At 43.6% G+C, this 114,265-nt stretch overlaps 2 protein-coding genes across 3 annotated transcripts; both read right to left on the reverse strand.

Moving 5' to 3' along the window:
* Positions 1 to 24,313: 24,313 nt before the first annotated feature.
* On the reverse strand, positions 24,314 to 71,818 carry TMEM98 (transmembrane protein 98). Of its 2 annotated transcripts, none has more exons than XM_083147317.1 (7): positions 71,671 to 71,818; positions 58,500 to 58,678; positions 55,179 to 55,310; positions 54,253 to 54,286; positions 52,127 to 52,242; positions 32,916 to 32,975; positions 24,314 to 26,360 (listed from the first exon to the last, which is right to left on the reverse strand). In XM_083147317.1, the coding sequence occupies exons 2-7, from the start codon at positions 58,628 to 58,630 to the stop codon at positions 26,153 to 26,155; spliced, it is 681 nt and encodes a 226-aa protein (XP_083003443.1). In that variant the 5' UTR covers positions 58,631 to 58,678; positions 71,671 to 71,818; the 3' UTR covers positions 24,314 to 26,152. The 2 variants fall into 2 exon arrangements, with proteins under 2 accessions (XP_083003443.1, XP_083003442.1); XM_083147316.1 differs by lacking the exon at positions 71,671 to 71,818 and adding an exon at positions 62,501 to 62,615.
* An 11,426-nt stretch (positions 71,819 to 83,244) lies between these two features.
* On the reverse strand, positions 83,245 to 101,004 carry LOC146008239 (lysozyme C-1-like). The gene is made up of 4 exons (XM_083147318.1): positions 100,824 to 101,004; positions 100,538 to 100,687; positions 86,830 to 86,908; positions 83,245 to 84,917 (listed from the first exon to the last, which is right to left on the reverse strand). Exons 1-4 carry the CDS (start codon positions 100,987 to 100,989, stop codon positions 84,857 to 84,859), a joined length of 456 nt encoding a protein of 151 aa, XP_083003444.1. The 5' UTR covers positions 100,990 to 101,004; the 3' UTR covers positions 83,245 to 84,856.
* Positions 101,005 to 114,265: the final 13,261 nt, after the last annotated feature.

Below are 114,265 nucleotides of genomic sequence, written 5' to 3' on the forward strand. Positions count from 1 at the left end.
GGCGCACGTAAAGAGAAAGAGGCGAATTATACTTACCGATAATTCCTTTTTCTTCATAGAGATCCCATGGCAGCCTTAACACTGGGATATTCCCATCCCCCATAGATTCAGACAGGACATTTTTCTCTAGGACCGCCCACCTTGGGTATAATAGCCCCCTCCTTGCTCTCCTCTGTGTCTTTTGAAGTCTCCGTAATACTAGTCCTGGAGAAAAACACAACATAGCATAATACACAGGGAGGGTAACCAATGGCTGCCATGGGATCTCTATGAAGAAAAAGGAATTATCGGTAAGTATAATTCGCCTCTTTCTTCTACGATCCCCATGGCAGCCTTAACACTGGGACATACCCAAGTAAACACACGGGAGGGCTGAATTCATGCATGTAATATTTATTCATATATAAGTAGGCTTTTAAATAGCCGAAGTAGCCTCTTGTAAGACATGCTTCCCAAAGTGGGCAGTCGATACATTAAGTGCGTAGTGATTCGAAAAGGTATGAACTGACGACCAGGTAGCTGCTCTGCAGATCTCTGCCACCGACGCCTTCGCCTTATTTGCCCAGGAAGTGGAAACTGCCCGGGTAGAGTGTGCCTGAACGATAGGAGGAGCTGTTCTACCGGCCTTCTTGTATGCAAACAGGATGGTTTCTCTGATCCACCTGGATATTGTCTGCTTCACTGGTGCCTTCCCTCTTTTTACTCCTTCTGGAATGACAAACAAGTGATTAGAGGTTCTGAAAGGCTTAGTTCTTTCCAGATAAATGGCTATAGCTCTGACCAAGTCTAGAGAATGCCAGGCTTCTTCCTGCTCGTTTTGCGGATTGGTACAAAACTGAGGTAGTGTTATCTCTTGGTTCAAGTGGAAAGAAGAGACGACCTTAGGGACAAATTCTGGGTGCGTACGTAGAACTACCCTGTCTGGAAATATTACCAGGTATGGTTCCTCTATCCACAAGGCCTGCAGCTCACTGACCCGTCTAGCAGAAGTGACTGCAACCAGGAACACCACCTTCCAGGTGAGGAATTTTAATGCGCATTCGGCTAGAGGTTCAAACGGCTCCTTAGTTAAGACCGCCAGTAATAGATTCAAGTCCCAGGGTGCTACAATGGCCTTGATTGGTGGTCTGATTCTCTTCATCGCCCTACCAAACCTTTTGACCATCTTGTCCTCCGCCAGCGGCCTGTCCAATAGCACACTCAGCGCTGACGTCTGTGCTTTGATCGTGGCCGTGGCTAGACCCGTTTGAAATCCTTCAAAAAGGAACTGTAACACCTTGTCTGTGGGGATACATGCAAAGTCTCCTTTGAATTCACCCCAGGCAATAAACTTATTCCAAGTTTTATAATAGGCTGCTGAAGAAACTGTCTTCCTAGCCTTCATCATCATCATCTCCGCCACTTGTGGTGAAAGATTGTGTTTCTTCAGAATCTGCCGTTCAATTTCCATGCCTCTAGACACAATGCTGCTGGGTCTGGATACCACAGTGGCCCCTGGCTCAACAGATCTGGTCTGTTCGGCAATCTCCAAGGTTGCTGTATTGACATTCTCAGGGCATTGGTATACCAGGCCCTCCTCGGCCAATGCGGCAGAATCACTATCACCTGCACCTGGTCTTCCCGTATCTTCTTCAGTATCTTGGTTATTACTGGGAAGGGAGGAAAGACGTAACCCAGGTTGAACGACCACCTGATCGCGAAAGTGTCCAGTGCTTCTGCCTGAGGATGCCAAAACTTTGAGCAGAATCTGCTCACCTTTCTGTTGGTTGCTGTGGCCATCAGGTCCACTTCTGGCACCCCAAACTTCTCCCGAAACACCTCCTGGTTTAGTTCCCACTCTCCAGGCAGTATCGCCCTGCGGCTCAGGAAATCCGCCACTATGTTCTCTTTTCCTGGAATGTAAACTGCCGAAATCGATAGCAGATTTGCCTCTGCCCAGTTCATGATCTTTTCCGACAGTCTCATCAACCTCTGACTTCTGGTTCCCCCTTGGTGATTTACGTGGGACACCACTGTCACGTTGTCTGACATAATTCGGAGATGAGAGCCTCGAATTTTTGTTTTGAGCATAGATATTGCTTCCCAAACAGCCTGCAGTTCTCTTGCATTTGAGGAATTCTTTGCCTCTTCCTGAGACCAGTTTCCCTGGACTGACGATTCGCCCATGTGGGCTCCCCATCCTGACAAACTGGCGTCCGTTGTCAGTATCCGGAAACTTGGATTCTCCAAGCTGGAGGATCTGCTCTCCAGATCTTCTAACCACCATCTCAGAGATCTTCTCACTGGTTGTGGTAGCTGTATCATATGATGGTCTTTGTACCCTCTTTTCAACAGTGGAAGCAAGTGCCACTGTAACTGTCTTGAGTTCCACTGTGCCCAGGGCACAATCTTTATACACGACACCATCATCCCCAGCAATTGAACTGCTTTTAGAAGTGGGATTCTTTTCTTCGGAAGTATCCATTCCGTCAGCTCTTTTATCTTCGCCCCTCTTTCCAGCGACAAGGCCACTGAGTACTTTTCCGTGTCTATTCTGACACCTAGGAACTGTATCCTCTTGGTGGGATTGAATTGACTCTTTTCGTCGTTTATTATCCACCCCAGTCTTGTCAGTGTTTCCAGAGTAAGCGATAGGCTCAGTCTTACTTCTTCCGCCGAGTCCCCAGCAATTAGCAAATCGTCTAAGTATGGCCAGATCTGGACTTTCCTTTTTCTCAGCTCCGCCATTACTGTGATCAGAACCTTCGTGAAGACTCTCGGTGAACTTTTCAGTCCGAATGGTAGGCATGTAAACTGAAAGTGCTGACCTGCCACGTAGAACCTTAGAAACTTCCTGTGATCTCTGCATACTGGAATGTGGTAGTACGCATCTCTTAGGTCCACTGAGGCTAGGAACTCGTTCCTCCTTATGCCTGATAGTATTGACGTTAGACACTCCATCCTGAACTTTATCTTCCTTATAAAGTAATTCAGCTCTCTTAGATCCAGGATGGTCCTGAACCCACCTTTGGCTTTCTCCACTAAGAAGAGATTGGAGTAAAAGCCTTCCTTGTGTTGGGTCTGTGGCACCTTCTCTATTGCTTTCAGTTTCAATAGTTGCTCTATCTTTTCCCAGAGTGCTGATCTCTTCTGCCGATCTTCTGGTACTCTTGACTTCATGAATCTGCTGTGAGCTGGGAACTTTGCAAATTCTATGCGATAACCCTCTTGAATTATCCCCAACACCCACTTGTCTGTTATGGTGTCTCTCCACTCCTTTAACAACAGTGACAGTCTGGCTCCTACCTCCAATTCCCGAGGATAGTCATGACCTTCCTCCTCTATCCGACTGGAATCGCCCACGAAAGGACTGACGAAAGGACTGCCTTGAAGTGCTGGAACCTCTTCTATAGTACGGCCTGCCCGGTCTGTACGTCTTAGACTCCTTGTACGACTGTTTGGATGAAGTCGGGTAAGGGAAACGATTTCTTCTATCTTGAGGAAGCCGAATCGATTTTCCTCCAGACAACTTCTGGATCATTGTGTCCAATTTAGACCCGAATAGGAACTTCCCTTCAAAGGGCAGCGTCGCTAGTTTGTTCTTAGAGTTGGCGTCCGCACTCCATGGTCTAAGCCATAACGCTCTTCTGGCTGTGACCCCAGCGGCCATAGTTTTCGCTGAGAATGATACTGAGTCTAATGAAGCCTCACATAGGTAGTCTATTGACTTTTGCATAACTTCAAGGCTCTTCAATAAATACTGCTTGGATATTTTCTCTTCAACATCCGTATGGAGGTTAGACGCCCATAGCCTTAAAGCCCTTGCCACAGATGCCACTGCCACCGTGGACTTCAGTGCCCCTGCCGAGGCCGAATGGACCTTACGTAAGGCGTTCTCAGTCTTCCTATCCATGGCATCTTTAAAGGCCGCCGAATCCTCCACTGGGATGGTGGACCTTGATGTAAGTTCTGCCACCGCGGCATCCACTTTGGGCAGTGAACACCAGCCTAGGAATTCATCATCCTTGTATGGGTACATCTTATCGATCCGATTACCCAATGTTAATTTCTTGTCCATATTCGTCCATTCCTTGGCGATCATATCTCTCACCATGGCGTGGACCGGAAATGTTCTCCCCTTTTTCGGTTTTTCATCATATAAGGGGTTTTTCACTCCCGACGTACTAGGCTCTTCCTTGTAATTCATCGCCTTATATATATTCTTTAGTATACCTTCAACCAAATCCAGATTAAAGGTTCTGGCTTCCTCTAACTCTCCTTCATCTGTGGAGTTATTCTCTGGCTCTTGATGCTCTATTTCGTCAGCTGAGCCCTCTTCACCACTGAACCCCGCCTGAGCTCTAGATCTTTTTGGTGTCTTTGCCTGCAAATATTCATCTTTGGAGACAAATGAGTCCTTCATCCACGCCATCAAGTCCTTGAGAATCTCTGATTGCTCAGCCTTTCTCTCCACTCTTCTCTGTCCAGCTTCACATTCGTCACATAGTGATTTATTTTGAGCTGAAGCAAATAGTTTATCACAAGACATACATCTAGTCTCCACAAACTTCTTCTTTGCCGTTTTCTTTTTAGGAATTGTATTTTCAACAGGCACACTATAAGAAAAGACTACACTAAGTAACTTGTAAAATAAAAGAAACTAATGCCCAAAACCAAAGGGCTTACCTCACTGGGGCATCAACCGGCTTGTGGGGAGAAGGTGTATCCATAACGCTCTCTGCTTCAGTGCTATCAAGTCCAGAATCCTAGAATAGCTGCACATGCTATTCCTCCTGGCGTTTCTTTAAATAGGGCGCCTTAACCCTATGATCGCCGCTTTTCCTATTCAGGATGGCCAAGCGGAACAAAAAATGCTTCCCCTTGTTTCCGTGGGGAAGCATTTGTCAGCGCACCTCCGGCGCTTGTGGGCGGAAGTGACGCGCACCGCACACTTCCGCCCCTTCTGCCTGTCCTCCGGAGCGCACAGACGCGGCTTGCAGCTCGGTCTGATGGCTCCCTTCTCCTGCTGCTGCCCGCGCTATAGCGCTTACTGCCTCCCAGCGCCTGACAGCCACAGCGTGCTCCCGCCTGCAGCTTCTCCCGCTGGGTATGTAAATTTTCGCATCTCTGGGTCTTAAACAGCGTTTCTCCTAGGGACAACTATATGAGCCAGTGTCCCTGTAAAAGGCAGGAATCCATGCATAAGGGGCAGTATACTGACCTTAGCATCCTCCTCTCCCCGGGGAGCCACCCCATCACTGTATAGAGGTAACCCTGCTTAAACAAAATTAACAACCTACTCTGTCCTACTCTAAACGGAGACAGGAAAAAAGACACAGAGGAGAGCAAGGAGGGGGCTATTATACCCAAGGTGGGCGGTCCTAGAGAAAAATGTCCTGTCTGAATCTATGGGGGATGGGAATATCCCAGTGTTAAGGCTGCCATGGGGATCGTAGAAGAAAAAGATTTATAAAATATAGCTTTTATTTCTTATTTTAAGAACTGCGACATATAAAACACATGTAAGGGTAAGACAAGGTAAGTATAAAATATGGGGAATGACCCCTCGTAGTGGATCCCCTCTATCCCCAAATAATATTTTATGATGCGTTAGTGCTAAGTGTCAGGTAGGCTCGGCGCATTAAACAATATTTTCCTTGGATTTGTAATAGAGCGGAAGAATGTGTATAATGTGCTGTTTCCAGCCACTGTGTACAGTTAAGCAGACAGGTGTTTATTATGATATGGAGCACCTCAAGTACCTGGCTCTTTTATTTCCCATGGGTGTCCACTAATATTTATTTCTGCTTTCAACAATAATGCTTGGTTTTACTGTACACGTCTTAGACACAGGGAATATTCTTTAAGTCCGGTGCTGTTCCCCCTGGAGTACTCGGCTATTGCTATCGCCGGGGGTTATCCACTGAACTTAACCTGTGCATATGTACACTTTTTGACATACAGTGCCTCAGTGCTGGGGAATAGCACACAGGGATATCTTTGATAGTACTGATCCCTGCAATATCGTGTCCGCTGCCGGCTTCTCCCTAGGTAGTGGGAGAGAGCCGCGTTAGACACCGCGTGCACTGGCGCTTCCGTGTCAGTGTAAGCTGTCCACCGGCTTCTCCTTGTGGTAGTTGGAGAGAGCCGCGCCGGACACAAACTACACGTGTACCAGTGCAGTGAGGGGTCCCGGACTCGTGTTGGTATCACCAGCAGTGAGTGCTCGTGTGATCCAGGTCCGGCCGCCTCAGTTCAAGGAGCGCTGCTTATCTAGTACATCAATCAAAATGCATTCAAGTGGGGAGAGGGGGGATAACTCACTATGTGTGCTTGGTCGACACGCGTGTCGCCACCAGCTTCATCAGGACCAACCGGGTCACCCCCCGGAAGTCCTTCTTATACCTGCACACCTCATGAATATTCATCAATTCAGGTGTGGGAGTGTCCGCCTATTGTTAGCCTTTCCGTCTTTGTAAACGCTTCTATTATTGCTTTCGTACATATCTTTGTTTTAAGTCCATTAATCTGGTCGGACAGCCTGTTATACTCTTATTGTATTCATCTGATGTTATTTCTATATCCTCAGTTAATCCGATTGACGCTGATTGATATAGTACTCAATGCTATTGCAGCATAGGTTGTTTCTTATGGTGCATTGAGCAGACTCTGTGGCATTCTCCTATTTGTACTGAGAAGTAGATTTGGAACAGTGTTCAACCTACATGTTACTTATGTGGAGAAATTCTTATGTAGGCAGGAATCCTCATTATTGTTTTATGTGTATTTTATTGTTCTCATTTTCATTTTAATCTTTATTTCTTACTTTTTATTTCTGTTATTCCATTTCCTATTAGGAAAGCGTCTGTTACTTCATTATGTTTTTTCATATTCAGTAAGGTAGATGTATTTCAAAAACGGAACGGAAGAAGACAGACATTATTATGTTAGTGAGATTTAAACTGCTGATACGTTTATGGAGTTCAAAGGTATGAAATGGAGATACTATTTTGACAAGAGGAGAGGTAAAAGTCCCTGGACTTTATCTCTCACATATAGTTTGCTTGTCGCTGAAAGCGTCTGTTACTTCATTATGTTTCTCATATACAGTAAAGTAGATGTATTTCAAACACGGCACGGAAGAAGACAGATATTATGTTAGTGAGATTTAAACTGCTGATACGTTTATGGAGTTCAAAGGAGATACTATTTTGACAAGAGGAGAGGTAAAAGTCCCCGGACTTTATCTCTCACATATAGTTTACTTGTCGCTTTACAGAGAGAGACATTGTTAATTTAGTTCATTATTATTCTCTGGATGGAGATATCTATTATTGTGTTCTGTTATTCCAGCCACCCATCCTTTTTTAATATTTTGCGGTCCGTTTTTTTGGGGTTCTACATACAGTAGTATAAGGTCCTAATTGTTTCTTGTTTATTTTTATTATTGTTATTACATGCGAGTCGCACTGTAACCATTTTTGGACGTAGTAATCTTGTTGCGATATCACCTTATAGAGGAGAGGGGGGAGAGAAAGAAAGTGGAGGGGGGGGGGGGGAGAAGAAGGCCCCCTTGACGGAGAAAGATATATATGGGAGGAATTTGATGTTACTTAAATTTGATCGGGATTTAAGAAGGAAGCCCTTGCTAGTGTGCCTCATAAGTGATTCTTACATGCCTGGACATTCCGTTATTGCAATGCTTTTCTATTATCTTGCTTCTTAAACATGAGTTTCATTTCCTTCCTTCTTCTGTGGGAAAAAGGTGTGTAAATGTGTGTACGTCTTATTCTATAGTGGTTGATGTGTAATATTTACAAGTGATATATTGGTTGGGATAGTGTTAAAGAAAAACATTATGATTCTGTATGTCACATGCAGAATTTAAATTGGTTTGATACAGTGTTGGATTTGACTTAAATCAGAGTGTTTCATGTTGGACTTCTGTGATCCGTGCATAAATGTGCTAGTATTGTGCACATCTTGAAAAGAGGATGATGCAGAGTAACAAAGTGACTGGAACAAAAAAAGCAAAAAAGAAAACAAAAAAATGAAAGTGATAGTTGCACACGTGATGGTGTGGGGTAGGGGTAATTAGATGTGTGAGGACTATTAATGTCCTTATAACAGGACTTAATCCATTGTGGCAAGGGTTGTATCATTTTAATAATTAGTTATTCTGGTGTCTGGGACACCTCTTATACTGTGTTACTCCAGATTGAGGATGTCTTTTGATCCAGATGCATGTGGAGTTTTCTGTTCTTCTTGCTTAAAGATATTACATGAATATCAGAGGCACAGATAGGTATAATTATTCTCTTTAAAGGAAGACAGTATAATTCTTTTCTTCATTTATTCCATTTGGTGACATGGTCTTCATCAAAAATATTAGGCGTGTCTCCTGTTTGAGGAGCTCCTTATCCCAATCTCCTCTGCGTATGCCCATTTCTATTTTCAACATTCCAAAGGCTTTCAGACCCCCAGCACTTCCTTTGTGATATTTCGCGGTGCTTGGCCACTGGTGTTAGGGTCTTAAAGTTCTGTTGGTCCCTATTGGCATTTTTTATGCTCAGGAGATGCTCTGATAGTCTTGTTCTCAGGGGTCTTCGCGTCTTCCCAATGTAATGCTTTCCGCATGGGCATTCCAAATTATAGATTACACCCGCTGTGTCACATGAAATTTTGTATCTCCCATTTTTTGTTGTATCTATCTATATAAGATTTTTGCGGGATCATATACGTGCACATCCGGCAGGTGCCACATTTGTATGAGCCTTTCTTGTGAATAATTGGTTTATTTTCTTTTTCCAGATGACTATGTACCAGCATGTCCCTGAGATTACTACTCTGCCTCCAACTCACATGAATTCTATCTCCTAGAAATCTCTCCAGATCCTTATCAGTTTTGAGTACGTCAATGTGCTTGTTGAGAGCCTTTTGTACCTCTCGCCATTCCTGGCAGAAGGTACCGATGAACCTTATCTTTTCTTGTTGGTCTGTTTCCTTGTTGGAATTTGGTACCAACAGATGCTCTCTATCATATTGATCAGTTTCTCTTTTGGCTTTGCGTATTGCTCTCTTACTATAGCCTCTGTTTTGAAGTCTCTGATCAAGTTGGGCCGCTCTTTCATTGAACACTGTCTGTTTGGAACAATTTCTTCTTGTTCTCAAGAATTCCCCTTTGGGGAGTCCTTTTATCACTTTCACTGTGAAGCAAGGAGTTGTCGCAGTGTTTTTGCGAAACATATCTGTGGAGATCCGTCTGTTTCCACATTGATACGGAGATCTAGGTATTCCACTGTATTTTGACTGGTGTGGTATGTCAGTCTGAGGTTTAGATAGTTTAAATTCAATTGGTTGATGAACTCTGTGAAAAGATCAATCTCCCCCTCCCACACAATGAGCACTTCATTGATATATCGTAACCATAGTAATATATGTATCGTGTACCTCTCATTTTCATCAGTGAAGACCCGCTCTCGCTCCCACCACCCCAGGTACAGGTTTGCGTATGTGGGGGCACATGTGCTCCCCATAGCGGTCCCCTGCACCTGGAGGTAGAAGCAGTCCTCGCAGACAAAGTAATTCTTTGTTAGAACAAAATGCAGCATTTTTAAGATGAATTCCTTCAATGGTACTGTGCGCTCCATACTTAAAAAGTACGGTACTTATGTAGTATCTGGGCTGCCGATTTCTAAATCGGGTCGGATCGGGAGATCGCATCGCATCGCATGCGACCATGCGATTCGATGCGATGCGATGCGATGCGATGACCCGATTTTTCCATAGGAATCAATGTTAAAATGGACTGAGTCCATTTTAACATGGAATTCAATGGGAAAAATGGGTCCTTTTCATACCCCTACTATCCAAGTGGGCATGGAGTTGGATATAAACCTGTGGCGAGCGTAGCGAGCCACCGAGCCCGAAGCGTGGCGAGCGAAGCGAGCCCCGCGAGGGGACGAATACCGTCCCCTCGCGGGGCTCGCTTCGCTCGCCACGCTTCGGGCTCGGTGGCTCGCTACGCTCGCCACAGGTTTATATCCAACTCCATGCCCACTTGGATAGTAGGGGTATGAAAAGGACCCATTTTTCCATAGGAATCATTTTAACATTGATTCCTATGGAAAAATCGGGTCATCGCATCCGATATCGGATGCGATATCGGATGCGATGCGATGCGATATCGCATCGCATCGCATCTGATTGTATGCCTTAACTTAAGGCATACAATCAAAAAATCGGCAGCCCAGATACTACATAAGTACCAAAAGTACTTTGTTGCTTCTATACCGCGATCGTTTATGATGCTAGTATATAAGCTTTCCACATCGCACGTGATGAGCCAGGAGTTTTGATTCAGGTTTATTCCCTGTAGTTTATTCAGGACATCCATTGTGTCACGGACATAGGAGGGTAGGGTAGTAACAAATCGTCTGAGATGTTGATCTACGAATTGACTAGCCTTTTCTGTCAACCCTCCTATTCCGGACACAATGGGTCTTCCTGGTGGGTCAGTCTCGCATTTGTGAATTTTTGGTAACAAATACAGTGTGGGTATCTGGACATTTTTGACCATTAAAAACTCATACTGCGTTTTTGTTCTAGTTCCATCTTTTGCTGCTTGTTCTATCATTTTCTGATAACTGTCTGCAAAATCACTGGTGGGATTAAACACCAATCTCCTGTAGCAAGATGTATCATTGAGCTGTCTCCTTAACTTTTTGATATTTCTCCCGAGACCAGAGTACAATGTTGCCCCCCTTGTCAGTCCATTCTTTAATTTCTCGTAATGCCTCTCTTTCACTCCTGCTCAAATTGTCATTGAAGTGATGCATACCTTTGTTGTTTTCTATTGCATCAAATTCTTGGCTCACTAGCTCCAAAAATACCTTAGCTTGTGGGCAGATCGACAAGTCTGGTACAAATGTGGATTTCTTTTTAAGTGTTGTCATTTGTGCAGCAGCATCTTGTCTGGCTACATTTTCATCTTTTTCATCTGGGTCAGACAATTCTTTAGAGAATCTGTAATGTTTGTATATCATTGGCATCAAACATTAAATCAATTCTAAGTTGTGAGGGGTCATTATTCAAGGATTCTGGAGTGAATTCTCCTTGTATACCAGGATATTTTTCAGTGCGCTTGAAAAATAATTTTTTGAGTAAGTGTTTCCTGACGTATAGTTGGAGGTCTTTCTGAAACTCAAATCTGTTGATGGATTTGGAAGTTGAGAAGGAGAGGCCCTTATTCAGGATGGAGATTTGGGCTTCTGTGAGGATGTGATTTGTTAAATTTATTATTCTTAAGGAGTCTGCTGGAATTATCTCCTGTATCTTCGAGTCTCCTTGTGGTCCTCACTCCATTCTCTTTGGCCTCTTTTCCCTTTTCTTCCCCCTTCTGGTCTTCCTCCATCTCGTCCCAGGGTGTCTCTGACATCCCTGGGGCTGACCCTTAAAAAATCTCTCCTAGTTTTGGTTGCATATGAGGTATCGGTCTGCTCTCCTTCAGACGAATCCATGTCTGAAGTGGTATACCCCTGACGAGTTCTGACGAGGAAGAAGAACCCACCCTAACTGACTGAGGACAATTGTCAAAAAGTCAGTCACAGATGGGAGGATTGTAACCTATCTCCCAAAGCTTCGCGATCAATACCGCAGGCACAACGTTATTAAAAGCAGAGCTATAGTCCACAAATCATAATCTAACATAGGATTTTCTGTCCTTTGGGAACTAAGGACTCCTATGGAGGACAGTAAGAGCATCATCCTCGGTGGATCGATTTCCGCTGGGATGACACCCTTTAGGTGATACAAGACCACTCTCTCAAAACACTTCATAACTAAGGAAGTGAGGGCAATTGGGTGAAAGTCGTTCAAACAAGATACTCCTGCTGATTTAGGGACAGGAATAATTGTAGTGACTAAAACATTGTGGAACAACGGAATACGCTAGTGATAAATTTAAAAATCTTCGGAAAAATTCCTGCTAATTGGTCAGCACAGGCACGCAAGACCTTGCCTGGAATGCCTTCTGGGCCAGGGGCTTTCCTAACATTAGTTTGCTGTAAACACAACCTGACTTCCGATTCTGATAATTCCAATGGGAAATCTGACCGCTTAAGGATTTTAACTGCAGGGATCGGATTCTCCTCCTCAAACTTGGCATAAAATTGATTAAACTCATCCACAGAAGGCCCATTAGATTTACATAAGCAAGGATTGGAACAGCTGCGGTTTGTAATATGTTTAATCCCCTGCCATATTGCTCTAGCATCCCCAGATTCTTTAAAATGGCTGCCTATTTTTGCCAAATAGGCCTTTTTTTGTCAACCAGATGCCCCTCTTCAAATTAGAATGGGCAACTATATATGCTGCTGTGTCTTTAGATTTAAATGCCCTATCTCTTGATCTTAACAGGGAAGAACTCACTGTTCATCCATGGCTTCTCATTTGGAAATAAACGTATTCTCTTTTCCCTAGTAGCACCCTCTATACAAAATTTGAGGTACATCAACACCATGGAAGCCAGTGAATCTACATCAATGCTGGAGCCACGGATTGCCTCCTCAACAAAAAGGTCCCAATTCGTGCATTCCAGACACTCCTGCAGACTCAACAAAGCCCCCTCAGGCCAGATCGTAACATTCTTAATAACTGGTCTAAACTTCTTAAACACTGGTAGATATTTTGGGACTAGGAATAATGAAGAGTGGTCCGACTGCCCAATATGAGGACTCAAAATAATATTGTAAGCGTCTCTGATGTTTGTATACACATGGTCCAGGGTGTTTTTGCCACGTTTTTTTGTGAGGGGAAAGGGGAGATGGGAGATGGATCAGTGCACAGGTAGACAAAGGTCAGTATAAATGGTATAGGTTAATTCAGATAATCCACAATTCAAAAATGGTCTGGGAGGCCTGTTAACCAGGGTCTCACAAGGTAAGTAGTGTGGAGGTGCACCCTAGAGAGTAAATGTATATGGAAATGCAAGATGAAAAAGACTCTCTCTTTTTTTGGGGCACTCTTTTTGATTGTGATTACAAGCTGTAATCTGTAAAGACATCGATAGGAATGTATATTTGAGTATCAATGGTAAGTTGTATAATAGAAGTTGTGACACAAGCTTGAGAATGGTATGAATAGTTGTACCACTCTTCAGAGAGAAACTCCGAGGTGGGGGCAGTGTCAGTTGGATGGGGTTGATTGATGTAGGTGCTAGTAACACATGGGGGAATGGGGTGGATTAATCCATCCCAGAGTGTGGTTGTATTTAAAAATTAGCTTTTATTAATTCTTACTAAAATAAACACTAGACAAAAACGTTTTTTAAGCGTTCACATACAAACATGTAACATATAAAAAATCACGCTGATTTTTCTGTGCCCTGTGGGCATACAATCCCCTCGTTCAGCAGCTCAAGCTGTCTGCCCACAAGCAGTGGGTATATGTTCCTGATACACGGATGTGATTACAAAGCAGCTCTCAGATTGTATCAAAATCTAGAGCCTGCTGAAACAAATAGTTATATAAGTTACAGTTTTAGTCAGATAATGTATCCAGAAAGTAGCTATTCCCTTGCAGAATTTTTCTGCCTGTGGGTGTCACTTCTGTATGTACTGAACAAGAGGAGATGTAGGCTTGAAATAGCCTTACTATTATGTTGCCAAAAAAGGATGATATATATTAGTTATATAGATTCCAAAAATCTGGTATGTTACTTATTCACCATACTTTCAACAGTGTACTTGTCGTCAAGTCAAATATCCAAATGAACAATCTCTTTTTTTTTTTTTAATTGTGTAACTTTTTATTGCAAATAAAATGTACATTTAGCACAGTCATACATCTTTGACAATGATACATTTATGTCTGTTCAGTATATTAACAATAAATAACTCATTTTCCATACACGTTGTTTGCGTATTACTTACATAGACAGTTCAGCGGATTATATACGTAGACATATCAATTGTACGTCTCGTGCTGTGCATTTGGAGACTAGCATTGGTTTTTTTTTTTAACATTTCAACTAAATAGCTAAACTATTTTAAGATCTTACTACCTCTCTTAAGGGAAAGAGAGAGATAGAAGGAAGAGAAAGTAAAAAAATAGAGGAAAGCAAAATAAAATCTGAGGAGAGTAACATAACATGTGTATGGTAATTGCGTACCGTCATGGTTAAGAGATGTGTATGATCGAGAATGTAGAAGTGTGTTGGGTTGTCATTTAATTTGATGCCCTAATAATAATCTTCTTTATCGGTCCATTCACCTAGCATTGAGATTGTGTTGGATGTCAATGGCCGTGGCAAATCTGGAGGAGGTCCATCTGCTCCACTTGTTCAGATATGAGGCGAGCGTGCCTCTGGATCTGTAGGTGAATCTCTCGTGCCCAGAAACCTCATTCACTAGGGCTCTCCAGTTATAGATATTTGGGTACGTAGTGTCAAACCACTTCCTAGCAATGAGGACCTTAGCCAGAGTTGTTAAACAAAGAACATATTTATATATCGCGGGCGAAAAATTTTCTTCAAAGTCGAGGGCGAACATACAGTATTTAGGGTCAATAGCCGGGATAGAGGGCTCAGTAATAACTATATCTGCCCAAACCGCTTCCCAGAAAGCATGGACCTGTGGGCAAGACCAGAGCATGTGCCAGAAGTCGGCAGCGGGTGAGGCACATCTAGGGCACACGTCATCTGATCTAAGCCCTGCTCTGAACATGGTCATAGGGGAGCGGTAGGCTCTATGTAGAACATAAAATGAGATTTGTTGGTATCTCATACACGGGGTGGTATATTTGACAGAGCTGAGAATCTGCAACCATTGTTCGTCTTCTAAGGTCCCTATATTCGGTTCCCACTTAGCCTTTAGGGTATCCAGACTGCCAAAATCTATGCGGCCAATAAGGTAGCTGTATATAGTAGACACCTGAGCTTTTTTAGGGAGATTGTTAAGAAGGGTTTTAACTGGGGATATGGAGGTGGAGGGAGGGATGTTGCTAAACTGGGCCTGAGCGGCATGTCGGAGTTGTAGGTATCGGAAGAAAAGCCTGTTTGGCAGCTGGAATTCTTCAGACAACTGTTGAAATGTTTTAATAGATCCCTCCAGAAATAGCTGGGAGACGGATTTTAGACCCACCCCCATCCAAAAACCATCGGATGAGAGTCGCCTAAACTCAGGGTAAGTTCTGTTGTACCATAGAGGGGTCTCCATCTCAACATCACCCCATCCACACATCTTATGTGCTTGTCGCCACACCATTAACGCCTGCCGAAAGAGGGGAGAGACAGTGGGGGTGTAAGGAAAGGAGAGAAGGAATTGAATCGGAGAGAGACGGGGCCCCACACACTCGGCATAGGCGCACTCAAAGGTAGACCCGCAACGTCCCTGGATCCAGTCCGAGAGGTGCGCCAGTTGGGCTGCTATGTAGTATGCTTGAATATTCGGTAGACCCATGCCCCCATCTACTCTCGACTTAGTTAGTGTTCTAAATGCAATCCTAGGTGGTCTATTCCCCCAAATGAAGGATGAGATTAGGCTATTTATACTCATAAAGATATGCTTGGGTATATAGACTGGGGAGTGCTGCAGTAGGTATAAATATTTGGGGAGTATTGTCATTTTGACAAGATTGACTCGGCCCATAACTACGAGGGGGAGTTTCTTCCATTGGTGAATACGCCCCTTCAGCTCGGTAGTGACCGGGTCAATATTAAGCGATCTGAACTCTGTCACCTTTGGGGTGATCCAGACTCCCAGATATTTGAACTTCAGGACCCACTGGAGAGGAGAGGAGGGGATCAGTTCATTTGGAATTATACCCGATATAGGAAGGATGCTAGACTTCCCCCAGTTTATCAGGAGACCCGAGAACACCCCAAATGTCTCTACAATTTCCAGCATAGCCTGGAGGGAGGTCTCAGCATCATTAAGAAAAAGGAGGGTATCGTCTGCATATAAAGCAACCACATCTGTCTGTCCCCCCAGGGGAATACCTTTAATCAGTGGGGATATACGGAGCAAGATAGCCAAGGGTTCTATAGCTAAAGCAAAGAGGGTGGGGGATAAAGGGCATCCCTGTCTAGTCCCCCTGTGAAGTGTAAATGCCGATGTCACGAACCCATTGACCAACATACGGGCCTTCGGGGAGGAATAGAGGAGGCGGACCCAGTTAATGAAAACAGGACCAAAAGCAAAACAACGCAGGACCTCCCATAAGTAGCCCCATTCAACAGAGTCAAAGGCTTTGGCAGCATCGAGTGACACCACCACCGCCCCCGACCCACAATTCGTACCCCCCTGCAGATGACAAAAGAGCCGCCTAAGGTTTCGGGTTGTGGACCGCCCTGGCATAAAGCCCGATTGGTCTTCGTGTATCACCGTAGTGATCACCGCGTTAAGTCTAATTGCTAGAATTGTTGCTAGTATTTTCACATCTGTCTGAAGGAGTGAGATAGGGCGGTAAGAATCTGGGAGGGTGGGGTCTTTTCCAGGTTTTGGGATCACCACTATTATTGCCTCTGACATGGATGGGGGGAGACCGCCATCCCGTATAAGATCGTTATATAGCTGGAGGAGATAGGGGACGAAGTATTCTTTATGTTTTTTGTACACCTCTATCGGGATGCCATCGCTGCCAGGGGATTTTTTGTTTGGGAAAGAGGCAATAGCTGCCTCAATCTCCGAGGCTGTGATATCGGCTTCTAAGAGGTCGACAGCATTCTGGGAAAGGGTGGGGAATGGGATCCGCGAGAGGTATTGAGTTAATTGATTCGGAGTGTATGTCGCCCGAGACGAGTACAACGAGGAATAGAATGACAAGAAAGTTTGAGCGATTTCGGGGGTAGTGAAATATTCCATACCCCGAGGGCCGCAGATTTTTTGAACAGAGTTCATTGTCCTGTCATCTCGGGCGAGATATGCCAAGTAGGAGCCGCTTACATCCGACTGGGAGTATCTTGCATGTGAGGAGAAGAGAAGCCCGCGTCTGGACTTATCTAGTAGATAGTCAGTCCAAGCCTTACGTGCCTCATCCCACCCCTCCCTATCCTCAATCAGTCCCGATTCCAAGTAGGTGGACTCTCTCTGGGAGCATGTTTTCTCCAGCCTCACTTCCTCCTCCCTACTAGCTTTTTTAATGGCTGCTATTTTTTTTATAAGAGATCCCCGCATAACGGCCTTAAGCGTATCATGTCGTATACCAGAGTCTGTGCAGGAGGCATTATTCTTCTGGAAATCGCCCCACTCCTCAACCATTCTCCCGTCATCCACCATGAGGGTAAGCCAAAAGGGGTTTAGTCGCCAGGTAGCAGCACCCCTAGGCGGCATGAGATCAAGGGTGATCACTATAGGGGAGTGATCTGATATCCCTCTCTGTAGGTATTCAATTGCCATCATTTTGTGTGTGAGGTCTGGAGAGACGAGCGCAAGGTCTATTCTGGAGAATGCCTGATGTCCCGCAGAGTAACAGGAAAACTGTATTTGCATTGGATGTCTAAATCTCCAAGCATCGACCAAATTAAGCTCGTTAAGAAGTTTTGCAAGCGGGGTAGGGGCAGGGGTAGCGGGGTGTGTAGGGCGCTCTGAGCCTGATAATTTGTCCAGATGCTTATCTAGAATATTATTAAAGTCCCCTATACAAACGATTGGAGCTGACGGGAAAGAGGCTAGAAACGTTACCGCCTTCCTGAGCACCTCATTACTGTAGGGGGGGGGGATATATATAGCAAGTATGTTCATAAGGGTATGGTTAATGTGTGCCCTCAAGAAGATGTATCTACCGTATTGATCTATTTGATGGTGAGTGAGGTGGAAATTAATGGTTTTCTTGATCAAAACAGATACACCCCTAGCGTTGTGCGAGAAGGTAGAGTGAAACATGTGGCCCACCCAAGGTTTTTTAAGGGACATGGTTCTAGTTCCTATCAAGTGAGTTTCCGATAGGCACACTATGTCTGCCCCTTGTCTTTTAACCTCTGAGAGGACCAGGGAACGCTTAATGCGGTCATTGAGTCCCCGGACGTTCCAGCCGAGTATGCGGAGCCCCGCTATAGGTTGGGACTGAGACATTTGTAGCATAGATTGGATGGGGCAAAAGGATGGAAGGAAAAAACATAGATATTCGCTAGGGGAGAAGATAAGTTTTCGAGGAGGAAGAAGATATGAAGGAAGGAATACCCACGTAATCTAAGTCCCTTTACTTTTGAGTAGGCTAATATTGGCGTTTCCTTTCTGGGGGTTATCAACATCCGCCTTCTATACCTGTACACATGTTCATTTTTACATACACATCTGGGCAGCATTGTATAAATTACCATTTTACACTTTAAAGTAAATAATAAGAAGAGAAAAAAAAAGAAGAAGAAAAAGAGTACAAAAAGGAAAAACAACCCCAACATCCCAACCCACCCGGTATACCTATGGAACATTAGATATACTTTGGATCCCTAGTAACCTAAACACGTAGCCTAACTAACCGATAATTACCAGTAACAGAGAAGAGAAAAAGAAAAAAAAAAAACCTCAGGGGTATAGAGACCAACGGTCACCTATATGTTAACTATTTCCTAGCATTAAGCTCCATTTGGGAACACATTTCCTGTATAAGGATTAGATTTAGACAGAAAAAAAAAATGTGATACCCTGGGTCGCTTTCATAAGGTACCATTTAGCATTCAAAAAAAGACAATAGGCACTACTACGACAAAAGTCCCCATTTTAGAGAAGACTGAACATTTATGCTCACATGTGGAAGATCGGTCAGAGTGTTATGGCCTGCGATCAAGCCAGTGTTCAGCCTCCTGTGGGGTGTTAAAGAAGTGAGAATCTCCATCCAGTACTACCCGCAGGCGCGCCGGGAAGAGCATGGAATATTGAATCTGACGGTCTCGGAGTTTTCTCTTGACGTGAAGAAACTGCGCTCTTGTCTTCTGGATGTCTGCGGCGAAATCTGGATATGCTGCCACGACCTGGTTGTCAAACTTTAGGGGACCCTGCACACGGGCAAGGCGGAGAACGGCATCCCTATCTCTATAATGCAAGAAGCGGGCGATGAATGTACGTGGGGGTGCACCCGGGGGTGGGGCCCTGGCGGGGAGACGATGAGCCCTTTCAACTGCAAAATGTTGGCTGAAGTCACCATCTGGAAACAGGTCCCGGAGCCATCTCTCGAGGAATTTCTCAGGGGCGGAGCCCTCCGCCCTCTCAGGGAGGCCCACAAAGCGGACGTTGTTGCGGCGCAGCCGACCCTCCATATCCGACAGTTTGGACTTGACAGCTGACATCTGTGTGGTCAGATCGGCAACCGCGGTCTTGAGGGGATTAGTTGTATCTTCCAAGTCGGATATGCGATGTTCCGCCTCTCCTACCCTTTCTCTCATTTTTTGCATATCATGACGAATGAGGGAAATGTCTGACTGCACCTGGCCTATCTTATCTGTGACTCTCTGTTCGGACGCAGATATGGCCAGCAGGATCTGTTGCGTGGATTGTGCAGGGCTCTCAGGAGGCGATGGTTCATCTTCTGCCTGTGGAGGTGGAGGAGGGTTAGGGGCCTGGGAGGGCTGTGCTGAGGATGAGGCTTGGGAAGGGCGGGCATATTTTTCTAGCTTGGCCGCAGCTGCTGCTGCAGTAGATTTCCCCATTGCTGTTGGGATATCAGCGAAGCTGGATGTAGTTTCTCAAAAAGACCAGCAGAGGGAGCAGGCTGTACAGTCAATTGACTCCAAAATGGCTCCTCTTAAAGAAAAAAAAAAAAAGGGAAAGGGATGCAGTAGTGGAGGGAGAAGTCAAAGGGATATCAGGCCCTATCTCAGTTGGAAGGGGCTTAGGTCCAAGGGGTTATACAATGCTCCCAATCAATAAAAATAGGAAAAAAAAAACGTCCAGGGTGAAGGTTCATTCAGGGTGTTGGTGCTGAGGATTAGGGTATGGCTTCTGGCATGCCCCAGCCGGAGGCAGAGATCTGGGGTGTAGAGGAGGGAGAGGACGCTGCCTCCGTATCTTGCACCGCTGCCCCCTGTAGCGCCGCTCACCCGTCTGGTGATTCTGGCAGGCTCACCTGATGCTGCGTTAGTCCCGTTGGGGAGCCGCCGCCTCCCGCTGGGTGGTAGGATGGGAGGCTGCTAGCTCCCACGTCCAGCCAGCCGCTCCAGGCAGTGTAAGCCGAGCGGGGGGACGGAGCTACGGGCGCGTGTCACACCCGCGCGCCGGGAACTTCACGGAGCTGTCAGGCGGGGAGAGGAGAGAAGGCTCACTTCGCCGCTGCTGTTTGTGGGCGGCGGGAGGAGGAGAGGGTCCCGTCGCAGATAGGCAGCACGTCAGGCCGCAAGATGGCGGGTCCTTACTCGAGGTGGGCGTCCAGGGCTGCACTGGAATCAGGAGTTGCCGGTTTGTTTTCAGAGCTGCCAACCAGGTACAGGCGATGTCTCCACACAGTAGTGCTGCCTTATGCTTGTTTTTGAGGCGACCCAGGTGCATATAGGGTGCAGGAAATCAGGATTAGTGGCAGGATTAGTAGGGAGCTCACGAAGTCAGCTTCTGCTCACATGCCTGGCCAAGCCACGCCCCTCTCCAAATGAACAATCTCAATAAAAGTTAGTGCTATTATTGCTAGCAGCTACAGTATCATCGTATTCTTCTGCACTATTGGCGTGATAGAATTCTGTACAGATTAATTGTACTGTTTTAGCTAGCAGCTACAGTAAGAACATAGACATCTGCACTTTTGACAAGATTAAATTCGGTACACGTTTAGCAGTGGTGTGTTGGCCGTAGAGCCAACAGCCTTTACTTATGGAAATATGTGTGAGGTAAGTATCACCCATTCACGTGAGACCAGTCAACAGCCAAAATGAGTAGATACAGTAAGAGTAAGCGCTGTCTTTGCTGGCAGCTACAGAGTATTCACGTAAGACCAGTCAACAGCCAAAATGAGTAGATACAGTAGGAGTAAGTGCTGTCTTTACTTGCAGCTACAGTGTCAATATATACATTTGTCCTTGTAACATACGTGGATTTTGTATAGGTTGATAGTAGTAAGTATATTGGCCGTGGGGCCAGAGACCTTCACTGCTGTTACTGTATAAGAATTGCTACTGGTGTGCATAAATATTTTTCATTTTGCAGGTAAGTACAATTTCGTGAAAAAATCCTCCCGCGGTATAGTTGGATAGGGAGTGGGGAAAGGGGGAATGTAGGGGTGGGGTTTTTTTGGGGGAAAGAAGGGAGGGAAGGGTGAGAGGAGAAAGCAAAAAGAGAGTTGAAGATCTGACTGTGCCCACTGGGCATGGGTAGTCCCACCGACTTTATATACCCGTGACAATGGCGGGATTTGTCTGGTTTGAGGCTAGAAAGTCCCCTTTCCCCTCTGGAAGGCTGCCCTTTTCCAATTGTCGGCTGCCACCGGGTAATGGTGGGCTTTTATGGGTATTGTGGGGGAGGTACCTTGCCTGATTGGAGTCAGTGAAAGAGGAAAAAGGTCTGTGTTACCCTTGAGTGAAAAAGCGGCTGCTGCCCTGCTTTATATACCTGTCGCTCGGGGTGGAATATTGTATCCGATTAGGAGAGGTCACCCATCTCCTATAGTACCTTCTGACGCCCCAAGCTAGTTGCCATCACTTTAGTTGTTGGACTTTATAGGTATGGCGGGTGAGCGGGCTTTATTAGACACAGAGGGATTTACTGCACAGATCAATTAGTGGGATACTGCTGTCCGGTTTTATGTGCCAGATTTCCCCTGAATAGACACAGTCCAGCGCAGGGTGGGTTAAATGGTTTTTAGAAACCTGATGCGTGATCCCAGACAAACTGTATAGCGTGAGAGAGTTTTAGTGCCGTTTCAGGTGTGCTGCTGTCCTCCACATGTATGCATTGATACAGTGGTGGAGGGTGAGCGGCACCTGTCAGGCAGAGCAAGTAGCGGTGGGGAAAGTTGGTAGTAATAGCGAGTGAGAAGGAGGGTTGAAGAGTGGAGATGGGAGGGAGGGCAGGGTAGGAGGGCTGGGAGGTGCGGGAGAGCTGGTACCTGCGTTTGCACACCGTGCACTAGGCGGCACCGTAGCCGTCCCGTAGAGGAGGCTGGAGCTGCTGCGGCTGCGTCACTCGGAGAGGGTGATGGTAGCTGGGACTGCCGCGGCTTGCTCTGTGTCCCGTGTACTGTCCGGCGTCGGAGCCGTCCTGTAGAGAGGCTGTGACTGTTGCGGCTGATACGGCTAATGCGGCTGGATTAGGGAGGCGCACAATGTCAGCGTCACTCCCTGATGTAAACCGTTTTTGCCACGTGTCAGGACGCTCACATTTTGCACAAATTTTGGGAGCACCAATTTTAGATTAGCCTGATTAAAGTCACCGGCAACAATGAAGGTACACCGGGTGGGCAGACAGTAATTTGGAGATAACATCGAACAAGGAGTCCATGGCTATAGAAATATTGGCCTGGGGTGGGATATATACTGTGGCTACAAAGACCATAAAGAACTCCTGGGGCAGGTAGAATGGTCTACACCTTAACACGATGAATTCCAAATCAACTGAACAATAGGACTTAATCAAGCCTACATATGAACACCAGCTGTTATGAGTGTATATACATAGGCCACCTCCTTTCTTTTTGCCCGATTCATATGTTCTCTCGGCTCTAAACAAAGTCACCTCTGGTCACCAGCTCCGCTCCGGAATGGAGATCTTCGCCCCCTACCATTGCCATATCGGCTTCTTCTGTTGCCGCCTCTCCAGGGAGGACATACCCGGCTTTCTCCCAATCTCCAGACCACCTGCCCGGCACCAGAGACAGCAAGCCAGCCACAGCCTCCGCTTCTCCATACCAGGGAGCAGAACGGGTCCCGTCATGCGGCGCGATGACCTCATCTCCCCCGGTGTCACTACACAGGAACACGCCAGGGAAGCTGCCGAGGAAGCCTGATGGACCTGCCAGGCCGCCGACACTCCAGCGCAGCCGCAGGAGCTCATGCTGGGAGTAGAGGACCCGGCCAAGGCACCCCTGGACTCCGAGAAGAAGGACCAGGACCGTCCATCGCAGCAGCAGACACCAACCCGGCAACACTGAGCCTCTTACACGCAGACACACAGGTGAGTAGGTCTCCTCCCCCTCCTCTTTCCACAGCTGCTGCAACATAGTGTGCCGCCAGTTGTTGACAACACTGCTCTAGACCATAACCTCTAACGGGTCCAAGAAAAGGTTAAATTTGATGGATGTACGTCTTTTTTCAATGTAAACGGCTATGTAATCCATGTTGTACTTTAGGTGGGGCTGATGTAACAAACAGAGAAATTAAATTTTTGTTGGGTTTGTATTTTCGAATAATAATTTTACACTGCAATTTCGATTTCAGTTTGAACACACCCCACCCAAATGTAACTGTGCACATGTTACATCAGCCCCACCTGCAGTTCACATGGTTTTGCCCAGTTGAGTACTGTTCAGTTGCACGTGTTGTACCGTACCGGAACTTTGGGAGTGTCATGCATCTTTTGCAGTGGTTGGTTGCAACCTCAGACGGTGTAATTCTCAGTAATTCATTAGGATTGGCAAATCGCTTACATTGGAGGACATATCCTGGAAGCGGATCTTAACATACATTAGCATGAGGCTTGCGCAAAGCAATAAATGTTTTTTTTTTCCAAATTGGCTTCAGTTCTTAAAATAGGGGTTACCCTCAATTAATAAGGAATATATCAAAACATTATCGAAGGTGAGATACAAGAATAGGGCAGATGCAAGGTTTGATGATGTATCTGACGGTAATGTCTAAAGATATACCAAGTGGGATTGCTGCACCCCAGTAGATTTGTTTAATCTAAAGACACCCCAAATTGATTTGTTTCCAATTTATGCTGGTTACACACTTGATGAATTTTCTGAACATTTTGACAGGTCACAACCACAAAATCTTAAGTTGGTCCAGCGTGTACCCGCAATGTCAGTGACTATGCACACTCCCGCACGTCATCAGTGACATTATCCATCATCTGTACATGCAGTGTGACAGAGTACATCACAAGCTAGTACTATGCTGTGGAATTAACATCATGGTATATTTGTACCTAATGATGCCGAAAGTGGGCATCTCTGTCCATACAAAGTCAGGTGCGGGCTTGTACAGTGGGGCAGCATTAGTATAAATTTGCAGATGTGGTTACAGCAGTGTGTGATGTTGTATTAGCCCCTTAACCTCTGATATTGTTATTGTGATCAGTGATGGACAACAGTGTGTTTTAGGTGACTGTAAATATTTGAAATGACAAATTACACCTACCTCTTTAAAATAATATTGGCACAATCCAGTTGTAAATATCAAATCAGGCACCCAAAGTGACAAATGTATTATTTGTTTAATATGTGAACATTACAATCTCAACAGACTGCTACGGGCATATTTACCTTATAGCACTACAAAGTGTACACAAGTGAAAATGTTTACATATAATAACAATGAGTGTAAGCAGTGAGAAAAACAGAATTATTATTAAGCCATGAAGGGACACAGGGTTTGGAAAGTATACAAACATTATAAACAGACAAAGAAACAAACCACAAACGCTTACACCAGTGGTTCCCAAACTTTTTTGAATTACGGCACCCTAGAGTATCAGAAAGTTTTCGTGGCACCCCTAGGCCAAAAGTATCTTATTGAGTGCTTTAGAAAATATATATTAAATTAAATAAATTGTGTTTATATGTCATCCTTAGCTTCAGTTAAGTGGTAAGGGACAGGATTAGCTTCTGTTTGTCCACATATGTTATGATTGGAAGCCACAAGCATTGGTTTTGCCTGTTACATTGACCATAAATAATTTAAATTGGTCCTGGATCTCCAACTCAGGGCAAGTGCTCCGCGTCACCCCAGGGTGCCACATTACACAGTTTTAGAATGACTGGCTTACACAAAAGAGGCAGTTGCTCAAGTAAAGGCAGACTATAAATAATTTTAAGTCTCAGTGTTGCTGTGGCATATTTTTCCATTTGGGTTATTTAACAAATATCAATCCAGTCCAGTTACTATCAGCTAGTGACTTTATTCAGGGATTAAGGGAGAAAGCAGGGTAGAAGTAGACCAGTGGAGAAGTTGCCCATAGTCACTTAGCTTGATTAATGCTCAAGCTTATTGGTTGCTTTTAGCAATTCTTCCACTGGTTCACTTCTCCGCTGTTTTAACTGCTTCAGACATCAACCCCTAACAGGCTTATTCTATTAGCTGCAGGGTTACTATGGCAGTGTGATTCAATCAGTGGGGATTACTCTGTGCGTGAATCCACATTGGTGTACTTTTCCATGCAGCATCATGAGTTGCGAGTAAAAGTCTAAGAGAAAATGGCACAATCAGTGCTTAATGTGCATGGAAAACCTATTGATTCCGCAATTCTCCCAAAGTCAGTGGGTTTACAATTGATAATCCCTAATTTTAGGTGCAGGAATAGCCTTTTGCAGCTCCGCGGGTTAATTAACTGGTATTACATGTGAGGTAAACCCTTTCGGCTTACTGAATATGTGTATAAATGCTGTATGCTTCAGTGCTATTACAGGATACTAGTAAGGGATATGATGCCTTTTTATAAATATCGGTCTATCTTGAAAAATGGGAACTAGCATAGTGTGTAGGTCAATGGTTCCCAACTGTGTGCCCTGGCACCCTGGGGTGCTTCGGGAACCGTGCAGGGGTGCCTCGAGTTGATGGTTCAGGACCAATTCCAAATTATTTATAGTCAATTGGCAAAACCAGTGCTGGTAGCAGGTAATAATAAACTATGTAGACAAACAGAAGTGAATCCTCTCCCTCCCCAAATAATTAAACCTAAGGATGACAAAAGAACACAATGTACTTAATGTAATATTTTTTTTAAAATGTCTCAATAAGAACCTTTTATTCTATTGGTGCCGTGAAAAAATTCTGATACTCCAGGGTGCTGTGATTCCAAAAAGTTTGGGAACCACTGGTGTAGGTGATATATATGCACACTCACAATCCAATATATGGGATCATGAATTAAAATAATGGACAGCAACAAAATGACATGGAGTCTTCATTCCGAGTGAGCACAAACTTGACCAAATATTTCCTTCACTGTAGCAATTAAAAAAGGCATAATGTGAGATAAAAACAATGTTTAAAATCTCAAAAACCATATTGATATTTTATATCATCCTTTTGCTCTTAAATTGTAGATTGCTCTTGCAGAAAGTTGTCTGCCGCTGGGTGCACTCGTTCTGGTTCAGTGGCCAAAGCAGCTTCTCTAAGGACTTGCATGTGTTCTTCAGCAGCGGACAGAGATCGATCTATCCAGTCCATTCCAACAGCCAGATGACATGCATTTTTTGTCACCAATACAAGATGGCTTACAGACAGAAGAAGAGCAGTGGTTCTGAAAATATTAATTTATTTCTGTTAAAAAAAAGTTTTCATTTTGTCTAAAACTTTTGTTTCACAATACAGTTATTGTTACATCATGAGAATTTATGAATATTTGTTCTCGAACATCTATTTGCCCAATTATCTCTAAAGTTTGTAAATGTACAATAAATGCTCAAACAGTGTAAGGTAAGTTGAGGCACGGTGCACATGTTTGTTACACTGCATTATTTATGTGCATCGCTTTATAGAGAATATATGGCCATCAGTCCCTGAGGAGCTTACATAATGAATTCCCTACACATACAGACTGGGGTTAATGCTTATTGGGAGCCAATATTTTTGGATTGCTCAAGGAAATAAGAACCTCATGCAAACATAGCGAGAATGTACAATCAATTCAGAACCACGGGACTAATTCAGCATGAATCGCAAATCAAAATCTTTCAATAATGGGCCAAACTATGGAGGTTATTCTAGTTTGGTAGTCCCCCTGGGCGTTTGCACAGGGGAGCAATATTTAGCGACTGCGCATTCCCATAAAAATGTATGTGCATGTGCAGCTACATTGTGCGAGCGGCCACAGTGAATTGATTATTCACCGGCCTCTCACACCACAGTGCGGGTGGGGGTGTGTGGGACGGTGGACCATGGTCACGCCCATAGGAAAACCCAGAGTTTCATGGGCATTCCCATTAAAATGCTGGGTTTCCCCATGAAAATTCACCTGTGACATTGGGGGCCCACAGATCTAAGACACCAAAAAGGTGTCTTAGAACTGCAAGCACTGTAGAAATCATTCGATGGTTGGCGAGCATCAAATGATTTGGCCCCAGCATGCAAGGCTACGAATGGATGTCACTTAAGTGGATTTCACTTAATTTTTATTAACTAATTATATTTTTATTTTTTATATCTATTGTTATTGGTTCCGAAGCATATTAAACAAAAGCTGAAACAGTGTACCATGGGCCTAATGCAGCATGTGCTGTAGTTGCAGAGATTCGCAAAACTACTACTTGTAGCGGCAGGCTGCCGCCCAGCACAAAATTTTGCCTCACATCGCTAAAGTACAGTGAAGTGCTCACACATCTTTGGCTGCACAGCCTAACCGCGGAGTAAGGCACAGGCTGGCCCTGTTTTGGGTCACAGTGGCTGGGTGAAGTCACACGTTCTCCCTGAGCAGTGCTGTATATCTCACCGTTTAGTGATTTTCTGAGTTCTGCGGGGCTTAGTGAATTAGACTGTGTTATTAGAATAAAAATATGAAGAGACAGAGCGAACATGTAGATGTAACATTCATTAAAATTTCAAAACTACAACTGCATGTGTGGGGCTGCCCAGCACAGGACAATGCCGCCCCACAGGCCGGGTCCCTCCCTGCGAGGAGATTACAGGTGCAGGGCTGCAATGTTTTGTCAAACGCGTCAGTAACTCACTCACTTGCACCTTCAGCCTTGGATTTATCCGAACCATTCTTAGGCACAACTTGCACCAGTGTGCCTGTCACTTTGAACCTGAAACCAGCCACATTGATTTGCAAGACCAGCTCAAGCCGATCCTCCATGTTGGACTGGATTCCAACTGTAGACCCGTTTATACACCTAGCTTTAGGAGGCATTTATGCACATATGGTGGATGGTAACATTTCCAACGGTTTAATTCCATCTTGGCTTATTTGAACAGACTTCCTGGGGCATTATCTAGATAGTTTATACTTGAAATTACCAAGGACCTTCTAAGTGCAAGGTATTTATCCTGCATATATTTTTAAAATGTGTCTTTGAAAATTTCTTGGACATTGCCAAATTTATCTTGTCTGTGTGTTTATTACATTTTTATTTACTGTCTCATCATTCCAATTCTTTTATACATTTTTTATTTTTTGAGTGCTGCTACCATCCCTCTATGGTGGGATTCAAGTGTTGTGTGCAACCATTATGTTATTCCGCTGATGGGTTGGTAACTAGTATATCTATATGTTCTAATCCTGAATTCTTACAAGTAAGTAAAGCCGAAATACTAATGTCCTTATGCACCAGCGTGAAACGGAGTACCATCAGACTATAAGAAGACCATGAGCTGCTCAATGGAACCTTCTCAAATTCATTTAAACGTGGCCTATATTGCTGTGAATCTGTTTTCGGAACTCCCAGAACATGCCCATGAGACTTTTATCGCAAACAGTTTATGCAATATTCCAGCTACAGACCAGGAACACCCATGGATATGCACCGCAAACACTATTGCAGGTGACGCCATATGCCACAGCAGTCTCTCTACAGTAAGGGGAGGGCATGTGCTGCAGAGGTTTGTGCATTTGCAATAGCAGCTAATCACTGAGATGTGCAAATATCAACATTGACTGAAAGCTTGGCATAATTTGCTTTACAAAAATAGTTTATACAGGTAAATTCTTAAATAGGGTCAGAATAAGTGAAGTTATTGAATTTGAAATGCATGCAGAATCGGATTGGTACTTATCTTAAAAAAAAGGTGTTTAAATTTTGAAAGATAATATTTGAACTTTGATAAATAAGTGATCAGGTTCGGACTGGCCTAATTGATTCTCCCACTGCGCCCTCCTGCCTTAGAGTCAGAGTAATGCCCACTACTGGTGGGGGATGATGCCCATATTGTCTTAAGGTCTGGATTGTCAGGCCCTTGGGGGCCTCTGCTGGGGGCCTCTTAGCATACAAAATGCTAAGATGCAGCGACTGTGGCTATTCCTCCCGCTAAACTCCATTGTACTTCTGCAACTCAATCAACAATGATTTCCTGTGCTGTTAAGGGTTGTGAGACAATCCAGAAGAAATCTATTAAACATTATCAATATTGCCAAACTGCACATGTGCAGTAGATACAAACCTGCTCTTGCTCAGGGCCTTGCGCTGATGCTTTGAGATTCTCTTAGAAGCTGAGAGCGTTCTTGTTGTCGCTATTCTCAGAGAATCATCGGACAGCCTCAAACATATGCAGAGGTGTGGAAATAACAGTAGCCGAGCGCAGTAAAAAATATATCTCATTTTGGAATATGATTTAAGTTCTATTTTGCCTGGGAGTTACCAGGTGGAATATTGTGTTGTAACAAAGTAGAATATAATTTTTTGCAGAATATCAAAATTGATGCGCATCCCTAGATCAAAGAGGGAGCAATTGATACCATCCTGATCTGTCTACTTACTTGCCTTTTACTGTAGGATCATGCACTGTGGGTGTGATACAGAGCTGAATGCAGTGTTAATGGTGAACACTGGAGTGTTTTTATGTAAATGCATAGCACACATGTACCACAATGGTCTTTAGATTTATTGTTTTGCAAAGTGAATAACAGGGCATTGTGGAAGGTAATGTGTTAGCGATGATATAAATGCAGATGAGACATGACTGTTTCGGGGGTGTGCCACAACTTGCAAATGGATCCAGCATCTTACTTACAACAGCCATAGTGCATGACCATAGGGTAACTTATTTATTTATTTCCAGTTTCTTATATAGCGCAGCAGATACCGTTGCACTTTTCAATTGTAGACAGTGATAAAACAAACTGGGTAACAACAGACAGACATGGAGGTAGGAGAGCCCTGCTGCAAGCTTACAATCTATAGGGACATAGGAGGGAAACACAACGACAGGCACCAGTAATAGCATAGCAGTCCCACCAAGTTATAAGTCCAGAAGGGAAGCTATATAATACATAAGTGCCTCAGAGGGTTATGCGTATGGAACTTAAATATGATAGGCTTGCCTGAAGAGGTGAGTTTTCTGGGAACATTGAAAGTTTGGAGGCTAGTGGAGAGTCTTATTGTGCGTGGAAGGGCATTCCATAGGGTGGGAGCAGCCAGATGAAAGTCCTGTAATAGTGAATGGGAGCTAGTGATCCGTGCAGAAGAGAGACGCAGATCTTGTGCAGAGCGGAGTGGTCGAGATGGGAGATATTTTGTGATAAGTAAAGAGATATATGCTGGTGCAGTATGGTTAATAGCTTTATATGCTAGCAAAAGGGTTTTATATTGAATACGGTAAGATACAGGCAACCAATGGAGGGACTGGCAGAGTGGATCAGCAGACGATGGGCATCTTGCAAGGAAGATCAGCCTAGCAGCAGCATTTAGAATGGATTGCAGTGGCGAGAGTCTGTTCTTGGGAAGACCAGTTAGGAGACTATTGCAATAATCAATGCAGGATATAATGAGTGCATGGATAAGAGATTTAGTAGTGTCTTGTGTGAGATAGGGTCGTATTTTGGATATGTTTTTTAGATGCATGTAACATAATTTGGAGACAGATTGAATGTGGGGAAGAAAGGACAGTTCAGAGGATGACCCCTAAGCAACGAGCTTGTGGGGTAGGGTAGATTGTCGAGTTGTCAACAGCGATGGGGATATCAGGATGGTAACTGTTCTTAGTTGGCGGGAATATAAGTAATTCCGTTTTGGAAATATTGAGTTTGAGTTGGCGAGAAGACATCCAAGATGAGATGGCAGAGAGGCATTCAGAGACTCATCCCAAAACCACTGGTGACAACTCTGGGGTTGATAGATACATTTAAGTATCATCCGCATATAAGTGATACTGAAATCCGAAAGAGCTGATTAGTTTGCCAAGAGAGGAAGTATAGATTGAGAAAAGCAGGGGACCTAAGACTTAGCCTTGCGGAACTCCGACTGACAGAGGTAATGAAGAGGAAGTAGAGTCAGAGAAGCGAACATTGAAAGAGCGATCAGATAGGTAAGATGTGGACCAGGAAAGGGCTGTATCATTAAGACCTAGGGAGTGTAGTGTTTGTAAGAGAAGAGTATGATCGACAGTGTCAAACGCAGCAGAAAGATCTAGAAGAATAAGTAGTGAGTAATGGCCTTGGTATGTAGTTGGCATACTGGCGCTCAGGATACTGGTGGAAGGAAGACTGCCGCTCGAATCTCAAAATGTCTTGCAACGGAATCCTGACAGCTGAAATCTTGAACGTAATACATTAGAGTCCTGAAAAGGACTGATAATACAATCACACACAGCAATAGTACAGCCCAAGGCTGACCAAGCCGTGTGGATGGTCTCTGAGCGCTTCCATTACTATTGCTGTGTGTGATTGTATTATCAGTCCTTTCAGTACTCTAATGTATTTAGTAGCTGTACCATTCACAACCTCAGATAACCGCCGTACAATTCATCAGCGGTACTGAGTGTGACGGCCAGTGCACGCTAGCCCGCATCGCAGCGCGTGTCCCTTATACAGGGATAGTCTGCTGATAGCGGCAGCGGGGCACAGGACCAGCAACACCTACATTAAATTCAATGTGCCCATATGTATGCTAAAAGCTATAATTACACTAGTTAGACAATTGGCCACTTTGTAATTAATCTCATTAGCATATGCAACATTTGTAGCAACCATCCCTGCAGCAGCCAACTCCATATATGTACACAAGACTGCTCTGTACTACCAGTCTGTTAATCTATAGATACGGCATGTATCACTAGTTCTTATTAGTGCCTCTGCACTGTAATGAGCTGTGACACTCTAGCCGGCCTGATTAATGTAACAGCAATATCCCTACAGAGAGTGGTTAAACATAGGAGCATCCCACGAGCTGCAGGATCTCTAATACAATCCACATTAATCTTAAAACCCCAGACACCTCTCTCCTCTAAATTTGTGATTACCAATAAGAGGGAATATTAGAGTGGTGTCACATTTATACTAAAGATAGGCAGCTGCTCTCAGACTCCGCACGTGCTTTTTAAATCACACTGTATTCACTTGTGTTTATGTTTCATGTTGTTTGTCATATTTCGCAGATTTTAATGTACAATCAATAAAAGGTATATTTTATGATTCCTTTTTATAAATGATGCACCGCCATAAGACAAACCTTTCCTCTTTCCAACATTAAAATCTCTACTCCATTTGTCCGTGGTAGCACACCCCTAAATATATATGATTATGATATATATATATGATATATATGATATATATACTGTATTTAATTAAGTTGTTTTGTTTTCTAAACACCTCAATTTACTGTAGCTTCATTCATGACTTTGTCATGGGAGGAGACTTAGGATTGTGTTAAACATTATTATTATTATTATTACATACCTCCCAACTTGTGTCCGGATGAAATAGGGACACTCGCGCGGCGAAGCGAGCGCCTGAAAAGGGGGCGGGGCGTATGCAAATGAGGGCGCGGCTTATGCTAATTAGCCGCGACCTCATTTTCATACGAGAATAGACGCTGTGCGCATGCGCACAGCGTCTATTCTACTAGATTGGGGGGTCTCCCAACTGCCACCCCCCGCAGCGGGACAATGCCTGCCGCGGGTGGGACGTCGGGACAGGACCCGAAAATCGGGACTGTCCCGACGGAATCGTGACAGTTGGGAGGTATGTTATTATATGTGTGTTAGCTGCTTTTTTCTAAACAACTAGTATCTGGACACTATTTCCATGAATTACATTTGCTGTATGACATTGCTGTCATACATACATACATACATACATACATACATACAGTACTGTCCTACATACATACATACATACAGTAGATTGCTGTCATACAGTACATACCTTGCATCAAGTAGTTTGGGGTCTAGCGGAGGATACATGGAACGCACCACATCATCAACTCTAAATGTAGGAGAAATGGACATTGGAATTTGGATTATTTCATATTTGAATACAATATATAACATTCTAGAAGTTCCCATGTAGGTATACTTTAATTATGTTATGAAACCACTAGGCTGTTCAACCTAAAATAAAGCCCACTAGTTGCTATATAGAAGCTAATAGAGATGTGAATATATTGTATAATACCTGATAGAATTAATATACAGATGGGGCTTGTCTCATCTTTGCCATAACGTCATCCCAGCCAGGGGGCACACGTGCATGGGACGCTCGCACGCCCCCTGGCAACGGAGCCTGCCTCCGGTCCCCGCCGCCACCCCTGCCACCATCGCCGCAGGTACCCCTCGCCGCCCCGAGCACCCCCTAACCCTGCTCGTCTCCCTGAAGCAGAGACAGGCAGGGACATGCAGCGTCCTCGCTGAGAGACTGGGACGCGCGTGCATGTGAGACGCACGCGCGTCCCAGTTTAGTGTAGCCCCTGCCGCCGGCGCTCGCCAGCAGGGGGGGGGGGGTCTGGCGAGCCCCGGCCAAGGATGGCAGGGGCTACATCTGTAGTATAATTTATGAAACCAGAATTCTACTTCCCAAAGTGCAATCCTAATAACAAACCTCCCCCACCTACTTATCCACCTTTAGAATACAAACTCTATCATACTTGCCTACTTTTGAAAATTAGTTTCAGGGAGGTTATAGTTGGTAGTTGAATTTGCACCACGCCCCATAGAGGGATGTGTCATGCTCCACCCAAAGGGCATGTCTAGTTCCATATATGGTGAGATTGTGAAAAGAGATTGTGAACGTGGCACCTAGAAGCGTGGGTGTGTATTTTATAATGACTTATATCCAAATGTAGATGAGCCCCAAAGCAGTTAGTAAGAGCTACTATACTTGGTAAAGTGCTGGGAAATGGCGTTCATGATTCAATGTAAATGTATCTGTGTCTCGTTCTTTTTTTCCTCAAAAATGTAACAGTGTAATGTGGGCTAGGTGAAATGAGGGAGATTGCTAGATTAAAGAGGGAGAGAGGGAGATTGCTGCTATTTCAGGGAGTCTCCTGCAGAATGCAGGAGGGTAGGCAGATATGAACTCTATGCAACTAGGGATATGTGAGAGTTTTTTAACCCCTTCACGACATTTGACGTATATATACGTCATGGCCGGGAAGTACTTCCCAACACATGACGTATATATACGTCATGACTTTAAACTGTCACTGCGTCTCGAGACGCAGTGACAGAGGGACGATGTCTGCTGTCCCTGACAGCAGACATGTCCCTGCGTGCCCAGGGGGGGCTGCGATGCCGCCCCCCCCCGTCGGCGATCGCTGTGATTGGCTGTTCAGTGTGAACAGCCATTCACAGCGTTTTCCTGTGTTACCAGCGAATCAGACGCTCGGTAACACAGGTGTCAATCACCGCCGGGCGTCAGGGGGCATGAGGGGGTCATCGGTGACGATGACACCTCACCCCACCCTCACCCCACCTGCCCCCAAGGCTGTGATTGGTCCGTGGGACCCACGGACCAATCACAGCCAAGGCGCGACATTTAAACTAACGGTGACTGCGCTGCAGACGCCATTCCGGTCTGGAATAGCGTGCAGAGCGGTCACCGTGCCTATCTGCCGTGATACTGACCTGATCCTTGCTAATACTTACCTGATCCTTGCAAATACCTTACCTGATCACTTGATCACTGCTTGTAGCGTGCTGGACGCTTCCTGGATCTGACTTCCTGAGACTTCCTGCTGCTGCTGCAGTGTGATAGAGAGATAGAGAGAGAGATAGAGAGAGATAGTGACAGAGAGAGCTATATTTTGTGTCTGCTACCCCCCCTTTTTGGGGGTGCAGGTTTTTTTTATATATAAATAACTGTCAGTGCTGCTGCTGCAGTGTCATAGAGTGATAGATAGTGATAGATAGTGATAGATAGTGATAGATAGTGATAGATAGTGAGAGATAGAGAGATTTGTGTCTGCTACCCCCCCTTTTTGGGGGTGCAGGTTTTTTTTTTATATATATAACTGTCAGTGCTGCTGCTGCAGTGTCATAGAGTGATAGATAGTGATAGATAGTGAGAGATAGAGAGATAGAGAGAGATAGTGACAGAGAGTGATAGAGAGTGTATATTTTGTGTCTGCTACCCCCCCTTTTTGGGGGTGCAGGTTTTTTTTTATACATATAACTGTCAGTGCTGCTGCTGCAGTGTCCTAGAGTGATAGATAGTGATAGATAGTGAGAGATAGTGAGAGATAGAGAGAGATAGTGACAGAGAGTGATAGAGAGTGTATATTTTGTGTCTGCTACCCCCGCCTTTTGTGCTGATCACTATATCTGAGGTGATCAGCAACTTTTTGGGGGCGCAGAGGTTTTTTTTTTTTATATATACCTGTCAGTTGCTTCCAGTTGCACCAAAGGTTGTGCACCTGCTGCCCCTCACTGGTAATCAGTGTCGCATCACTGATCACCCTTTTTTTTTTTTGTGGGTGCTGTGTGGTCTTTTTTTAATTTTTTTTTTACACACATTGTGATTTTGTGGGTGACCTGTGGCCACTGTGCGCTGATCAGTGACGTACATCACTGATCAGCTTTTTCGGCACAGGGTTGATCTATTTTTTTTTTTTTTTGATCAAATTCCTGTTGCCTTTGAGCGCTGTTCAGTGACGGACGTTACTGACCAACATCTGTGCTCAATTTTTGGCGCAGGACCTTTTTTTTTTTTTTTTTAACCCCTTCAATTTTTTTTTTTTTTAACCCCTTCAATTTTTTTTTTTTTAACCCCTTCAATTTTTTTTTTTTTGTATAAAGTATTTTTTTTTTTCTGCACTACATACACACTACACACTACATACCCCCCGGGTTGAAATAAAGGCCCTTATTCTGATTGACGCGGACTTTACCGCATACTTTCGGATCGCGTGTTTTCGGCGTCTGCGCATGCGTGGAGAACGCAACGCGCATGTGCCACGCCTTGACTCCGTACCAGTTCGGCCAAATCCCGTCCAAAACTGTTCCCCGCAATCAGTCGGGAAATATGGGCGTATTATGGGCGTCATGCGGAATGACACATGGGCGTAGTTTCAAAGTGGGCAAAACGGGGCGGAAACATGGGCGGATACGGGGGAGTACACTTATGTTGGGGGGCGTACATTCGGATAGCACTCCGAATGCACGCGATCAAAAAGGGCAGAAATGTGCGGTGTCCACAAGTGTACTATTGCTTAGCGGACACCACTCGTTCATGCGGTAGGCGAACGTACGCCTAATGACTACAAGCATTAACACCTGAACCCAATAGAATCGACTCCTTTACTCATTACTCACTAATAGGACGCTTGTCAGTGCTTTAATTGAAACCATTGCACTTCAATTGCTGTAAGGGTTAATGTGTGCAATGCATGTGTTAGGCATGCTTGTAAGGATATATTGGCATCTAATTGATTCCAATTCCAAATAAGAAGTTTTTTATGAGGATAGGTATTTGAATAAGTGGGTCATGTGATGTCTTGCAGAAGATACATAATAGTGGGTTGTTTGGCGTAAATACTCCGCTTACGTGCGGTAGCACCGCTTGGCTCCCGTTCGGATGCGGTATTCCCGAGCATACTCTGTAATACTCTGTAATACCGTGCAGAATCTGAGTGTTTCTCCCGCACACGCATGGTTTGTATGTCGTCCGTAAACACGCCCTGTTCTTAAAGAGTGAGTCCGTCCGAATGCGGAGGACCCGTGGGCGTTTCTACGGACGATGGCCGCACGCGGCAGAACACCGTGGCGTGCGGACCGCACCGTAAGAATGCGGGAATATCCGCACCGATCAGAATAAGGGCCAAAGTTTGTACCCCCCCCTACACTATACACGTGTTGAAACATTTCACTACCAGTAACACAAAAATAAAAATGTCATCCCAAATGTCATCCCAACTGTCATCCCAGTCATCCAGAAGAATGTATTCAGTGGAGGAGGCATATGCCATGCTTGCTTCTGATTCTGACACAGCCAGTGAGGCAAGCGGGGAATTTGAAGGATTCGTCTTAAGCTCCTCTTCCTCCTCTGGTGATGAGGGACCCCCTCAAAGATGCCCCCGTAGAGCAGCTGAGACCCCCCCCCAATAATTGATCTCGTATGGACCCCACCACCAGACAATTTTGAGCCCCAGGTTCCTGAGTTTTTGGCCATGCCAGGAATCCAATTTGATTCCACAGGTCTCAGAGAAATTGACTTTTTCAAATTATTTTTCTCTGATGATTTTATAAATTTAATGGTGGACCAAACTAATTTATATGCCCAGCAGTTTATTGCTCAAAACCCCACGTCATCATTTGCTAGGTGGACCCCTGTAGATGCAGTAGAGATGATGACGTTTTGGGGTTTGGTGTTTCATATGGGCATAGTAAAAAAGCCACAAATTAGGCAATATTGGAGTACAGATGTTCTGTACAGCACCCCATTTTACCGTATGGCCATGCCCCGGGCTCGTTTTGAGGCAATCCATAAATTTATACATTACACCGATAATGCACAGTGCCCACCCAGAGATGATCCCACCTTTGACAGGCTATTCAAAGTCAGGCCGGTCATTGATCATTTCAGTGCCAAATTTGCAGAGCTATACATCCCTGATAAATGTATTAGCATCGACGAGTCCCTTATACATTTTAAAGGAAGGGTTAAATTCCGCCAGTACCTTCCCAGTAAGAGGGCAAGGTATGGCATAAAAATGTATAAGCTGTGTGAAAGCACCACAGGGTACACCCACAAGTTTAGGGTATATGAAGGGAAGGATTCAAGAATTGAACCGCCAGAATGCCCCCCCTCCCTCGTAGGTGTTAGTGGAAAAATTGTCTGGAATTTAATGCACCCCTTCCTGGATAAGGGTTATCACCTCTATGTGGATAACTTTTACACCAGCATCCCCCTGTTTAAGGCCCTTGGTTCAAGAGGTACAGCAGCTTGCGGTACTGTGCGTAAGAACCAAAGAGGCCTCCCAAAAACGCACATTGCCCAAGTAATGAGAAGGGGTGAAAGCAGGGGAATATGCACCGAAAATATGTTGTTGGTCAAATATAAGGACAAGAGGGATGTCCTTATACTGACAACAATTCATGGAGACAGTACCACCTCCATCCCTGTACGAGGTACCAGTACCCACACCTCAAAACCAAATTGTATCCTAGATTACAATAAGTACATGGGCGGAGTGGATCTTTCAGATCAGGTACTGAAGCCGTACAGTGCCCTGCGGAAAACAAATATCTGGTACAAGAAGCTGGCCGTGTATATCATCCAGATGGCACTGTATAACGCTTACGTGCTATTCCGTTCCACCGGCCAGAGGGGGACATTTATGCACTTTCAAGAGGAAGTCATAAAGGGCCTAATATTTGGGAACCAGCAGGCAGAGGGCCCCAGTACTTCTAGTACTGGCCCCCGTATTGTACCAGGGCAGCATTTTCCCAACGAAATCCCCTCCACTGCAAGAAAGGGCAGGACACAAAAAAGGTGCAAAGTTTGCTATAAAAAGGGAATAAGAAAGGAAACTATTTTCCACTGTGAAACTTGCCCCGACAAACCCGGCCTATGTATAAAGGAGTGTTTCAAAATATACCACACATCTATGGATTATTAGGTTCATCATTTCACCGTGCTTCGGGGGTCTTGCTAATGCCACATAGCACCCACCATTCATTCCACCAGAATCTGAGCTGCAAAATCCGAAAATCACTCCTTCCCTTCTGAGTCCTGCCATGCGCCCAACTGGTATTTTTTGGTCACATGTGAGGCATTGCCGTACTCTGTAGAAATGGGGGCACAGATTTTGGGGTGCTTTGTCTCCTTCATTCCTTGTGAAAATGAAAAATTTTGAGCCAGAAGTACATTTTTGTGTAAAAAAAATGTAATTTTTCATTTTCACAGCCCAGTTGTACCAAAATTGGTAAAACCCCTGGGGGTTTGAAATGTACACTATACCCCTAGATGAATTCCCTGAGGAGTGTAGTTTGCAAAATGGGGTCACTTGTGGGGGGGTTCCACTGTATTGGTAATGCAACATAGCACCCACCATTCATTCCACCAAAATCTGTGCTCCAAAATCCAAAAATCACTCCTTCCCTTCTGAGTCCTGCCATGCACCCAACTGGTATTTTTTGGTCACATGTGAGGCATTGCCGTACTCGGGAGAAATGGGGGCACAGATTTTGGGGTGCTTTGTCTCCTTCATTCCTTGTGAAAATGAAAAATTTTGAGCCAGAAGTACATTTTTGTGTAAAAAAAATGTAATTTTTCATTTTCACAGCCCAGTTGTACCAAAATTGGTGAAACCCCTGGGGGTTTGAAATGTACACTATACCCCTAGATGAATTCCCTGAGGAGTGTAGTTTGCAAAATGGGGTCACTTGTGGGGGGGTTCCACTGTATTGGTAATGCAACATGGCACCCACCATTCATTCCACCAAAATCTGTGCTCCAAAATCCAAAAATCACTCCTTCCCTTCTGAGTCCTGCCATGCGCCCAACTGGTATTTTTTGGTCACATGTGAGGCATTGCCGTACTCTGGAGAAATGGGGGCACAGATTTTGGGGTGCTTTGTCTCCTTCATTCCTTGTGAAAATGAAAAATTTTGAGCCAGAAGTACATTTTTGTGTAAAAAAATGTAATTTTTCATTTTCACAGCCCAGTTGTACCAAAATTGGTGAAACCCCTGGGGGTTTGAAATGTACACTATACCCCTAGATGAATTCCCTGAGGGGTGTACTTTGCAAAATGGGGTGACTTGTGGGGGGGTTCCACTGTATTGGTGCAACATAGCACCCACCATTCATTCCACCAAAATCTGTGCTGCAAAATCCAAAAATCACTCCTTCCCTTCTGAGTCCTGCCATGCGCCCAACTGGTATTTTTTGGTCACATGTGAGGCATTGCCGTACTCGGGAGAAATTGGGGCACAGATTTTGGGGTGCTTTGTCTCCTTCATTCCTTGTGAAAATGAAAAATTTTGAGCCAGAACTGCATTTTTGTGTAAAAAAATGTAATTTTTCATTTTCACTGCCCAGTTGTATCAAAATTGGTGAAACCCCTGGGGGTTTGAAATGTACACTATACCCCTAGATGAATTCCCTGAGGGGTGTACTTTGCAAAATGGGGTGACTTGTGGGGGGGTTCCACTGTATTGGTGCTTTGGGAGTCTTGCTAATGCAACATGGCACCCACCATTCATTCCACCAAAATCTGTGCTGCAAAATCCAAAAATCACTCCTTCCCTTCTGAGTCCTGCCATGCGCCCAACTGGTATTTTTTGGTCACATGTGAGGCATTGCCGTACTCGGGAGAAATTGGGGCACAGACTTTGGGGTGCTTTGTCTCCTTCATTCCTTGTGAAAATGAAAAATTTTGAGCCAGAACTGCATGTTTGTGTAAAAAAATGTAATTTTCCATTTTCACATCCCAGTTGTACCAAAATTGGTGAAACCCCTGGGGGTTTGAAATGTACACTATACCCCTAGATGAATTCCCTGAGGGGTGTACTTTGCAAAATGGGGTGACTTGTGGGGGGGTTTCACTGTATTGGTGCTTTGGGAGTCTTGCTAATGCAACATGGCACCCACCATTCATTCCACCAAAATCTGTGCTGCCAAATCCAAAAATCACTCCTTCCCTTCTGAGTCCTGGCATGCGCCCAACTGGTATTTTTTGGTCACATGTGAGGCATTGCCGTACTCGGGAGAAATTGGGGCACAGATTTTGGGGTGCTTTGTCTCCTTCATTCCTTGTGAAAATGAAAAATTTTGAGCCAGAAGTACATTTTTGTGTAAAAAAAATGTAATTTTTCATTTTCACAGCCCAGTTGTACCAAAATTGGTGAAACCCCTGGGGGTTTGAAATGTACACTATACCCCTAGATGAATTTCCTGAGGAGTGTAGTTTGCAAAATGGGGTCACTTGTGGGGGGGTTCCACTGTATTGGTAATGCAACATAGCACCCACCATTCATTCCACCAAAATCTGTGCTCCAAAATCCAAAAATCACTCCTTCCCTTCTGAGTCCTGCCATGCACCCAACTGGTATTTTTTGGTCACATGTGAGGCATTGCCGTACTCGGGAGAAATGGGGGCACAGATTTTGGGGTGCTTTGTCTCCTTCATTCCTTGTGAAAATGAAAAATTTTGAGCCAGAAGTACATTTTTGTGTAAAAAAAATGTAATTTTTCATTTTCACAGCCCAGTTGTACCAAAATTGGTGAAACCCCTGGGGGTTTGAAATGTACACTATACCCCTAGATGAATTCCCTGAGGAGTGTAGTTTGCAAAATGGGGTCACTTGTGGGGGGGTTCCACTGTATTGGTAATGCAACATGGCACCCACCATTCATTCCACCAAAATCTGTGCTCCAAAATCCAAAAATCACTCCTTCCCTTCTGAGTCCTGCCATGCGCCCAACTGGTATTTTTTGGTCACATGTGAGGCATTGCCGTACTCTGGAGAAATGGGGGCACAGATTTTGGGGTGCTTTGTCTCCTTCATTCCTTGTGAAAATGAAAAATTTTGAGCCAGAAGTACATTTTTGTGTAAAAAAATGTAATTTTTCATTTTCACAGCCCAGTTGTACCAAAATTGGTGAAACCCCTGGGGGTTTGAAATGTACACTATACCCCTAGATGAATTCCCTGAGGGGTGTACTTTGCAAAATGGGGTGACTTGTGGGGGGGTTCCACTGTATTGGTGCAACATAGCACCCACCATTCATTCCACCAAAATCTGTGCTGCAAAATCCAAAAATCACTCCTTCCCTTCTGAGTCCTGCCATGCGCCCAACTGGTATTTTTTGGTCACATGTGAGGCATTGCCGTACTCGGGAGAAATTGGGGCACAGATTTTGGGGTGCTTTGTCTCCTTCATTCCTTGTGAAAATGAAAAATTTTGAGCCAGAACTGCATTTTTGTGTAAAAAAATGTAATTTTTCATTTTCACTGCCCAGTTTTATCAAAATTGGTGAAACCCCTGGGGGTTTGAAATGTACACTATACCCCTAGATGAATTCCCTGAGGGGTGTACTTTGCAAAATGGGGTGACTTGTGGGGGGGTTCCACTGTATTGGTGCTTTGGGAGTCTTGCTAATGCAACATGGCACCCACCATTCATTCCACCAAAATCTGTGCTGCAAAATCCAAAAATCACTCCTTCCCTTCTGAGTCCTGCCATGCGCCCAACTGGTATTTTTTGGTCACATGTGAGGCATTGCCGTACTCGGGAGAAATTGGGGCATAGACTTTGGGGTGCTTTGTCTCCTTCATTCCTTGTGAAAATGAAAAATTTTGAGCCAGAACTGCATGTTTGTGTAAAAAAATGTAATTTTCCATTTTCACATCCCAGTTGTACCAAAATTGGTGAAACCCCTGGGGGTTTGAAATGTACACTATACCCCTAGATGAATTCCCTGAGGGGTGTACTTTGCAAAATGGGGTGACTTGTGGGGGGGTTTCACTGTATTGGTGCTTTGGGAGTCTTGCTAATGCAACATGGCACCCACCATTCATTCCACCAAAATCTGTGCTGCCAAATCCAAAAATTACTCCTTCCCTTCTGAGTCCTGCCATGCGCCCAACTGGTATTTTTTGGTCACATGTGAGGCATTGCCGTACTCGGGAGAAATTGGGGCACAGATTTTGGGGTGCTTTGTCTCCTTCATTCCTTGTGAAAATGAAAAATTTTGAGCCAGAACTGCATTTTTGTGTAAAAAAATGTAATTTTCCATTTTCACATCCCAGTTGTACCAAAATTGGTGAAACCCCTGGGGGTTTGAAATGTACACTATACCCCTAGATGAATTCCCTGAGGAGTGTACTTTGCAAAATGGGGTGACTTGTGGGGGGGTTCCACTGTATTGGTGCTTTGGGAGTCTTGCTAATGCAACATGGCACCCACCATTCATTCCACCAAAATCTGTGCTGCCAAATCCAAAAATCACTCCTTCCCTTCTGAGTCCTGCCATGCGCTCAACTGGTATTTTTTGGTCACATGTGAGGCATTGCCGTACTCGGGAGAAATGGGGGCACAGATTTTGGGGTGCTTTGTCTCCTTCATTCCTTGTGAAAATGAAAAATTTTGAGCCAGAACTGCATTTTTGTGTAAAAAAATGTAATTTTTCATTTTCACTGCCCAGTTGTACCAAAATTGGTGAAACCCCTGGGGGTTTGAAATGTACACTATACCCCTAGATGAATTCCCTGAGGGGTGTACTTTGCAAAATGGGGTGACTTGTGGGGGGGTTCCACTGTATTGGTGCTTTGGGAGTCTTGCTAATGCAACATGGCACCCACCATTCATTCCACCAAAATCTGTGCTGCAAAATCCAAAAATCACTCCTTCCCTTCTGAGTCCTGCCATGCGCCCAACTGGTATTTTTTGGTCACATGTGAGGCATTGCCGTACTCTGGAGAAATGGGGGCACAGATTTTGGGGTGCTTTGTCTCCTTCATTCCTTGTGAAAATGAAAAATTTTGAGCCAGAACTGCATGTTTGTGTAAAAAAATTTAATTTTCCATTTTCACATCCCAGTTGTACCAAAATTGGTGAAATCCCTGGGGGTTTGAAATGTACACTATACCCCTAGATGAATTCCCTGAGGGGTGTACTTTGCAAAATGGGGTGACTTGTGGGGGGGTTCCACTGTATTGGTGCAACATAGCACCCACCATTCATTCCACCAAAATCTGTGCTGCAAAATCCAAAAATCACTCCTTCCCTTCTGAGTCCTGCCATGCGCCCAACTGGTATTTTTTGGTCACATGTGAGGCATTGCCGTACTCGGGAGAAATTGGGGCACAGATTTTGGGGTGCTTTGTCTCCTTCATTCCTTGTGAAAATGAAAAATTTTGAGCCAGAACTGCATTTTTGTGTAAAAAAATGTAATTTTTCATTTTCACTGCCCAGTTGTATCAAAATTGGTGAAACCCCTGGGGGTTTGAAATGTACACTATACCCCTAGATGAATTCCCTGAGGGGTGTACTTTGCAAAATGGGGTGACTTGTGGGGGGGTTCCACTGTATTGGTGCTTTGGGAGTCTTGCTAATGCAACATGGCACCCACCATTCATTCCACCAAAATCTGTGCTGCAAAATCCAAAAATCACTCCTTCCCTTCTGAGTCCTGCCATGCGCCCAACTGGTATTTTTTGGTCACATGTGAGGCATTGCCGTACTCGGGAGAAATTGGGGCACAGACTTTGGGGTGCTTTGTCTCCTTCATTCCTTGTGAAAATGAAAAATTTTGAGCCAGAACTGCATGTTTGTGTAAAAAAATTTAATTTTCCATTTTCACATCCCAGTTGTACCAAAATTGGTGAAACTCCTGGGGGTTTGAAATGTACACTATACCCCTAGATGAATTCCCTGAGGGGTGTAGATTGCAAAATGGGGTGACTTGTGGGGGAGGTTCCTAACTTTTAGCACTTATGGTGCCTAGAAACCTACATGGTGCCTAAAAAAAAATCTCATAAAAAGGAGGCTCCAAAATCAAGTAGGTGCTCCTTCTATTATGAAGCCTGTGGTTTGGTCAACGTGCACACTAGGGCCACATATAGGATATTTTTGAAAACAAAAGAATTGGGGGAATCAATTTTTAGTCACATTTCTCTAGTAAAATCTACTGTATTCGTTAGAAAAATGTATTAAAATTGAAACTCTGCAAAAAAAAAGAAATTTTGAAATTTCACCTACACTTTGTTTTAATTCCTGTGAAACACCTAAAGGGTTAACAAACTTCCAAAATGCTGTTTTGAATACTGTGAGGGGTGCAGTTTTTGAAATGGCATCATTTATGGGGGTGTCTCACATACAAGTCCCTCAAAGTCACATCAGAACTGAACTGGTCCCTAAAAAAATCAGTGTTTGAAATTTTCTTGAAAATTTGAGAATTTGCTAGTCATATTTGAAGCCTCCTAGTGTCCCAAAAAATGAAAAGGAGGTTGAAATAATGATTGCAACATAAAGTAGACATATGGTCTTTGTTAGTTATTAACTATTTTGAGTGGTATGATTATTTGTCTCACAAGCAGAAAATGTGACATTTTGCATATTGCTAAATTTTCCATTTTTTCACGATATTTTGGTATTTTTCACAAAAAAACACAGACTGTATCGACCAAAATTTACCACTAACTTGAAGTACAATGTGTCACGAGAAAACAATCTCAAAATCACTGGGATAAGTAAAAGCAAAAAAAAGTTATCCCCACTTAAGTGAGACATGTCAGATTTGAAAAAAAGGGCTCTGTCATGAAGGCACAAACTGGCTCTGTCATGAAGGGGTTAAGATCAAACACTTAAGCTGGCCATACATCAGAAAGATCGATCTTAAGATCGATTGCGCTCATGATTGTGTACAATTTCCCTTGAAATCCCCGGCAGTCCTTGGTGGTTTTTGGACACACAATCTACACACAATCGATCATACAATCAATCATACAATCCATCTGCTGCATGATTGTGTACACAAGATGTGCACACAATCTGCATACAATCCATCTTACAATCAGTCATACAATCCATCTGCTGATTGATTGTATGATTATGTACATAAGATGTGCACACAATCTGCATACAATCCATCTTACAATCAGTTGAGATTGTATGATTGGGTACAATATCTTTCTGATGTATGGCCACCTTTAGGGCCAGATGTATCAAGCTTCAAAAGTGATAAAATGGAGAGTGATAAACAGCCAGCTCGTACCTGTTATTTTTGAAACCCAGCCTGTAACATGTTAGTTAGGAGCTGATTGGCTGGCTGTTTATCACTCTCCATTTTATCACTTTTTGAAGCTTGATACATCTGGCTCAAACTTACTAAGATATGTTTACGTGTTAAAAACAAATGAAATAGACCTGCCTGTGAAGCCACATGCCTTGCAGAAGCCTGTACAGATCATTGTGATATGTGCAGGCCTTGTATTTGGCCATGGATCATTGGGTCAATCCTATTTAGGTCGACATGCATGCATTGGGTTGACCACTGAAGGTCGACAGGGCTTAGGTCGACACATGAAATAGGTTGACATGACTAAGGTCGACAGAGTTGGAAGTTAGGCTCAACAATGGCAAGGTCAGCAGTTAGAAGGTTGACATGAGTTTTTCACATTTTTGTCCCAAATGTTGACATGGTTGACATGGGCACCGTCAAAGTGTACTGCATCCCCTCATATGGCTTGCTGCATTTGCCATCTTCTGGCATGGTTCCTTGCTGCACTCAGCACACTTTTTTATTTTCCCACCACGCAATTGTGGGCGGTAGGGCGTGAAATACCGCCTGTCGGCACACGTTGGCTCAAAAAAACTGTGAAAACTCATGTCGACCTTTTGACCATGTTCATGTCAACCTTATGCTTGTGTCGACCTTTTAGCCCTGTCGACCTTCAGTAGTCGACACAATGCATGTCAATCTAAATAGGGTCGATCTAGTGACCGAATTCTTTTGTAGCATGTAATCTTAGGGGCAGATTTATTAAGCTTGGAGAAGAGATAAACTGGAGATAAAGCGGAGAAAAGGTAAAAGGAGATAAAGCACCAGCCAATCAGCTGTGTTTGAAAAAGACAGTTGGGAGCTGATTGGCTGGTGCTTTATCTCCTTTTACCTTTTCTCCGCTTTATCTCCAGTTTATCTCTTCTCCAAGCTTAATAAATCTGCCCCAATGAGATAGTGTACTAGGCAGTGTTCCCTCTAAGCTGTGCGCACGTGCGCGCGCACACAACTCGACGAGTGTGCGCACAGACATTACAACAGAGCGCACAAAGCAGCAGTGGTCCCTTTTTGCAGTTGTGGACTCAATTAATGTGTGTTTCACCCATTAACTACATTGTGTGCTGTGTTTTTAATGTTTAAATGTTTAATATCATTTTGAAGTAAAGTTAACACAAATGCTGAACGTAATTTTCCAGTTATATATAAGTGACGCACAAAAATTTAAATTTCCTTCCAAAGTTGCACAGCCAAAATCTTTTGCCGCACACAGCCTTCGTAAAATTAGAGGGAACATTGGTACTAGGATCTGTTCATTAACTGATGCATATCCCTTTTTTCTGACGCACTGTTCCATGTATTTTAATAGCTATCTGGAAATGAAGCGTTATTGCAGACATCCATACTAAACATGAAAGCAATATAAATTGTATTACAAAGCTACAATTATACTATTATTATACACATGAAAGTGACACAAGCTTGGTATGACAGGCTTAATGGCAGAGCATACTGGGACTTGTGGTTCCACAGCATCAGCAGACCACAAATTCCCAACCATTGATTTAAATCAATTTGAAATAATTTTGCTCTTTGTTGTACAATAAACAGTGTTTTCTATATTTTCCATAAATGTTCAGTAAATTATACTATATGATAAGGTTATAATTAACATTTAGCTACCGATTTGTGTTATTTCAATGATTTGCCACTGCTGTATTCCTTAATTATTCATGTAAAAAAATAGGGTTTATGGATGTTGAGACATTGTTATAAATTTCTAATTTATTGGGGATCATTATTAGAATAATGACATAAGTGTATTACACTGAAAAAGAAGACATTTGTAAGATTTTAACCAAACAATTTCCAATATTCATGATTGTCATTAGAATTATATTTTGCCTTGCCTTCGCTCTACACTGGAAAAGGCTCTTTTGTGTTCTGAGCCGATACACATAAGAGGGAAAACATTCAATTTGCATGAGGCATTGACATTATAAAGGCATTTGTGATTCCTGTTGAAATTGTCTTCATTCAGAGGCATAATGGCCCACCTCCATTGTCAGTACAATAGGAGGCAGGCACTACAGGGTGTGTACATACATACTGGATTTGTTAGAGGTAAAGTAATCCATGTAGAACATCATCTTCATGGATAGTGATCTTAGCATCTCACCGGTATCCTTACTCATGATATATTGACTCTAGGTTGACAGTCATAAGGTCGACCACTATTAGTTGACAATCAGAAGGTCGACAGGGTCAAGAGGTGGACAGTCAAAAGGTGGACAGGGTCCAAAGGCTGACAGTCAAAAGATCAACAGGGTCAAAAGGTCGAAGACAAAAGGTTGACATGGCCAAAAAGTCGGCATGGAAATGTTCGACATGCATTCTTTTGTAATATTTTGAGCCGACAGGTGGTATTTCATACCTTACCATCCACTATGGCTTGGAGGGAGAATATAAGCATAGTGAGCGCAGCGAGCCATGTGAGGGGACGCGGTGCACTTAGACGGTGTCCATGTCGACCTATGTCGACATAGACACCCCAAAAAACATTAAAAATGCATGTTCAATGTCGACCTTTTGACCATGTTGACCTTTTCACTGTGAACCATTGGACCATGTCAACCTTTTTGACCCTGTCGACTTTTTGACCCTGTCGATCTTTTGACTGTCGACCATTAGTTAGACATTGTAGATCAAAAATACCATAACCCATCGCACCAATGGTCATAATTAAAGATTCTACAAGTTGTTATTAAGTGGTTTATTAATTAGTTTGAACTTCATCTACATTATTAATTTATGTATTCCAAATTGCTTTAATTTGTTTAAACTTAAACAACTGCAATGTATTGTAATATTAACTTTTTTTAATTCAATGTAAATCAAAATAAAAAAAAAAAAAGAATTATTTGCTGTTTGAATTTAAAGTGTTAAATAAACTTAATTAAATGTAATATTAACAGGTTGATTTGACAACATTTGAATGTGCTTGAATAGTATTTGCACCTCCTAGTTGAAAGAAGATGACAGTGTCTATTTCTTGAATATGAACATTTCAAAAGGTAAGTGATGCTTCCAATAAAAATGTAAATTAGGTTCTCAACAGTATTTTAGATGTGATGTTCTTCTCTGCCTTTTAGCTATGATGCAACTTTGGGGTTGATACTATTATTTGCACCATTGCCGTGACACTGGTTTCAGACCAAATTTCCCCAAAATTCCTCACTAGCCTATTGGGCAGGATAGCCACAATGATTCACACTTATGCAATTAATAGGATCAACTCCATAGCACCTATTCTTCAGGGGTACTTTGTAGCTAGTCACAATGGACAAATCTACCTTGATCCCTTCGCCAAAGAGTCAGCAGTTGGCAAACCTGGCATGTTTTGCCACCTGGAGCTGACCTTACAGGGTGCTTGAACATCCTTGGCGATTTGAGACCCTCACCGAAAGGGTGACAATGCATGTAGCATAAAACTCCCCCCATGCTGTATAACCTTATTCATTAGCCTTCTAGCAGAGCTGAGGATTTTGTTTTATAATCTCAGACATAAGGCTGGAGCCCTACATCACTGTACTACCGATTTTTTTTATACTATATACCAATAACTACAATCTATTTTCATTGTACTTTACCATACATGAACAAAAATGCATAAGACATGCTCAGACAACCCATGTCAGCTGTCCTAAAAGTCTATACCTAATTAACAATAAAGAAATGCCATAGCTCATGGCTTGTATTATAATTATTATTATTGTTATGATAACCTGCCAATCGTCAAATGAATGCACCCTGATTCCTAAAATTACCCTGGGTGTGGCTTTGAAGCCCACGACCCTGAAAATTGTTTGTGGTCCACCTCTTCTTGTGTGCTTTGGGAGGTCTGTCCCTTGCCACTAAAGACCTCACAGAGGTCAGAGGCGACCCTTCTAGGTATCCATCTTTGCCATGCTGGACAAAGCTTGTACTATTAGAATGTCCAATTATTTATCATAGCATAAATATATTATCTACATCATATACATGTATATTTTTATACCTAATTTTCAGGGATAAAAATAATAATACATAATAATAATAATGAGTACTGTGGTGGAAAATAATTGAGGAACCGCTGGAGTTCATCATACAATTAGTGTGCTGGAGAGCAACGTCCATTTTCTTATAGCATACATCCTACTTTTTTCTTCCAAATGTTTTTTTTACATAGTGGCCATAGATTGACAACATCATCACTGTATTGTGACCATCCAATCCAGCCTTAGGGACTAGACTCTTCAGGGAGTAAAGGAGATCACTATTATTTCAGGGTAGGGATGGCTATCAGCATTTTGGAAATCAATGGTTACAATCTATACTGTAAGTGGCCAAAGCTGTAAGTGGCCAATGATGGTATAATACTATGGCATAGAAGACCATTGATGGATCACCCACTTATGGTCATCCCTGTTCTTTCATTGTTTTGTTTGCTGGTCAATCACAACCTGAGAGCGAGGGTTCGCAGGTGGTGAAGTTAAGATCCATATCCTGGCACTTGTAAGGAAAAGAAAAACACCTGATGCTTCTGTATCATTGATGGTGGGAAAAACAGTTGGGTTTCTGACATCGATGGCAAAGCCATTTGTCATCAAGCATAGGGCCTCATTCAGATCTGATCATTGCTGTGTTAATTTGCAGAGGACTGCAATTAAACAGCCACCACCCAGATATAGTGAGATCCCAGCCCCTGCAAGTCTGCAAATGACTTGTGAATGGATCACTGATCTGCAAAGCCATTCGCAAGTCAGTTTCCCAGTCTGTCCAAGTGTGTGTAACTCTGACCCTTCCACACCTCTCTGACAGACAAACTGATCGATGCTAGAGCTGACATCACACAAATTCCCTGAAAACGCCTGGGCACGTCTGCGTTTTCCCTGACACTCCGAGGAGAAAACAACAGGAAACCATGCCCAAATGCTAGCTTTCCATCCGTCAATTTGCGCAGGGACTGCAAAATAAAAAAATCACTGATTTTTGTTGATATTTGGCCTTGTACATGCGTGCTACAATCCGTCATTCGATAATTGATCATCTTGCAAATTCTTACAAAAGTGATAAACCTCATAGACCATTGATGATTTACGAATCATTGACGGTCAGTGGCCATTCCTATTTGAGAGAGTCTTCCTGTCAATCATTGGTTAAGAATGGAATAAATGTTATACCATGTTCAGGGTGTGCTGATCATTTTTAGGTTTGATCCCTGGGAATACATTATCTTAACTTTTTTTTACATAATGTAAGCACAAAAGATTTTATGGGCATGATCCTAATGGTATAACATACCTCCCAACTGTCCGGATTTTTGCAGGACTGTCCCATTTTTGGGATGGTCCCTTGTCCCACCCAGTGACGATTGTGCCCCGTGGTGGGGGGGCAATTGGGAGACCCCTCTGCTACCCAATTCTCTGCTGAGCAGAGCAGTGGAGACAGGGGCTGGGGTCATGGCCAGTAACTCATAGAGCACTGGTGGTGCTCCCCATAGTAGCAAAAATGGGATGTGGCCTCACAGAAGTGATGCAATTTGTCAGTCACATGCCCTAACCGCTAGGCTATGCCCTCAAATTCCAGGGTCACGCAGGGGTCCTGCAAGCCATGCTTCAAATTTTGGGGGTATGGTATATACTAAACTTGAATATTTCTTTACTCAGAGAGAAGTAGTAAACTTGCAATAACTCATACTAAAAAATATAATATAGGTTTGTTTATAGGTCATATTACTACCACAGATATATTCTGGGCGAGATGTATTAAAGGGAAAATGCGGTAAAACCCCCGTTTTACCGCATTTTCCTATGTACTATTACCCGACCGCCACGTCACCGCAGTGTAGGGTATCGCCACCTTTGGGTGGCGATACCCTATAGAAGCCTATGGGCTTCTTTTCGCCGCCCGACGCCTCCGCCGAAAAACCCACCGACCCCCCTCTCCCCCTCCCTCTCTTACCTGGTCCAGGTCCTCCCGGAAGGTAACACCTTCCTCCCCCTAGTGACGCAGCCGGACGTCCTTCCGGCTGCAGGGGGGAGGAGGAGGCGCCGGGGACAGCTTGCATAGCTGTCCCCGGCGTGAGGGATGCAGAAGGGGGCAGAGAGGTGACGGAGACCCCCCGCGCACCACATTCCAGGTATCGCGGGGGGCCTCCGTCACCGCATCGCGATGCCAGCCGCATATGTTAGTACATATGCGGCGGCATCGCGGCGGGGGGGCCGCGATGTATTTTAATACATCCCGCCCTATATGAGAGGATGCAATGTTTACTTTACAATGCATACATTTATCTATCTGGATCTAATGTATTTATCTATGAATAAATGTTGTTCATACAGTATGAGATGTAGTGTAGAACAGATGTTTCTCACCTTGGACTGATTCTCTTTGCAACAATAATGATGTCACTAAGGCTGGAGGAAGTTTTCATTTTAGCCCCTGATCCCATAGTCATTGCAACCAGCTTTTCTGTTAATGTATGACATATCTATAAAGAAGCAAACAAATAATATAATAAGCTTATAATACACAATATGAAATATACTCTCCTTGTAATTGCTCCTAATACTCAGTAATTGAGATTTATCATACAGAGATTTATTAAACATTGTGGCAGTCTTATATATGATCAAGATTGTGTGGCACTGGCTCACAACGAATAAGGGAAAATTCATTAAAGCTTGGAGGAAGATAAAGGTCCTTATTCTGGTTCACACGCAAACACAAAGTCCTACTCAAATGGACAACACCATGTGCACTGCAGATGGGGCAGATGTAACATGTGCAGAGAGAATTAGATTTGGGCGGGGTTTTACTTCAAAGTGAGATCGATATTGCAGTATAAAAATAAAGCAGCCAGTATTTTCCGTGCACAGAAACTAAATAGCTCATCCAAATCTAATCTATCTGCACGTTATATCAGCCCCCCCCCCCCCCCTGCAGCACACATGGTTTTGTCCATTTGAGAAGGAATTTGCCTTTACGAGTGAACCAGAATAAGGGCCATAGTAAAGAGGGATAAAAGGGGTTATTCAGACCAGATCGCTTTTCTGCTAATTGCAGAGCCCTTGAATCAGATAGTCACCTCTCCTTCGGAGTGAAATGCCATAAAGGCGATTTAAAAAAGATGCTGGATTGTATAGCTGGATGGCCTCACTCATGCAAGCTATAATCCATACGCATTCGCAATCGTTTGATAATCAGCAGCTGCATATTTGCAGCCCAGCGATCAGATCTGAATAACCCCCAAAGTACTAGCTAATGAGCTCCAACCTTTTTATATGTGTTTGAAAAATTCTATTTATACCATTTCACACTAAAGCCCAGACAATTGTTTACCTAGTGCCACCAATGCTGCACAACACCACTTTTATAGGGCTAAATTATTTATTTGTCTACCCATTGTAGTGATTATTTGTCTATCCACTATAGAATAGAAGCGACCATGGGAAATACACAGAAGTCTAGTTTAGCAATTAGAAAACTGCATTTGGCAATGGCTATTTCAATAATCATTAACTTCTGTATAATAAATAATGAAAAAATACCTGTTATTCAATTAGCTAATCATTTTAAAACAAAGCTAATAATTATTAATCTTTTTTTTTTAATAGAACTTGGATAGATTTGGATATGCATACCTTCCTTGGGGCAGTACGGATGGTGTAATGGTTAGCATTACTGCCTCACAGCACTAAGGTCATGGGTTTGATTCCCACCATGGCCCTAACTGTGCGGAGTTTTTATATTCTCCCCGTACTTGCGTGGGTTTCCTCCGGGAACTCCGGTTTCCTCTCACAATCCAACTAACAATATTAACCCTAGAATGTCTGTGTGTGTGTGTGTGTGTACATGTGGTAGGGAATATAGATTGTAAGCTCCACTGGGGCAGGGACTGATGTGAATGTTCAAATATTCTCTGTAAAGCGCTGCAGAATATGTGTGCGCTATATAAGAAACTGTTAATAAATAATAAAATAAATAAACAACCTCCCAACATGACCCTCTTCAGGAGGGACAGAATTATCTGTCCCTCCTTGTCAGTCATGTGCCCTAACCGCTAGGCTATGCCCTCAAATTTCAGGGTCACGCAGGGGTCCTGCCAGCCATGCTTCAAATTTTGGGGTATGGTATATACTAAACTTGAATATTTCTTTACTCAGAGAGAACTAGTATGATTTATGACTTATTTTATGATTACCATCTCCTGTGGTGAAACACCTTTCTTGTCAATTAACCTGTTTAAAATAGGTGATGGCAATAACAAATTAAGAGGGAAGTTCAGAAACCGCAATGTGTCCCTCCCGGAATGGGTCATGTTGGGAAGTATGGATATGGGGGAGTGGTTATGAAGGCTTACATGTTTTTTCCACTGCAAGCTCCAGATTTATTGTTTCCCACTCCTGCATAGTGCATATTGTAACAATTTTTATTTCATTTTGATTTCATATGACTTTTTTACTTGAACGTTGTGGTAAAATGTCCTTACTATACATACCTTTAGGATTGAGATGCAGTGGGACACGAGGCCACTATGAAAATATGAAAACAAATGGTTAAATTATTCTAAAGTGATTATTTTGAAAGCATGACATCTATCTATCTATCTATCTATCTATCTATCTATCTACCTATCTATCTTTCTATCTATCTGTATGCATATATATATATATTCTTATAAGTTGCGGCCGCTATTAACACTTGGTTCCCTACTAGCAAGAATCCAAACATCAAGTATCACAGGCAATGGTCTTATCAGTGCCCCAATCTTAACTCTCTACAGATATAAGAGATCCTTCCAAAATTAGCAAGTTTGAAAATTATAAAACATTTCTTAAAAAGTTACACTAGAAAAATGCACTCTTACTAAAGAGTGCTTTTTCATTCTATTTTATCTTTCTAATTTATACTTGCCTGATAGCATTTTGATCTGTTCAAATGTAAATAAAAAATTAAAGTATCACCTAGCATATACTGTATGAATTTTTTATTATTTATGTATAACATTAAATTTACAATGCATCAAATAAATTGGCTGCTCAAGATCCCCCTGTCCTCTTAGACTAAAAATGTGGGTATGACTGTTGCGGTTACCTAACCAATGTTTTTTTTGTATAATGGTTGGACATGTGATATACAGTATATTTATATATAATGTACACCTTGAAAATGGGGTCTTAATGTCCCAGAAACACTGGATTTTGTACCAATAAAACCTGTTTGAGTGCCACCGTCTGTCATATGCAAAGTGCCGCACATATATATATATATATATATATATATATATATATATATATATATATATATATGTTTTCCATCCCCTTTTGAAATGTAAGATTTGTGACAAATCAAAATGATTGCAACGTACTGTATATACAGTATGAGATGACTCAAGAAAAAGGTTTTGAGAAAAAAAAAACTTACGATGCATCTTCAATCCAGTCTTCATCTTCCAAAATTGCCTCAATTTGTGGATTTGTAATGACAACATCATCCAGTTCCAAGTCTGAAGGTTCAGATTGAGTTTCCATTGCTCCAATTAAATCCACTGTTGGCCTTTAAAAAAATATATTCATTTTTAAAGAAAAAAAACTTGAAATAGCATAAACTGACCATCTAACATTCTTTTAGCTCTAGAATCTAAAAAGTCTGCAAAGTAGGTCTGACACAATACTTGATCATAGTGAAAATAATAATAATTATTATTATTCCGTTTTATTTATAGGGTGCAACAAAGTGTCCACAGCTTAGTAGTACCATGCTAAATAGATAACTACATAAAGTTTACATAAACAAACTACAGAACAAAAAAATGATGTTTTGCACTGGGACAAGTAGAAAGCAAACACTACTTAATGAATCTGTACCAACTAAGTTGCTGATCAGAAGGATTAGAGCCCCCAGACATAAAAATGGTGATTTAAACAAATGTGCAATATTGATCGCAATAGTGCTAGAAGGAGAGATTAAAGCAAGAGTGACCTATCTGTGATGGCTAAAGTCACACACGGTGCGATTTCAGCCATTATCGCAGGAATTATGGTCACTGAGCGCTCCTGCAACCAGCCCTGGGCTTCCCCCGGCAATCAATTATTTTCCTGTGTGGCTTCTCCCGGCAGTGTCTCCATTCATCAGCGACCTTCTCTGGTCTCTGATTAAAACAGGACACTGAGCAATATATTGCTCCATGTCTATGATACTTTACAGTCTAAGGGGAAAATTTACAAAGACAGCCGCATAAGGCCGATCCCCGTACAAATGGGTACGAACGGGACGGCCATATACAACCCAAAAATCCGAATGGAGAATACGACAATTATACTAAGTTGTCAAATTCTCCTCATTCATATTTTCCAATGTCGTAGGCGTTCGTATCCATTCATATTTAACATAGGTGTCTATGATTGGAGCCAACCATAGGAGCCCATGTTAAACTTTAACATGGGATTCCTATGGAGCTAGCCAATCAGTCATGGAGTTCTCCCAGGGCCCACTGCTGATTGGCTGGGGGAGGACCCGGAGTCTGATTTCCCAGGCCAATCCTCCAGTTCGGGGGAGGAGCCACAAGTGTATACAAACAATTGGGGCTTTTCCAGTTCGATGGAATGGCAGATATGTTTTTTTTTTGTTTTGTTTTAACCCTGGCATGCCTACATGGAACGAAAAGGACGTGATCTCCACTGGATTAGTTGGTGGGTATAATTTATTTTCACAGCTACATGAATGGTTTCTACTGGACAAGTGGTCGCGCCTACGGTGGAATCCATAGGTAAGTATGTGTGTTTTATTTCGCTTTTGGTTTTGTTGTAGAACTAAAAGTACCAGCAAATCCATTAATGCCCCGCATGCTGGGACTTGTGGTTCTCCAAGTCCCTGCATGCAGGGGAGGCTTGCTGAAACTTCCACAACAACACCCAATAGTTTTTTGTCCTATTTTTACATCATTATCAGCCTTTTGCCTTCTGCCCAGGGGCACTGGGGACAGCCCCAGGCTTCAGCCCAGGCAAGGGTTATCCTGGAGGGGGACCCCTTGTTTGGGGGGGTTCCCACTCCCCCAGGGTACCAGCCCAGGCTGACCAGTTCTGGGTTAATGCTTTGTCATTTTGTCACTGGTATTTTGTTAACCAGGACCAGCCCTTGGGCCTGGTGCTGGTTTTAGATGTCCTGGGAACCCTGTTTTCTCCCCCCCCCCTGAATTTCCAAAACCTGCACCAGTTCAATAAGCCCATGGCTGGTTATAACCATGGAGGAAGGGGGGGGGGGTATACTGTTTTTATTATGTATGCATTTATTTATTCATTCATTCATTTTTTTTTACAGTGGGAAGCCTGCAATCCAAAAATATACTAGTAGGCTAAATGGCTCCCAACAAATTAATCCTAGAATGTCTGTGTGTGTACATGTGGTAGTAAGCTCCACTGGTGCAGAGACTGATGTGAATGTTTAAATATTCTCTGTAAAGCGCTGCCGAATATGTGTGCGCTGTATAAGAAACTGTTAATAAATATGGAGAACGTATAGGATCTCACAAAGAGAGGAGACTTGACAGCTCATAGCTCAGTATTTCTTGTTTAGTGTCAAAAAGAACCCTGATTGGTGATGGTTCTGCAGCAAAACACCTTGCAGTAAAGTGTGTGTGTGAGAGACAATTATAGTCTTTTGTACTGACATGTTGTGTTCAGTGGCGTAACTAGCAATTTTACACCCCCCTGCCAAAATAAATTCTGGCACCCCCCTCCCTCCCCCCTTCATTTTTTTTAAATGCCAGCAGCCACCGGGGATATTAGGCAACGCCGCCTGGGGAGTGGGGATCAGGGGAAGCTGGACATGTGTCACACATTCCCCAGCTAATAGCCAGCAGAGGTGAGCACGATCTCTCTCCCCGTCTCCCCTCCTTCTTACCGCGTCCTGTCAGGTCCGACTCCTTACCCCGTTTTCCACCTGCCACGCTGTTCCTGGCCACAGTAATCAGACAGCCTATCTGATCGCTGTGGCCAGGAGCGGTGAGGCAGACGGAAAAACTGTAAGTTCTCAGTGCTGTCCTGCTATTCTGCCGCCTGGGATCCCGGAATACACAGCAGCGCCGCGTGCAAGTTGAAAGGGCAGTGGAAGGGGAGCGCTCTCTGGCGAGTCTGGCTGTCTGTGTGAGGAGGACGCTCAGTGAACCTGTCACTGTATCCTCACACAGACAGTCAGAGAGTGCTCCCCCTTCCACCATGCTCGCTGCCCTTCCAGCTTGCGCACAGCGCTGCTGTGTATTCCGGGATCCCAGGCAGCGAATGTTATGTACAATGCTGTCAACTGTCAACACTGTGAACCTGTGCCCCGGTGAAGCCTGCTCCCCCCGCCATCGCTGGGGCTGCGGACCCCAAGTTACGCCACTGGTTGTGTTTAAGAAGGTATAATGCTTGGTTAACCTAAACCTCTAGGATGGAAGCAGTTCTGGAGCAGAGTGATAATGAGAGTCAAACACAGTGAGGGGGGAAGGGGAGAGAGAGAGAGAGAGAGCGAGAGAGAGAATAGTGGGAGTGAGTGCAAAAGAAAGAGGGGATACCAGCTGACATGAATGTTTTAGCTTTAACTAACAGCATAATTCCAAATATAAAATAGCTTTTGGAGCCTAGGTACCAATAGATTCCAAGAGAATTGTGCATCTGGTTTTCTGAATTGCATTGGCTGAGTTCAGAACATGGCCAGCAGCATGTTCATGATTTGGCCTCCGCCACTTAATTCACATATACTCACTTGTTGTTGTAGTGCGTCAGAAGATTTTTGGTCCGGCAGTACCTCTGCCTGCATACCACAACCAGGGCCACAAAAGAAGCCAGGAAAATAGTGGCTAAGACACCAATAGCCACAATGACCACAGTCTCCATCTCTTTACTGGGTGAGCAGGCCAGTCACGTGAACTGAAGCAAAATCATCTGAAACATTGAAGAAGAACAAATATGGTTACATTGTTATTAGGATTAATTAGCAATTAATATGAAAATTTTAATACATTTGGTAAGGATATTTCTAGATACTTCCTCATCTTTGCGGCCACCACTTACGCTACAGAACTTTGTAGGGTACGGCTAGCCGTGAGTGTTATTTTCGGGTCCACGCCACCCTCCTGTGTCCACGCCACCATTTATTACCTCTAGCAATGTTGTGGCGAGCGAAGCAAGCCTCTGAGCCCACAAGGGGACAATCGCGATTCGCCTAACGGCTAACATAACTGGTGTAAGCGGTGGCTGCAAAGATGAGGAAGTACCTATTTCTTATTTCAAGTTTTCATTTATAAATGTGCCTACACATGGTGGTGTTATAATGATAATTAGGCTGCTCTCTGCCTTAGGATGCAAACAAAAATAGCCATGGCCATTCTGGTGACACTCACATGTAAATGAATCTCACATGTGATTGGACTTAACCAATACTCAAGAGTAATCTAGGAAATTATGACATCACTAATGCACAAGGCTATACCCACTTTGTGATTAAAATAAAAGAGAGAGAGAGAGAGAGATGCTTACCACACTTTCCCTTTAAACTGGCGCACTGATGAATTACACAGGTTCTGTGTCTGCTTAAAACCAGGTGAAATGCAGGCTTGAAGTCAGCCAGCCGCAGAACTTTTAAGTGTCCTGGTTTAATGAAATAGATTAATTTAGACCAGTCTCAACCTTGATCCTTAAGGACCTCCAACAGTGCACATTTTCCAGGTCACCTGGCACGCGAATAGGTGCACTCATTAGTCACTGACACATGTTAAAAGATCACAGGTGGAGCTAATTATTTCCTCTTTGATTGTGTGTGGAGACCTGGAAAGCATGCACTGTTGGGGGTCCTTGAGGACTGAGGTTGAGAACCACTGATTTAGACAACTGAAAAGCCACCATTATGGTTTATGTGACAGGAGTCTGGCTGTTCTACCTGTGGATGTTTACCTGAGCGCTGGACCTGGGCACATATATATCCGCTAAAATGCCAGCTTCACTCACAGCAACTGTTCTTTTAGTATATATAAATAAATACAAATACAGCCAATTCAATTAATTGAAGTTTAGTTAAATATTGCATCCCAGCGCTGGCGATGCTGGCATTTTAGTGGATATTTTGAGGATCTCACACAGCAATGTTGCACTCAAAGGGTAAATGGCTCCAATTATTGCCAAAAATAAACAATAGGCCTGTGGTCTTTTAGTGCACAGATATTAAAATGAGTCCAAGTTCCATGCTTTTCAAGATTTGAGTAAAGCAGGCGGTCCATCATAAGTGACAAGTCACAATACCAGCACGTTTTGTCTCATAGAGACTTCATCAGGGGTACATCTTAAGCGCTCAGAGAGGCTCGCCTGAATCAAATATACACTCCATTCGATAAGATAATTGGTGACATCAACTGTTATCTAGTTGCCCTGAGGATTCAGACCAGAAATTAGAGGTTTTTTTCTATGTGCGGGTCATAATATTCAATTACTTTCAGTGTGAGCAGAGGTGAAATATTTTCCTCAGGTGAGACAGACAGGAGTCACCAAGGGTCTCCCAGGTGGCTGGACTGCATATGATACGTCATATGAGGTCCCTTAGCATAAAATGGCAAAAATTGATTAAGAATATAGCTGATGCTGGGTACAACTGCATATTGGGTAAATACAAGTCATAAATAGGGCAGATTTACTAATTTGTTATATTTCTGAGATTCATATTGCCCGATTGCGTAGGCATCCATATGCATTCGTATTTGGAGGAGGTATATACGGCCACCAAATGCAAATACGAATTGGCAGATTGTACGGATCAGTCAAATCCCTGCATGCTGCTGTGTATAAAAAATAGAAAAAGTACGTCAATTATTTGTCCCCAGGTTTAAAGAGCCAGTCCTGGTTTTAGAAATTCAGGGCCCAAAAGAATGGGGTTCCCCCTTATTCCTAAAACCAGAACCAGGCTCAAGGGCTTGTCCTATTTCCCAAAATATGGGGTTAAAATTACTAGGGGTCCCTCGTATTCAGGCCCAAACAGCCACCAGGGTAATGCCATAGTTAGGGGAAACTATTTATACTAGTTCCCCTGGCCAAAGCATTAATCCCCCTGACTGTTCAGCCTGGGCTCGGACCCTGGGGGAGTGGGGACCCTCCCAATGAAGAATGGGGTCCCCCTCTCCAGAATTACCCCAGCCCAGGCTGAAGCCCGGGGTGTACCCGTTGCCTCAGGGCAATGGGCATCGGGCTGATGATTGTTGTATAAAAAATAGATTCAAACTATTATGCATTGTTGTGGAACTACAAGTCCCAGCATTCCTTCACCATATGCAGGGACTTGGTGAACCACAAGTCCCAGCATGCAGGGCATTAAAGGGCTCGCTGGGTCTTGTAGTTCTACAACAATGCAAATAGTTCAATAAAACACAGACACACCAGTATACAGTAGTAAAACTTTAATTCACACTACAATCAAGCATTCTATACTCACATATTGCTCCACTGTAAGGTCTGTCACCTTGTCCAGTAGAATCCAACTATGTGAAGATTGGTCCACTTCAATCCATTTCAATAGTGTCAGTTACATATGATGTCCCCAGTAGTGCCAGTTACAGATGTCCCAAGTAGTGCCAGTTACACATCATGTCCCCAGTAGTGCCAGTTACAGATGTCCGCAGTATGTGCCAGTTACAGATGTCCTCAGTAGTGCCAGTTAAATATCCTGTCCCCAGTAATATCAGTTACATAACATGTCCCCAGTAGTGCCAGCTACAAATGTCTCCAGTACGTGCCAGTTACAGATGTCCCCAGTAGTGCTTTTAGCAAAAAAAGGTACATTCTGGAAACAATGGTTTTCAAATTAATTTGGATAAGAGATACCTGGGTAAGGGATACTCAACCTGTATAGGCATATTTTCCTCCAATACTTATTAATATCAATTTTCATGTTTGTGTTAGGGTACAGCCATATATACTGTTTATTATGAGTACCAATGTTTAATGAATGCATTGCCCTACTCTGACAGCAGGTTAGAATACTGCTTCCCCAGCTTGTTCATGCTTTAGAGTAGATATGATTTATTATCATATTCCATTAGTGCCTTTCACACTTTCAAGCATCAACATGAAAACAGTTGGTAGGCAAATTGCCGAAACAGATGATATGAAAATGCATGTATTCATTCATGTATAACATTATTCTTGCCAATGCCCCAATGGAATGATCTTATAGAGAATAGAAGCAATAAAACAACTCAATCATGAATAAGAAAATGCACAAGTCTCTGAGCCACATGCAGGATGTTAATGGTGGGTGTGAGGGAACATCCATTCATACCAAATTGCAGCTACAGTCGGTAAGTATAATGCATTACAACAATTATTGTTACAGCAATTATATTTCTCAATGTACGGTAATCTACCAAATTAAGTAGCTGTAATAAAATGATTACTGCTAATAATAATAATTGTAATAATAAGAGGTAATATAATAAAGCAGAACTTTCCTGGCAGTGCGACTGAGAAGCTTCCAGAGCTGTAGGTGCAAACAAGAAACCATGTTCTCTACATATATGTTTACCATTCCATGTGAATATAAGACGCAGACATGCTGCCTTTCACATATTACACATAATGCTGTTACCAAGAAATGCCTGTTCTTAATTCATATCAAATTAAAATGATGGTCTATCTGTATATTCCTATTAAGCACATTTTTCTCTCACACTTAAAATCCCTCCATTTGAGCAGTGGTATTATGTTTAATCAACATTTTCTTACCTAGATTTAGACATCACGGCGGAGTTTTATTGATAATTACTTCCGTGTAGGCCTTCCACTGATACATAAGTGGGTAAACATTTCTGCCTACGTTTGTCTTTTCCTAAATCATTAACAGGCTTTACAAAGGGGCGTGAATAACATTCACTTTACAACCTTACAACACGTATTTACCATTCGCCTGAGACATTTGAGACATGATCTGTCTCTCCTTCCATAGTGCTGCAATATAACTGCAAGGTTCAGTGTTCTAGAATATGTTGACTTAAATGTATACTAGCTTGAAACAGGATACCATAAATGTCAAGAGCAGAGGTGATGGGGAATGCCGAAGAGGTGGTAGTCCTGCAGAACAAATTGACAACCATTTCCGTACATACATGGTATTTTTCAGTGTAATTTGAGCAGTGTCATGGGAAGTCGCAATCATTTTAAAAAGTTGTCTTCTATGAATGAGGAAACATTGGGCCTGTATATTTTTGTGAATTTGGGGCTTTTTTATGTAGACAAAAGTCATGAAATTAAATGCTCGGGCATAAGTAATAGCACCTGAGATCGCCAGAGGTGTGGAATGCTTCCGGAACGTGGATTTTTTTTTTAAAAGCAGCAATCATTTAAAAGGCAAAATCTGGATTGACACCTTAAAAAATGCTTGTTTGGCATCCGGCACATTTAGTGAACTCGGACGCTATTACATGTGCTCAGGAGTGTTGAACGATCCCCCTGGGCATCCACAAAATATGATCTTTTCTATTCATTTCAAAACTGCTTCTGAAAACATTGCACATCATCACACAAATCTGTATTTAGCAAAGAGCATCCTCCGTTACCTAATGTTTCCATTAGCCGGTGCAAATGTCTACCTGTCCAATACCATCACCATCATGGTTTGTAAACCTATGTGTATGTGTGTAATCCATAGTTGCCTCCCCACTTGCATTTAGCAGGAGACTCCCTGAAATAATAGCAATCTCCCGGACTCCCTGAAGGATATAGTAATCTCCATGACTGCACCTAACCCAGTTTTTCAAAGATATATACATTCAAATAGAATCATCAGTGGCATTTTTTCTTCATTGGTTAAAAAGCACGGAATCCCTACAGTTACATGCATTTTAAATGAGGTTTCTCATGACCACTTATATGGAACCACAATACATGAACAAGCCCTGACACATATCAGCATATTTTCTTCCACAAGTAGAACTGACTGCTTTGGGGCACATATACACATGGATGTAAGTCATGTATGACATGCTGCTCAGATGTAGGAGTAAATGTCTGCGCTTCTTAGTGTCACCTTCACAATTTCCCTGACATGCTTTTTCCAAAGTAGGCAAGTATGGTTAAATTGCATTTGGAACTTATTGCATAGACATCAAACCTATAATCACATATATGTTATGCTGAGTGAGAAGAAAATTCATATCACAGCAAATAGTTGCAAACAAATGAATATTACAGGCAGCTATTTTTTTGTCAATACTTGCTAAATCTCCCAAAGTATTTAGTTATTGTTATATAAAAATATCTGGTACTTGTATACTATCACGGCTCCCATCGCATGCCATATGTAGTGGCATGCGATGGCATGCGATGCGATTTTTCCGGTTTTTATGCATTTGTTGAAAAAAATCGCATGCCATCGCATCGCATGCTATCGCATCGCATGCGATGCGATGCTATGCGATGCTATGCGATGGCATGCGATTTTGATCACAAATGCATCCAAATGCATTGAAATTAGTAGCAAACATGTTAAATGCACCCCAAAAGTCTTTTTTCACACTGTACCACCCCCACTATCAATGCCAACCCGAAGCGTGGCGAGCGGCGGCGGCGGTACGCGTCCTACGACCTTTTCATACCCCCACGTCGGCGTGGAGTTGAGAATAGAAAGTGTGGCGAGCGCAGCGAGCCCGAAGCGTGGCGAGCGGACACGGATACCTTCACAGGTATCCGTGTCCCCTTGCGGGATTCACAGCTATCCGTGTCCCCTCGCCACGATTCGGGCTCGGTGGCTCGCTGCGCTTGCCACACTTTCTATTCTCAACTCCACGCCGACGTGGATAGTGGGGGTATGAAAAGGTCGTAGGACGCGTACCGCCGCCCCTCGCGGGCTCGCTGCGCTCGCCACACGGGTTGCCGTTCATAGTGGGGGTGGTACAGTAACAAATGCCCTTTGGGGTGCATTTAACATGATTTTAACACATGTCAATGATTTCTGTGAAAAATGGCATTGCATCGCATTCGATGGCATGCGATGGCATAGGATGCGATGCGATTTTTTCCTATACGATGCCCATCGTGGGAGCCGTGATACTACACAAGTTCCAAATATCTTGCTGCAAGCATTTTATCTTTTGCAGTGCAATTCAAACAGTCTGGTTTAAATGTTTAAATTAATTGTATTTTTTTTTTTATTCAAAAAGGTCTACAATGAATGCTGAACAATGTTAATGTTCTTATTTTAAAGTGGCTCACCATTGGATCTGCTACTAGCACTAGGGCTGTTGAGCCTGACTAGACATTGGACTTTAAAGGGTTAAACCCATATATGGAACTAGACACGACCTTTGGGTTGAGGATGACATCTCGGCTCAACAGGGCACTGTGCAAAATTCTACTACCATATACAGTATATTCTCTCTGAAACTATTTTTCAAATGTAGCAAGTATGCAGTAAATCCTAATGGTGCACATGGGAAAACACTAGGGGCACGGCACTACTAATAAGGGTTTTTTCCCTGTGTCTTGCCTTGTCTCTTGTCTCTTTATAATTGAAGACCTTTGTGATTAATACTGTATATAGGAAGAGTAGGTGGGTCTCCTGCATCCTACCTGCTACCTAGTGAGCAGACAGAATTGTACTGAAGTTGGCAGGAGTGCGTCAATGTATAGAGAGCGTTGGGCTTAAGGATGCACTTTGCACCAGAGCTGGTGGTGATTGACAGCTCAATAGGCAGCTGTATGTAAATGCACCCTCCAATTTGTGACATCAGTTTCAACCAATCGGGCAGCATGTATGGTGAACATGCTGCCGATCTCTCTGCAGAGATATCTTCCGATAAATTGATCTTCAGATAGGACTAATTCAATCATGATCGCATGGTCCTTATCAATTGCAAAGTCCTGAGATCAGGTAATCGCCGCCCGCCAGTGTGAAAACCCGCCCAGTGTAAGTCTGCAACTTGCTTAGCATGGCTTGTGAAAATCAGCTGGATCGTCGATTAGCTGCAAATCCATTCACTCATCATATAATTATTTTTCCGGTGTGCAGTCTGTGTAGTCTGTATGTGTAGCCCAGGACTTACCTGAAAGCTGCTATAGAAATAGAATCTGACATCACACGCCTTCCCCTCAATTGCCTGGGCACGCCTGTGTTTTCTTTGCCACTCCTAGAAAATGGCCGGTTACCATCTCAGTACTTGTGTATTTTGGCGGCGCCCATCGCATCGCATACCATAAGGCATGCGATGGTATGCGATGCGACGCGATATCACGCCATACTGTACAATGTCATACAATTTTAAAATTGTATGACATTGTACATGGCATACAATGCCATACAATGCGATGCGATTAAACATTGTATAAGCACCCTAATGGGTGCTTACAATGTGAAATGCACCCCCACGCCACCCCCCCACTATAAACGTGAACCCGAAGCGTGGCGAGCGCAGCGAGCCCGCGAGGGGCAGCGGTACGCGTCCTCCGACCTTTTCATACCCCCACTATGCACGTCGGCGTGGAGTTGAGAATAGAAAGTGTGGCGAGCGCAGCGAGGGGACTCCGATACCTGTGAAGCCCACGAGGGGACTCCGATACCTGCGGGGCTCGCTGCGCTCGCCACACTTTCTATTCTCAACTCCACGCCGATGTGGATAGTGGGGGTATGAAAAGGTCGGAGGACGCGTACCGCCGCCCCTCGCGGGCTCGCTACGCTCGCCACGCTTCGGGTTCACATTTATAGTGTGGGGGTGCATTTCACATTGTAAGCACCCATTAGGGTGCTTAAAAGCACCCTTTATGGTGCTTATACGATCTTTCATCGCATAGGGGGCAAACATCGCGTCGCATCGCATGGCATGCATCGAAAACATTGCGCGATGCACATCAGGGGCGCCGCTATAATACACAAGTACCACCATCTCCAAACTACAGCTTTCTGTCAATTACCCTGCATCCGGCCAGCGATCAAAAAAGTATCATGAATTTATCGCAGGATGGCCTTGCCCATCTGTACTACAGGTTGTATGCATACACAGTCTATAGATAATTTCCCGGCCTGTCAATTTGCAGCCGTGTAATCAGGTCTGAATTAGGTCCACTGTGTGTACCCATCTTAAGACATACAGTACCTGCAAGCAAAAATGACTTTCAGAGCAATCCTAGTCACACAGGACCCGGCGGGCGAGAGGGGGGGCTCTTTGGCAATACTGCAGCAATGGTTTATAAGGAAATACAGTATCTGTACCTTATTAGACAGAGATCTCCACTCGTTTGGTACACTGTAATATAATTTAGAGAAAAACTTGGGCTAAAATATTCAAGTATTCTAGTGTATAAGTAGAGATCAAGTATTCTGCATCTCACAGAAAGATTTAAATCAATAATAGGATTAAAATTCCTGCTGTTTTTAGACTAGCTGGATCGAATATAAGAAAATGTTTCAGTAATAAAGCATGATAACAAACAAATACAGACTGTGTGTATATATATATATATATATATATATATATATATATATATATATATATAAATATATATATATATATATATATATATATATATATACACACACATAAACACACTCACACTCACACACACAAATACACACATACACAAAAACTATAGCACATTATAATAAATGAAAGAAGATTAGAATTTAATATCCAAAAATGTATTCCCCAAAAAATAGCTTGGCCATAATGCATAAACAAGCCAGTGATAAATACTGGACTGCACAGAACTAAATGAATCAGGCTGGCTATAAAAAGCACTCAGTTTCATCTCATTAGTGGATACACCTGTCATATATCTATCTCTATATCTATCTATATATATCTATAGATATATATATATATATATATATATATATATATATATATATATATATATATATATATATATACGGAAGAAGAGATTGATGTGCGCTCTGTCTATTTCACCACTTTAGTACATTAATAGTTATACATTGGTGTGTAAAATTTGTGTTTATTCCAATTTTCTTTACAATGATAAAAAAATGAGTTTGTACAATATTTGATGCAGATTACAAATTCAGATGACAGTTTTGTTCAAATGAATGACAACAGATCGAATTTCAAGATGTATATTACTTCTTAGGATACGAAACCCTACGCGTTTCGTCCCTTAGGACTTCATCAGGGGTAAATGAGGATCCAATCTGAATTGTATTATGAAGATAGATTTCTTCCAACAGTAAAGAATGAATATAAAAGGTTACTGACCACGTCAGTTAAGGTAAAATCTCTGTCCTGCAGAGGTATAGGACTTCAAAAAGCCCAATTTCTGCCGATAATAGCTTGAGGTGAACTGCTCAACCACAGGGGTCACTTCCACGTATGTGTGGTTAAAAAAATACGGATAATAATAGTGAGTATCCAACTCCTGTGGGTGTGCAGCGAGCTATATATATATATATATATATATATATATATATATATATATATATCTAGACTGGTTGGTTATCAGGTTGGCACTCAAGACTTGATGAATACACTATTCCGGTGCCAGGCACGTAATAAGGAATGATAGAAAGCACTTACCCCTGCAGTGGAAGGATGGAGCCGGCACACGGTTTGAAATGAAGAAAAAAAGTGGTTTTAATGCCAGAACATCATTGCACAAGTGACAGCTGCCGACCTGACAGCCGTTTCAACCGCATACAAGTGGGGCTCGCTGCGCTCGCCACGCTTCGGGTTGGCGTGGATAGTGTTATTTACAAGGTTGACAGCTGTTGCGTCGACAAGTGGCACTGTGGGCAGGTTTTAATAGTGTACCCCTAGACCCAGCTAAATTTAGATGCTTTAGCGTCTAAATTTAGATGTACCCCTACACCCAACTAAATTCAGGTGCTTTAGCGTCTGGATTTAAGCGTCTAAATCCAGAAACCCAAGGCTTCTTAGCGGCCTGCAGGGTGGCCGCCTGGATTCAGACGGTTTTGCGTCTAAATCCAGGCACCCCCCTCCTTCTTAGCGGCTTGCAAGGCGCCTGGATTCTGAGGTTTTTGCGCCTAAATCCAGGCGCCCCCTCCTTATTAGCGGCTTGCAGGGAGTGTTAATCCAGGGGCTTAAGTGCCTAGATCCAGACTCCCCCTTCTTAGCGGCTTGCAGGCAAGGCTGGATTCAGACGGTTTTGCGTCTGAATTTAGCATGTACATGGGGGACACAGCGGTGTGCCGGGGCATGTAGTTTAGAAGCCCCGGCACGTCAGCGTTGTGTCCGGGGTGTCTCCACTTGCCTCCATTGTCAGCGGTGCCCAGGCGCTGCCTATTTTGCTGTGGAACTACAAGTACCACAGTGACCTGTCAGCGCCTGGGCAGCGTGCTGCTGCTGCTGCCGTCCAGCCGCTATGCTGATAACGTAGCTGTCAATACGTAGCTTACAGCTAGAGCGGCACGCGCACAGTCAGACAGAGCTAGAGCGGCATGTGCACAGTTAAACAGAGCCTCTGGCAGGCTGCCAAGTTTCAGAGACAGACTGTGCGTGCGGCGGCGCCGTGAAACTACACAAGTACCATATATATATATATGTGTGTTATATATATGTGTGTTCAAACCGTGCAGATCTTTATCAGTTGTAATCAGGGACCATTGCTGTTTAACTTTTTTAGTGACTACCTGACTATCTGCACGGTTTGAACAAATTGCAGATCATGCCATCTTATAAGCGGGGCAGAAACTTGAGCGATCTCGTAGTGAAATTGGATGTGAGTGGTCTCACTAAAAAATCTGCACCAACACATTTTTTGACCCGACCGGCGGGCTGTTATAAATGTGTGGGATGCACCACTTGTGGTTCTTTATTGGCAGGAAAATTCATCAACCATCCCCACACGGGCCGCAGTATTCCCATCAAGTTTGCGGTCACGTGTTCCACTAAATTCGTGGTCTACGTTCTGTCTTGTCCATGTGGTCTTTACTACGTGGGCAAGACAGAATGCCAGTTTAAAACCAGGATGGCCAATCATCGACATGCTATCAGGCAGGCTCTCGCTTCTGGTAATAGTGATCAACCATTTGCTCGGCACTGTGTGCAATTGGGCCACAGTGTAGCGAGTGTGAGGTCAAAAATAATTGATCACATTCCTATTCATTATAGAGGGGGCAATAGAGGAAAAAAACTCCTACAGGCTGAAGCACGATGGATCCATGTGTTGGATACCATCGCGCCTAGGGGGTTAAATGAACAGCATGGGTTACAGAGCTTTTTGTGAAGTTGTTTCATTGTTATTTTTGCGGTCAGTCGATAAGCACAATCTGGTCTGTATACCTGCCTTTTTTTGCTATCTTTGTATCACATTAATTAATGTCTGCAACCTATCTTGCTATATTCACTAAATGTCATATTGTTACTGCTCCCATTGAAGGTTGGCCACGTGTTAAAGTATAGGTCAGTATAGTGAATTGATAATGAAGTTATTGTATTTTTTATGCTCCTCTTATTTAGGTGAATTGGCTACTGCAGATTCGCTTATTAAATTACTATAATTGACTCTGACCTACAATGGGTTACTTTTTAGTATGTCTGTCATGTTTTGTCTTTTTATACATTTTTGTCTTTTTTTCACTTTTTTTTATATTAATATTGTAAACACTGTACACTTTAATTGTATATTGCCATATTGTGTAGGCATCGTTAACACATTATTTGCACATTTTTGTATTGTGCTCTTAAGGTTATACCTGGACGGGAGAGCTCCTGCGTGTCACAGATGCGGAAGTCGGGTGAACTCCTGTTGTCGACGTGCGTTCCAGGAGTGGTGACGCGTGCAGACGACGTCACCCGGAAGCACGCAGCGGCTAGGGAGGGATCCGTCCACACGCCTCACACGCTGAGGGCACACCTGATCCAGGTAAGTATGATCATGCATTGGTGGGCGCGGGAATTTTTGTAGGGTATATAACTCTGTCAGTTGTATTCTGTGAGTTGTACCCTGAGGACGAGCAGTCTGCTCGAAACACTGGTGTCGGTCACCACACAATAAAGTTTTGAATTGGTATCCAGTCTCCGAGTGACGCCTCTTTGCCATTTATACTACAATTGGTCAGCGACCTGGGAAGGCACCGGAGCAAGTATTATTTGTACACACCTGTGGAGTGCCGGATTTCTTCTTTGTCTATATATATATATATATATATATATATATATATATATATATATATATATATATAGCGATATATATATAGCGATATATATATATATATATATATAAATACAGGGACTCAACACTCACCATAATATGTATATATGTCTAGTGCCTGTGCTTCTCAGAAACACTGCCATTTGCTGGCAGAGAGTGAAACTACGTGTCTTTCTCACCCATGTACAAACAGAGTAGGTAGCAGACTATCTTTCAAAGCTTTTGCTTTGAGTGGGCTTACTAGTATATATATTTTATATATCTAGGGCAGCACTCAGGGCACTTGTTTGCATCTTTTTGTCTGTGCTGCCGTTGATACATGCAGTTTTATGAATTGTGACATTCCTACTAGTATGGCAATGCTACTAAATAGACAGAAGCTGATATTAAACAGCAAATAAAGACAGAAACAAAAGCGTTGTTATCTGGTACTACACTGAGCAGTTATTATATGAATCCTTTTTTTTATGCTACACCAAGATGAATTAAATGATGTACTTTATGTAGTGATATAGATTTAGATGACTAGAAAATAAAGCAGGGAAACGTAACATTTCTAACAGATGCTTGAAGTTCAAGAAGAAAAAAGTAATTTCTAGATAAATGACTTCCCTTCCCCCAAACAGGATATTCAAAACACACTATTTTAAGTACGAGTACTGGTTTATACTATTCTTATATCATGTTCCTTATTTAATTACCTTAAGGAACATATTTAAATATATTTGCAACATTAGCCAAAGAGAGATCTGCAGTAAAAAAATATATAATATAAAACTCACCTTTTGTTCTTACTTTTCTTCTTTGCCACATTCCAGTTCTTATCTGGGACTCAGGGAGTAGAACACATTCCAGTCTGACAGATTACAGAGAACCAGGCCCATTGCATTATGGGATTAGTATACTCAGAAAAAAACACAATGTAGATGCCTTTTTACCTTTTTTAACCATCCACTGTATTTAAATATGCAATTTATATAAAGTATGTATATCTATATATATATATATATATATATCTCTATATATATAGATATATATATATATATATATATATATATATATTATTTGTTTCATTAACTTGATTTATCGCAATGTATTTGTGAATTGTAAATATAATTGATTAATTAATTATTTGAAATACTTTTAAACTATACAAGGACACATTTATTAGAACAGAACTTCTAATAAACTAGTAAAGAAGCTAATGATTTATAAAATAATATTAGCATGGGGCTTAAATTTTTTTTTTAATAATAGTAAAATCTCCAGCAATGTCTAGTACATTGAATCCCAAACTCTGTCCTCAAGGACCACTAACAGTGAATGTTTTCCAGGTCACCAGTGGACTTTCAAAAAGTGACAAATAATGATACACAGTGCACCTGCCAGGTGACCTGGAAAATGTAAACTGTTACTGCTTCTTGAGAACCACTGAAACAGAGGTTATTGAACTAACAAAACAAACAAAAAAAAAACAGCTACATATTTAATATTTACACTATTTTACATATAATATAATACATATTTTATAAATATATAATATTTTTTTCTCAAATTTTTTTTATTGCAGCATAGCAAATACAAGTACAGAATCAGAAGTACTAAAAGGTAACACACATCAAGAACAATCATTTACTTTATAACCAGATTACACGAGCAGTATGTTTTAAAATGGTTTCAACAAGGACAGGGTTGACAAAATGGTGTGAATCTGGATTTACATCCTCCACTTTCCTACCCAGACATTTAAGAAGAAAAAAAATTTGCCAAGGCATGGGTTAACCATTATCTAACCAATGATGGTGGTGGGGTTGTAAGTATATGCATGCATTTCATATTATAGCACATTCCTATAAAACTTCCAAATGTGTTACTTGAGTGAGCGGGAGAGGGTTTTTATGCAACTTTTCCATGTCTCCAAAAAATTCTCAGTGAACCTTTCTTTTTGTGGCGATGTTTCCAACCACTTCATTCTGAAGATACAAAAAAGTTTTTACAGCTATAAACAATTTCCACTACTCAAGTGCCTATGGATATTGCCCATAATGAGGTATGGGGAAGATAATTATCTAAATATAAATTTATATAACCCCCATACCTGGGTCCAAAATATCTGTATTAATAGACAGGCCCATAAACAATGCAGTAATTCAGGCCTGTGAGAGCAGTACCTGGGCATGAGTGAACTTAAATCAATCTCATAAGTTGTCTACGATAAGGTGACAGATATATCCTAGTGAAGATGTTCAGAAATATTTCTACATAGGATGCTACAGAAATTAGCTAAATAGATGTCTCCATTGCTCACAACTACTTTTTTGATAGTTAGAGTTAGGAATTTTTCTTTTCCAGTTTTCAGCGAATCATACAGTAAAGGAGCATGGTAGAAAGAATAATGCGTTGAGATGACTCTATAGAAGGGGTTCTCCCTCATCAACAAGTAATCTAGAGAGTTATTACAAACTTCCAGGGAAGAAACCAGGGTTACGGTATAAATGGTAGACAGTGTCCAGGTCGACAGTGGCTAGGTCGACCACTAATGGTTGACAGTGACTAGGTCGACACCTAGAAATGCTCGACATACCCAAGGTTGACACTGAAAAATGGTCAACACAAGCTTATAGATGACATAGACATGGTCGACCTGAATGAGTTTTTCACTTTTTTTGTCTATGTCAACATATGTTGACATGGACACCGTATAAGTGTACCGCGTCCTGACGCATGGCTCGCTGTGCTCGGCATGCTTTCGGCAAACTATTATATTGCCACTTTTTGCCCACTTGGATAGTAAAGTAGAAAAACCACCTTTTTTTAATTGTGAAAAACTCGAGTCGATCTTTTTCATGTTGACTATGTTTATGTCAACCACAAGCTTCTCGACCATTTCAAGGTGTCGACCTAGTCACTGTCCACCATTAGTGGTCAACCTAGACATTGTCTACCCAGTGAGAAAAAAGGTAGATAACTAAGGGGTGAATTTATGAAGCTTGGAGAAGTGTTATCTATCCCCATAAAGAACGTTATGAGCAAGGTGATAATGGTTCAGCCAGTCAGCTCTTACCTGTCAATTTACATATTGTAGCTGATTGGCTGAACCATTATCACCTTGCTCATAACGTTCTTTATGGGGATAGATAACACTTCTCCAAGCTTTATAAATTCACCCCCCAGTTATCTAGTGGAGGCGCAGAAACTAGAGCTGCTGTGTGAAGCTGCTGTCCAATATAGGGGGTGTCACTCCCCAATAGATGTGCAAGAAAAGAAAGGAGGTGACTACGCTAAATAGGGTAAATAATTACGTATTGCCTATGTTAATAATAAGTGGTTTTAATTATTAATGTTATTAAAAATGGTAAGTGATAAATTGACACAAAATAAATAAAACACATTTAAAATCCACATTAATAAAAAACAATATTATGGCTATAAAAATAGAAAAATTAGGAAATTGAAAAAATGGGTTGTCACTGATTTCAATCCATATGGTACCGTATTGATGAACCAGCTGGTTTTGGTAAGTTGTGTCCACTGTGCTGCACTCCATTGCTCCTGCTGAGAATCGGTCTTGTGTTGCTTAGTCTCCTACCTGCAAACAGGTGTTCTTGTTCTATGTTCTCTTCATGACTTGTATTGTCTTATTATTGCGTGGAATATATTGTGTGGTGTATTTTTGCCTGGTGTATATTGTGTGATGTATAGGTTCTTTTGCCTGGGTCGCTTCTGCTTATACCTGCCCAGGTTAGTCCCCTAATCCATACCCAGTTACACTCCACCACTATCCAGCTCCTGCCTACATTATGGCCCTTATTCTGGTTCACTCGCAAAGGCAAATTCCAACTCAAATGGACAAAACCATGTGCACTGCAGGGGGGGCAGATGTAACTTGTGTATAGAGAATTAGATTTTGGTGAGTTATTTAGTTTCTGTGCAACAAAAATACTGACTGCTTTATTTTTACACTGCAATATAGATCTACTTTGAAGTAAAACCCCACCCAATCTAATTCTCTCGGCACAAGTTACATCTGCCCCACCTGCAGTGCACATGGTTTTGTCCATTTGAAAATAAATTTGCCTATGAGAGTGAACCAGAATAAGGGCCCATATCTTGCCTAAGATCACTACACTCCTCTATCTAATATCCGTATTGTCCTATGTGCTCTACGGACAGTATTACCAGTCATTTGGAGGATAGCTCACGCTGGCATCTGTGGCATAAATCCTGGTGGCATCCCAGTACCGGTAGGCATAACAGGCCTTAAGGGAAAGCCGCTATTATAGGCTAAAAGACCCACTGGTGTCATCTGCCAGTCTTACTTCTAAGTGTACTAGGATGACTGTCCAGAAGATCTGCCATCCGTCAGCTTTGCATTGTGATGTCCACCATTCAAGCCAGCCTAACCTAGTCTCCTCGGGTACTTCTTCCGAGAGCATAACACTGGGTAAACAGAGGTGGTGACGGCATATAGTGATGGCAAATAGTTTTCAGGGCTTGCATGTGTATTGTGTTCTACAAGTGGTTACATATAAGTGGCAATGAGAAACCTTATTTAAAAATGCATGTAGCCATATAGAATCAATCTGTTCCTATTTCAGTGTTTATTTCGGATATATACCTGGCCTTGAGACAGTGATAGGACGGGGCAGACACAGAGAAAAGTACAAAGAAAGGGCGTCAGAATGGGGGGTGGGCAAGGTGGCACCTTGCTCTCCCCAAACAGAAGAGAAGCACTCTCTGAAGGAGTAGAGCAGGGGAAGGTCATCCAGGTCTGCATTCACCTACCTATTCCTGCTGCCACCACCATCAGCTGCAGTGCTGCCACTGTGTAATGTTATAGTACCGGACACACTGCTCACTGCTAAAATACATTAATCATCCATCCACAGCCCAGTGCCCCCCCCCATCTAACCAACCATCCCCCGTTCTCAGCCCAGTGCCCACACCCTCTTCTAACCAACCATCCATCCCCCATCCCCAGCTCAATTATTATATGTTATATGGATTATGTGTGTATACTTTATAAATAGGAGAGGGCATTAGGAAGAGCTGTAAGGGTGTCATATTTTTTGTGGGGCATCTGCATTTAAGTTCAGTTAACAAAAGAGTGAGTTCAAGTGTTTTGATAGAGATAATGCATCCTTGATGTGTGTTGTTTTTTATTAACACAGATTGTCAGGGTATCCCATCGTTCCTTTTCCTGGCTTTGAGGGATCTGTAGAAGTATAATATTCAATGAAGGTAAACTGGGCATAAGCTTAACTACATCCAACACTCCCCTGAAAACTTAATAATACCAATCCACAGGCTTTTCATCATTGATAGAAGTATTTTGAGAGTTTTAAAGTTAATTGTAAGGTTAATTAAAGCAATATTTAAAAGTTTTTAGCTCTTACTGGCTGTAACGTCAGGGAAATTTTAGCCTATTTGCTATAGTTTGGCAACTAAATATATAAGTCAAAATTAATTAGGGAGATTTGCTAATAACTGCAGCTTAGTTTTGGGTTCTATCCTCCTTCCATATGATCAGAGGCATTTGGGCAGCCAAAAAAATACTTTGTCATCCAATGAGAAACATTGGAGCAAAAATGTGGTATAGCAGGTTATTGTATGTAATACGGAAGTCATCCAGACTATGAAGTGGTGAGAAATTGCTTAAATTAATATTGAAATTAAATATCCTTAAACCCTATTGTTATAGGGGACTTCCGGTTCTGGCTTGATGGAGTGAGCAGCTCCTTCGCTCAACTCCGTCTCCCGCCTCACCTTAAGGCATATTTACACAGCTCCTGGAGCCTCTTTTGCACTGGACAGCTACCGCTATCCCCCCGACACCCGCTGACTGACGGAGCGCTATTTGAACACGCCGGGACAGCTGGCGCACCACACCTCCCAGCAACCCCAGCCGCCGTGCCCAGAACGCCGGAGAGCAGATGACATGGCGCCAGCAGATAATGGTGACCGGGATGTCCCTGCACAGAAGAAAGTAACAGGAGGGGACACGCAGCCTAGAAGCCACGTGATTCAGGGCTCTGAAGCCCCAGTTACATACCGGGATGTAGTGGAAGCAATACATACAGCAATGGCGCCCTTACTAAATAAGGCAGTCTCAGATATCAGGCAGCAACTGCAACAGCTCTCTCACAGAGTAACTGTGAATGAACAGCAGCTGGGGGTTATCACCCACGATGTATCCGATATGCAGAGGGATATGAAAAGGCTGAACACAGAAATTACCAGGTATGGAACAGAGTGGAGGATCTGGAGAATAGATCCCGCAGGAATAACATAAGACTGGTTGGCCTACCTGAATCCATTAAAGGGCCAGCGTTGGCCCAATTTGTGTGAAATACCCTACATTCACTACTGCATATAGAATCAGCATGTCAGGATATGGTGGTAGAAAGGGTACACAGAGTAGGCCCCCTCCCACCCCCTCCAGACCACGTCCCAGAGTTACACTATTCAAGTGTCTGAACTACCTCCACAAGATCAAGATATGGTCAGCCTCCAGGAAAATCAAGGACCTAGTCTGGGAAGGACATAAACTGCACATTTTTCAGGACTCCTCCGCGGAGTTGTCCAAAGCAAGGAAAGCCTTCTCGCCTCTCTGCTCTCAAATGGCCAAGGAAGGTCGCAAATTTGGACTTATGTATCCGGCCAAACTTCGCATTTATGACGGCACCTCCTTCAAGGACTTCATAAACCCCAAGGAAGCCGACGCGTATTTGAGAGAACTGTCCCATGCCGCAGCTGCAGACATATCAGACAGAGCACCCTGTTAAAAGCCCAAACTGGGACCAGGCATTCTTCCTTACACCCTCACTATTTGGGTTATCTCCGTGATCCTCAACCAAAAACTCTTGGGACACCCAGAAAACCATGGTTGCTAATACCAGTACACCCACTCCCCCACCACCACCCTCCCCGCTCTCATAGCAAAATGGGGTGATCATACTTTCCCCCCAATTCCTTCTGTTAAACCCGGTTTCATCTAACCACACATTTTACACATCAACAAGGGTTTATATTGTTAGGCGAAATGTCATCTCACTGTTTTTTTTTGCATGTTTTTGTACAACCTTGATGCCTCCTACACCCCCCATTCAATTGAAAGTGGTGTTTCATACCTAAATGTCCCCCCCTCGGCCCCTCCTCTCCTATATATGACCTATACGCAGGGCCTGGGCCACCACTAGGCAAGTCTAGGCATTTGCCTAGGGCGCCGGCCACTAGAGGGCGGTAGTGAGCCGCAGCATGAAGCTACGTTACCACAGAGGAAAGCCCGGAGCAGAGGAACTTTTAACTAGAAGCTGCAGTGATCGACTGTCTGCAGCAACAACAAGCAGGTATTGGGAGAGTTATTTGGATCCCCCACCCCTCCGGAGCCCGTATGTGTACCTTGCTGCCTGCTGCTGTCGCTGACAGACAGTCAGACTCAGTCCCCATTCCTGCCTGTCACCCACCACCCGATCATCAGCTGCAGCAGCCAGCTAGTCAGCCTCAATCCACTCCCCCGCCCCCGTGCGCTTAGTTTGCCTAGGGTGCAAGTAAACTTTGCACCAGCCCTGCCTATACGGCTTTTAAGCCCATGTTGTAGCTTTACCACATAACCCCCCCTCCCCCCCACCCCTCCCCTCTCCCAGGTGAGGCGGGCAGCCGGAGTGAGTGTCCGGTTGCAGGTTCCGCTCTGGAGTGTTCAGTTAGAAAGTTCACAGAAGTCCGCTCTAGGAGACTCCTCCTTAGTGCATCTTTAACTATGTTTTGGTTATTGACAAGTGTTACACTTATTTCTGTTTTTCTATCTCATCTTCTTCTTCTACCCTTGCCCCCTCCTATCCTTCCCCCCTCCCTTCCACCTCAGTTGTGCTTTGCACGATTCTATGGTACTAGATTATATCTGAATACAAATATGTTGTGCATCATGTATATCTCTGGGCCCCAGGTTTTAGTCCGTAGTTTAAGGTCCTATTGCTGTGCTGAGCCTTGCCTGACTTGACCATATGCTCCTGGAATGTGGGGGGCATCAATTCCCCTGCCAAATGCAGTAAAATTCTGCTCTATTTAAACAAAAACAATATTGACCTGGCTTTTTTGCAGGAAACCCATCTAACGGCACCCGAAACCTTGAAACTGCAGATGTTAGGCTGGTCAGTGATAGCCTCCTCACCCTTCACTTCCAAGGCTCGCGGAGTGGTGAATTTGGCTAAACGTACGATTCCCCTGGAGACGACAAGCATCTTAACTGATGTCAATGGAAGGTATGTGGTGGCATCGGTCTGCATAGCTGGCAAAAAATACACACTTGCAAACATATATGCTCCTTCCCCAAAACACTTCTTTAGATCCATTCTGGCCCTACTTACCCCATATGTGAGTGAAAACCTTATTTTAGGGGGCGACTTTAACATTACTTCTTCCTCAACTCTAGACAGGTCCACGAACAGAGGGAATCCCCCACCCCTACCAAAGCTAGGCCTACAGTCTATACAAGATTCCTTACAAGTTATTGATGTCACCACCCTCTTGACATAGACTATACATGCTTGTCCTTAGCTCATGGTTCGCTCTCTCGTATTGATTATATTTTCCTATTAATACCATTTTTCCCCTGTCTACACGATCCAATATAACACCCATAGTTCTTTCGGACCACGCAATGATCACAACACACCTACAGTTATTAGATGAACACGGCACCAAGAAATTATGGATATTCCCTACTAGGTTTTGTAAATCCCAGAAATTTCGAGACCTCTTGGACTCAGAAATTATGGACTATTGTAAAAACAACTCCGAAATGGCGGCTTCTAATCCCAGCTTATTCTGGATGGCGCTGAAACCAGTATTGAGGGGCTCCATCGTTTCTTTCACAGCAGCCGCTAACAAAACTTACTCGAAAAAATACTTAATGTTACAAACAGCCCTAACAACGGCCTTTAACAATTTTAAGGCTTTTCCCTCCCCGGGGTCTAAGCAACTTTATCTCTTGGCAAAGACACATTTTGATGAATACCTGGCGGATATGGGTGACAGATATCTCTTCTCAGTGAATTACAAATTTTATCGCTTTGGGAACAAGGTGGGCTCCCTGTTGTCCAACCTCCTTAAAGGCGCATATAAACCTGCCATAGTTCACCCCCTCCAAAAGGACGATGGATCTCTTACTCAATCCAACACACAAATTGCCCATACAATGCAACAGTTTTATAAATCCCTGTACTCCTCCTCCATCCACACAAGCCCTGTTTTTACCCAGTCAGGGGACTCAGTACTCCCCCCCCCCTCCATCTGAATGGGACTCCCTCGCATACCCGACCCTGTCTGAGGAGATGTCCAACTCGCTCACAACGCCCATAACGGAAGCGGAAGTCCTCAGGGCAATAAATACTTTAAATCCCAACAAGGCCCTCGGCCCAGACGGCTATAGCGGTGAATTCTACAAGTTAATGGCCCCCACACTTACTCCTATACTGACCAAGGCATTCAAGAGCATACTCCTTGAACAAACCCCTCCCCTGCATTTTAACTCTGCAACCTTACAGATTCTCCCTAAACCCGACAGGGATCTCTCCCTTCCAGGCTCCTACAGACCTATTTCCTTATTGAATCTGGACTACAAGCTACTAGCCAAAATTTTAGCGACTAGGCTCAAACCACTAATGCCCCAGATAATTCACCCTGACCAGACGGGGTTCATAGCGGGGATACACTCGGTGGTCAATGTGCGGAAAGTTATTGCTGTACTGGCAGTATCACGGGCCTCCTCGCCTCCGGTCCAGGGTGCAGTGCTCTCCCCGGACAGGGAGAAGGCCTTTGACCTCATTGAGTGGCCCCATCTATGTGAAACTCTACGTCGTTTTAACTTCCCTGTTAGTTTCATAAGTACGATACGCCTGCTCTACCATAATCCACAAACCCAGATAGCCTGTAATGGACTCATCTCTGACCCATTCACCATAGAAAAAGGAACAAGACAGGGGTGTCCACCTTTCACCCATGCTGTTTGCCATAGCTTTAGAGCCCTTGGCAATGATGTTGAGGACCGCTGGCGGATACAAGGGCATGACTGTTGGTGGCGCGGAGCTGAAAGTGTCTTTGTTCGCTGACGACATGCTTCTTTTTGTGTCAGACCCCCTCACCTCTATACCTGAAATTTTGAGACTCATATCATTATTTGGAAGCAAAGCGGGCTATAAAATAAACATAACTAAATTTGAGCTCCTACCCCTTAATATCCCACAAGAGACCCTTGCCACCCTGATCAATACCACACACCTCAAAATAACACAAGACCATTTCAAACTCGGTGTATTGATACCCAAAACCCCGTCCTCCATATACTCACTGAACTACACAAAAAAGATAGATAGTCTTATCTCTAAACTAGACGGATGGTTAGACCTACCCATATCCTTACTGGGGAGGATTGCGGTCCTAAAATCCATTATATTTCCTAAAATATTCTATATAATGCAGCTTCTGCCATTTCTCATAACCAAAGCTGACAATCAGAGATTGAGGAAAGCCATGATACGTTTCATATGGCAGGGGAAGAAGCCCAAGATAGCTTTTTCTAAACTAGCAATGACCAGAGAGGAGGGGGGCACCAGGGTCCCAGATATATAAGCATACTCGTTATCTGTTTTAACCAGATATGCCGCAGACTGGATTTTGGGGCTGAGCAATTATACGGACTCTACCCTAGATTGCTGTGTTTTTCACCCATATTCGCCAGGAGACTTACTACACACCAAAAAGAAGAACATACCGTCAGAAATTCTACACCACCCACTATTTTGCGACACTTATAAAAGCTGGGTGTTACTAAATAAAAAAACTCAAAGGGAACCACACTGCAACACCGTATGCAACCTTCTGGGGTAACCCATCGTTTGTCCCTTTGCTACACAACTCCATCTTCCTTCAGTGGAAAGAGAAAGGCCTGTCTACAGCCAATCAGATATTTGATCCTGGAGGGGATATTCTCCAGTTTAGTGACCTGAGGGCAAAGTACACACTACCATATTCAAATTTCTGCATGTATTTACAAGCACAACATTATGTAGCATCACTCCAACTCTCCCGCAGCCACTCAAGACCCACGGATGGGATTTTAAAAGTTCTTAAGAAATGGGAGACTCAGGCCTACAAGCTAAAACATATCTACATTCTCATAGTCAATATTCCCTCTATCACACATATGGCTAAGCTTGCAGACCGATGGCAATACGATGTAGGGATGAGTGTTACCGGGGAAGATCTGACTAAAGACTTTGTTGCCACTATGCGAACCTTGCACTTTGCGTATTTACAGGAGGTGCACCTTAAGTCCATTCATAGAGCTTACATGTCCCCAAATATCAGAGCTCACTTTATCCCTGGAGACGAGGGGAGATGCCCAAAATGTGGTAAAATTGATGCATCCCTACTCCACTGTTTTTGGGACTGTTACAAAATTAGGAGGTACTGGAATAAGTTATTTACATTTATAAACTCCCAACTACAAGTTAACTTATCCCCCTACCCCGGGGCATGTCTATGTATTAATTTCTCAGTCTGGGAAGGCATGGCTCAGCACAAAGAGGTGGTGCCATTACTAACCATTTTGTTTACTATTTCGATAAAACGAATATTAAAGCATTGGATAGCCAAGACCGGTCCTATGATAGGCGACTTACATAGAATGGCAGTGCAACAAATGTATTATGATCGCAAATATCTACCTGCATTGTCCTGCACCAGCGAGGTACGATTCCGAAGGAAATGGGAGAGATACATAAAAACCCTTGATGAAGAAACTCAATCAAAGATATTTCTCTTCTCCGAGCACCAATCTTGGACTTTAGTCAAATAGCCTATCTCACATCATCTCTCTACCCCCCTACACACATTCCAGCCAATGTATACTGTCATTAGGAATATCAGTCGGGCATTGCCAGTAGATTTTCGGGATGACAAAAAGGGCTGAAGCCGACCAGGACCCTGAGACACAACCCTCATATTCACCCTTCCCCCCCCCCCCCTCTTCTTTCCTAATCTTTTTCACTTAAGTTCTTTTTTACTTACACTATCTTTAACAAATATCTCAAAATAGGATGATTATTGGATATGTTATTGCTATATGTGAGCTGAATTCTTATCGGGCAATGGGAACGATGGACCCAACCAAATTCATCCCAATTTAGACCAGCTACGTTGATCGTCAGGACCTGTTGCTCAGGTTAGAGCTCATTTACTATGTTGTTATGTACATTATTCAATGCACGACGTGGACTGAATCTGTAAGTCGGGACTTGTAATGTGCCAAAGGTCCATTGTACGAAATAATCTCCCAAAACAATCTATGTCAATGATTTATGTAAACTTGGAATGTATAACTTTATTGAAAATTTGAAAACAATAAAAATGTTTATTAAAAAAAAACCCTATTGATATAAAGAGCAATTTTAACAACATTATATGAACTCAAGCATCTTGGTATTTTTACCTCCCCATAGATAAGATTTACACAGGATAAAATGGCATTCATATTGTACACATTGAAGATTTTTCATCCTTCACAATAGACTGTAAATAAATGACCCCGAAGAATTCATACAAAGTATACATTTCTCTGCTTCTCGGGGATAGTGCCCATTCAAATGCACTTTCCACATTTATTTACTTCACAATGATTCTCGCCACCATCAATAAGGGAGATATACTCATTTAGGTCTGCCGCCAACTGGGTCCTACAAGAGGCATTCTGTAAAATGTGTTAAGGAGGTGGCGTGCCTCCAAAGGAATACCTCCCTGTACACCACCACACGTCCCTGATATACAGTATACTGAATATGTGTGTCCTATATGTACATTTTCTAATGAACTGTACTATCATATACCATACATTCTCCACATGGCATCATACATGTAATCACAACCAAATTGTTAGTTATGCTGACTTTTATTGTTATCAAGGCACATTCAAATCACTGTTATTGTAACTTAATCACTAATTTATCATTTAGTTTGTACAGTATGTGATGGGGGATACGGTGATTAAGTCTACAGTAACTAGATTGACAAGCATTGGGTTGACACCACTTGGTCGACATGCAGCAAGGTCGACATTGGTTAAGGTCGACATGGATCTAGGTCAACATGGATCTAGGTCGACATGGGTCTAGGTCATAGGTGCCGATTTATGTTTTTTTCTGGTGGGTGCTCAAGGCAAAAATATAGGGGAGTGGCTTCATGGGGAAGGGGCATGGCCACAAAATAATACCAATTTATTTAACGCAGCACAGTTCTCTCCAATATTCATATTATTCTCTCCTCCTCTTCCTCCCCGCTCTCTCTCTCATCCCAGGCACAGTGCACTCATTACATGGGGTTTTTCACTTTTTTTTTGAGTCGACATGTGCCAACAGGCGGTATTTCACGCTCTACCATCCACTAAGGTGTGGTAGGAGAATAAAATATTGTGCCGAGTGTAGCGAGGCACCGTGCCCGAAGCATTGCGAGTGAAGCTAATGATGCTAGGGGATGCGTTGCACTTCAAACTGTGTCCACGTCAACTGTGTCAAAATTCGGGTAAAAAACCTGTGAAAAACCCCATGTCGACCTTTTGACTGTCAACCTAGCCCATCTCGACCTAATGCTAGTGTCAACCTAATGTCACGTCGACCTAGATCCATGTCGACCTTGACCCATGTTGACCATAACCAATGCTTACCTTGCTGCATGTCGACCTAGTGGTGTCAATCCAATACTTGTCGACCTAGTTATGGTCAACTAAACGATCCCGACCCTGTGATGGGTTGCACTTGTTTGCGGTAAAAAAGTTACACCTCTAAATGATTACACACTGAGGCTACTCATAAATAACAAACTGGCAAATGAAGTTGACATGAGTAAACATATTTGTACACAATGCACAAAGTGATAAAAACTGAGTGATACAGTGAGCAACACAAATGAGTACAATTAACATCCACGTGTGTAGAAACTTAAATCGCGTCCTTTGCAGTTTTGTGTGTATACAGCCCTATAATAGACAGAACAAGATTTTATTGGTCCATTCACATACACATATAACATAATTATTATGTGCTTAGCTTTGATATTTAAGGACGGCAGTGGAAGTGTAGAATCTTATAATAGAGTTGTACTTACCACTGTGAGGAATGCATTATATATTTATTTAGGTGTGCCTTCTTATTTTGGATGAATACATATCAAGGGTCCTACTATAGCTGGATGTACAAATGCCTATGAATACTTAAATTATTTAACCAAATTATTTCCCTTAAATGTGCATACACACTGGGGGGGGGTATTCTGCTTGGTGCGGTTGGACCATACGCGGTCGGTTCGGGTTTTTTTTTCCATCTGCGCATGCGTAGCTTTCACAATGCGCAGGCGCGGCGACCTCACACCGCTCACGGACGGGTCTCTCCCTGCGAAAAAACCTGTCCACAAGAGCATGGTCATTGTGGGCGGCATGGGGGCGTTTTTAGGGGAGCGGCCAAAATAATGAGGAAAACTGGGCGTAAACATGGGCGTACACGGGGGTGTGCACCAAAAATGTACGGTTCTACAACCGCTCGATCGGCAAAAGCACCGTGCATTTTGGGCCAAAAACAGGCAGACGTCAAAGATAGCTCCAGACCCCCCCTAGAGATACCGCATGAGAGCGGACGCCTGGGTCTGCTAATTACTCAAACACATACACCTGAATGTAATAAGCAATGCTGCAGGCTATTAAGTGAAAACCATGATTTCACTACCTGCAAGCCACACACAGCCCTCAAACACATTGGAAGCATATCTTTCTACACTTCTCTACATGTAAAGGATGGTTTAATTTTAGGTAAGATTCTTTGTAAGACCTGCTTATATATGTCAAGGTAGTTATTTTATAACCATCTACACCCATTCAGAAAGTGTTTTTGTATACTTTAAAAAGCAGGACACTCAATTCACAGGAGTCGACATGTGTCAACTTTTTCACTGTAACACAAACATGTCAGTTTTTTATTAGGAACAAGACACATAAACCACATCTAAGAGCAACAAGGATGTTTTTGGACTCAATTTCTACTTGCACTGTGGCGTACGCTCAGATATACGCAAGATGTCGGTGGGAAAACGGACGAGACCCGTCCGTATACGGGGGCGTACGCTCTGTTGTACACCAGTTATCGGTGGCTGAGAGGAGACCCGTCCGTATACGGTGGCATACGCTCAAGTGTACGCCACTCCCCTTTGTCGGTGTTTGTGACTGTCCGTGTGCGGCTGTTTTGTGGGCTTATGCTCACCGTCCGGGAAACGTACGGTGAAACGGACCGTAAGTACGTTTCACCGACCGAACCAGAATAAGGCCCTGGGTGTTTTTGCGCAGCGTGTATGCACAGCAATGATGGTGAAAATCACTGGACTGAAAATCTCTCAGTGCAAGCGATTTTTGTTGGGTGGATGGTTTTCCATAGCAGGACGCGATGGAAAGCCGTCCACTTGGCTGGTAATAGCAGCAGACGAACAACGGTGGACGGCGATGATGCTGGAACACGTGTTAAGGGCTCACCATTCATCGGCAGGGCATACACAGTTGGTGGTTGTGAGCTGAAAGCGATGCACATTATCTGAGAAAGTGATACATTATCTTTAAAGATCTGCATCCTTACTGTGCAAGATATGGGTAGCAGCATGAAGTAAAAAAGTGAATACATACATATTTAGCTTGTTAAGCAGGTAAGAAGAGATCACCTCCTAATTATAGGCACTTTAGTGGATCACACAGCTAAGTTATACTAAGGGGTAACCTAAATGAACACCATGCCGGGTTTCCCAGACATCTACAGTATTATTCTATGTTAATGACTTGATCAGATTTATTAAACACTTCCAAATCTCTGGAATAGGACTTTTTACAAAATAATTGTCTACTTTCTACATACCAAGCATCAAGTCCATTCGGATCTCTCACAATTCTTTTGAGGCATCTTATATCATCAGATAAGTCTGTGTTGAGTAAATCTATGAAAGAAACAACATATATTAGTGTGTATAGGATATCTGCGCCATGAGGATTGATTAATACTAATGTCACACAGCATGCTTACTAATATATTTATTGGATCATTTCATATAAAATATATTTAGTCATAAAAACAATCACAGAAAAATAATATTGCAAAGAAATAAAAAAAATTATGATTATATATTTTATATGAAATGATGTAGTAATTATATTAGAAAGCACGCTGTGTGACCTTAGTATTAATCAATCCTCAGAGCGCAGATATCCTATTCTTTCTATTGTCTTCTTGTATAAGGGACTGACTATCCCTTAGAGATGTGCAGACTCGGATTCCGGAGATCCGAGCCCCCACGGACGTCATCATTCCGAGCCCGATTCCGAGCAGCTCTCGGAGATTCCCGCCTGACTCGGGTCCGTCCGCGTGGTCAGAACGTCATCTCCCGGGGGCCGGATTTTGCGAGGCTTTAAAAGCGGCTGCCACGCCCGCCATCTTCACTCCAGTCTCGTAGTGGGTTGGAAGAGGGTGTGTTGGTGCTGCTGCTGGGGCTTAAACTTGAGCTTGACCTTGAGCTTGAGCGCAATATTTTTCAATCGCTGGTGCTGTCTCTCAGTGCTGCTGTGTAGTCTAACTGTGTACTTGTAGTACTACTGTCTCCTCTGTGCGATCTACCTCTGGTGTGCTGTGCTGTAATTAATTATTTTATTTGCTGGGGCTGTCTCCCTCAGTGCTGCTGTGTACTCTGTTCTCCTCTCTGCTTAGGAGAACAATCTAACTGTGTATCTGTAGTACTACTGTCTCCTCTGTGCTGGGGCCTACCTCTGGTGCTGTGCCTGTAATATTATATTATATATTAATAATTAATTAATTATATTATATATATAGTCCACTGGTGCTGCCTGCACTGAATCTGCCAGTATTATTTAGTTACTCAGTCCACTGTTGCCACTGGCAGTGCTTCTGCCTACCTAGTGTACCTACCTAGTACATACTAGGCTGCTATATCTAATTTAGTTAAAAAATAATACTTGTGCTGTGTGGGACTGTAAAAAATAATTCCATGCTGCTGGTGCACTGACGTGTGCCACTGCCAAGCAGTACCTAATATAAAATTAATTATTATATAAATTCTGCTGGTGCACTTCATAAAGCTACTGGTGGTGTGTAATATAACTACCTTTTGAGGTGACCACTGGCAGTGCTCCTGCCTGCCTGTCTGCCTACCTACCTAGTAGTTTATTTTCTCTACCTACTAGGCTGCTATATTATTAATAATTAATTGAATTACATATAGTCCACTGGTGCTGCCTGCACTGAATACTGTGAATAGAGGTTGCCAGTATTATTTACTCAGTCCACTGTTGCCACTGGCAGTGCTACTGCCTAAGTGTACCTACCTAGTAGTACAACTACATACTAGGCTGCTATATCTAATTTAATTAAAAAATAATAATTGTGCTGTGTGGGACTGTAAAAAATAATTCCATGCTGCTGGTGCACTGACGTGTGCCACTGAGTGCCTCTGCCAAGCAGTACCTAATAATAAAATTTATTATTATAAATTCTGCTGGTGCACATACTAGTATTGCTGACGTATCTACCTGTCTTGTGCCTAGTACTGCCGTATTTACCTGTCTGGTGCCTAGTACTGCCTTGTCTACCTGTCTGGTTTGGGGCCCACTGCCTAATACTGTCGTATCTACTGTCTGGTGCCTAGTACTGCCGTATCTAGCTGTCTGGTGCCTAGTACTGCCGTATCTACCTGTCTGGTCTGGGGCCCACTGCCTAATGCTGCCGTATCTACCTCTGCAGTGTCACTCTTACATGAGCCACGTGTTTGTGCCGCACACTTGTGTGGCTTAGCATAGTTATCCAGCTACCTCGGTGCAACCTTTTGCCCTAAAAACAATATTGTGAGGTGTACAGAATAGACTGGAAATGAGTGGAAATGAATGTTATTGAGGTTAATATAGCGTAGGAGCAAAAAAAAAAAAAAATTCTGTAATTTTAGCAGTTTTTATGCTTTTTTAACAAAAAAATCAGAACCCAAAACCCAAGAAATCCAAACACAAAACACTTAGGAGGTGTTTTGCAAAAACCCATTAGAACCCAAAACCTCAAGGTAATTAGAACCCAAAACCCAAAACCCAAAAAGTGGCCGGTGCACATCCCTACTATCCCTTTTATCAGGGCCGGCGCCACCACTAGGCAAATCTAGGCATTTGCCTAGGGCGCCGGCCACTGGAGGGCGGCATTTCCCCCCCCCCCCCCCCCGTGCCGCCCCGGGTACCTGTCCTGCGGCGCTGTGTATTTAAAGCTGGCGGCGGAGGCAGCGGGGGTCCCTGCAGTCCATTAGAAATAACGAGCGCTATCCGCCGGGCTATGCGGAAGCGCTTCTATTGTGAAAACACTGGCAGCACGGCGAACGCTGATCTCAGCCAATCAGCGTGCTGCCAGTGTTTTCACAACAGAAGCGCTTCCGCATAGCCCGGCGGATAGCGCTCGTTATTTCTAATGGACTGCAGGGACCCCCGCTGCCTCCGCCGCCAGCTTTAAATACACAGCGCCGCAGGACAGGTACCCCCCTCCCCCGGCACCGGACAGCGCCGCAGGACAGGTACCCCCCTCCCCCGGCACCGGACAGCGCCGCAGGACAGGTACCCCCCCTCCCCCGGCACCGGGGCGCCCCCACCCCGACTCGCCTGGGGCGCTCCGGTGCCTTTCACCGGCCCTGCCTTTTATATATCTGCTACTTCTTGAGTTTAAGCCCTAAGTAGCCCCTGTGTCAACTGTCCTAGTGACAGTATAGAAACATATATTAGTGTAGCTTTAATTATCTGATCTGTTCTGGACTTTATCCCTTTGAGTGCCAAGTGAATTTGAGAGAAGGGGGTTTGCCAGCGCTCAGTTACCTTTATGAGCGAAGGGGCTGCACAGTGGTGGGTTGCCCAGACCCACAAAGAGGTATTGACAGACAAAGTATACTATGCGCTCTCCTTCTAACAGGATTCTGCCTGTGTGCAGAGACCTGCCTTGTGGTAAGCCCTGTGTGGTAATGAGTGTTGGGAATTGACAGTAGTTTATATTGATCAGAAATGATAAGAAGTGAGACAGTACTATTAAAGCGCCGTTGCTTTATTTATAGGGTTAATAAAGGTGTGGGTAAAAGGTATCCCAATAACGGGGATGAGTCACTGAGGGGGAAGAGGGATAAAGGGGGGGGGTTTCCGATGGCAGCACTGATGTAAGTGCTGTACTGTTTGTAAATGCCGGTATGGATATCTGCAATTGCAGACAGGAGGGGGGATAAGTCAATTGAGTATGTGGAGCACAGTGGGTGGTGCAGGGGGCTGGCGTCCCGTCCCCCCGCAGTGCACCTCTCACCTGTGTTCTGGAGACGGAAGGTCCCGCGACGTTCCTTGTAGATCTTCTCAGCCGCAGCACATACAGCGTGTGGAAGACGCTGTGTGCTCAGCTCTGCAGTGACGCGGTCGAGCGCGACTTCCGGGTCCCGGCGCCTTGTTGCCAGGGAGACCGTAGCCGCGTTCAGGAGCGTCTGCGCTGCAGGCTCAACTCCCAGCCGGGAGGAGACTTGGGTGTAGATGTGGGAGCAAGTGTGTTGCTATCCAACGCGTTTCGACCGCTGTGCGGTCTTTTTCAAGGATGGTGATACGTGTTCCAAGTCAGTAATTTATTGTAGATTATCGACACTTGGTGGGATAGGCACTTCTTACAATGGTACATTGACCATAACCTCATCCCTAAGGGACTCAAAATTAAGAAAAGACCCACCCATTACACAGACGACCCTGAATTTCTACAACAATGGGATGACACCATACACAACTGCTCAGTAGACCTGATGAAATTATTGATACACAAAAACAATAGTGAATTAGAATCACTCTCCACATCTATAGATGACACGTACAAGAACATCGAACCGTTCATAAAAGAACCAGGGTACACAGAGATAGAAGGGATATCACAGAATAGACTGACACGTAAAGAGAACGACATTATCAACATCAAAATTAAAAAGTTACACCGAGACACCAAACCTAAATTGATTGAGACTGGACAGCACCTCAAGAAAAATAAGTCCAAACCACAGACTAAGCATTTAAACAAGACCACGGGGTCACTGCTACCGAGACCACTCAATTGCATAAACAAAAACAAGTACACCAGTAGTGGCTTAACTTATCAGCAGAACATGACTCAAATACATAAGGGACCCGCAGTACATACCAACAGCAGGACAATATCAATAACCTCAGAGACAGAATCAGAAAACAGTTTGGATACTACGGGCCACACCTCCTTCTCAGTTTATGAAATCGAGGACGACAAAGACTACGACCATCTCACAAGACTTTCATTTGACCAAGGGTGGGTCACGACACAACGCAACTTTAACACCGACCTACCCAACATCATCACCAACAACGATCTTGACAATAACACCACTCCCCAAGACCATATAGACATAACGACCACCAACAACCCAAAAACATGTACTGCACCTACAGCAGAGGCTCCTACCTGGGGAGACCATTTTTTAGATACGGAGGCAGGTCGTCAGGCCTGCCTAACACCCATCACCAGCAACCACACACAAAACAAAAAGAAAAGACACATAAATCTAGAAGAGGTTGTAGAGGAGGTGACTCCAAAAAAACAAAAACACATCAACATACCACAGTAGAACCCGCCAACAAACACACTCAGATATTTAACATTAGCAACACCACACTGTCTCCACAACAACTTGATGTCCTTGCAAAGGGACTCAAGTTTGCTCCAAACAAAAAAACAGATAAATTTGAAACATACTGTGACCTACAGGCCTTTACAAGAAAACTTTGTCTGAAGAAATACTTCATGACAAACCCCATTATCAGGAACAGCAACATAGAGCCAGACACATACTCACACACCACACTAAAACCTAAGTCCACCTTCAATCCCACACACGTCAAGAGTCACCAGATCAAAACATTCGAAACATTAGTTACAGAAGACTTGGAACAACTGACTACAACCAACCACCAAAAACACAAACAAAACATGACAGCCAATGAAAGACAAGCACTTAAGAACCTAGAAAACAACAACCAGATCATAATAAAACCGGCAGACAAAGGGGGTGGCATAGTCGTACTAAACAAAACAGACTACATCACTGAATCACTCAGACTCCTTGGAGACCAAGACACCTATCAGATATTACCAAATGACCCGACATCCAAATTCAACAAAGAACTACATGACTTACTAAACACAGGACATACAACTGGAATCCTCAATAAAGCAGAACACAACTTCATCAGACAAACACATCCCAAAATTCCCGTTTTCTATTACCTACCCAAAATACACAAAGACTTACATAAACCACCCGGACGACCAATAATCTCAGGTATTGACTCCATCAGCTCCAACTTAGCACAATACACTGACACCTTCCTTCAAGACATTGTAAAGCAACTACCGTCATACATAAGGGACACCACCGACATCATCAACACATTACAAACAATAGAATGGCAAGATGATTACTGGCTGGTCACCAGTGACGTCACATCACTTTATACCATCATCAAACATCACCAAGGTTTAGACAGCACCAGACACTTCCTTCAAAAAACACAAACACTACAACAGGACCAGATACAGTTTATCATTGACTCCATTGATTTCATACTACACCACAATTATACATGGTTTAATGGCACTTTTTATTTACAGACCACCGGGACCGCCATGGGATCGAAAGTGGCGCCCAGTTACGCTAACCTCTTTATGGGGAAGTGGGAGGAGGATTACATATGGGGGGAGCGTGACTGGAGCGCCAATTTGATCCTATGGCGGCGTTACATAGACGACTGCATTTTCATTTGGAAGGGCACCCAACACTCACTGGAACAATTTATGCAATACCTCAACCACAACGACAGAAATCTGCAATTCACATCAACAGCTAGCCAAACCACAGTACAATTCCTGGATCTAGAAATCTTCATAGAATCCAACACAATACACACAAAGACATACAGGAAACAGGTGGACGTTAACAGTTACATTCTTTACAATAGCGGGCATCATAAACCATGGCTTCAAAATATTCCCAGAGGACAGTTCCGCCGTATCAAACGGAACTGTTCTAAAAATGACGATTTTCATACACAATCCGCACAACTCAGGGAACAACTCCTAGACAAACATTACGACCAGGACATAGTTGACCAAGCATACAGAGACATATCCGCCATGGACAGATCTACCACCCTCATTAATAATAAAAACCCCACCGACTCACAGATGACACAAGAAATCAATTTCATAACACAGTTTAACCAATCCTCCAACCAACTCAAGAGCATACTGAAAAAACACTGGCATATACTCAGACAGGACCACCAACACAAGGACATTCTACCAGATAGGCCCAGACTCATATTCCGGAAAGCACCTGACCTAAGACAGAAACTTGTCAAAAATCACATCAAACCCACAGTAAGCAGACAAACCACCCTTACCGACAAGAAAGGGTTCTTTTATTGCGGCCGGTGTGCGGGGTGTAAAAACCTGAGCAACCCCTCCACCAAAATCTCACCGACCTGGACCTCCACCACCACTAATCTCACATTCAAACACAGACACCATATATCATGTGAAACCAAGGGGGTCATATATCTCCTAAGGTGCCCTTGTGGAATGGAATATGTAGGCAGAACCACGAGGCCCCTTAAAATGAGACTTTACGAGCACATTCGTAACATAAAAATGGGGTACGCCAAGCATAGTGTGTCGATGCATTTTAAAGAGGTTCACAACTCTAACCCCAAGGGATTAGTCTTCACTGCAATAGAAGCTCCCGACATTAATTGGAGAGGGGGGGATCACTTAGACATCCTGAATAAAAGAGAATTATTCTGGATGTTCACTTTAAAGACTCTGCACCCCTTGGGCCTTAACATTAACTTTAATAATGGTACATTGGGCTGACTGAATGAGCCCCTCAGGTACCCCCTCCATCATAAATCAATCCTCTCAACAAACTTGTATCATAAAAACTTCTAAAAACTCCAATTTAGTGCATGCTTCAAAATGAGAGCCACACACCAGGCAATTTGAGACAGCAATCTCCATTTCAGGTGGCTACAATCACGCAACCAAAAACTTCTAAAACACCAGGCAATTTGAGACAGCAATCTCCATTTCAGGTGGCTACAATCACGCATCCTAAAAACTTCTAAAAACTCCAATTTAGTGCATGCTGCAAAATGAGAGCCACACACCAGGCAATTTGAGACAGAAATCTCCATTTCAGGTGGCTACAATCACGCAACCTCGTCATGAACACTCCCATAGGTCACAAGAACCAATCAGATACCTAGAGGGCGTGTCGATAATCTACAATAAATTACTGACTTGGAACACGTATCACCATCCTTGAAAAAGACCGCACAGCGGTCGAAACGCGTTGGATAGCAACACACTTGCTCCCACATCTACACCCAAGTCTCCTCCCGGCTGGGAGTTGAGCCTGCAGCGCAGACGCTCCTGAACGCGGCTACGGTCTCCCTGGCAACAAGGCGCCGGGACCCGGAAGTCGCGCTCGACCGCGTCACTGCAGAGCTGAGCACACAGCGTCTTCCACACGCTGTATGTGCTGCGGCTGAGAAGATCTACAAGGAACGTCGCGGGACCTTCCGTCTCCAGAACACAGGTGAGAGGTGCACTGCGGGGGGACGGGACGCCAGCCCCCTGCACCACCCACTGTGCTCCACGTACTCAATTGACTTATCCCCCCTCCTGTCTGCAATTGCAGATATCCATACCGGCATTTACAAACAGTACAGCACTTACATCAGTGCTGCCATCGGAAACCCCCCCCCCCTTTATCCCTCTTCCCCCTCAGTGACTCATCCCCGTTATTGGGATACCTTTTACCCACACCTTTATTAACCCTATAAATAAAGCAACGGTGCTTTAATAGTACTGTCTCACTTCTTATCATTTCTGATCAATATAAACTACTGTCAATTCCCAACACTCATTACCACACAGGGCTTACCACAAGGCAGGTCTCTGCACACAGGCAGAATCCTGTTAGAAGGAGAGCGCATAGTATACTTTGTCTGCCAAGTGAATTTGTTAAAATAAGTGTGAAAATTGGCAAGCAAACCTTTTTATTCATCATAATGGAATATGGAAATATAGGGGGAAATTTACCAATATGAAAAACCTAGTTTTTCGTATTGGTATTTTCCCTAGGACTGCATACGACTGTTTAAGTCGTATGCAAAGTCGTGTTCCGGAGGATCAGTTACAAAGCAGTCAGATACGACTGCTTTGTAACCCTCCGATGGTGTAATGATTCGTATTAGCGGCCGTATATATGGCTGCTAATACGAATTATTTCTAGCAGTCTGCACGGATCAGTCAGATCCGTGCAGGCTGCAAGGTGTAAAAAAAATAGAAAAAATAAATAAATAAAAAAAAAAAAACGGCGTGGGGTCCCCCCCACAGCTGTAACCAGCACCAGGCTGAAGGAGCCGGGGCCGGTAATTAAAAATCAGGGAACCTGACAAATAGGGGTTCCCCGATTTTTAACAACCAGCCCCAGGCTCCTTCTCTGGGGCTGGTTCCCAAAATACGGGGGACAAAATGACTAGGGGTCCCCCGTATTTTAAGAACCAGCCCCAGGCAAAACCAGCCAGCAGGGTAATGCCACAGCCGGGGGGAGACTTTTTATGCAAGTCCCCCCGGCCAAAGCATTAACCCTACCGACCAGTCAGCCTGGCCAGGGGCCCTGGGGGAGTGGGGACCCCCCCAATAAAGGGGTCCCCCCCCTCCAGGACTTACCTGACCAGGCTGAAGCCTGGTGCTGTCCTCGATGCCCCTGGGCGGTGGGCATCGAGCTGATTATCGTGTAAAAAAAAAGATGAACCTATTGTTTTTTACTGTGGCACTACAAGTGCCAGCAAGCCTCCCCAGCAAGCTGGGACTTGGAGAACCACAAGTCCCAGCCTGCTGGGCATTAAAGGGCCCGCTGGCACTTGTAGTTCCACAGTTAAAAAAATAGTGCACAAAACACACTGACACACTTTTAAAATAAAATTTTATTACATACAAAGCCCACACATACTAATACTTACCTATCTTCTTCCCGTAGGTAGCCCTGGTCCTGTGTCGTCGTCTTCTGGTCCTGTGTCGTCTTCTTCCTCCATGTCGACCGTCGCTGTCGCCGTCCGGATCCGACGAAATCCATTTGGGAAGCTGTGGAAGGAAACCATACTCACCTGTCCCAGCGCGACGTAGTCCAGGTAAGTGTCTTGGCAAAAAAACAAACCGACACCCCGAAACCAGACCGGACAGGGAGACGCACGGTGTTTGTTTACATCGTGCGGCTCCGCCTCCCGAATGCCGCTATTGGCCGCCTTGCGGCCTAGCGGCTCCTGATTGGCCGCTAGGCCGCAAGGCGGCCAATAGCGGCATTCGGGAGGCGGAGCCGCACGATGTAAACAAACACCGTGCGTCTCCCTGTCCGGTCTGGTTTCAGGGTGTCGGTTTGTTTTTTTGCCAAGACACTTACCTGGACTACGTCGCGCTGGGACAGGTGAGTATGGTTTCCTTCCACAGCTTCCCAAATGGATTTCGTCGGATCCGGACGGCGACAGCGACGGTCGACATGGAGGAAGAAGACGACACAGGACCAGAAGACGACGACACAGGACCAGGGCTACCTACGGGAAGAAGATAGGTAAGTATTAGTATGTGTGGGCTTTGTATGTAATAAAATTTTATTTTAAAAGTGTGTCAGTGTGTTTTGTGCACTATTTTTTTAACTGTGGAACTACAAGTGCCAGCGGGCCCTTTAATGCCCAGCAGGCTGGGACTTGTGGTTCTCCAAGTCCCAGCTTGCTGGGGAGGCTTGCTGGCACTTGTAGTGCCACAGTAAAAAACAATAGGTTCATCTTTTTTTTTACACGATAATCAGCTCGATGCCCACCGCCCAGGGGCATCGAGGACAGCACCAGGCTTCAGCCTGGTCAGGTAAGTCCTGGAGGGGGGGGACCCCTTTATTGGGGGGGGTCCCCACTCCCCCAGGGCCCCTGGCCAGGCTGACTGGTCGGTAGGGTTAATGCTTTGGCCGGGGGGACTTGCATAAAAAGTCTCCCCCCGGCTGTGGCATTACCCTGCTGGCTGGTTTTGCCTGGGGCTGGTTCTTAAAATACGGGGGACCCCTAGTCATTTTGTCCCCCGTATTTTGGGAACCAGCCCCAGAGCAGGAGCCTGGGGCTGGTTGTTAAAAATCGGGGAACCCCTATTTGTCGGGTTCCCTGATTTTTAATTACCGGCTCCAGGCTCCGTCAGCCTGCTGCTGGTTACGGCTGTGGGGGGGACCCCACGCCGTTTTTTTTTATATTTAATTTTTTTTTCTATTTTTTTTACACTGAAGCCTGCACGGATCTGACTGATCCGTGCAGGCTTAAAGCAAATACGACAGGAAAATGGTGTTCTATTTTCATGTCGTATTTGCGTGGGTGTTTCACACCACTTAGCAGCCGTATTATCAGTACGGCTGCTTAGTAAATCAGAAACCACCATTCTTTTGAATGGTGATTTCTGTCGTATCCTATCGATGGTGTAGACATTCGTATTTGTAAATACAAATACGAATGTTCCATCTTTAGGACTACAAATTGTTGTATTTTTGGGATTGTAAATCCCGAAAATACAAATTCGTAAAAAAAAGGTGTATTTCTGCCTACGAATACACCTTTTTTCTACGAATCCATTTTGGTAAATGTCCCCCATAATCTTTTTTTAAACAACTTTTTTTAAACAACATTTTTTATTTGAATTTATATAACCAATGTGAGCAATGCTGGCATTGTTAGTGGATATTTTGTGCATCTCTTACAGAGATGTTGGCACTCAAAGGGTAACATTTTTACATTTACTGTAATTTTCCAGCCACATTGTTTCTTTTTTTATTAACAGTTTCTTATACTGCAAAGATGGCACCCGGAGGAGCTCCATTCAGACACACACGCATGCACACACACACACACACACACACATGTATATACACACCCTCTACACCTATATACCTCAGAATGACAGGGTCCTAACAGCTTTGTAATTTTGATGGGATGGTGACAAGTATACTATATTATACTTTATAATTTCTCAAGTAAGGAAATACAAAATAGGTGAAATTAATTTACGGTATAATGCAATTAGGGTACAGGTTATTATTATTATTTTTTTTTAAACATACATATTATAATTATTTTTAACTGTACTTTCTTGTTTTACCTTTGCAAAAATGGTAGACATACTCAAGTCGTCCAATGGCATACACTATTATATTCTGTGTAACCTGAATATTAAGGGGCATGTATTTCAAAGAATAATTGCAGGCTGACTTGTGGTATTGACAAAAGGATTTCCTGAATGTATGTACAGGTAAGCGCAGCAACTATCAAACTTATCTATTTTGATCCCCTGTTTTCATTCACAAAAGGGTGCTTGTGTATTTTGGCGGCGCCCCCGATGTCCATCGTATGATGAACGTATCGCATCGCATCGCATGCCATGTACCCGATGGCATGCGATGCGACGCGATTTTGACCCCCTATACGATAAAAAATCGTATAAGCACCCTAAAGGGTGCTTTTGAGCACCCTAATGGGTGCTTACAATGTTAAATGCACCCCCACACCACCCCCCCACTATAAACGTGAACCCGAAGTGTGGCGAGCGCAGCGAGCCCGCGAGGGGCGGCGGTACGCGTCCTACGACCTTTTCATACCCCCACTATCCACGTCGGCGTGGAGTTGAGAATAGAATAGTGTGGCGAGCGCAGCGAGCCACCGAGCCCGAAGCGTGGCGAGGGGACGCGGATACCTTCACAGGTAAACGCGTCCCTTCGCGGGCTTCACAGGTATCCGCGTCCCCTCGCGGGGCTCGCCACGCTTCGGGCTCGGTGGCTCGCTGCGCTCGCCACACTATTCTATTCTCGACTCCACGCCGACGTGGATAGTGGGGGTATGAAAAGGTCGTAGGACGCGTACCGCCGCCCCTCGCGGGCTCGCTGCGCTCGCCACGCTTCGGGTTCACGTTTATAGTGTGGGGGGGGGTGGCGTGGGGGGGCATTTAACATTGTAAGCACCCATTAGGGTGCTTAACATTGTATAAGCACCCATTAGGGTGCTTATACAATGTTTAATCGCATCGTATGGCATTGTATGCCATGTACAATGGCATACAGTTTGAAAATTGTATGCCATCGTGCACTATCGTACGATATCGCGTCGCATCGCATACCATCGTATGCGTTATGGTATGCGATGCGATGGGCACCGACAAAATACACAAGTACCCAAAAGCACCCAACATACATTTCTATGGGGCAGCTTAGTTTCCAAAGTTACTAAAGGCGTGTACACACGGAGCGATCCTTCTAAGCGATTTTGACTACATAGTCAAAATTGCTTAGAAGGTTAGTAAAGATCGCTGTCAAGGTTAGACAAATTGCCCTATAATATCGCCTAGTAAAAAAAAAGAAAAAAAGAGTTGCCAGGCAAAAATATTTTGACTAGATCGCTGGCCATCTAGTCAAAATCGCTGGTATTCAGGACCGGCGCCACCACTTGGCAGCTCTGGAGGGCGCCAGTGTGCAGCAGGGAGCAGAGAGGCGAGTGGCACCGGTGGCCTCCACCCCCAACCGGGAAATGACGCGGCGGCGTGCATCACACCGGGCATCACCCCCTCCACCCTGGAACACCGCCGCAATCACCAGCATCCCCTCCTGTACAGCAGCTGGGGGGTGGGTGAGCACCGGAGGGTTGTCCGCCCCGCCTGGGGCGCTCCAGTGCCTCGCACCGGCACTGCTGGTATTCCCTGCTGAGGGAGATATTCACTAGGCGATCTGCAATGAATACCAACCAAGTATGTTAATTCTAGTATAGTCAAAATCGCTCATTGACAAAATCGCTGGTGCATTTAGTCAAATCGCTTAGTCAAAATCTCTGTTGTATCTAGTCAAATTGCTTAGTCAAAATCGATTAGTTAAAGTCGCTCACTAGCAAAAATCGCTCCGTATGTACACCCTTTAAGAATGGTGCATAAAGCTGTGATATGGCAGGGGTCAAGGAGAATTACATAGAATTATCATAAAGGGAAAAGGACCAGATAAGATAATGAGATCATAAAAGAAAAATTAAGGATTGCAAATGAAGAGAAGAATGGAGAAAGGGATAGGATAGAAATAGGTGGAAAAAGGAAGATAGAGGGTAATGGAGGAGGAGGAAGCAGGAGTTTAGTGAAAGAGGAGGAAGAAGAAGAGGAGGAGGAAGAGGAGGAGGACTCTTGATAAACATTTTATAACAGGAACTCTGTCCACAGCTCCAAGGCATTCCACATTGCTGCACGTTAACTTGCATGAAATGAACTGAGGCTGAAATGCTGTCAGAATTCAGTTACCTCAGGCTGGTAAGTAGCTCTGTAGCTATGCAACTAGTATGGACATGGCATGGAAACATGTATTTGCTAACTTGTTGTTTATTGTTTTGCTTTAACAAATTACCCATTATTTATACATTATTACCTTTACAATATATGCCACATATGTTTTTCCGTCCGATGGTGTAACCGTCATTACACCAATAGTAGCTGTGAATCTGGAAGATACCATACTCACTACGAATTCTATTCAGGGTGTGATCATAGGAACTGGCTTGATCAGCCAAGCACACATCTGTAGGAGAAACATGAATTTAAATGTAAACTGTAATTAATAATATAATATATAGTGAAATATGTATAAGAAACTAGGAAATTGTGCAAACACTGATGCTTAGAAACCTAATTTGAAAAGTAGAATAAATACTTACAATCTGCAAGTCTGTAACCCTTAATACCAATAACATCGCTGTTTCTTAGTGTTCTCACTAAGGTGCACCGATCTATTGCCAAGGTGGTAGTGGCAATGGCAGCCAGCTGGAGAACAATGTAAATCTTCATCCTGAAGAATGTTGTGATTGTTGTAGAATCTTTCATACTTATAGCCAACAGCTCGGTTGACACAATACCACAGAGTAAACATGAACTCAGTGGTGTTATCAATGTCACTCCAGTTGGCAAAAATATTTAGAAAATATTTTCCAGAGGGATAAATTGACTAGTTTAAATTCGTCTGGTTATGGACTTACACGTTCTACAATTCTAGTAATTTATTAAGCCAGTGTTGCTGGATGCTGATGGCTAGCATAGCCCCAGGCTTCAGCCCTGGCTCCCGGCTCCCGGGTGCCAGTCGCGTAAGTATAAATTCTGCTCCCCCCTGCCAAAAAGTTTGTGTTGCCCCCCCCCCCCCCCGACTCCTCTCAAGCGTGTTTGCCCAGCATGTGATGTGATGACGTCATATACATAATGGAGAAGCTGAAGCAGGAGAGAGGAAGAGAGACCAGCAGACACTGCTGTTTCCCTTAACTCCAAAGCATCCCAGGCCACCCTAGCATGCCCACCCAGTACACAGTAGCCAATAGCCGGCTCTGTATACAATCAATTGAATCAGTGGGGGGATTTGTCGTCTCTGCCATGGCCGCACCTGTGCTGCAGCTGACTCACCTCAGGAGCTCAGTCAGTGGGCAGCGGGTGCCAGCGCCCACACAGACCCCCCTGCTGCTTGCTCCCCCAAGCGGCAGCTGGGGCTGCCTTACAGTAGTTACGCCACTGCGTGGTGCCCTGGTAGGAGAGACACCTTTATTGTGTGGTTCCCCACCCCCAGGGTTGACTAGATGAGGGGGGTTATGCTATGTATAAACATGTCCCCTTCTGTGGCATTATCTAGCTGGCTTATGAAGCCTGGTGCTGGTTTTAAAAATAGGGGGACCTATACATCCTGTTTTGTTTCCCCTGTATTTTTGGAACTAGGACGGGTCCAAGAATCTGATGCTGGTCCTTTAGATACAGGGTAACCCAATTACATTTTTCCCATGTATTTTTAGAACCAGGTCAAAGAGCCCAGGCTGGTTATGCTTAGGAAAGGGGATCCCATGCAGTTTGCTTTTAAAAATGTAACTCTTACACACAGTAGCACTGCAAGGAACTATTTAAACTGTGTAGACTACGTATTTGTCGGCCAGCAAACCTGGCAGTCAAACATGGAAAACACAAATCAAGCAAACATGGGAGCTTAGTAAAATACCTGAATTTAAACACAAAAAACTGTGAATGTTATTTATCAGTTGAGTTTAAACTCGTCTGAAACACAAATTATAGAACATTTACCTTGATACTTGTTTAGGGGTGTTCACCATGCTGTAATTTAATTTGAAGCAGCTCAATAAATTTTTTTACTGATAAATAAGAGAAATGAGCGCTAACGTATAATGAAGAAAGTGGAAAGAGATAAAGAGCAAAAAAGCATCTGTATAAAGAAGAAAGTGTTAAAGTATTGTTTACGCTCCTTTTGGAGTTCTTGAAATGTCTGTGGGATGTGCTGCACTTTCCCTACCTCTACCAGGGGAGACACTGCTGGCGGTGTTGGATGCTGGCGGCAGTTGATGGTGTAAGCCATTGGTTTCCCCACTCCGTCCGTCTGGAGTGCTCCGGCACCTATGTGCTCCCGGTGGTGACGTCATTCGGTGGCCGCGGCTTGGTCCGGGTGTCGGGCAGGGTTAGTGAGCGCTGGAGGTCCACAGAAACAGCAGGATCAATGCGTTTCATACGTCTAAGTGCACTTTTTCAAGATAACATCTGCTGGTATTGTTTTCTTTTTATAAGAAAGTTAAGAAAAGATGATTATGATCAATAATCTAGTGTAGTCTTCCATAAAAATCCTTCCAGTAATAACCAAGGTACTCCATAGGTTAATATTATATGTGAGTTTGCCAACTCTGGTCCCTGGCCTAACTGACTCTCACACTCACTGACTCTCACACTCTCCCCACATGAAATATGGTCTGTTCAGGTCCTGCTGCTGAACTAGAAGTAACTTTAACTAAGATGGCACCGCTGATGGCTGCCTAGGAGCTGTGCAGCTCAGCCAAATATGTTCCCCCTTTTTTGTATATATATCTGTTTGGTACTTGTGTAGTTTCACAGCGCCACTGTCTGTTTACTGTTTCTGTGAAATTGGCAGCTTGCCATGTTTACTCTATCTTAAGGTGCATACACACTGTACAATTTTTTTGACCAATTTGGTTGTAAGACATTTCCATTGAACCCAGTGTCCTGGACGAAAGATGTTGACAAAAGATATTGTCAACAAACAAACGATGAATGATGATGCGCATACCCGCCAGTTGTTCATCAAGATTGTTCGTCAACTGTGCATGCAGCTCAATTTGAATATCTTTCAAAAAGAGCCTATAAACTGTAGTTAGATCTTTCTTCTTTCGTCTGTTGTCAATATCTTTCGTCAACATCTTTAGTCCAGGACACTGGGTTCAATGGAAATATCTTTCAACCAAATTGGTCAAAAAAATTGTACAGTGTGTATGCACCCTTAGAAAATTGGCATCTTGCCCAGCAGTCTGTTTACATTTACTTTGAAAAACTTGGCAGCTGTTCAGCTAGCGCGCTAGCGTGCGGGCTCAGTCAGTGTGTAGTTAAAGTATGAAACTTGCCAGCTTTTCAGAGTTCTATACTGTACTAAGGTAGTGCGTGCTCACTGTAATAAGCTACGTTAACACGTTATCTATGAAATAGCGTTATTTTTTTGCGCTGTAGTAGCGTTTCAGTCACAAACTGGGTCTGTAGCCGCTAACAGAGTATCGTTGGCCGCAACAAGAAGTTGCGTCCCAGTAACAGTAGCGCCCCATTCTCAAACAGCAGCTGTACTCAGGAATAGCGCTACAAATAGCGTCTACTTCCAAAGGGGGTGTCAACCTGTTAATAATGACACCTGTCGACTTAACAGCTGTTGTCCTTGTTAACTCCACTATCCACGCCATCCTGAAGCACGGCGAGTGCAGTGAGCCCCGCGAGGGGACGCGGTATGCGTCCGACCGACCTTTTCATAACCCCACTATCCACGTCGGCGTGGAGTTGATTTTATAAAGTGTGGCGAGCGCAGCGAGCCACCAAGCCCAAAGAGTGGCGAGCGGACACGGAATACATGTGAAGTAATCCACGTCCCCTCACGGCGCTCGCCACACTTTATAAAATCAACTCCACACCGACGTGGATAGTGGGGGTATGAAAAGGTCGGTCGGACCCTTACCGCATCCCCTCGCGTCCGCGCGCCACGCTTCGGACTCGGTGGCTCGCTGCGCTCGCAACACTATATAAAACCAACTCCACGCTGACGTGGATAGTGGGAGGTATGAAAAGGTCGATCGGATGCATACCGCTGCGCTCGCCACGCTTCGGGCTGCCGTGGAAAGTGTGTTTGTGACTGGGACGCAACTGTGACTGGGACTCAAATTCTGACTGCGGCCAACTAGATGCAGTTTGCGAGTACAGCCGCTGTTTGTGACTGTGACGCTACTCCAGCACAAAAAACCCCCCGCTATTTCACCAATAATGTACCTTAGTACAGTTACACAGATTAAGCACAGAGTGAGCGCACGCTAGCCTAGTACAGTGTAGGAGTCTGGAAACCAGCCAAGTTTCACAGTTAATAATAATAATAATAAGAAGAAGAAGAAGAAGAAGAAGAAAGTAGCAGAAGCTAGAGGTTTTTTTGAATATTATTTTACCAGCTTGGTCCCTGGTAGCCACAGACTGCAAACTGGAGGCACAAAGTAGGTACGACCTAAAATTGAGATTAATTGATAGTCTTGGGGATGGATTTGGGGCCCTTGGGTTGGTGTGGCTGAGTTGCTTTCCGGGTGGCACACCCTAACATTAATTTAGCACTATTTATTTTCCACTAATATATTATACTTTCTAGCACTTCACTTTTTAACCTCTAACTTCTGCTACTTTCTTATTAATACACCTTTAGCTTACTTTTTCACTTGTGTGCTGCCCTGGAGTGACTGGCCTATGCCAACCTTTTCGGGGTTCCGCGCCCCAGATTCAAACTTAGTATTAGGAACTCACCAGAAATGAGGTCACTGTGAAGTTGGTTGGTTGGCAAATATTTTTTGGCCAATCAATATAACAAGAACCTCTATTATTGATTAATAATATGGAGTGTGCATCTGCACCATGTATTTTTCTTTGCAGAACTACAAGTCCCAGCATGATGGCACCTCATGTATATAGGGTGTGCATTCTAAGATCTCCCCCCCCCCCAGTACCTCCCTCTGTGCCTGTGGTGTCAGTACTTCAAGTTTCGTATAGAGAAAAGATCAGTATATAGATAGTCTGCCAGTGTCTTCTGAGATACTTACCTCTTCTTCCTCATCCATCAATGTTCATCATCAGACATCTGTGACGACATCCTTCGGCTGTTGCCAATTCCACACTCCACTCGGGCATACCCGAGTCCAAAGACTCTTACAGTTATTACTGTTTCCAATTTCTTATAGTTTAAGATTCATTCACAGTAACCATCATTGTTTAATTACAGTTCAATAAATATCAACAGTGACAGTTTTTACCTACGGGCTGCATGGCTGCAGCCCCCCAGGTACAATCCGCCACTGTAGTGAAGCCAGATGCAGTCTGTGACTGGCAGTGACATCCTATTGGAAGTCTGACCTGCCAGTCACCCAAGGCAGTCCGATTGTGAGGTGTTCCGTCCCTCCGGGACACCTTTCTGTGGGCTGCCGAGAAAAATCCAAGGTTGCGCATGAGCAGTACCGACATCAGTACTGCGCATGCGCCGGTCCTGGTATGAGCCACCACTGAATATCAACATTCATTTTATTCCTGTTTCATCCATCATTGGTCATGCCTTTGGGCTCTGGACTTTTCACCCACACCTGAGGTTATCCACTTATTTGGACAAAGCTCCTAAGAGAGCCTACCTTCAAATTCCCAATAACAAATACCTCAGGCGTGACAGTCATCAATATAATTAATGACTGGATTTATAAATGCTGATATTTCCCATCATTGCACTGTGTAAATAGCCAGTGTATGAAGCAACATGTTGTGTCCAAATATTTTTCATGATTAAAGTTCAGCTTTCACAACTCGTGCAAATCATTGTGTATACAGACTGCAATCCTTCCTCTGCTACATTATCCGTAAGCACAAACTAAAACTAAATTCCTTTTAGTTTCCTGACACTGGGGGCATATAAATGCTACTTCTATAGGAGCCTGTATCTTAAAATAGACATAGCATCTAGGGCATTATTGAGTAAGTGCTAGTGTGATGATAGATTTATTAATATATAGAACCTTTACACTCAGATTGCTGGCATCGGTGTTGTCATTTGAGCTACATGTATAGTATACCAGTGAATACAGTGTATACAAAAGTCATTTGGAAATTTGGTACTGTAGCTGTCTTTAAGGGCCAGATGTACAGTACTAAGCTTGAAAAATGGTACAATGGAGAGTGATAGAGCACCAGCCAATCAGATACCTACTGTCATGTTACAGGTTAGTTTTGAAAAATCACACACTGTACAATTTTTTTGACCAATTTCATTGCAAGACATTTCCCTTGAACCCAGTGTCCTGGACGAAAGATGTTGATGAAAGATATTGACAAAAGACGAAAGACGTAAGATCTAGCTACAGTTTATAGGCTCTTTTTGAAAGATATCCAAATTGAGCTGCATGCACAGTTTATGAACAATCTTGATGAACTGGCGGGTATGCGCATCATCATTCCTCGTTTGTCTGTCATCAATATCATTCATCAACAGCTTTCGTCCAGGACACTGGGTTCAATGGAAATGTCTTTCAACAAAATTGGTCAAAAAAATTGTACAGTGTGTATGCACCTCAAGGAGATATTTTGTTGGTGGTTTATCACTCTCCATTTTCATCTCTTAGTACAACAGTACTAAGCCTTGAAAAGTGTACTTAGTACAGTATGTGAGTATAACATTATACCTCCCAACTGTCCCAGTTTTAATAGGACAGTTCCTTTTTTGGGACATTTTTTGAACAGTGATATTCAATGATTTCTTAACTTCTGCACATCCAAGTGTGCCGAAGCTTGCATGTGCGGGCCCTGAAATGGCAATTACAGACTTTTGCAGTTTCAGACCCAGCAGGGGGCGGCAATGTTGTGACAGCGAGCAGCAACCGACCATTTTGTTGGAGCGTTCTGGACAATGCAGGAAGATGAGCCAGGCAGCAGCATTGAGGATAGATTGCAGTGGAGAGAGGCATTTGTCAGGGAAGCCAGATAGAGGGAGAGTACAATAGACCAATCTATAGATGACCAGTGAATAGATGAGGGCTTATTAAACATTCCTGGTGAGAAAAGGATTGTGACAGGTGCTGAACGTGTGGTTAAAAGGAAAGGGAGGAATCAAGAATAACAACAAGGCAGGATACTTGGAAGCTAGAGGAGATAGTTGTTCCATTAATAAATATTGAAAGGTTATGCAGGAAGGTGGGAAGATGATCAGCTCTTAAGGCCCCCATACACTAGCCGATTTTGGTCAGATTTCGGCCAGATCAGTCGGATCTGGCCGAAATCAGACCAAAATCGGCTAGTTTTGATGTCCCCTCAGATCCGATGCGCGGTCCCGTGCGCATCGGATCTGCGTCGGGTGGTCGGACCTGCTGCACGTCCGACCACCCAACTTGTGACCTAGTGGGGCGGCGCGGCGGTGGAGGGAGCAGGGGGGGCTGGGGACGCTGCGGGGGACACAGGCGGCATAGAGCCGGGCAGGGGGAGCCGGGAGCTATCAGTACTGAATAAAAAAAAAAAGCCCATACAATGAATGGGCGGCCTGTGATTGGCTGAGCGCTCTCTCAGCCAGTCAGCAATTGGCTGAGAGAGTGCTCAGCCAATCACAGGCTGCCCATTCATTATATAGGATTTTTTTTTCTAGCACTGACAGCTCCCGGCTCCCTCTGCCCGGCTCTATGCCGCCTGTGTCCCTCGCAGCATCCCCTGCTCCCACCAGCAGCCCTGCTCTGTAGCCCCCCCCCCCTGCTCCCCGGGTTTTTTACATGTGATAAATCGAGACGATTTATCACATGTAAAAAATGGCACATCAAGTGCCAATCTAATCAAGCTCCCCCGGGGAGCAGCCGGGGAAGCTCAGGGGGAAGTCGGGGGCGACTTGTCCTAAGGACAAGTCGCCCTAGTGTATGGGGGTTTATCCAAGAAGAGATAATGGAGAGACAGTTGAAAATACGAGTGAAAAGAGAGATATCAGGAGAGTAGGAATTGATTTGAGTTAAGAATGGAAGTCAAATGAGTGAATGAGGTCACATAGGGGTAGATTTATTAAGCTCGGTGAAGTGATAAACTGTCTGTTTTTTATCACCGGCCAATCAGCTCCTACCTGTGAAGTTACATGCTTGATTTGAAATATGACAGGTAGGAGCTAATTGGCCAGTTATAAAAACCAGACAGTTATCACTTCAAATCTTAACAAATCTACCCCATAGAGAGGAAGTATAGAGCGAGAAAAAGAAAGGACCAAGAACAGAACCTAGGGGGACACCTAGTGTTAGTGGAAGTGCAGAGGAGGTGGAGTTATGAGTGGAGACAGATATTGAATGGTCAGTGAGGTAAGAGGATAGCTATGGGCCAGAGATGGCCAAACAGGGGGTGGGTGTAATGTCAGCTGCCCAACCCATGCAGGCTTTGCCATGCCTGTGTTCGCAGTCACCTGTGTGAATGCCTTGGTGACTGTGACTGTGCCTGAAGGTGTTCGTACATTGGCCCTGCACATGCATATATTCGCCTATACGCATGTGCAGAGATGCACCATTGGTCCCCAGCACAAATATACGCTGGGGACCAATCCAACCTAAATCAGGCCCAAGGTGAGAGAGCAAATGAAGGTACTAAGAACTAAAAGGACTGAGCATCTGAGGCAGGGCCACGGCTGAGCGGGAAGCACTAGAGTGAGTGAGGAATCGGCTCCCCTGCGTCCTCCATGTATGGGCTGATTGGCGGCAGAGAGAGTCCCCGTTTGCGGACACAGAGAGCGCAGATCCCCGTCAGCAGGTGTGCGGCAGCAGTCCCCAAGCATCACCGTGCCGGAGCTGCAGACTAAGGAGCTGCGCCAGCCTGGAAACATCCACCCCCGGCTCCCATTATATCATCTAGCGGCGGTAAGCAGCGGCAAGGTCCCTGTGTGCAAGGTATATCTATAATCATTAAAAGGACTGTAGCTTTTGTTTGTAACCGGGTCAAAATTTACCCTGGCGGATGGTATAGTTTTTTTAGATTGTATTATTAATGCTTTACATATCCACCTTCTTGCTGTTTATGTCCCTCCCCCGTTCTCTTTCGATATATTGGTAAAAGCGGCAGACTTTGTGACACTCTCGCCGGATACCCCTGTTGTCTGTCTGGGCGATTTTAATAATTTAATAGATCCTCTGCTAGACAGATGGAAGAAAGATCAGGGAGGTAGAAGTTGTTGCAGCGGAAGTAAGGGTTTTGGAAATTTTATAAGAGCTATGGGTTGGGTGGACCCATGGAGGGAAGAAAACCCAGAGCTAATTAAATTTTCATGTTTTTCCACATCTTATATAGCATTCTCTAGAATTGATTTGGTTTTGATATCCCGAAAATTGCTGCCTCAAAAAGAGAACGGGGGAGATCAAATAGGCAAGGAGGCAAAAAATATTGGATTTAGAAAAGGCATGTAACCTACGTGAAGCCAAATATTTGATCGAAAAGGCCCCAGAAGCTAAAAAAGCTTCAGATATTGCTAGAGAAATTTGGTTAGACTATATTAAGCAGAGAATGCAAAGTCCATGAAGTATAGTTCACAACAATCCTATGCAAATTCAGACAAGTCTGGCTGCTATTTAGCATACTTGGCCCAAGCAGATAAACCCATAAACTCTATACCTAAGATACTGAACAAGGACGGGGTAATGCAGTATAATACAGTGGATGTAGAGACAACGTTTAGGGATTATTTTAGCAGACTTTATGAATCAAGATTGCCCTATAATTAATTCAAAACGCAGGATTATATAAATAAATTAGATCTTCCATCCCTTACAGGATAGCCAAGATCTAGAAGGACCGATAGGGTTGGAAGAGATTCTGTGGGCTATCAAAGCCCTACCAGGGGGTAAGGCCCCAGGACTCGATGGTATTCCTATTGACATATATAAAAAATATGTAGAGGTTTTTGCTCCATTGCTGTTAGAAATGTATCCTTCCTGTTTTGAGGCTGGTGTCTGCCCTAAAACCATGATGGAGGCTAAAATTATCCTTTTACCTAAAACGGGTAAAGATCCTACAGATCTCGAAGCTTATAGACCAATATCGCTGCTTCCATCGGAGGCCAAAATATTGGCAAAGATATTGGTGACAAGGCTGAACAGGCGTATAGAAAAGATTATTCACCTTAATCAAACGGGATTCCTACCCAGCAAATCGACTTCTATTAATATAAGAAAGGTGTTCAGGCACTTACAAATAACACAAAATATCCCGCAATAATGTCATTAGATGCCATTAAGGCATTTGATGCCGTAGAATGGGAATATTTATGGGTAGTACTGAGAGCATTTGGGCTTGGGACAAACTATCTGAAATGGAAACAGTTGCTATATACAAATCCAACTGCCAGGATTTCTGTTAATGGGTGGACCTCCACTGCCTTTCAGCTATTCAGAGGGACAAGGCAGGGATGGTTAGAGTATATTAGTTCTCATTGCATACGGCTGTGGCCGGATAGGCTGTGGCCATAGTTTAGCTGTGGCCCTGTATTGAAGTGGGCCGTTTTAAAGTGGGAAAACAGAGTCATAACTACAAGCGTTATACCTGCGTTGATTCATCTGACCCCTCCTCTATCCTTGTCTCCAACAGGTAAATTCAACTTTGTCACAGGCATACGTGCAGACTATCTCTCTCTGCTGTAACATCCACATGCTTTTGAACTCTATTGGGTACATTTGCAAGCAAGTGTCTTCACTGCAGAACATTGCATCCCTTGTGTGTGGGATTGTCTTATAGGTAAATTCAACTTTGTCACAGGCATACGTGCAGACTATCTCTCTCTGCTGTAACATCCACATGCTTTTGAACTCTATTGGGTACATTTGCAAGCAAGTGTCTTCACTGCAGAACATTGCATCCCTTGTGTGTGGGATTGTCTTATAGGTAAATTCAACTTTGTCACAGGCATACGTGCAGACTATCTCTCTCTGCTGTAACATCCACATGCTTTTGAACTCTATTGGGTACATTTGCAAGCAAGTGTCTTCACTGCAGAACATTGCATCCCTTGTGTGTGGGATTGTCTTATAGGTAAATTCAACTTTGTCACAGGCATACGTGCAGACTATCTCTCTCTGCTGTAACATCCACATGCTTTTGAACTCTATTGGGTACATTTGCAAGCAAGTGTCTTCACTGCAGAACATTGCATCCCTTGTGTGTGGGATTGTCTTATAGGTAAATTCAACTTTGTCACAGGCATACGTGCAGACTATCTCTCTCTGCTGTAACATCCACATGCTTTTGAACTCTATTGGGTACATTTGCAAGCAAGTGTCTTCACTGCAGAACATTGCATCCCTTGTGTGTGGGATTGTCTTATAGGTAAATTCAACTTTGTCACAGGCATACGTGCAGACTATCTCTCTCTGCTGTAACATCCACATGCTTTTGAACTCTATTGGGTACATTTGCAAGCAAGTGTCTTCACTGCAGAACATTGCATCCCTTGTGTGTGGGATTGTCTTATAGGTAAATTCAACTTTGTCACAGGCATACGTGCAGACTATCTCTCTCTGCTGTAACATCCACATGCTTTTGAACTCTATTGGGTACATTTGCAAGCAAGTGTCTTCACTGCAGAACATTGCATCCCTTGTGTGTGGGATTGTCTTATAGGTAAATTCAACTTTGTCACAGGCATACGTGCAGACTATCTCTCTCTGCTGTAACATCCACATGCTTTTGAACTCTATTGGGTACATTTGCAAGCAAGTGTCTTCACTGCAGAACATTGCATCCCTTGTGTGTGGGATTGTCTTATAGGTAAATTCAACTTTGTCACAGGCATACGTGCAGACTATCTCTCTCTGCTGTAACATCCACATGCTTTTGAACTCTATTGGGTACATTTGCAAGCAAGTGTCTTCACTGCAGAACATTGCATCCCTTGTGTGTGGGATTGTCTTATAGGTAAATTCAACCAAATATCTGATCTGTGTAAATAACAACAGTACCTTGCCTGTGTGTAGTGAGGCATGTATTTTTTATTCTAAAAGAGATATAGTATCCTGGAATGCCAGAACTGTTTTTGTAAGCCACTTTTATTGCTCTGTATAGCAGGGGGTGGGGACTGACTGGGTGTAGATTCTTCCAATTATTGGAAATTGGGAAGAAGGCATTGTTAGAGTATATTAGTTCTCATTGCATACGGCTGTGGCCATAGTTTAGCTGTGGCCCTGTATTGAAGTGGGCCGTTTTAAAGTGGGAAAACAGAGTCATAACTACAAGCGTTATACCTGCGTTGATTCATCTGACCCCTCCTCTATCCTTGTCTCCAACAGGTAAATTCAACTTTGTCACAGGCATACGTGCAGACTATCTCTCTCTGCTGTAACATCCACATGCTTTTGAACTCTATTGGGTACATTTGCAAGCAAGTGTCTTCACTGCAGAACATTGCATCCCTTGTGTGTGGGATTGTCTTATAGGTAAATTCAACCAAATATCTGATCTGTGTAAATAACAACAGTACCTTGCCTGTGTGTAGTGAGGCATGTATTTTTTATTCTAAAAGAGATATAGTATCCTGGAATGCCAGAACTGTTTTTGTAAGCCACTTTTATTGCTCTGTATAGCAGGGGGTGGGGACTGACTGGGTGTAGATTCTTCCAATTATTGGAAATTGGGAAGAAGGCATTGTTAGAGTATATTAGTTCTCATTGCATACGGCTGTGGCCGGATAGGCTGTGGCCATAGTTTAGCTGTGGCCCTGTATTGAAGTGGGCCGTTTTAAAGTGGGAAAACAGAGTCATAACTACAAGCGTTATACCTGCGTTGATTCATCTGACCCCTCCTCTATCCTTGTCTCCAACAGGTAAATTCAACTTTGTCACAGGCATACGTGCAGACTATCTCTCTCTGCTGTAACATCCACATGCTTTTGAACTCTATTGGGTACATTTGCAAGCAAGTGTCTTCACTGCAGAACATTGCATCCCTTGTGTGTGGGATTGTCTTATAGGTAAATTCAACTTTGTCACAGGCATACGTGCAGACTATCTCTCTCTGCTGTAACATCCACATGCTTTTAAACTCTATTGGGTACATTTGCAAGCAAGTGTCTTCACTGCAGAACATTGCATCCCTTGTGTGTGGGATTGTCTTATAGGTAAATTCAACTTTGTCACAGGCATACGTGCAGACTATCTCTCTCTGCTGTAACATCCACATGCTTTTGAACTCTATTGGGTACATTTGCAAGCAAGTGTCTTCACTGCAGAACATTGCATCCCTTGTGTGTGGGATTGTCTTATAGGTAAATTCAACTTTGTCACAGGCATACGTGCAGACTATCTCTCTCTGCTGTAACATCCACATGCTTTTGAACTCTATTGGGTACATTTGCAAGCAAGTGTCTTCACTGCAGAACATTGCATCCCTTGTGTGTGGGATTGTCTTATAGGTAAATTCAACCAAATATCTGATCTGTGTAAATAACAACAGTACCTTGCCTGTGTGTAGTGAGGCATGTATTTTTTATTCTAAAAGAGATATAGTATCCTGGAATGCCAGAACTGTTTTTGTAAGCCACTTTTATTGCTCTGTATAGCAGGGGGTGGGGACTGACTGGGTGTAGATTCTTCCAATTATTGGAAATTGGGAAGAAGGCATTGTTAGAGTATATTAGTTCTCATTGCATACGGCTGTGGCCGGATAGGCTGTGGCCATAGTTTAGCTGTGGCCCTGTATTGAAGTGGGCCGTTTTAAAGTGGGAAAACAGAGTCATAACTACAAGCGTTATACCTGCGTTGATTCATCTGACCCCTCCTCTATCCTTGTCTCCAACAGGTAAATTCAACTTTGTCACAGGCATACGTGCAGACTATCTCTCTCTGCTGTAACATCCACATGCTTTTGAACTCTATTGGGTACATTTGCAAGCAAGTGTCTTCACTGCAGAACATTGCATCCCTTGTGTGTGGGATTGTCTTATAGGTAAATTCAACCAAATATCTGATCTGTGTAAATAACAACAGTACCTTGCCTGTGTGTAGTGAGGCATGTATTTTTTATTCTAAAAGAGATATAGTATCCTGGAATGCCAGAACTG

This window comes from Crinia signifera, chromosome 6 (assembly GCF_055691185.1).
Source record: "Crinia signifera chromosome 6, ASM5569118v1, whole genome shotgun sequence".
In the NCBI taxonomy this organism is placed as follows: domain Eukaryota; kingdom Metazoa; phylum Chordata; class Amphibia; order Anura; family Myobatrachidae; genus Crinia; species Crinia signifera.

What these genes read in the sequence shown, in the direction of transcription:
- TMEM98 (XM_083147317.1), bottom strand. Translation starts at nt 58,630, where the DNA reads ATGGAGACTGTGGTCATTGTGGCTATTGGTGTCTTAGCCACTATTTTC. An exon ending in GCAAAGAGAATCAGTCCAAG is followed by an intron (nt 32,976 to 52,126) that starts GTGAGAAACATC and finishes TCCTACATTTAG; the next exon opens with AGTTGATGATGTGGTGCGTT. An exon ending in CCCAAACTACTTGATGCAAG is followed by an intron (nt 26,361 to 32,915) that starts GTATGTACTGTA and finishes TAATATTTTCAG; the next exon opens with AACCACTGCTCTTCTTCTGT.
- LOC146008239 (XM_083147318.1), bottom strand. Translation starts at nt 100,989, where the DNA reads ATGAAAGATTCTACAACAATCACAACATTCTTCAGGATGAAGATTTAC. An exon ending in ATGTGGCATATATTGTAAAG is followed by an intron (nt 86,909 to 100,537) that starts GTAATAATGTAT and finishes TTTCTTTCATAG; the next exon opens with ATTTACTCAACACAGACTTA. An exon ending in CCGAATGGACTTGATGCTTG is followed by an intron (nt 84,918 to 86,829) that starts GTATGTAGAAAG and finishes TGTCTATTATAG; the next exon opens with GGCTGTATACACACAAAACT.